This window comes from Ochotona curzoniae, unplaced genomic scaffold (assembly GCF_017591425.1).
Source record: "Ochotona curzoniae isolate NIBS_2020 unplaced genomic scaffold, NIBS_Ocur_1.0 scaffold_3171, whole genome shotgun sequence".
Classification (NCBI taxonomy): domain Eukaryota; kingdom Metazoa; phylum Chordata; class Mammalia; order Lagomorpha; family Ochotonidae; genus Ochotona; species Ochotona curzoniae.
Genome location: NW_024467104.1, coordinates 543,474 through 687,652, shown reverse-complemented (window position 1 = coordinate 687,652; position 144,179 = coordinate 543,474). Strand labels below are relative to the sequence as shown.

General features: G+C 41.0%; 10 protein-coding genes, 1 non-coding gene and 1 pseudogene across 11 annotated transcripts; 2 read left to right on the top strand and 10 right to left on the bottom strand.

Moving 5' to 3' along the window:
- Nucleotides 1-42,506: 42,506 nt before the first annotated feature.
- Nucleotides 42,507-45,748, top strand: LOC121172179 (annotated as a pseudogene).
- A 17,503-nt stretch (nucleotides 45,749-63,251) lies between these two features.
- On the bottom strand, nucleotides 63,252-64,187 carry LOC121172241 (olfactory receptor 5W2-like). The gene has a single exon (XM_041004094.1). The coding sequence runs from the start codon at nucleotides 64,179-64,181 to the stop codon at nucleotides 63,252-63,254; it is 930 nt and encodes a 309-aa protein (XP_040860028.1). The 5' UTR covers nucleotides 64,182-64,187.
- A 293-nt stretch (nucleotides 64,188-64,480) lies between these two features.
- On the bottom strand, nucleotides 64,481-73,289 carry LOC121172240 (olfactory receptor 10AG1-like). Its single transcript, XM_041004093.1, has 3 exons — nucleotides 72,363-73,289; nucleotides 70,355-70,410; nucleotides 64,481-64,544 (listed from the first exon to the last, which is right to left on the bottom strand). Exons 1-3 carry the CDS (start codon nucleotides 73,287-73,289, stop codon nucleotides 64,481-64,483), a joined length of 1,047 nt encoding a protein of 348 aa, XP_040860027.1.
- Nucleotides 73,290-79,473: 6,184 nt separating this feature from the next.
- Nucleotides 79,474-80,406, bottom strand: LOC121172239 (olfactory receptor 5W2-like). The gene has a single exon (XM_041004092.1). It carries the CDS (start codon nucleotides 80,404-80,406, stop codon nucleotides 79,474-79,476), a length of 933 nt encoding a protein of 310 aa, XP_040860026.1.
- A 7,975-nt stretch (nucleotides 80,407-88,381) lies between these two features.
- Nucleotides 88,382-89,332, bottom strand: LOC121172382 (olfactory receptor 5I1-like). The gene has a single exon (XM_041004245.1). The coding sequence runs from the start codon at nucleotides 89,312-89,314 to the stop codon at nucleotides 88,382-88,384; it is 933 nt and encodes a 310-aa protein (XP_040860179.1). The 5' UTR covers nucleotides 89,315-89,332.
- Nucleotides 89,333-97,019: 7,687 nt separating this feature from the next.
- Nucleotides 97,020-101,387, bottom strand: LOC121172238 (olfactory receptor 5D18-like). Its single transcript, XM_041004091.1, has 2 exons — nucleotides 100,467-101,387; nucleotides 97,020-97,067 (listed from the first exon to the last, which is right to left on the bottom strand). Exons 1-2 carry the CDS (start codon nucleotides 101,385-101,387, stop codon nucleotides 97,020-97,022), a joined length of 969 nt encoding a protein of 322 aa, XP_040860025.1.
- A 4,379-nt stretch (nucleotides 101,388-105,766) lies between these two features.
- On the bottom strand, nucleotides 105,767-106,702 carry LOC121172200 (olfactory receptor 5L2-like). The gene has a single exon (XM_041004046.1). The coding sequence runs from the start codon at nucleotides 106,700-106,702 to the stop codon at nucleotides 105,767-105,769; it is 936 nt and encodes a 311-aa protein (XP_040859980.1).
- Nucleotides 106,703-113,088: 6,386 nt separating this feature from the next.
- On the bottom strand, nucleotides 113,089-114,836 carry LOC121172198 (olfactory receptor 5L1-like). The gene is made up of 2 exons (XM_041004044.1): nucleotides 113,912-114,836; nucleotides 113,089-113,096 (listed from the first exon to the last, which is right to left on the bottom strand). The coding sequence occupies exons 1-2, from the start codon at nucleotides 114,834-114,836 to the stop codon at nucleotides 113,089-113,091; spliced, it is 933 nt and encodes a 310-aa protein (XP_040859978.1).
- Nucleotides 114,837-121,015: 6,179 nt separating this feature from the next.
- Nucleotides 121,016-121,957, bottom strand: LOC121172171 (olfactory receptor 5D18). Its single transcript, XM_041004013.1, has one exon. It carries the CDS (start codon nucleotides 121,955-121,957, stop codon nucleotides 121,016-121,018), a length of 942 nt encoding a protein of 313 aa, XP_040859947.1.
- Nucleotides 121,958-123,635: 1,678 nt separating this feature from the next.
- On the top strand, nucleotides 123,636-123,742 carry LOC121172396. The gene has a single exon (XR_005886217.1). It is a non-coding gene; the product is annotated as a U6 spliceosomal RNA (small nuclear RNA).
- Nucleotides 123,743-128,806: 5,064 nt separating this feature from the next.
- LOC121172237 (olfactory receptor 5D14) lies at nucleotides 128,807-129,739 on the bottom strand (the record flags this gene model as incomplete). Its single annotated transcript, XM_041004090.1, has 1 exon — nucleotides 128,807-129,739. A coding segment is annotated over one exon (933 nt), but the record flags the coding sequence as incomplete, so codon positions are not given.
- Nucleotides 129,740-142,804: 13,065 nt separating this feature from the next.
- On the bottom strand, nucleotides 142,805-143,731 carry LOC121172318 (olfactory receptor 5D13-like). The gene has a single exon (XM_041004172.1). It carries the CDS (start codon nucleotides 143,729-143,731, stop codon nucleotides 142,805-142,807), a length of 927 nt encoding a protein of 308 aa, XP_040860106.1.
- Between the last annotated feature and the right edge of the window lie 448 nt (nucleotides 143,732-144,179).

Genomic DNA, 144,179 nt, shown 5'->3' with positions numbered 1-144,179 from the left:
AAGGTCCCAGGGATCTCAGCCATCTTTCCTTGCTTTCCCAAGACAGAAGCAGAGAATGAATTGCAAGTGGAGTAACTGGAATGCAAACCACTGCCCATATGGGATGTTGGTGTCACAGGCAGATGCCTACTTTACTATGCCACAATACTGACCCTAGTTGTACTTTTTCAAATATAAGACTCTATATTTTCAGGGAGGAGGGGGTTACACTTTAATTTTATTATGATCGTACAACACTTAATCAGCAGTGATCTTCCAGTTCAGGCTCTGTTGCCAGAGATAAGACACATTCCTCATGGATAACATCTAGAATCAAGTAGAGACTATCTCAAAATCCTTCCCAAACACCTTTTCAAAGATATGACAACATCAGTTTTAAGAGTGACATGTGTCTGTACATTTTTTCTGATAATAAATGCAATTATAGTATATTATAGTTTGTTATAAATAAATAAATTATAACATCCTTTATGAATCATAGATTCTATTTTGGTGCATGTTAATAATTTAAAATTCCATCTCTCACTTTCTTGGCTATTTTTGTCAAACTTGATATGCATACCAACAAATTTAATTAAATAAATTGGGAAAAATGCTCCCTCCTCTGTTGCTGTGCCCCAGGGTCTGGGGTGGGTGATGAGGCCATTGGGTCTGCAACCTAAGGGGCTGGTCACAGGGGTTGGAGAAAGTTAAGACTTGTGATGGTTTGTGCTGTAGCTGCTTTGCTTCTGATCCAGTTTCCTGCTAATGCTCCTGGGAAAATAGCAGAAAATGACTTAAGTCGTTGGGTCCTTGCACCCACATATGAGAGCTGAACAAGTTACTGGCTCCTAGCTTTGGATTGGCTTAGCTCTGGCCCTTTCAGCCATTTGTGGAACGAACCAGCAGATGGAAGATATCTCTGTCTCTCCTATCTTTGTAACTCTGCCTTTCAAATAAAAATAAATCTTTTGATAACAGAACCTTCTTCCACATTTAAGAAAGTTACAGAGACAGGGCACAAGAGATGGAGATAGAGATATATGGAGAGAGAGAGAGAGCTTCTATCTGCTGATTCACTCCATAGATAACCTTAACTGGGCTAGGTAAGGATGAGGACAGAAACTTTGATGTGTGCACAGTGGATCCAGGACCAGGGTGATAACTTACTGATGCCTTTGACCGTTTCTTCATGTTGAGTGGGGGATTGGCCAGGATTTGGTACCTTCCTGGGTTGGACGAGAGCAGATTGGAGCTGCTGATCAGAATGAAATACCCTTGGCCCACTCCTTCCACCCATGACTAGCTGGAGTCACAGCCGTGTCCTCTGTGGCCCCTTCTAGGATGGACCCCCCTCCATCCAGCTTGACCTGATGAGCACTCTTCATCCTGGGCCTCCATGTTGCCATCCATCCTTCCCAACCTTCTGTGTCCAGCCTCCGTCAATAATCTTGTTCTCCCAGCTGCTGTAGTAGTGTCTGGTGCCGAGAACAGGGAAGTCCTGGCCTCTCTCTGCTGCTCATGTTGGCTGGCGGTCATGTGTTTTCCCTTCTTCCAATCTGTTGTTGTGGCAAAATATAGCCTGACATAAATATGCTATCTTCACCATTTTTTTTTGTCAGTATAATTCCAGTGGCTTTTTAAAAAAATGATTTATTTATTTTTTTATTTGAAAGGCAGATTTTATAGAGAGAGAAAGAGAGACAGAGAAGATTCTCCATCTATTGCTTTACTCCTCAAATGACTGTAGTAGTTGGGGTCTACTGGGCCAAAATCAGGAACCAGGATGCTCTTGTGGGTCTCCCACATAGGTGTAGTGTCGTAAGGACTTGGTCTATCCTCCACTGCTTTTCCTAGGTGCATTAGCAGGGAGCTGGATTGAAAGTGGAGCTGTCAGGATTTGAATTAGCGCTGATTAGAATACCAGTGTCACAAGAGATGGCTTAACTTGCTGTGCTGCAACTGTTTCCCTTTGGGATGCTATTCCTATTTGCTTTTCTCTCCACCTTTGCCTGCCGAGGGATTGAGTGAAGACCAAGTCGTCCCACAGTATTTGTTCTTTTGAGCACCTTTAAGAACAAGACAAGACACAGTCACTCCCTGTAGACTGGGGCCATCAGATGCAGCATCTTCTCCCTCCATCCCAAGGGATTTCTAGGCAGCAGGTTACACACCTGAAACTCTCTCTTACCTGAAGCACTTCAAATACCCATGATCAAGCCCCTTGGGAGTTCTTTGTACATATGGGGTTGGGAATGAGAATAACCCAGGCTAGCAGACATGGGGTGAACCTTCTTGACTTGATGTACTTTGAAAAGTCTCAACAGATGGAAGGGCCCTGTGTCCTTCTTCTCCTTTTGTGGCCTACAACTCCCTTATAGTCATTCCAGCACTCAGGGTCCTCTGAGCATTGCCTAATTGGGTAGAGTTTCCTAGTGGCAGAACCTGAGAAGAAGACTCTTCCACTAATGATTCTCTGCAGAGGGAAGAAGGAAAAAGAAGTAGGATGCAGCAGGTGCAGAAGCCAAGAATTTGTGGTTTTTTTTTTTTTTTTTTTTTTTTGCTTCAGCCTAACCCCAGCTTGGTCCCTGGGGCAAGGTGGTGGGCCATCCTAACTCTGTATCACAGAGCCCCTGGTTGCAGATCACATCCCAGAGGATCTACTGAGCAGGTGGCTCTTTCAGCCCACCACAATTCCATGAGCTTGTTCCTGTCAACATCCTTAGATGATGGGCAGTGAGTGGATGTGCAGGTGCTGAGGTGGGGCTCTTCAGCCTCCTTACTTGCCTCTTGCTGGCTCAGACTAATGTGTGCCCCTTGCTGGGAGTGTCTCTGCCCCTGGCACCTTGGCTCGGATTCCCCTTTCCTACTGTCTCCAGCACCCACGTGGGTCTTGTCTTTGCCCATCTGCCCCCAACACTCCTTCTGTCAGGTCCTAGCCCATAGCTGGGCACCCATGAGATGACTCTAAGGAATACAACCAAACTGAGAGGACAGTTAACTTGGGAGGCCACTGCCTGGAACTCACCCAAGCTCTCTGGACTATAGGCAAGGTGAGGACTAGAACCGGTGATGCCACTAAAATCCTCTTTTGTCTGATCCAGATGGGGGTTCATGTTTCTAACTCATTCCTCTGGTTTTAGTGGGTTCTGCATTCCTGGGTGGTAGCCTTGCTGGGATTGTCACCTTTGCCCTCCTGGGTTGGCCAACTCTAATGTTATGTATAATTGATGAGAGTTGACCACCTGCTTGGAAATTTCATGAACCAAAATCCCCAGGGCTGTGAACACACACACACACACACACACACACACACACACACACACACACATCAGAAGCCTCTGAACTCAAATGTTGGGGATTTCCAAGGGAAATGAAAATTTGCCTTCAGCAGTAGCAGGGACAACAGCTGACCACATTCTGCACCCCACTGCCAGCTTTGCTTCATCACTTAGAGTTTTCTTGCTTACCCTGAGATAAAGTTCACAAATCCCCAGCCATCTTCAGGACTGGGCCATGCATCAGCACCACTGTCAGGGACAGAGAGATCCGAGAAAGAAATCCAGGTTCAGCCATGGACTTAGCGCCTCAGACACCAAAGAGGGGCTCTCTGTCTTCCCCATGTCACTCCCACATGAGTGACTTCCCTCAGTGAGCCTTGTGACAAGCAGGAATGCACAGAAGGACACAAAAAGACAGCAAAGGTATTTCCAAGACCACCAGGGGACCAGAGTTAGAGAGTCAGGCTGGTGCCAGCCAGGACAACACACTCAGAAGCAATGACTTTGACCAAAAGCTGAGGCAGCAGCTGAGCCGTGCCTCCCAAATCAATCTGGAAGAAAGCAGAGTGCAAAGAAACAGGTTATTCAGGGCCACAGGCAGCCTCTCTGCCCTGTGCCTTTTGCTTGGCCACCCCCTGACATTCTTCCCGCTCATGGGCCTTTCCTACCCATGGTAAGTGTGGAGGGGACAATGGGAGTATTGGCTGCCCAACATTGTCTGAGCTACCTGCAAGCTGCAGGTCATGCAGCACAAGGCAATCTCAGCTCAGGCCAATGATTCCCAGATACCCATGTCAGCCCTTGGATCTGCCATTTGGTATCACCCAGAAGTTGAGATTTTTTATTTCCCTCAAACACCACAGTAAGACTCAGTGCCATTCTTGTGCACTGACAAAACGTTGGGATTGCCAGCATCTGGACCATGACCTCCCAGAGTTAAATTATATTTATGTGATGTGAACAGCCACTTGGAAGGAACAGGGAATGATAGCTCCCAGGAGATGTATGGCCACTGCCCCTGACAAATTCCTCCTCTGGGAATAAGATAGAAATCATGGTTGCAAGGCTCCAGATTTAGAAGGGATACGTTGGTTCAAAATCTATCACGAATCTACAAACTTCTGCCCACATCAATCAAGTCCAATGAGAAGAGTGTTCTGCCTTATTGGATTGATCTCTCCAAGGAGTTGAGGCCATGTTTATTTGTATCTTTCTCCCATGCCTTAACAGTTAATGACATCAATCAAAGGGGCACAATTAGGCACCCAGAAAGAATCTTCTATATGCAAGATCAGTTGATGTTCATACAGAGCGACAACATTATTGAATAAATCCAAATAATGGGACAACTGCCTTTTAGTATGTAAAAGATGAAAATTTGATCTTTTTCTCATGCTACATGCAAAATTGATCAAAATAGGTTGAACTTCAAAATCTTCAGGAGAAAACACAAAAGACACAAATCTTCATAACCTTGAATTTGGCTACAGATTCTTAGATATGACATCAAAAACACAGGTGTTGGGCCCTTATACCCAAATGAGAGACCTGGAAGAAGTCCCTGAGTTTTGGCTTTGGCCTAGCTCAGTCATGACTGTTGTGGCCATTTGGGGAGTGAGCCAGTGGATGGAAGATCTCTCTCCCTCTGTAACTCTGCCTTTCAGAATAAATAAAATCTTTTTAAAGGACTTGAATTTCATGGTCTGTGAGTTTTACCTCTGCAGAAAGAAGTGAGTGATGATTGTGTGGTGCTAAGTGGGTTAATTCTAGCTATGCAGAGGCAGGCACCATTGCTGTCAGAGTGAGCAAGTGTATCACAGGGCTTCTGCTTAGGGGAGGAGGCCAGTCCTGAAGGCTGCGTGCCCTGAGATCTAATTTATGTGACATTCTTGAGGACAGAACTGTAGGGATGAAGAACAGACCAGCAGTTATAGAGGTTATAAAGGCAGGTAGGCAAATGGAGAGAGTGCTTCTATCCGGTTTTCTTTCCAATATCCTTGCCAACCAGGGCTGTGCAGGCCAAAGTCAGAAGTTAGAACTCAATCCACCACTGTCTCCCAGAGTCTGCATTAGCAGGAAGCTGGAGTAGAAGCAGAGCACCAGGGACTCGGACCAGGCGCTCCTACATGGAATAAGGGCAGTCCCAAGCAGTAACTTTAGCCTATTCCTTTTGTTTTTCTTCTTTGACCACAAATCGTCACCAATCCCAACCATTGAGTTGCTCAGTTCAGGGATTCCCAAGGTGATTTCTTTTCCTTTCTGAGTTTTGATGGAGGTTTGGTCACAACTCTTCTGCAGAGCTTAACAGAATCAGTGACTCTCAGACTCTTTTCTTCAGAGCTGCCACTTGGGGTAGCCCCTTGTGTCAGGTCATCCTTTGATACCAACACTTTCCTCTAGACTTGGCAAGCTACTTGTCACCTGCTACTCCTTTCTCATTTCCTCCTTTTCAGGGCTGGTCAGAAGCCCATTCTCCCTCCCTCCCTGCAACTTAGATCTCCACACTGAGATCACTTTATGGCCCCAGGATGACAGAGAGCAGATGGAACCCAGAGACGGATGCCATCAAACCCTTCCCTTCTTCATATAAAGACCTCAATAACCTCTCCCCAGTCTTGGTTCCCATCAGCAATAAAATTGACCCATTCTCACAGACAAGATCATAAGAAGCCTTGCAGATTCTTACAGTGCACTTATTTTGGACACTTGCTTAGGATAAAGTCTAATATGAAAATCATATGGAAAACAGCCCAAACATCCTAAGATCACCATGCTGGGAGGGAGCCCATGTTAGTCAGATGGTGAGCACACATTGAAAAGGAGATGTGCAGGATTAGCACAGTAGCTTATGACACAATCGTTTACATTGTGTTATTTTGTGTCCTGGCTGCTCCACTTCCAATTCTCCATATGTGTGACCTAGTAGGCAGTAGAAGACTACTCAAGACTTAGAGTCCCTGCATCCTTGTAGGATATTGGGAAGAAGCTTCTGACTCCTGGTTTTGAGTTGGCTTATCTCCAGCCTTTACAGCCACTGGAGAGTGAACCAGTAGACGTAAGGTCCTTACTCTAACTTCTCGGTAAATTTGTCCCTAGGATAAAAGAAACACATCTTTAAAAATATTTTTAAAAAGAGAGATGTACAACATTTCCAACTGTCCTAGTTCTCCTGGCCCAGGAGCCATACAGTAAGTAGAGAAGCCTTTTGGACCAGGCATTTGGATGATCAGTTAAGACATTGCTTATATCCCAGCTCTGCTCCTGATTCCAGCTTCCTGTTGATGCTCAAGTACTTGGGTCCCTGCTACCTCCATGGGATGTCTAGAGCGAGTTCCTGATTCTTGGCTTTGATCTGGCTGAGCTCTAGTTGTTGGAACTTTTAGAGCACGAACTAGTGAGATGTCCCTCTCCCTGTCTGGTCTCTATTTAAAAAAAAATTTGTGAGAAAACCAACTTCTAGTGGCCAACTTTGTGGTGTAGCTGGTAACCACTGCCAATGACATTGGGACTCGATGTATGCACTGGTTTTGTGATGGGGTGTAGCCGTTTGATGGCTAGCACCTGCTTGTCAGGTTAATTGACAGCTCTTACATCAAGGAAAAGGAATTTCCATGCTCCACCCTCCTGCTTCCCTTTCCCTTCAAGTTAATTGACAGCACAGAAATGTTCTGTGCACCTGGCCCCTCTGCCTCCTACTGTGCAACTTTATATATATATAACTTTATATATATATGTAAAACTTTGGGCTCTGGGCTGCTGCTTCTCTGATATTTAATTAAATTCATATAAACTTTGTCTCATGTGGCTCTCAACCTGATTGGAGGATGAGAATTTAAAAACCAACTTCTACCTTGTGGTGCAGTAGCTCATATATAGCAGGAGCTGCAATCATCAAGCTTGGGCAATAATGGCTCCTACTTAACATCCTACATTTGGGTCCTGTGTGATCTCTCCTGTACTCCACACAGTTTGTGACCTGGCTGTCCTGCTTCCTATCCAATTCCTTATTGGTAGCCTTGGAACGGCAATGGAAGGTATCCAAGTGTTTGGGTCCCTGCTACCCATGTGGGAGATACTGATGAGGCTCATGGCTTCCGTGTGGCCTACGTCTGGCTATTGTGGCTATCTGGGGAGTGAACCAAATGATGGAAGACCTTATTCTCTCTTTGACTTTCAAAATCAATAAATAAATCATTTTTAACACTTTCAGATGGCTGATTTTACTGTCATCAAACTATAATTTCAAGAGACTTTAAAATTGCACCTCATTGAGCCAGGCTGGCCCCTAGATCATGAGAGATAAAAATGTTCAATGATAAAAGCCACTATATTTTGGTGTGGTTTACTGAAGAATAGATAATATTGTCTGAAAATGAAGCCATATCATGGAGTTTCTGGTCATATTCAGAAGAAACATTTGAACATTCATTTTTGTTTTTTTTCTTATTCTTCGTGTAGTTGGGAGGGATGTATTCACATGAGGACCTCCACTCAGTGTGGGGAGAGTTCAGACATGGAGTAAGCTGGGTGGGACAAATTTTTCAGTTCCTTTCATTTTTTTACTATGTTGGGCAGAGGGAGAGAGCAATTCCCTACTGTCAAATTACATCAGCATGCAGGGATAGGGGATGACCATTGGATGACACCTTGGAGACCCCAATGTGGGGAAGAATGTTCTGAGGGTGTTACTTGAGTGTTTTTGATGATTCGGAGAAGACATTGGTTTCATTGTGCACAGCTGAGAAAATCTTTCAAAGGTCTATTGACTGACCAAATCAACCTTACCTCATCCACAGACCTAGACACTTGTCGCAAAGCTTGGCCAGAATTGCCCAACATATTCTGCTTTCCATCTTCTGATGAGGCACAGAACTGCTCCTGCTGGCCTAGATGAGCTGTCTTATCTTCTCTGTGCATCTGGACATGCTGTCTACTGTATAGGCATTGCATTAGCAACTGAAGAGGGCCAGTCCCAATACATACACTCCAACGTAAGATTAAACATCTAGTGATTTTTTCCTGTGGCCAGCATTTGAAATCAAAAGTTGAAGAGTCCTCAAACAAAGCAGGAGACAAACTTATGTACTTTTTTTTTTTTACCAAATTTTTACAGGCTAAAGTATGTTGAAGAGGTTAGAAGTCGTAAGAGGATTAAGAGTTCTATGTCTCTGTTATGATGTGTTTAGTCATTGTGGATATGTTTACTCATAATTATTGATGTTTCATTATTTTTGTCTGGACAAAAACTGTGAGGGCAAAGAGGTGTTGCGCTGACTTTGACAAGTTTTGGAGGTAGCACATTGGGAATGGCCACAAGGGACTTTTTTCTGCAGAAAGCAGTGCCTGGCAGTGTACAGGATGCCCTAAGGCACCCGTTGCCTTTTGCTGCTGCTGGCAGGATCTGACTGGGCACCAGGCCTCCCTGGGTGGCACAGCCTGCTTGTTCTCTGGTTCTCAGACCCATCTGTTCTTGAGAGAGCAGCTGTGGCTGGCCATGGCGTCTGCACGTGGTTTGGTGATGCAATGAATTGCAGTTGTCCTTGGTTTTGTCCAAGGAGAGATGGGGCACCCCCTTGTGATGGCAGGCACGCATCTCCACCACGGCTTTTGAGGGTAAATTATTGTGGTATGGAATTTAATCCTCTTGGGTCACCTATGCTATTGTGGCTGACACCCTGTTGTATGCACAGGTTGTTTTACAACACATTTGTCTTTAACTCTTTGAATTATTTCTTTTAGAAAGTACTTTCTTGTTCTCCCCAAACTGTTGCATGGGGATGAGGTTTCTGTTTTGGGCTGGAACAGGGATGTTCTTCTTAGTGTGTCCTGGACAGGGTGGTACAGCTCAAGGCCATAGGCAGCTTGCTCCCTACAAATTTTCCTTCCTGCTCTCATAATGGAATTTTTCTAAATACACCAAATCTGTCAGTGGGGTTCAGCATCTTGAGCTCACTGTCTCATGGCATTCTCATGTTGAGGATACTGGGCTCCTGGGGCTCTGGGCTCCATTCTGTCCCAGACAAAGTATCACTTACACTGTGTTCGTAATTAAGTTGGTTCTTAATAGGCTCCCATATCTGGCCCTAGTGGCCTCAAAAGGCAAGATGCCCATAGTGAAGACTTGGGGGCACAGTCTTGGAGGTGGTGGTCAGTAGCAGGGTCTTGCAGAAAGGTGCCCATTCCCAAGTCCTCTGACTCCTCCTGCAACGGGAGGCCCTTCGTGTGCATGACCTGGGCCTTCTGGTCTATCTCTCATTCCTGTAGTCTTGTAGGAACACTTGAGAAGCTGTTTATTTCTTTACGGTTTTGGGGAGTTGGTGATTGAATTCACTCCTATGGTGACTTCCCGAGGAGAGGACTTGTCCTCCTCCACCTGTGCTGCCTGTCTGCTCTCACCAGAATGCGCAGATTGGGAAGCTACATAAAGCTCCGTGATCAATGGGCTGGGGTAAGTGTTTGCTGAGGCCAGGGTCCCACTGTCTTCTTGGCATGTGGTTCTCACCCAGCTCCTCTCCCCTTGCCTGTCTTGCTGGATGCCAGAGGATCCAGCAGGCTCCAGGCCCATGGTCCCAACCTGGGCATCACCCTCTAGGACCACCAGTGGCTTTGCTCCACGTCCCAACCCCTCTTGTCCTCTTGTGTCTCAGCTTGTCTCTCATTTCTGGGCCCAGCCTGCAGACTCCTGGGTTGTAGCATCCAGAAAAAGCATATCCTCCGTGGAGGCCTGTGGGTCCTGCAAACCCATATACCCCCAGAGTTCTGACAGGAGTGAGCAGTTAAAAAGAGAATAGCGGTGAGCATGTAAAAGGAAAATAAATTCACAATAAATTGTATAGATACATAAAAATTAGCAGAGGAGGATTTTTAACTTCAAAAATAAATAAATGAGTAAAGAAATAAACATGAAAAGAGCAGTGCGTATCTTTGGGAGTATCTAGCAGTAGTGTCCTCAAAGATTGTTCTCTGCGAGGGGAAAGAAGTGTTGTGCTGACTTTGACAAGTTTTGGAGGTAGCACATTGGGAACGGCCACACAGGACCTTTTTTCTGCAGAAAGCAGTGTCTGGGGCAGTGAACAGGATGTCCTAAGGCACCCGTTGCCTTTAGCTGGTGCTGGCAGGATCTGACTGGGCACTAAGCCTCCCTGGGTGGCACAGCCTGCTTGTTCTCTGGTTCTCAGACCCATCTGTTCTTGAGAGAGCAGCTGTGGCTGGCCATGGTGTCTGCAGGTGGCTTGGTGATGCAGTGAATTGCAGTTGTCCTTTTCATTGTCCTAGGAGAGATGGGGCACCCCCTTGTGATGGCAGGGACGCATCTCCACCACGGCTTTTGAGGGTAAATTATTGTGGTATGGAATTTAATCCTCTTGGGTCACCTATGCTATTGTGGCTGACACCCTGTTGTATGCACAGGTTGTTTTTGAACACATTTGTCTTTAACTCTTTGAATTATTTCTTTTAGAAAGTACTTTCTTGTTCTCCCCAAACTGTTGCATGGGGATGAGGTTTCTGTTTTGGGCTGGAACAGGGATGTTCTTCTTAGTGTGTCCTGGACAGGGTGGTACAGCTCAAGGCCATAGGCAGCTTGCTCCCTACAAATTTTCCTTCCTGCTCTCATAATGGAATTTTTCTAAATACACCAAATCTGTCAGTGGGGTTCAGCATCTTGAGCTCACTGTCTCATGGCATTCTCATGTTGAGGATACTGGGCTCCTGGGGCTCTGGGCTCCATTCTGTCCCAGACAAAGTATCACTTACACTGTGTTCGTAATTAAGTTGGTTCTTAATAGGCTCCCATATCTGGCCCTAGTGGCCTCAAAAGGCAAGATGCCCATAGTGAAGACTTGGGGGCACAGTCTTGGAGGTGGTGGTCAGTAGCAGGGTCTTGCAGAAAGGTGCCCATTCCCAAGTCCTCTGACTCCTCCTGCAACGGGAGGCCCTTCGTGTGCATGACCTGGGCCTTCTGGTCTATCTCTCATTCCTGTAGTCTTGTAGGAACACTTGAGAAGCTCTGTTTATTTCTTTACGGTTTTGGGGAGTTGGTGATTGAATTCACTCCTATGGTGACTTCCCGAGGAGAGGACTTGTCCTCCTCCACCTGTGCTGCCTGTCTGCTCTCACCAGAATGCGCAGATTGGGAAGCTACATAAAGCTCCGTGATCAATGGGCTGGGGCAAGTGTTTGCTGAGGCCAGGGTCCCACTGTCTTCTTGGCATGTGGTTCTCACCCAGCTCCTCTCCCCTTGCCTGTCTTGCTGGATGCCAGAGGATCCAGCAGGCTCCAGGCCCATGGTCCCAACCTGGGCATCACCCTCTAGGACCACCAGTGGCTTTGCTCCACGTCCCAACCCCTCTTGTCCTCTTGTGTCTCAGCTTCTCTCTCATTTCTGGGCCCAGCCTGCAGACTCCTGGGTTGTAGCATCCAGAAAAAGCATATCCTCCGTGGAGGCCTGTGGGTCCTGCAAACCCATATACCCCCAGAGTTCTGACAGGAGTGAGCAGTTAAAAAGAGAATAGCGGTGAGCATGTAAAAGGAAAATAAATTCACAATAAATTGTATAGATACATAAAAATTAGCAGAGGAGGATTTTTAACTTCAAAAATAAATAAATGAGTAAAGAAATAAACATGAAAAGAGCAGTGCGTATCTTTGGGAGTATCTAGCAGTAGTGTCCTCAAAGATTGTTCTCTGCGAGGGGAAAGAAGTGTTGTGCTGACTTTGACAAGTTTTGGAGGTAGCACATTGGGAACGGCCACACAGGACCTTTTTTCTGCAGAAAGCAGTGTCTGGGGCAGTGAACAGGATGTCCTAAGGCACCCGTTGCCTTTAGCTGGTGCTGGCAGGATCTGACTGGGCACTAAGCCTCCCTGGGTGGCACAGCCTGCTTGTTCTCTGGTTCTCAGACCCATCTGTTCTTGAGAGAGCAGCTGTGGCTGGCCATGGTGTCTGCAGGTGGCTTGGTGATGCAGTGAATTGCAGTTGTCCTTTTCATTGTCCTAGGAGAGATGGGGCACCCCCTTGTGATGGCAGGGACGCATCTCCACCACGGCTTTTGAGGGTAAATTATTGTGGTATGGAATTTAATCCTCTTGGGTCACCTATGCTATTGTGGCTGACACCCTGTTGTATGCACAGGTTGTTTTTGAACACATTTGTCTTTAACTCTTTGAATTATTTCTTTTAGAAAGTACTTTCTTGTTCTTCCCAAACTGTTGCATGGGGATGAGGTTTCTGCATTGGCCTGGAGCAGTGATTTTCTTCTTAGTGTGTCCTGGACGGGTCGGCACAGCCAAGGGCATGGGCAGCTTGCTGGCCTACAAATTTACCTTTGTGCCCTCTAATGGGGTTCTTGTGTCAGTGGGGCACAGCATCTTGCACTCACTCTCCCATGGAGTTCTCATGTTGAGGATCCTGCTCAGCTCTGGGCTGCACTCTGGCCCCATGTCTATAATTCTGCCCAGCAGCAGAAGATTGGATAAGAAAACTTTGGTTCATCTACTCCATGGAATACTACTCAGCTATTAAAAAAAAACAAAATGCAGTTCTTTGTGGCTAAATGGGCACAACTGGAGACTATAATGCTAAGGGAAATGAACGAATCCCAAAAGGTTAGATACCACATGTTTGCCTTGATTTAACCTGTAATTTTTTGTTTGGTTGTTGGTTATTTTTTGAACCTGTCATTGATACTGTCTCAACCCAGATGTTTCGAAGAATGGAACTTGCATTATTTTTAACATATTGTTTACCCAATACTATATCAATTAATTCCATAATGTTGTATATTGATACTGAGGTTTTGTTGGGGCTTTTAACTGACCGGATCTTTACTCTGTTAGCCCTATCTTCAGACTAGAGAAGGTCTCCCCAAGAGGACACTGAACTTATCTGGACAATAAGACGCTGGAATTTATGCTAGATATGTGTTTGCAAGGAACGAATCTCAACTGAAATTGAACTGTGGTTATGCATCAAGGTGGAGGAATCCACCATGGGGGGAGGGGTATGAGAGGAGTGGAGGGAATCCCCAGTGCCTATAAAACTGTATCACATAAAACAATATTAACAACAATAAAATAAAAAGAGAAAGTACTTTCTTGTTCTCCCCAAACTGTTGCATGGGGATGAGGTTTCTGTTTTGGGCTGGAGCAGTGATGTTCTTCTCAGGATGTCCTGGACAGGGTGGTACAACCCAGTGTCATGACCATCTGGCTGGCCTACAAATGTACCTTCGTGCCCTCTAATGGGTTCTTTGTTCAGTGGGGCAAAGCATCTTGAGCTCACTTTCCCATTGGGGCATCATGCAGAGGATCCTGCTCGGCTCTGGGCTGTACTCTGGCCCCATGTTTGTAATTGAGCTGGTGCTTGATAGACTCCCATATCTGGCCCCAGTGGCCTCAAAAAGCATGATATCGATAGTGGAAGAAGGCTTGGGGCACAGTCTTGGAGGTGGTGATCAGTGCGAAGGTCTTGAAGAAAGGTGCCCATTCCCATGTCCCCTGACGCCTCCTGCAATGGGAGGCCCTTCATGTGCATGATCTGGGCCTTCTGGTCTTTCTGTCTTTCCTGGAGTCATGCAGGAATACTGGAGTGTGAGAGGTTCTGTTTTTTTCTTTACGGTTTTGGGGAGTTGGTGATTGAATTCACTCCTATGGTGACTTCCCGAGGAGAGGACTTGTCCTCCCCCACCTGTGCTGCCTGTCTGCTCTCACCAGAATGTGCAGATTGGGAAGCTACATAAAGCTCCGTGATCAACTAAATTGTATAGATACAAAAAAAAAAAAGCTCCGTGATCAATAAATTGTATAGATACATAAAAATTAGCAGAGGAGGATTTTTAACTTCAAAAATAAATAAATGAGTAAAGAAATAAACATGAAAAGAGCAGTGCGTATCTTTGGGAGTATCTAGCAGTAGTGTCCTCAAAGAGTCTTCTCTGTGAGGGCAAAGAAGTGTTGCGCTGACTTTGACAAGTTTTGGAGGCAGCACATTGGGAATGGCCACACAGGACTTATTTCTGCATAAAGCAGTGCCCGGGGCAGTGCACAGGATGTCCTAAGGCACCCATTGCCTTTAGCTGGTGCTGGCAGGATCTGACTGGGCACCAAGCCTCCCTGGGTGGCACAGCCTGCTTGTTCTCTGGTTCTCGGACCCATCTGTTCTTGAGAGAGCAGCTGTGGCTGGCCATGGCGTCTGCAGGTGGCTTGGTGATGCAGTGAATTGCAGTTGTCCTTGGCTTTGACATAGGCGAGAAGGGCACCCCCTTGTGATGGCAGGCACGCATCTCCATGGAGGCCTTTAAAGTAGTAGTATTTGGCATTTTGTCCTCCTGGGTCACCAGTGCATTTGTGGCTGACACTGTGTTGTATGCACAGATTGTTTGAGAATATATTGTTCTTTTTTAATTTTAGGAATTAATTTTTAAGTAAGTTCTTTATCATGCTCCCCAAATCGTTGCATGGGGGTGATGTTTCTGGGTTGGGCTGGAGCTGTGATTTTCTTCTTAGTGTGTCCAGGACAGGGTGGTACAGCCCAAGGGCATGGGCAGCTTGCTGGCCTACAAATTTACCTTTGTGCCCTCTAATGGGGTTCTTGTGTCAGTGGGGCACAGCATCTTGAACACACTCTTCCATGGAGTTCTCATGTTGAGGATACTGGGCTCCTGGGGCTCTGGGCTGCACTCTGGCCCCATGTCTAAAATTGAGCTGGTGCTTGATAGACTCCCATATCTGGCCCCAGTGGCCTCAAAAGGCATGATATCGATAGTGGAAGAAGGCTTGCGGGCACAGTGTTGGAGGTGGTGGTCAGTGGCAAAGTCTTGAAGTAAGGTGCCCATTACCAAGACCTCCGACTCCTCCTGCAATGGGAGGCCCTTCGTGTGCATGACCTGGGCCTTCAGGTCTGTCTCTCCTTCCTGTAGTCTTGCAGGAACACTTGAGAAGATCTGTTTCTTTCTTACAGATTTATGGGAGTTGGTGATTGAATTCACTCCTATGGTGACTTCCCGAGGAGAGGACTTGTCCTCCTCCACCTGTGCTGCCTGTCTGCTCTCACCAGAATGCGCAGATTGGGAAGCTACATAAAGCTCCATGATCAATGGGCTGGGGCAAGTGTTTGCTGAGGCCAGGGTAAAGAGCAGTGAGTATCTTTGCGAGTATCTAGAAGTAGTGTACCCAAAGAGTCTTCTCTGCGAGGGCAAGGAAGTGTTGCGCTGACTTGGAGAAATGTTACAGTATATTGGGAACGGCCACAAGGGACATTTTTCTGCAGAAGGCAGTGCCTGGCAAGTGTACACAATGTCCTAAGGCACCCATTGCCTTTAGCTGCTGCTGGCAGGATCTGACTGGGCACCAAGCCTCCCTGGGTGGCACAGCCTGCTTGTTCTCTGGTTCTCTGACCCATCTGTTCTTGAGAGAGCAGCTGTGGCTGGCCATGGCGTCTGCAGGTGGCTTGGTGATGCAGTGAAATGCAGTTGTCCTTTTCATTGTCCTAGGAGAGATGGGGCACCCCCATATAGTGGCAGGCACGCATCTCCACGGATGCATTTAACACATTCTTATTTGGCCTTTTGTCCTCTTGGGTCACCAGTGGATTTGTGGCTGACACCCTGTTGTATGCACAGATTGTTTTGAGAATATATTTTTCTTTTTTGATTTTTGGAATTAATTTTTAAGTATGTTCTTTATCATGCTTCCCTATTCGTTGCATTGTGGTGAAGTTTCTGGGTTTGCCTGGAGCAGTGATATTCTTCTCAGGATGTCCTGGACAGGGTGGCACAACCCAGTGGCATGATCATCTTGCTGGCCTGCAAATTTACCTTCCTGCTCTCTAATGGGTTCTTTGTTCAGTGGGGCACAGCATCTTGAGCTCACTTTCCCATTGGGGCCTCATGCTGAGGATCCTGCTCGGCTCTGGGCTGCACTCTGGCCCCATGTCTAAAATTGAGCTGGTTCTTAATAGGCTCCCACATCTGGCCCCAGTGGCCTCAACAGGCATGATGTCCATAATGGAAGAAGGCTTGGGGCACAGTCTTGGAGGTGGTGGTCACTGGCAAGGTCTTGAAGTAAGGTGCCCATTGCCAAGTCCTCTGACTCCTCCTGCAACGGGAGGCCCTTCGTGTGCATGACCTGGGCCTTCAGGTCTGTCTGTCCTTCCTGGAGTCATGCAGGAATACTGGAGAGAGAGAAGCTCTGTTTCTTTCTTACAGATTTATGGGAGTTGGTGATTGAATTCACTCCCACGGTGGCTTCCTGAGGAGAGGACTTGTCCTCCCCCACCTGTGCTGCCTGTCGGCTCTCACCAGAATGCACAGATTGGGAAGCTTCATAAAGCTCCGTGATCAATGGGCTGGGGCAGGTGGTTGCTGAGGCCAGGGTCCCACTGTGTTCTTGGGTCTGGCTGCTGCCTGTGGTCTGAGAGAGTCCACAGATGGCCCTGGGTGGAGTCATCTTCAGGGTACTGTAGGTTTTTTTATAGAAAGTCCAGGGGACAACGAGATGTCCCCTCTGTGGTAACACTGGTTCTCTTGGCTTCACCGTCTCCACTGGCACTTCCCCATTAGCTTCTCCCAGAGAAACAGTGTGCTCAGTTTTAGAGTATCTGACAGAGATGCTGGTGATATTTGAGGGGAAGAAGGGAGACGGAAGTGAAGAAGTTATTTATTTTTTTTTCTTAAAGAGATTGATGGGTGTGAGTACCTTGAATGGGAGGCTCCACCTATGTCTCACATGAAGCTTCCTAATGTGATCTTCTAATGATTTGTGATTGTCTGGATTGATTAGAAAGATCATGGGGGCCACATCACAGGACTCCCCATTAGTTAAGACCTCTGGGTTTCTGTTGTTAGATTCTTTAGCAATGGCTGGAGCAAGGAAGGTTCCCAGCCTGTCCTGACTGAGCACGGACCCCAGCTTCCTGCCTGCCTTGATGTCCTCTAATTTCTTCTCAAAGTGCATATTCAGATCCATGACTAGGTTGTTTCTTGAGGTCATCAAGTCACCTTCTGACAGTGTGCTGGTGATTTCCCCTTGCACCTTTGCCAAGGGGCTCTGGGAATCCTTGGGTGGATCATCTAGGATTCTTCCCAGGCAGTAGCCTGTGGTCTTGCCCGGGTCCTTCTCAAGGTGTAGCTTTGAAGGACTCCTGAGTGGCATTATTTGCATGTTCTTGCTTTGCAGTCCTAGAATGGAGGCCCAAGGGGACCGGGGCTTAGCCTTTTCCTGACTTGTTCCAGGAACCGGGTCCTGTGCTAGCATTGGCTTCATCCTGTGGGGAGACCCACACAAGGGCTATGTGAGCCTCTTTTGGAGCTGCTGCTCCAGTTCTTGTCACAGTTCATGGCTAGCCAGCTCTTTATGAATTTTAAGAGCTAGCCTGTGGTCCTGGGAGGTCCAACTGTTGGGATTACACTGGTCCAATATCTGGTGCAATTTTTTCACGGGTTTAAGTGTAGACATGTGATGGGGTGGTGAGTGGGGAGATTGAGACTGGATCGGTGCCAGAGGTGGGGACTGTCGCCAGGGCAGCAGTGACTTATGGAACCCATTAAATAAAACAGATGGACATTCAAATGGGACCCCAACAGCAGCCACCAGGGACTCACTGTGCAGAATTGGAAGGCCCCAGAAGAGCTGGCTGTATTTCTGCTGGAAAGTGTTCTCACGGACCTTGGGAAAACAAACCTATGAGGATCAGGCAGTTTGTCTAATTTCTCTTTCAAGACCCAAAATGGAGAAGGGGTGCTGGCTTCCTATTGGCCAGCCTAGGTCTCAATTCTGATCCCCAGGGCATCCAGGAGGTGGACCGAGTCCTCCTCTGCTCCTTCCTCCCGCATCTGCCCTGCTGCCATATTGGTCTCCAGCAGCTTCTGGACATTGGGCTTGATGATACAGCAATCGCCAGTCCCTGCCCACTGGGTGTTGCTGCAGGCAGAGGGTTTCGGCTCCAGGCCCTGGTAGCTGCCTGCCACCACAAGAGGGCAGAGACAGGGAAGCTGGTGGAACCCTGGGCTGAGAGATCTGCTGTGGGAGAGTGCCAAAAAGAGCTGGGAGAAGTTAAGCCTTGTGGCATGGAGTCCGATATCTGGGGCAAGAGGGCATTCTGGTGGTGGTAATGGCTCTGGTGAACAAGAGGCACTTGGGGATAAGCGATCAGGGGGAATCACTGGGTCTGGGGACAGGGTAGGAGCCACTGGCGGAGCCTGTTCAATCAGGGGCCCTGGGGAAGTTGATATGGACAGGGTGGTATAGTCATCGTCTTCATCTCCATGTGGCCACTGTGCTGCAGCAGATGCTGTCTTTTGCTCATCATCATGGGGATCACCACATGGGAGACTCCCCAGCTGTCTGTCGGGAGAATAAGGCACAGCTAAAGCTAGGAACTGGCAGGGCCAGTGATTCACCCACCCAGTCAAGACAGGGCTTGGTGCCTGCAGCCCATGGCCCCTCCCCCCCACCATGTCTTCATAGATCTCTCACCTCTCCCTCCCCATTTCTATCTGATGGACTCCCTGCCCTTGGGGCTCCGGGCCCTATGAATTAGAACAGTGGAAGAAGGAGACATGTAGAACGTTCCTCACCTTTGCAGAAGGGAAGTGAGGCCTGGAGCCTTCTTGGGTTTCCCCTGGTGATGTTTGAAGGCTAGAAATCAGGAGAAGAGTGATGTGGCAGGATGTCCCTTCTGGGGGGCCCTTGGAGAACAGACCTTGAGCCCAAGCATCCGTGTCATCATGGGGCTAACATTTACAAAGTGCTTCCACACCTCTATCTCCCTGCACCTCTCCTCACTCTAAGGAGAGTGGAACATGACCCTGAAGACTGACCTGCCATCCTGGACCTAGTGCCACCTGGTGGAATACCTGCTTCCCCAGCACTACCTTAAATCCCCCTTGGTCCTAGTCCCCTTGAATGCCTGTTAACCCTAGGGCTGGGCCCCCTTAAGGCCCACTGGCCTGAGTGAACTTCGTACCCTCACTCCCCACAAGCCCATCTCAAGGCTATATGGATGCCTCTGCCTTTTGCTCTGTCTGCTCTGTGTCTCTATGTCTTCTGTCTCCTTTATTCTATCTCTTCCACCCTCATGCACTCTCTGCTGCATTTTCTCCCTGCCCCACAGGTACCACCCCCACCCAAATAAAGGACCTCTCTTGTGGCCCACTTCTTGTATCAGGAATGGGGTATGGAGAAAAGAGCTAACACTCACCAGTGCACTGAGGGGGACAAATGAGGGGCTCCCAACAAAGTGAAACAGTTCTTGTGGAAGTGAGGCCACTTTGTCCACAGCTGGACCATGGAATGCAGTGCAGGTCTCTGCAGCCCATAGTGCCCCCTAGTGGGCAAACACCCACTCCCTGGTTGCTGGTCTGTCCTTCCCAGCAGCCTCCCTCTGAGTCCCCTCATGGACACTCTGGTGAGCTAAAGCCACCTGCGTGGTTGGGAGCCAAAGGGCAAGGCCTTACCTCTCAGAGTTCTGCACTTCCGGCTCTTGATCTTTTTCACTGTGTGCCCTGGACTCTGAGAGACAAAGGAGGGAAAGAAGGTCTGGAACCCAGTTCTCTCTCCTCTCTGGACAGAGTGTAGACAGCTCTGTGCTCATGAACACCAGGACTCGCTCTGTGTTCTTTTTCTTTGTTCATTTCTAAGTTAAAAAAAAAAAACAAAATGGAAAGTTGCACTAATTTTCTATGGGAAGTAGAGAGGGGTGTTCTCTGTGACGTCACCCTGGGTGTCTTTGGTCCTTGATCCTCTGCTGAGGAAGCAAACGGAGAGGCAGTGAAGGATGAGCCAGTGAACCACCAGCCAGCCTTGATCCAGGGAACAGGGAGCCAACTGGCTGGGATGGTCCTGCTGCCTGGGGCCTAAGGACTCCTTCCAGTCCTCACCTCTCACTGCCATGCCCTAACGGTAGCCTGACCCAAGGGAAAGCTTTGGCCCCAAGGGGCGTGCCTTTCCCAGACTGTTTTGTCTCCCCCAACCTCCCAGCCTCCCAACTGCAACCACCCCAGAGTCCCCACTCCAAGTCCTCCAGTCTTTGTCTATGTACTAAGGTGTTAGCCCTGGTGCTCTCCAAGGCTCCCGCACAGATTGTCTGAGTGCTCTCAGTAGAATCCTTAGTGTTCATTCTAGCGGTGCCCTACAATACCTATCCCTAAGTAGAAATTGTTCCAAATTTCCTGAGATGTCTCATTTAGAAAAGCAGGGGCAAGTGTTGAAGAAGACAGAATTGGGTTTTGGCTGAGCTTCCAGACCACCCCATCTTGCCTAGGTTTTGGTGAGGCTGGCTTTCTATCCAACCATGGGAGTATCAGGAGAAAGAGTCCCACTCCACACAGGATGAGGAGGATGACACACATCAGCCAGGGAGTGTGGGGAGCTGTGCAGTTGGATTAGATGGCATGGGTGTGTGATGAGCACTGCTCCTCAGCAAGACTGTGAGGAGTTTCTGGCTGCGTGGCAAGGCCCGGCAGAATGTCTCTGGTCACCTCATTGCTGCCTCACCCATTGTATGGAACTCAATCACCTCTCTGATGTTTCATAGAATTCTTCTGAGGGTGTTGTTGTTGTTTTTCTGTTAATGTGAAGTGATTCCTGTAACTGGTATGACACCTCAAATTGATCTATCATGTTATGATAAAAACACCTGTAGTAACGTAAGGCTATGACACACAGTTAAAAGTATACAATAATACAATTGAGCCCACTAAGTTTCCAAACATCCTGTTATGTGCCCACTTTTGTCCTAAAGTTTGCCCTAGTATAAGTAATGTTTTCCTTAATAAATGGCTTGATAATATCTTGCAACAGATAGCAATCATGGAGGTACAGTTTGTTTATCATGCACCTTGAGCTGTTACAACACATGATATGACACATTTTAGCTTCTTAGCACAAGAAAGCAAAATATGTGGGGCATCTTCTAAAAGGAAACAAAACAAAAGCCCCTCAAAATGGCTTAAATCTCAATCTTATACTGGCACTTATATTTAGGGAAAGAAAAACAATTTATAAAAATTTCTATCTTAGAGGAGGGAAGATGGCCGACATAGGAGGAAGGCTGTGAGGGAGAGCCCAGTGAGAGAGGGATAGAATGCTACAGAAGCAGCAAAAAGGAACAGCAAAGAGCCGCGGGGAGAGGTGCGTGAATTTCCCTGGACAGTATGGAGCCAAAAAGATCCACACAACTTGGAATAAAAACGAGAACAAAACAAAACAAAAGGCAGGGAAGATGGCGTCCCGCTCCAGACCTGCTGAGTCACCTTTAAGGGCAGCCGACAGGAGACGGAGACGCAGCCGACCCAGAGACAAGGAAACCTGGAGGGATCATCACTGGCAAATGTCTTCAACAGCAGCAGAGGCAGACTGCAGCAGCCTGAGGTTCGGGTGAGCCAGGGAAGGGTTAACAGCTTCTGGAGCCCACCTTTCAGGGGCAGGCACAAAGCCCGAGCCTCTTGGGTGCTCCTCTCACCCTCCCTTCCCGCAGAGGTTCCAGCCTCTGAGAACACAGGGCAAGTGCCTTGAAACTGCGGAATCTGTGCCTTGGAGGTGGCGCACAGTGGTCCTGTGTGCTGAGAAGGCACAAAGAGAGCGCCCAAATATTCCCACACTGTGTGGGCCAGTGCATCTCAGTGTGCAGAAGCTAACAGAGAGGGTCTGGAATCCCCCACACCCTGATGTCCAGTGGGTGGGTGACACACTAGGAGGGCTCTGAACACCGCGCCAGGCTGTGCGGTCCCACCACGCAGAAGCCGCCTCCACAGAGCGCCTAGCTAACCCCTTGCCAAGTAGTTCTGTGCGCAGGAGATACACCAGGTGGGCTCTGAACACCCCCGTGCAGTGCTGTTTGACCCCGCCACACAGGAGCCACTCCCATAGAGTGACTTGCCCACTCCTTCCCTCCCACCCCACAGTTCTGAGTGTGGGTGACCCACCAGGTGAGCACTGAAACCTCCTGTGCCACAGTGGCACCTTACGAACCTGCCATGAAGTCACTTTAACAGTGCGCCTAGATCACTCCTCCTCCACAGTCCTTTGTGAGGGAGTCACACCAGGAGGGCTCTGAACACCCACACGCCACACATGGTGGAACCTCTACGGAACAGCCTCGCCCAGAAAGTGCCTCACCCACAGTCCCGTGTATGGGCAACATACCAGGTGGGCTCTAAAAAACCCTGCAGTCCCTGGCACTGAGAACACACGGAGAAAGCACATAAAATCTTCTACGTCCTGTGGATTCCCGTGCAGGGGGCACACCCAGAGAGCGCCTTCATCCCTCCACGCCCTTGGGTGCTACACCTGTAGAGGAGGTGCCCAGAGTGTGCCTGGAATCCACGGGGCCCCCAAGGTGGTGCCCTACAGTCCCGGGCACTGAGGACACACCAAAAGTGCCTTGAAAATTCCCAAGCCCTGCAACACCACACCTGCAGGCTCCAATCTCTACAGGAAAGTGCTTGACGACCCCTCAACAAAGTGGTTCCTTGGCCTCTCCAAAAATACATCAACGCAATGGGAAGAACTATCAGAAAAAGTTGTACTCCAGATGAAAGAGCCAGCACCCCACCAATTAAGGGCCAAAAGCCATTATCAATATCAGAGATGCGAGATGAAGACATGGAAGATTTACCATTTAAGGAATTTTAAAAAATAATGCTAAAATTTGTCAGAGACGATGAGAAGTGGGAAGACTTCAAGAACCACATAGTCACCGAAATACAACAAATCAAAACCAAAATGGCTGACCAGGAACTCAAAATTGAAAGTCTGACCAACAGAATAAATACGGCAGAGGAAAGGATCTCTGAAACAGAAGACACACAAAATGAAGGTACCTAGCTAGTTAAACAGCTGGAGACAAGCCTCAGCAAAGCTAATAAAATGATACAAGAAATGAAAGATCACCTTAGAAAATTGGATATTCGGACCTTGGGCCTTCCCGAAGGAGTAGAAAGAGAATCAGGAATGCAAATGGTGCTTGACGAAATTATACAGGAAAACTTCCAAAACACTTGGAACACAAATCCAGCCCAAATATAGGACGGACAGAGAACTCCCAACAGACATGATCCAAAGAGATCTTCGCCCAGACACACGGTGCTGAAGTTCTACTCCAACGATGACAAAGAAAGAATCCTGACACAAGTACGAAGCAAAGAAAAGATCACATACAGGGGAAGACCAATCAGAATCACTGCTGACTTCTCCGAAGAGACCCTACAAGCAAGGAGAGAATGGACAAAGATCTTCCAAGTCCTGAAACAAAACAACTGTCAACCAAGAATAATGTACCCAGCAAAGATCTCATTTGTATATGAAAACGAAATCAGATACTTCCATAGCAAAGAAAAACCAGAAGAATATGTTTACACAAAACCAGCTCTGCAAAATCTCCTTAGAAATGCGCTAATCCCAGAAAAAAAGGAGGCAAACCACAAACAAAGATGGCAAATAGGAAGGTCTCCAAACTAAAGCCCACACAAAGAAGGCAATTACACAGATAACAACACACACAAAACACAATCGCATGGCAGGGCAAAATCGTAACCTCTCAATTTTAACTCTCAACACAAATGGTCTAAATTCACCAATCAAAAGACAGAGATTAATGGAATAGATCATCAAACAAGACCCAACCATCTGCTGCCTACAAGAAACACATCTAACCAGAAAAGATGCAAAGAAATTGAAACTGAAGGGATGGAAAAAGATATTTCATGCCAATGGATGAGAAAAAAAAGCTGGGGTAGCTGTCCTAATTTCAGATGAGATAGGCTTCAAGCTAACTAACATCAAAAGAGACAGGGAAGGAAGGCCATTTTATACTGGTGAAAGGAATGATCCATCAAGAAGCAATCACCATCATTAATGTTTATGCACCAAATTCCAACGCACCTAGTTACGTGAAGCAATTACTTACAGACGTAAGGGAAGACATAGATACACACACAATATTTGTAGGTGATCTCAACACACCTTTAACATCAATGGACAGGTCTATGAAACAAAAACTCAGCAAAGAAACAACAGAGCTCATACAAACAATAGAACAACTGGACTTAGTAGACATCTATGGAACATTTTATCCTAAGGCCACAGACTATACATTCTTCTCAGCAGTGCACGACACCTTGTCCAGAATCGACCACGATAGGACACAAAGCGAATCTAAATAACTTCCAAAAGATTAGAATCATACCATGTACCCTCTCAGACCACCATGGAATGAAACTGGAAATCAACAACTCAAAACTCCCCACGAAATATAGACACTCTTGGAAGTTGAACAATATGCTATTAAACAAACAATGGGTCAGAGAAGAAATTAAAGATGAGATGAAAAAATTTATGGAAACCAATGAAAACTCTGATACAACATTCCAAAACTTGTGGGACACCACCAAAGCAGTGCTACGAGGTAAACTCATTGCAATCGGAGCCCATGTCAAGGACCAAGAAAGACGCCAAATACAGGAACTAACCACACACCTCCAGGAACTGGAAAAACAGCAGCAGAAGAAGAGCCCCATGCACAATAGGAAACAAGAAATCATCAAAACAAGGGAGGAGATAAACCAAATAGAAATTTAAAAAAAAACTATACATAAAATCAACAAATCAAAAAGTTGGTTTTTGGAGAAAATAAACAAAATAGACACTCCACTGGCCCGATTGACCAAAAACAAAACAAGAGAAAGTGAGAATCAACAGCATTAAAGATGAAAACGGCAACATAACAACAGACACTGCAACCATTAAGAAAATAATTAGAAATTACTACAAAGAACTGTACTCCAACAAATTTGAGGATCACCAAGAAATGGAAAAGTTCTTGGACTCCCACCACTTACCAAAACTTAGTCCAGAGGCAACTGAAGAATTAAATAAACCCATAACCGAGGCAGAGATTGAAGCAGTCATCAAGGATCTCCCAACAAAGAAAAGCCCAGGCCCAGACGGCTTCACTACAGAATTCTACAAAACATTCCGAACAGAACTAACCCCAATCCTCTACAAACTCTTCAAAACAATAGAGAAGGAAGCAACCTTTCCAAACTCATTCTATGAAGCCAACATCACATTAATCCCCAAACCGGACAGAGAACCATCAGAGAAGGAAAACTATAGACCTATCTCTCTGATGAACATTGATGCTAAAATTCTCAACAAAATCCTAGCCAGTAGAATTCAAAAAATCATCAGACAGATCATTCATCCGGATCAAGTAGGATTCATCCCTGGAATGCAGGGATGCTTCAACATCCGGAAATCCATAAAAGTAATACACCACATCCAAAAACTGCAAAACAAGAACCACATAATAGTATCAATAGACACAGAAAAAGTTTTCGATAGAATCCAACACCTCTTCATGCTAAAAACTCTAACCAAGGTAGGCATAGATGGAAAAATCCACAGCATAATCAAAGCAATTTATGAAAAACCCAACGCCAGTATCATACTGAATGGAGAAAAGCTAGAACCCTTCCCACTGAGATCTGGAACAAGACAAGGATGCCCGCTATCACCACTGCTATTCAACATAGTCCTAGAGGTACTTGCAGAGGCCATAAGACAAGAAAAAGAAATCAAAGGCATACGAATAGGAAACGAAGCAGTCAAGCTTTCACTATATGCAGATGACATAATCCTATACATAGAAAAACCAGGAGACTCAATACAGAAACTGCTAGAACTTATACGAGAGTTTGGCAGAGTGGCAGGGTACAAAATTAATGAATGAAAATCAACAGCCATAGTGTACACAAATAACACCAAGATGGAAGAAGATCTAACCAACAGGATACCATTCAAAATAACAGAGAAAAGTATGAAGTATCTGGGAATACATCTAACCAAAAGTGTAGGAGACCTATTCGAAGAAAACTACAAACTACTCAAAAAAGAAATTGAACAAGACCTCAAAAGATGGAATAAAATCCCATGCTCCTGGATAGGCAAAATCAATATGATTAAAATGTTTATACTACCAAAAGCCATATATATTTTCAATGCAATTCCAATCAAATTGCCCAAAACATTCTTCACGGAACTGGATACAATGATTCAAAAGTTCATCTGGAAGCACAAAAAACCACGAATAGCTAGGACCATCCTGAAGAATAAGAAGTTAGCAGGGGGAATCACAGTTCCAGACCTCTGGACATACTATAGAGCAGTGGTTATCAAAACAGCCTGGTACTGGCACAAAGATAGAAAGGAAGACCAATGGAATAGAAGCACCAAAAGGGAATCCACACAGATACAGCCAATTAATCTTTGACAGAAAAACCAATGACAGTCCAAGCAAATGGGAAGGCCTCTTCAGTAAATGTTGTTGGGACAACTGGTTGATAGCCTGCAGACACAAAAAGATAGACCCACATCTATCACCATACACTAAGATCCAATCTACATGGATAAAAGAACTAAACCTACATCCAGAAACCTTCAAACTCTTGCAAGAAAATGTAGGAAATACCCTGCAAGACCTAGGAATAGGTCCTGACTTTCTAAGAAGGACACCAAAAGCAATAGCAGTTGAGAACAGAATAAACAAATGGGACCTCATCAATCTAAGAAGCTTCTGTACAGCAAGGGAAACAATCAGCAAAGTAAAAAAGCAACCCACAGAGTGGGAGAAGATCTTTGCACACTACATAGGCGATAGGGGGCTAATTTCCAGGATATACAAAGAATTTCAAAACAACCAAAACACCAAAACAAACAAACCACTCAAGAAATGGGCAACGGAAATGGCAAACACTTCACAAAGGAACAAGCCCAAATGGCAAACAAACACATGAAAAAATGTTCCAGTTCCCTGGCAAATAAGGGAAATCCAAATTAAGACATCGATGAGGTACCACCTAACACCAGTAAGATTGGCCCACATAAGAAAAAACACCAATGATACTTGTTGGCGAAGATGTGGGGAAAAGGGAACCCTACTTCACTGCTGGTGGGAATGCAGGTTGGTACAGCCTTTATGGAAAGCAGTATGGAGAACACTTGAACAACTCAAAATCTGCATACCATATGATCCAGCAATAGCACTCCTAGGAATATATCCAAAACACCTGTTTCACGACAAACCAACATGCACCCCTATGTTCATAGCAGCACAATCAGTAATAGCAAAAACATGGAAGCAACTGAAATGCCCATCAGCAGAAGATTGGATAAGAAAGCTTTGGTTCATCTACTCCATGGAATACTACTCAGCTATTAAAAATGCAGTTCTTTGTGGCTAAATGGGCCCAACTGGAAATTATAATGCTAAGGGAAATGAGTGAATGCCAAAAGGTTAGATACCACATGTTTGCCTTAATTTAACTTGTATTTTTTGATCCTGTCACTGATACTGTCTCAACACGTGTTTCAAAAAATCGAACTTGCATTATTTTTAACATATTGTTTACTCAATACTATGTCAATCAATTCCATAACACTATATACTGTTGATGATGTTTTGTTGGTTCTTTTAACTGAGCGGGATTTTACTCTGTTAGCTTTGCCTTCAGAACAGGGAAGGCCTCCCCAAGAAGCCACTGAAGTTATCAGGACAATAAGATGCTGGACTCAATGCTGGGTGTGTGCATGCAGTGAAGGAATCTCAGCTGACCTTGAACTGTGGTTATGCACCAGGGGGGGAGGATTGTGGGAGGAGCGGAGGAAATCCAAGCACCTATGGAACTGTATCACATAATACAATGTTATTAACAATTAAAAAATAAAAACATATAATAAAAAATTTTCTATCTTATATTGGCAGGGAAAGAAAATAGTTTATACAGATGAAAGGAAGTTTCTTGTAAGAGGCCCTCTGTTTGTAGATTAGCTGAATTGCCTTGATCCCTTTCACTGCCCTTTAACAAAAGAATAAAAAACAATTGAATCAGCACTAGGTGACAGTGACCGTAATTAATGCATGATTTGATTATAAAATTTAGCAAAGAATCTATGTTATATGCTTTTATAAAATCCTTTCACTTATGATCTTTTAATTCTGTATTCTTAATATTTTAATCAATATTAGTTTGTGTTTAGTAAAAGTTGATTTTGAGTATAAGTAAACTATTTGTCACTATGTAACTGCATGCGCTGCCAACCGTGGAGTTCCTGGCTTCAGCCAGGTGATTGTAGGTTTCAATGAGTAATGGTTTGTTAAGAATGTTTTCTTTGAAATAGAAAAATATTTTTTAGGATTGCTTCTTGCATTTTCATAACCATGATGTAATGAAAAATGAAACAATTGGATGTTGTGCAAAAACTTCTGATGATTTATGCATAAATAAAGAAGGCAACTTTTTGGAGTTGTCCATTCTGAGCATCAGGCCATAGTGGTCCATGTCTTATCTCTTCCTATCATCTCGCCAATCCACACATCCTTTGTAAGCTCTCAGTCAGCCAGAGCTGGTCCCCGGCAAGGGAGTATAGCTGGGGCTCAGCCATGTGTCGCTAATTGTTTTCAGAGAGGAGAGAGCATTCTCTAGCATCTGAACTGCTCGGTCAGCCGCAGCTAACTGAGAGAGCATTGTCCATCATCTGAACCACTCAGTCAGCCGCAGATAACTGACCCTTGGAACTAGATCAGCATCACAGAGCTGATGTCACAAAGAACTATGGAGGGCGGGGCAAGGGCCGCACAGAGACCTGAACTACCACCACTCCCTACTGCTCAGCCTTCTAGCTCCCCAACTTCAAATCCCTCTGTTCAACTTGTCAGAAATAAAGCCTAGCCAATGTCCTATTCCTTCACCCTGGCACCTGGATAGCACCAGGTTCCTTGAAGACTGATGTGTAAATTCCATCAATTTCAGACTTTTGCTCAGCCTGTCCTTTCCCCCCCTTCAAAACTCTGACAGCATACCCCCTAACTCCAATACCACTCCACACCCCTTCGAACATCCCCGTGGCTGGCAGTGCCCCAGCACCTCTCCCAGCACAGTCCTGAGGGTCTTGTTGGAGACAGCAGGAGCCCCAGTTCTTCTGAAAACAACCACTACTCTTCCCTGGCCCCATATAGCCGTCTCTGTAAGGTATTGACATTCGTGTTGATACCACTAACACTCAACTGGCCAGGGCATTTTCATTCATTTGAAAGGATACTTTTTTATTTGTCTTTCCACATCTCTATCATGGGTACCCAGTCAAGGGAGGGTGCCCTCACCAGAGCCAGACAGATGCTGACACTGTGTACTTAGAAGGTCAAAGTACCCAGCCCCAGATGCATCATAGGTGGAAACAAAAGGCCAGGGTGACAAAACTCTTGTTACAAAGCCCAGGATACACAGCCTGGAGAGACCAGGCAGGGATTAAAGGAAGGGGAGGAGAAGCCATCACCGTGGGACGTTACCATGGCAGACAATGTAGTAGGCAACTCCTAAAACTCAAGTGAATCTTTTACAATCCCTAACAACCAACATCATTCCCACTGCACAGACACAAGAAGCAGACCTGAAGGCCCACGTCACACATGCAGAAAGTCCTCCCAGTGGAGGAAGAGTCAGAAGACTTGGCAATGGGCACCATTCTTCATTATCTTGCCACTGCACCAGCTCTAAGTGTGTGCCCCACAATTGACCCTTATGGCCAACATCTTGGCTTTTCAGCCCACTTGGGCAAGATCTGAGAGAACCTCAACTTCACAGGGGCTAAGTGACATCCTATCAGGGGCAGAGAGGAGCCCAGAGCAGCAGAAGCAGAGGATCCTGAACCTGAAACTCCAATAGCAGTGACCAAAATGCTCTCTCTGACTTACAAGATGATGTATGCAGGAGACTCAGACTAGGAGGGCAAGAAGGAAGGTTTGTAGGATAGAACGCTGCCCATGTGTTTGCACTGTGCTACACCCTGCCCAGGACAAGCTACTTATAGAGTGTCTAACAAGATTAACCTCGCTGCCCCAGCCCAACAAACCAGAGTCATTCCCACCCAACCATCCAGGGAGCAGGATAAGGAACTTCCTGAAGCTTATTTTCCCACAAACCAAAAAACAGCAAGATTTCTCACCAGCAGCCTGTGCCCCCAACAGTGGCTTAGCCAGAAATTGATTCTTTGTAGGCATTAGAGAACCCCAGGACAGGGTCCCCTGAGAGGGGAAAATGGTATGTCAACCTAGACTTTTATCCTGGGAGGAAAATTCATACAAAAGCATTCCCAGGCCTCGGAGGAGGTGTGTTCCTGCCAGCACAAGGGAGCTCCCTGCTACCCCAGGCCAAATGGAAGGATGGTCGATGTGCTTTGCATCACCAAACTACCAGCACAGTCTGTGACAGGTCATGACTGTGCTATCAAGGGCATAAGGGACGAAGACCCAGAATAAAACCAGGCTTTGCCACCCAGGGAGCCCATGTCCACATCCAGACCCTGCCAGCACCAGCTAAGGACAGCTGGTCAGGGCAACCAGCTCAGGGCAACAGGTGCCTTGGGACACTCTGTCCACTGGCCCAGGTACTGCTTTCCCGGGAGAAATCTCCTGTCTGGCCATTCCCAATATGCTGCCCCTTATATCTGTCCAGGTGAGCACAACTTTATTTGTCAATGAAGAGAAAACATTTTTTGGCCACTAAATTCTAGGAAAGACCAAAGTACACACTTTTTTAATGTATGTAATATTTTTATTTATGTATTTATTGAATAAAAACTCTTCACCTATATTTTTTATATTTATCCATGCACTCAAGTATTTACTTATTCATTTGTTTTGGAGATTTTGTTGTTGTTGTTGCTTTATTTTTTAGATGTCCATATAATTTATTTATTTTTTAGGGACAGGAAGATTTCTTGCTTCCCTCCTTGGTTTTCTTTTCACTTGCTATACAATTCTCTTATTTATTTAATTATTTTTAGATTTTCACTTTCATGTTATTTATTATTTGTATAGTTACTATAGATTTCAAACCTCTATTTATGTTTTTAAATGTCCATACACTTGCAGTATTAATTTATTTATTTTCAGAATTAAAATCATGCTTTTTTATTGGTTTCTGATGTCATTCCAGAGGCTCTGGGATTTCCTGTCCCCATTCCCCATGTAACCTCTCCTCCTCCTGTTTCCACTCTACTATTACAGGGTCAGCGCGTCCTTCATGAACAGTCCTAAGTCCATCCCATTATTAAGGAGTTTTCCTTCTCTGTAGCATAGGCAATATCATAGAGTCCAGCATCCTACTGTCAGGATGTGTTCAGCAGTGAGAGGTGAGGGTCTCCACTCAGAGCTCAGTCACCCTGGCCACAGATGGCAGATTCCTGTGCACTGGTTGGCTCGCCCTTCAACTGTAAAAATCCACCTAAGCGGGCCCGGCGCGGTGGCGCAAATGGTTAAAGGTCCTCACCTTGCACGCCCGGGATCCCATATGGGCTCCGGTTCTAATCCCGGCAGCCCCGCTTCCCTTCCAGCTCCCTGCCTGTGGCCTGGGAAAGCAGTCGAGGACGGCCCAAAGCTTTGGGAACCTGCACCCGCGTGGGAGACCCGAAAGAGGCTCCTGGCTTCGGATTGGCTTAGTATCGGCCCATTGCGCTCACTTGGGGAGTGAATCATCGGACGGAAGATCTTCCTCTCTGTCTCTCCTCTCTGTATATCCGCCTTTCCAATGAAAAAATAATAAAAATAAATCTTTAAAAAAAAAAATCCACCTAAGCCTCTACCACTTGCATACCTATTTCAGCTCTGCAACTGCCTGACATTGTTCTATTTCCTATTTGTTTTTAAGATCCTTTCCCTCAAATTAGTACATTAATGTTTTCTGTTTTAACCAAACCATCTCTTATCAACCTGTCTGAAATCTCATCCATGCAGAGACTATACCTTTGGTTCTTAGTTGTTACTGCATTCTGAAACAGTGTGTATTATCCATACCTTGTCAGCATGATAAAATAAGACTTTTATTTATAATTTCTTTTTATATTCAAGGAATATCATAATTTATATAAAATATTACATAACTTGTTTAACAGGCACTCCTGTGATTCACAATCCCACATCAATATAACAGTATGACAAAATACTAAGACTCACCTCAGACAACGTTTCTTCGGAGATCTCCCCAATCGAAATGCTGGACTCAGAACCCAAACCAAGAAAAGACAAAAGACAGAACAGGTCAATCAACCATCTCAGCTATATGTTGGCAGTGAAATACGGGGCAAACAGAGACTCTATGATGGACTATGCCAATCAGTGGATTCTTCAAAGACCTCATAGTGCTTGGAGTGGCAAGATTGGCAGCGATTCGTAACTGGTGAACTATCAAAACCACTTGAGCAAGACCCTCGGAGCATACCCTACATGTAGGACCTAGGGAGGGTGGGAAATTGGGTGGGCCTTCTCCCTTAATACCCCCCTTTTAAACATGAAGGAAACAATATGGAAATAATAGTCTTACCCACTTTCCTATAGCCCTTGAACCTTTTTACCCCAATTAACTATGTAAAGATTGTCAAAAATATAACTTAAAAAAAATGAAAGTGTAATGCATCATATCAAAATTTGCATAGCTGCTTTTATTTACAAATTTCTCAAAGCTAGCTGTTAATAGCAGTGGTATATTCAGCTGAGCATTTGATATGTGCTGATATTACAACTTTACATATAACTGACATAGCTGATCCTTACAAAGTACAAAAGCACAAGTGGGTACTTGCATTTAGTGGATTTTAGACACTCATGATAGAAAACTATTGTTAAGCTTCATACATTATAATTTTTCTCATCTGACACAGCACAAATTTATTCAGTCTGCATGTTAAACTGTGTCTAGCTACAATTTCTGTTTGACATCTATGTCAACATTTGCTTTATCACATTTCCCAAGGAACTCAGTTTCACATTCACAATTACTGCCACTACCTCAAGCATCATACCCAAGTTGTCCTCATTCCACTTTAGCTTGAGCTTAGTGGGTGGCCAGAGTGGCAATTCTAAGCAGGATACTGATTGGATCATATCATATTACTGTACAAAACCCCAATATTCTTCAATCACAGGAAGATTAAATACTTGGTATCAATGTTCACTGCTCTAAAATCATATCCTCACCCTTACATTTATGAACTCATTGCTAAATATTACATGTCTCATCCATTTTGCTTCAATTTAACAAAGCCCCTAACCCCTACCTACTGCGTGCCCATTGCAGCCCCAACACTGCCTGGAATTCCTCCATTTCCTATTCTTTATAAAGCTCCTTTCCCTCAGATAGCTGCATTGTTGTTTACTGTTTTAGCATGACAATCTCTTACCAGCCCATCTGAAACTCATGAATTAGAAACTATTCCATGCTACCTTTGGTTCACGTAGTCGTTAACACCCTCTGGAATTGTGTGTGTTATCCATGGCATTCCCTGTCTGCTCCCAAATCACACAAACTCTATTTGCACTAAAACAGTGTCCCAATAAATGTCTTTAAATGCTGCATTATATACATTATAAAACTGCAGCACAGAGTTTAACTTGTTTATTTCCACTCTGTTAGTGAAAGAATAAACTGCCAAGCAGTCAGAATCCCTTCATCAGCGCTCTTTCAAAGCACATTTTTTTTTCCTACATGAATAAACTACTACAGGACCATAAAAATGAAATTGGTTATTCTGTCTTGGAAAGCACTAGCTAGCATAAAGGTCAGTAATATATAAGATGCTGCGTTGCTGATGTTGGTGCAGGTCTGGTTGAAATCCTTCATGTGCCCTGCTTCCTGCTATCCCACATCCTTGGGAGACAGCAAGGCCGGCCCATGTACTTGGGTTCCTGGAACTCACACTGAGACCCAGCCAGACGAAGACCCATTCTTCTGACTCGGCCCGATGTGCCCTTGGCCCTTGTGACCATCTGCAGATGGGAGATTCTCACTCTGTGTCTCCTGCCCACTCTCTCCTTCTGTCATGTAAATAAATCTTTTTAAAGTGTAAGTTATTAACAAATGTTCCCTAGAGCTGTTCAGAAGGTAGAGTGGCTGTGCAACAGTAAATACAATAGCAAACACATCAGGAAAATGAATATTCTGATCACAATGAATAGTAAACTGTGTGTGTATTAAAAGAGGATGAGGAAGTTGACAAAAAGGGGATAACTGATTAGCCAAAAAGGCAAGAATGGTGTGTAAACTGCCTCAATTCAAAGCCTTAAGAAATGTTCAACTATTTCCTTTGCATATGACAAAGATTATTTCCTGAAACCCTATGTGCACATTCTCTAAAAAGGCAAATTCTAAGTTAAACCTGATTTCCTTGCCATGCTTTAGTGTAAAATTTACAAGACTCTTTGATTCTGATTGTGCAGCTTGCGCTTTTTTTAGAAAAACTGATTCTCAATAAAGTATTCCAGCAGGCCTATCTTATCATTGCCTCTTAACAATCATATTTAAGACTACATTTTACCAGGGATGGTGTGGTGGCATGGTGTTCTAATCTTCCCCCTGCACTGCTGGCATTCCATATGGGAGTCTGAGCATTGCCACTTCCCATCCAGTTCCCAGCTATGTCCTGGGAAATCAATGGAGGGGGACTCAAGTGTTTGGGCTGCTATACAAATGTTGGAAACCCAGAAGAGACCCTTGGTTCTTGGCTTCAGATCAGCTCAGATCTGTTAGTTGCAGCCTACTGAGGTGTGAGCTAGTGGATGGAAGATTTTCTTATGTCTTTCCTTTTCTAATTCTGTCTTCAAAATATAAATTATTAAAAAAAAAAGCACTTTTTTCAAGGAATAGCCAGTTTATTGCAACCTTTTTTTTTTTTTTTTACAGCATCCTGTTTCACATTTTAAACTGAAAAGATGCAGCCTATGACATCTACTTATGCACTCACGATTTGGGGCAGGGATTTAGAACCTCGTTGCCTACTTCTTTCTATTAAACATACAAGAGGTTTTTCATTTTACCCTTTAGATCAGTGTCTGATTAAAAATTTTCCTTTTTTCTTTTCTGCTGTAGTTATCTTTGGTCCCATGGTATGGTACATCAGGTTCAGCTGCAGCCCGTGACACCATGTCCCATACTGGAGCATGGGATTGCGTTTCACATCTGCTCCACATCTGCTTCCATTTCTGCTATGTATCTGCGAAGGCAGAAGACAACCTCCTGTACTTACACTGTCGTTACCCACATGGGAGACCTGGCTCAAGTTCCTGGACCCTGGTGTAAGCCGGGACCAAGCCCGGCTGTCACAGCCATTGGGGGAATCAACCAGGACAGAACAACTTGTGTTCTTGTCTCCCCTCTTTGAATAACCTTACAAATAAGTTAAAATCTTAAAGAATGATTTGCATTAATTCATTCTCACTATGTTAAATGAATGTTGCAAACATCATGTTTCTCACACCATTTTTAATTTTTTGTTTTTTCTGCTCATGTTTATGCTATTGATTGTATTGAAAATATGAGAGTTCACTTTAAATATTCACAATTTTTATACATCATTAATGAAAATGTGTATATCATTGCTATTTTTTTAATATTATCACCGTTTGGTTGTTAACCTCTTTCTAGAAGCAAAATAAACTGAATTTTCTCATTCATTTTTTTAAGATTTTTAAAAAAAATTTTATTGTTATATTTTGACAATCTTTATGTAATTAATTAGGGTAGGAAAGTGATTCATCTTAAGTCATCTTAACATTGTTCACCTAAAATGATGCTTACCTGTCTGTATCTGTTTTTCTAATGCACTCCTTGCACCTGTTCATGCAGCGTATTCCCTCATTCTCTCTTCTAATTCCTCCCTGCTTCTTCTTTTAACCCTATGATCTTTCCAAAGGGAGCCCTGCCTCTTCTCCAGTCATCCTTTCTTCCTCCCTCCTCTGGTGCTGAGGGTCTTTCTCTGCCTTCTCTGTGCTGTGCTGCCAGCAGTGACATCACGTGTGAGACCTTCCACATTCCTCACGTTTCAGGAGAAAAGAAACTGAGTTCCAAGTAACCTTGAGGTATCAGCCTTCAAAATAAAGATGAAGAACTTGACATCACTTTGTGAATTTTGTGTTACCCTAATATCCCTGGCTAAACATTTGTGATTTGTAAATGTATAATCACTTATACTTCGTTTATACATTTTCTGTAGAATAATTTCTAAAGACGACCTTTCATGATTTCTATTCAGAGTATTTTTTTAAAAAAATTCATGAACATTTTAAGAATGTATAAAGCCCAAATTAGGTAATGAAAATAAATTTGAAAATTTGGTAATTATTAACTTTGGAATAAATACTTTTCCCGTCCACTCATATATTAAGATCCAAGTTCCATTCAAAATTGAATTTCATAAATGAATGAAAACATTTTAAAAAGACACGTATGGGCCTGACGCAATAGCTTAGCGGTTAAGGTCCTCACCTTGCATGTGTCAGGATCCCATATGGGCGCCGGTTCTCATCCCGGCTGTTCCACTTCCCATCCAGCTCCCTGCTTGTGGCCTGGGAAAGCAGTCGAGGATGGCCCAAAGCCTTGGGACCTTGCACCCATGGGGGAGACGCGAAAGAGCTCCTGGCTCCTGGCTTCAGGTTGGCTCAGTTCCAGGCGTTGAGGTCACATGGGGAGTGAATCAACAGACAGAAGACCTTCCTTTCGGTACATCTGCATTTCCAATAAAATAATGAAGACATTTTTATATAAAAAAAGATGCATTACAACATGTATGAGGAGGTCTTTTTTTTTTTTAATTTAAAATTCTTCTCCAGAAACTGGCACAGCTTTTTAAAGATATATTTATTTTTATTGGAAAGTCAGATTTTACAGAGGGAAGAAGAGACAGAGGAAGATCCTCCATCCACTGGTTCACTCCCAAAGCAGCAAAGATGGCCAGAGCTGAGCCAATCCAAAGCCAAAAGCCAGGAACTTCCTCAGTTCTTCCATGCAGGTGCAGGGTCCCAAGGCTCCGGCCCATCCTCCTCCGCCTTCCCAGGCCACCAGCAGAGAGCTGGAAGGGAAGTGGAGCAACAGCACATGAATGGGCACCTACATGGGATCCCGTCCCATGCAAAGCAAGGACTTTAGCACAGGCCCCTGGCACAATTTTTTTTTTTTTTTACCAAATCCTCAATAAAGTCAGAAACATTTTTGCTCATTCCAAGTCGAAAAAGTATATAAACATGAGTTGTTTACATTTTAAAATAACTTTTAAAATATTTATTCTGATTATGTATGTTTGCTCTTTAATGTCCAGAACCATAAAATGGCACGTTAAAGTGAAGCCAACTACCTATGAGTCCAAGTATTTTTCCTCCAAATTTTAATGGATCATGAAATCTCCACTGTGTCATTTCAAAAACAGATAAGAATTTCAGCTTTCAACAAGTTTATATTACCTTAGGGAAATAGTTCTAATAATTCTAAGATTTGTAACAATTACTTCTACCTTTGAGCTGCAGGAAGGGACCTTCTCTGGTAAGTGCTCTCAAAGCTTCAAGGGTTACTACTCTCAGACAGGAACAAGAGAGATGAATATGGAAACATTTTCAGAAGGGAAACAATATTTGAATTGGGTCTAGAAGGTTAATGAAACTAAAGACAAGGATGAAAAGTTGTCAACTCAATTTTGAACAAAAGATGGGTCCTTTTAACCAGGACATGGACAAAGACAACAGAAAGAGATAACAGACTTCAGAACAAGGCTAAGGTGTTTGGATTTCTCTAGTCGTGACGTGAAGAGGCACAATCAAAGCAGAGCTTCAGAAGAATCATCTGAAGGCTCTGCACAAAATAAACTAAACAGGTGGAGATTCTTGAGGCTATGCAGTAATCCAGGAATGGAATATTAAGTATTTGAACCACTTAAGAAATTAAAAGAAAAATCTCCCCCCAACTTTATTGTACGCAAAGCAATCTTATGTAAATATTTAAAGAATGTTCAGGCTAGATTAATACTGACGATTCACAAATAGTATATTGCTTCTTTAAGTAAGCAAAATTACACGTGTGAAAGGAAACCACAGTTCTCTCTGCTTTTCAAATAAAGAAAAATAAATAACTCTGGAGCCAGGTTGTGGCACAATGATTTACCAGCAACCCCAGCATCCCAACAAGTTGGAGCACTGGCTCAAACTGGCTGCACCACTTCCAGCCGGGCCCAGCCCTGCCCTGCAGCTGGCTGGGAAGTGAACCAGTGGATGTAAACCTCTGTTTCTGTCCCTCTTTCAAATAAATAAATCTTTTTTAAAAATTATAGTTCTAATATGGTAATATTAAAAATACTGATTTCTTAAAACATGTCATATGCTGAAGCATATTGTTATTATTTATTCATGTTTATACTTAAAATGTTACATTTCTTATAGACAATTTCACTTACTATAATTTCGGGGGGGGGGTTGTACTTTAATTTTTGAGGCAGAAAATGTTAAGATTTTATTGCTGTATACTTTCTTTAACATGTGACCTCTAGGCCAATTCAAGCTTGAAAGTCTTAAAATACTACTTTTATTATGAAAAATACATGTTAAATAAGGACAAATTATGAATGCACCCAAGATTTAACTTGGAAAAATCACTAAGAAAAGGTATATCAATAGCCTCCCACTTTTGCACACAGATCTGATTTTGAAAATAAATTGTCTAAGACAGGCATTTGGTCTCCCAGTTAAGATGTTGGTTAAGCTTCTGTGTTCCATGCAGGGGCTTCGGATTCCAGGTTCCTGGTAATGCAGAGCCTGGGAGACAGAAGGTGAGCGCTTGGGTAGCTGGGCCCCATCACTCACCTATGCGATCAGAACTGTTTCTAGATCACAAACTAAGAGCATGGTTGGCTTTTTTAGGAGCAAATCAGGGCATGCATGCCTTTCTCTTTCCCCAATCTCTCTGCCTCTCACACACACACACACACACACAGAGTACATTTTGTGTTTATGTATGTAATGATTTGAACACAGACATCAAAATACTTTGAGTTACTTTCCCCCAACTAAGTTTAAAGAAATTATTTCCAAAGTATTATCCTTTGAAATTACCATAGTTTATGAACTAAACGATACACCTAAGGGAAATTCCAGAGAACAAGCACCTGCCAGCCAAGTTGCTAGAAATTTATCAACTGCAGAGATTAAAGGCATCCTTCAATTGTTGTTACAGAAAAAAAAATAACTCACATATGTAACTTCAGTGCGGCATTTATAAAATGGCCAATCACCTAAGATTCCTCATTGTGATTAAAAAAAAAATTAGTCCTAATTGCCATCAGACATTTTATAAAATATATATAATATGCTGGTTTCTGTATCACTCAACAAGAAAGGTCACAGTTTGAATTTTAAGCTTCTCATTTTACAAGATGAATTCATCATAGGATTAATTTAAATAATCAGCTTTTCTAGAATCATTGTTTAGGACATGTACAATTTCTTGAGAATAAACGCTTTTAATACTTGTAACCCCAGAAAAAACTTTGCATGCTTGAAATTCTTGTTTGGTTAAAAAAAAAAAGCTTTTAACATTTACTGCAGTCAAGTGCTTGCCTTTATACTCATGGCTTTCTCTATGATAAAATAAAGATCAATGTAACGTTAGGTTCTGGAGTGATGAAGTGCAGCAAAGAGAATAAAAAGCCGTTTGGCGAGAGCTGAGCTGTTCTGCTTAAAGGCTACCAGTAAAACATAGCAGCACTAGCCAACCCTCAGCCCAACCTGGGAAGGTTTCAGCTGGGGCCCTTTATTCCCACAAGGGGGACAAAAAGTGAAAGCCCAGAGGTGCTGAGGAGCATCCTCCTTAGGTGCAGTTCCAGATGCACCATCTGCAACCATTTCCTCCTGGGCTCACCAGGAGGCGGAACCCTGGCCCTGACCAATCTCATTATCTAAAGAAAAAGGTTCACTTAAATTGATGCTATCATTTTTTAAATCTAGCCCCAACTACAATTCACCATCATTTTCAGTCTCTTTCATCAACGGCTTCACGAATTGGTTAAGAAGGAATAAAGTTACTTAAAACATATCCACCACAGCTTTACAATAAAGTACTCCAACTGGTGAGAAAGATACTCAAAACACAGAAGTTCAAGCCTCAGGGAATCTTCTAGAAGTAAAAGGAAGCAGTAATCCCATCCATTTTTCAGGTAGTGCAGCCAATGCAGTAGTTATGATAGCTTCAAAGAGAGCCCCCAAACACTCAATTCCTGACCTCACCAGCAATCACTTGAGTGGACACACAGAACAAGTAACCCAGGTATAAAGTTAAAAAAGAACCAATGAACAGCTGATCCTCTCCAAAACAGCCCAAGAAGGAAACCACCTCACTATGGAAGGAATTACAAAACATCAGAGGTTAGACAATGGACAACAGGTGCCTGTGGGAAGGAAACACTAGCACTCACCAGCCTCCCAATTTAGGATTCCCAAAATGAGAGCACTAGAACCGCATTTTTGGATTCCCAAGTCGGGGCCAAAACCACCTATTCTATTACTGAATATCTATAATGGGCCCCTTCCTCTTCTACCCACTTTATTTCAGATTTGAAAAAAAAAAAAAAGACCCACCTAACTCCAATATTATCAGAGTAGATTCAAATACGTGCTATGGCCGGATCATCCACTGATCCACGAACAGTCATCAACTACGGCTTCAGAAACGCAACAGATGGCCTTGCTATCTCCACAGAAAAGACTCAGACTATAAACCCAGAGGCAGCTGTACCACATAACGGTGATATCAGTCAACGCAGAAACTGTTTCTCTCACCAGTCTTAACAGTTGGGCTAAATACTTGCAGTAACCAGAGTCCAGCGGCGGCAAAGAATAGTAATTCCAAATACAGGCCACTGAGTACCAGCCTGGAATTCTGATCACCTACAGCCAGCACAAAATTCACCACCTTTATTCGGGTACTTTTCGGGAACACCGCAAAACATACTTTTGCTCAATTAATAACCCCTTGCCCTTCTTCGGTCCACAAAGACAACATAATTCCAAAATTGGAGGAGGGAGGCCCTTCTTAACCAGGGAATGGCGGAGGGGGCTCCCTGCCCGACACGGGAGCCACAGGACTGTCCCCTCTGGGAAAGAGAGTTTGGGGTCGTGCAGACGGCGGTGGGGTGCTGACTCTGGAGAAGGGTTCTGGGTTAAAAGAAATTTTTTCCCAACCCTGAAAAACAAATGGGGTCTGGGGGACAGGAGTGCCAAGCGGCCCCAAGTGTACGGGGAAGGGCGCACCTGCCCTTCGGGGCCTCTCGGAGAGGAGGAAGAGGCTCCCTTGGGAGGAAGCAGAGCCCCCCACACCCACACCCACACAAGGGGCTCCGCGAAGAAAGGAAGGGTCCGGCCGCGAGCAGGGCTGGGCGAAGGCCCTCCGTCCCCCGGAGCCGGCGGAGGGCGGCGGCAGCCTGCAAGGGAACAGGTGCCGGGGACGCGGCCGCCCCGAGGGGCGGGTGGAGAGCACGGAGACCGCAGCACTCTCCCGCCGCGCTCACCGAGGCTGCTGGCGAAACCGTCCATCTTGCGGGGGGGGAGGGGAGCGCTGGGCTCGGGGCTCAGCGGGGAGGGCACTTCACTCAGCCAAGCGACTGCGCGGCCTACGCGGAGCCTGACCCGCTCGCTCTCTAGGCCGCTGGCCTCGCCTCCCGGCCCTGCCTCCGTCGCCCGCACGCCTCGGGGCTCTCCGCCGCCGCAGAGCCGCTTCCCTGTCAGGTTGAAAGCCGCGCCGCTCCGCCCCCTAATGGCCTCCCTCCAACGGAGCAGCCGCCAGCGCCGCGCTCCGCCCCCGCGCACGCCGTCACGCTTCCGACTCCGCCTCCCACGTAACGGGGGCGGGGCGGAGTCTGGTCAGCCCTTCCCTGGCACCTTGGCGCGGTATTAAAATTGCCGCTGTAGTATTTGACTATTCAAATAGGTTTGACTATTCAGAGGCCGTGTCCCTAGGAAACATCCATGATTTCGGTGAAATTATTGAAACGTAAGACAATGGATAGTCAAATCCAGGGGTGAGATACATGAACAGGTATTGTGAAAACCTGTAGCGTTCGGAGCCTGGGCCGCCCGGGGACGGGACAAGAAGCTTGCCAGGCTCGGGGTTCAGGGCGTCTTGTGAGGAACCGGCGTGGGGGACGGGGTGGGGGCGTCTTGTGAGGAACCGGCGTGGGGGACTCGCCGAGGAGGCCTGGACCGCAAGTGGGGGGCCCTCCTCCGCCCCTCCCCACGAGCGGCCTCGGATCTGGGGCCGCTGCGTCTGACTGGGAAGGGGGGCCGCGCCTAGCGTGAAGCCTGGAGGAAGGCGTCGCGAGCGCCCTGCGAGCCAAGGTCGAGGCGGGGGAGGCAGACTCGGGCGCGCCCTTCTGCTCCGGGGTGCAGATGGCCACTCCTGTGGAGCCTTTGCTGCCGGCGGGCGCCCAGCTCTTGCAGCCCGAAGAGCACGGGGTCGCGGGGGGGGGTGGGGGTGCTGGTGAGGAAGAAGCCCCCTCCAGTGCCTGAGGGCAGGGGCGAACGATGCCGGAGTGGGGGAGCCAGACGGAGGCACCCAGAGACGCCTGCTGCCCTGCACCAAGCCACACAAGGAGGGCACCGAGCAGCTGGAGCGCGGGAGCCTGCGGCCGCCACAGCCAGCTGGCGCCGAGGGCCAGGCCGGGAGCAACAGGGAGGAGGGCGGAGGCCTTGAGCCAGACTTTGTGGAAGCCCCTCCGCCCCGTGTTGCCGCCGGTCCTGGCCACCGTGAACGGACAGTCCCCTCCAGAGCAGTCTGCTCCGGCCAAGGTGGTGAGGGCAGCTGTTCCTAAACCGCGCAAGGGCAGCAAGGTTGGTGACTTTGGAGATGCAATCAACGGGCCCACCCCTGGAGAGATTGCTCACAAGAGTGTGCAGCCACAGTTCCACAAGCCTCAGCCTGCCCGTAAGCTACCACCCAGAAAGGACATGAAGGAACAGGAAAAAGGAGAAGGAAGTGATAGTAAGGAGAGCCCAAAAACCAAATCTGATGAATCAGGAGAAGAGAAAAATGGGGATGAGGACTGCCAGCGAGGTGGGCAGAAAAAGAAAGGAAACAAACACAAGTGGATTCCATTGCAAATAGACATGAAACCTGAGGTGCCCAGAGAGAAGCTGGCTTCACACCCTACTTGTCCTCAGGAGCCAAGACACACATGTGCCAACCGCGGGGAGATCAAAGGGTCTGAACCTGCCACCTATATGCCCATGCCCGTGGCTGCCCCCACCCCAGCCTGTCAACCAGAGACTAAACCGGAGCCTGCCTGGCATGACCAGGATGAGACCTCGAGTGTGAAGAGTGATGGGGCTGATTGGGCACTGGCTTCCTTATGTGGCCATGGACAGGGGCGCAGCCGCGGCCAGGGTGGCACTGGAGCCCATTTTGACTACCAGTTTGCCTATCGAAAGTTTGATGGTACAGAGGGTCCTCGTACCCCCAAGTATATGAACAGCGTCAGCTACTACTTTGACAATGTCAGTAACACCGATCTGTGGACCAGGAGCTGCCAGATTGGACACATTAAGCGCCAGATTGAATACTACTTTAGTGTGGACAATTTAGAGCGAAACTTCTTTCTTCGATGGAAAATGGATGCTGATGGTTTCCTTCCTATCACCCTTATTGCTTCCTTCCACTGAGTGCAGGCCCTCACCACTGACATCTCACTCTCACTTATTTTTGCGGCCCTTTAAGACAGCAAGGTGGTAGAGATGGTTGATGAGAAGGTTCGTAGAAGGGAAGAGCCTGAGAAGTGGCCCCTTCCTGGTCCCCCAATTGTGGATTATTCGCAGACTGATTTCTCCCAGCTTCTCAACTGCCCTGAGTTTGTCCCACGCCAGCACTACCAGAAGGAGACAGAGTCAGTGCCTGGCTCTCCTCGTGCAGTCACCTCAGTGCCAACGAAAACAGAGGAGGTGAGCAATCTAAGGATGCTGCCCAAGGGCCTGTCTGCTAGCCTGCCTGACCTGGATTCTGAAAACTGGATTGAAGTGAAAAGGAGGCCCCGGCCTTCACCAGCACGGCCCAAGAAATCAGAGGAGCCCAGGTTCAGCCATCTGACCTCTCTGCCTCAGCAGCTGCCCTCTCAACAGCTGGTTTCCAAAGATCAGGATGAACAAGAGGAACTGGACTTCCTATTTGATGAGGAGATGGAGCAAATGGATGGGCGGAAGAACACCTTCACTGCCTGGTCTGATGAGGACTCTGATTATGAGATCGATGACCGAGATGTCAACAAGATCCTCATTGTCACTCAGACACCATCATACATGCGCCGGCACCCAGGAGGGGACCGCACAGGCAATCACACCTCACGTGCCAAGATGAGTGCTGAACTAGCCAAGGTCATTAACAATGGGCTGTACTACTATGAGCAGGACTTGTGGACTGAAAAGTTTGAACCTGAGTATTCCCAAATTAAGCAAGAGGTTGAGAACTTCAAGAAAGTAAACATGATTAGCCAGGAGCAGTTTGACACACTAACCCCAGAGCCCCCCGTGGATCCAAACCAGGAGGTGCCCCCTAGACCTCCCCGGTTCCAGCAAGTTTCCACTGATGCCCTGGCTAACAAGTTGTTTGGTGCTCCTGAGCCTTCCATCATTGCCCGCTCTCTACCAACTACTGTCCCGGAGTCGCCAAACTATCGCAATGCCAGAACGCCCCGCACACCCCGGACTCCACAGCTCAAAGACTCCAGTCAAACCTCACGGTTCTACCCAGTTGTGAAAGAATAATGGACACTAGATGCAAAGATGCCTCGGAAAAGGAAGACAAGACACAGTTCGAACCCACCTTTGGAGAGCCACGTGAGTTGGGTGATGGATTCCCGTGAGCACAGACCTCATACTGCTTCCATCAGCTCCAGCCCCTCTGAAGAGACACCTGCAGTTGGCAGCTATGGCTGTACCCCTCAGTCATTGCCTAAGTTCCAGCATCCTTCCCATGAGCTGTTCAAGGAGAACAGCTTCACACAACACGTCTACCACAAGTATTGTAGGCGCTGCCTTAATGAGTGGAAACGCCTGGGCATTGGCCAGTCTCAGGAAATGAATACTCTTTTCCGTTTCTGGTCCTTCTTTCTCCGTGATCACTTCAACAACAACAAAAAAAAATGTATGAAGAGTTTAAGCAGCTGGCTCTGGAGGATGCCAAAGAAGGCTACAGATACGGTTTGGAGTGCCTTTTTCGATACTATAATTATGGCCTGGAAAAGAAATTTCGGCTGGACATATTCAAGGATTTTCAGGAGGAGACTGTGAAGGACTGTGAGGCTGGGCAACGCTATGGGCTGGAGAAATTCTGGGCCTTCTTGAAATATTCCAAAGCCAAAAATTTGGACATTGACCCCAAACTGCAAGAATATGTCGGCAAATTCCGACGTCTTGAAGACTTCCGAGTAGATCCTCCCATGGGTGAGGAAGGCAACCACAAGTGATACCCAGTGACAGCAGGAGGCAGTAGTGGAAAAGGCAGGAAGCGGTGCCCATCACTGTCTTCCAGCAGACCTACCACCGTGATCAGCTAGCCCCCTACTCCACCCACAGGCCAGCCTACCCAGGATGATGCTAAATGGACAAGCCTGCACTCAGAAACACAGACTTTGGGAAAGTGAAAAGCCCTTTAGGCCTGGGTTTGGGGTGGGGGTGGGGGAAGGGATGGGGTGGGCAAGAGTCCATGCGGGTGCCCAGTCCCAGGAGACGGGACAGAGAAGAGGCAGGCCTGGAGATGTGAGGATGTCCTTGATGCTAAGTAGCAGTATCTACACCATTTGGGCTATTTGAGGTCCCCCTGGGCAGGAGCCTCCATGCACCCCTCTTCCTTCCTCTCTCCATGACTCTTCACATCCTAGCTTCTTCTAAGGGGGGAGGGAAAGGGGGGAGAGTGATATATATATATGTAAGTTTTAAATTATTGATAGTTTGTCTGGATTACCAAAATCACTTTGCAGCCCTGCCAGTGGCTGGTAGGCCGCAGCCCTGATCCTACCCACCCCCAGCTCCTGCTGTCCCCCTCAAGCCAACTATGCAGCCCACAAGAAGGCCTCATGGGCCCCATTGCCTGGCACTGTCCCACAGAAAGCTCTGGCAGTGCCCCCGGGTCCAGGAGCCGCCAGCCCCTGGATCATTTGGGGGTTATCATCACCATGTTCTCTCCCTACCAGGCCCTTCTGCCATCTTCTGGGAGAAGGAAACCAAAGGATCCACAAGTGGGGAGTGCAAGAGCCCCCCCCAACATGCCCCTTACTCCCCAGCCCAGGGAGACGCTGCTTATACCAGAAAAGACTATTGAAAGATGATTTATTTTATTTTTCTCTGACCTTTACATCCTTGGGAAAATGAAAAAAAAAAAAAAAGACAAAATCAACTGTAAAAGACAAAAAAAAAAAAAGTGAAGAAAACAAAATCAGAAATTCCCACCTAATCCACACAAAGTGATGTCTGCCCTCTCCTTAGAATTTTTTGTTTGTTTTGTTCTTGGAAATATTTTTTAAAAGTTGCCTTATTGTGGAGCAGGAGTCTGAAATAATACCCAAATGCCTGTTTTCCTCGGTGGAGTCCACCGAAGAGCTCCCACTTTCTCTGGATGTGCCTGGGCTTGGACTGGCTAGAATCTTCCTCTGGACTGAGTTGCATGTCCAGTTCCTCCTGCTGGAGGCGAGAGAGTTGGCGGCGGCTCTCACCTGAGCCATGCCCACAATACCCCTGCTGTTGCATCCTTTGAAGCTGACTTCCTGTGTCTGTACACTGCTGCCACTGTCGTGTCCTCGCTCTACTTGCAGTTTCCTCACGCCAGACCCCCTGCCTGCCAGGATGCACTTCATCCTACCCTCGGAACCCCCAAGGCCAAGTTTGTTTCAAACTGTCAGCACAGTTGGCCTGGCTCTGGAACACGTCTGTTCTCAACAAGGACTCATCTCACCTGCCCCACAGGGGAAAGGCAAACCCCGACAGCCGAGGCTCGGAAGGGCTTCTCATGTTGGCCGAAAGAAGACGCCACTCTCCTCTTGGGTCTGGGGATCTCCCAGTCTCACATTCCCTTCTGCAAGCCATCTCTGCCCACCCTCCAAGTGACCCGGCCTGGGAGCGAGGGATGAGGAGGAGTTGGGGGCTGGGGGAACCCTGCCAGTTGGTGAAGCCTTGTGGCAGGAAGGTATATGTGGACATAGAGTATACCTGACTTCTCTTCTCCAGCCACTGACTGCTTGGGTTGGGCCTTGAATGACAATGAACTGGCTGGAGTCTGCCATTGTCAAAAACTAGGGAGGGTGGGAAAGGACTGACCCACAAAGACTGGCACGTGTGTTGGGTATGGGCGTGACTATGTTCACCCCCAGTGGGAACTGGGCAATGAGAAGTTGGTGGTCTCACTGCTCAACTGTGAAACTGTTGATCCCGCTTTTCAACTGGTTCTCTGTTGGGCCCGCAATTTGGGAAAAGGAAACAGTATCCCAGGCTGACAAGGGCTTGCCCTCTGTCTTGCAGGGTATAGTGTTGCTTTAGCCTGCACCTTTCCCCAACTCTGCCCTCCCAGTGGTTAGTACAGGAAAGCCTGTCTCGGTCCCCATGACCCAGTCATTTGATTGATTGGTGTTTGGTGTTGGCTCCAATGATGGGTTTTCCCTGTGGTCTGGTGCCTCCCTGACATGGTACCTGATGCTGGACTCTTCTTGGACCCTTTGCTTCCCTTGATAAATCTCCCTTCTCCTCCCTTCCCCTCCCCTCCCCCACTTTTCTCTCGAAGCTTCCAGTCCTCAGCCTGTACTGTATCCAGCACCACAGAAACCTCAGTGTTTGGCCTCTGCTGGCCTCTGTGGAATGACTGTTCTCATGCAGAGTTCACTCCCAGGGCAGGGGCTGCCATCCTCTCCCCAGTCCTCCACAGACACCCTTGGAAGAGGAAGCCCCTTGGGGTGTGAGATGAGGACTTCATCTCAACACAGGCTGAGGAAGGGGAGGGGCTTTCTTTCTTTCTTTCTTTCTTTCTTTCTTTCTTTCTTTCTTTCTTTCTTTCTTTCTTTCTTTTTCTTTTTTGTAACATGTTAGAAGTTAATGTTGCAAAGAGTAGTTTACATCTTCCCTTTCTGAAGACACTTGAATTTAGGACCGATGTATCTGTGACTAGCATGCCAGGAGTGCCAGGGGTTGGCAGACCTGGCTGCTTTACACCCTTTGCCCTGTGGGGGCCCAGGGCAGACTTCAGAGAGCCAGGCAATCACTGGCATTAGGGCTGCTGTTTGACAATGGACGCAGATGACACAAATGACACTGGAGGAACAATGCTAACTAATCCCATGGGAGAACCCGACAGGTACCTCCCATGAGTCCTCCACCAGCCAAACTGGCAGCAAATGTCTTCATGCACACAGGTTAGCAGCTCAGGAATCACATTCTGCAGATGAATGTCCACCCAGGGGAGCACAATGGGCCTTTGTTTCCCAAGGCCCCACCATGCTCCCTCTAAAATGCCAGAGGGAAGTGGGAGCTCTAGCCCCTGTGCTGGCAAAGACTTTGGCTTGGGTCACCCACATTGTGTATGAGGGTTCCTGGGTTCAAGTCCAGATTCACTTCCAGTTCCAGCTCCCTGCTGAAGCACACGCTGGGAGACAGCTCTTTCTTGGCCTGAGCAAGCCCTAACTCTTCCGGTCATCTTGCTAGGAAACTAGTGGGTAGCAGCTCTTTCTGCATCTTTGTCACTCTACCTTTCGAACAAATAAGATGTAAGGAAGTAATTATAAAACTAAAAAAAAAAAATTCTATTTCTTTTTTATCTGAATGACAAAGTTACAGAGTGGGAGGAACACTGACACACACACACACACACACACACACACACACACACACACACACACACACACACCCTGCTAACCACTGGTCCATAACCTAAATGACCATCATGGCCAAAGTTGGGCTGAGTGGAAGCTGGAAATTAGGAGATTCAACCAGGACTCATGCAGGAGTATAGAAGCCCAAGTACTTGGGACATCTTCTGCAGCTTCCCAAGGAGTTGGACTGGAAGTAGAACAGCCAGGACTTGAACCAGTGCTCACACTGGATGCCCATATCACAGAGAGCAAGCGACTTAACCCACTGCATCACAGCATCAGTTTCCCTAAAATAAATATTTAAAAGTGAATTGAAATTGGGCCTAGCATGATGGCCTAGTAGCTAAATCCTCCTCTTGCAAGCAATTTCCAGAGTTCCATATGGACAGTGGTTCATGTCCTGGTTGCCATACTTCCTGTTCATCTTCCTGCATGTGGACTGGGAAAGCAGTAGAAGATGGTTCAGTGTCTTGGGACCCTGCACCTGTACAGGAGACCCAAAAGAAGTTCCTGGCTCCTGGCCCCTGGCTTCAGATCGGCTTAGTTCCAACTATTGTTGCTAGTTCAGGAGTGAGCTAACTGATGGAAGATGTTTCTCTTTGTCCTTCTTTCTGTGAATCTGCCTTTCAAATAAAAATAAATAAATCTTCAAAAAGATAAAACACGCAAATGACAGATAAGTAATTACAATTTAGAAATTAGGAAGGTAAAGACAACAAAGAAAATAAAGGGTGGGCCATGTCGTGGCAGGGTAGGATACGCTGCCACCTCCAGTCCTGGCATCCCATATGGACACAAGTTGCAGTCTGAGCTGCTCCACTTCAGGTCTGACTGCCTGCTTGGTCTGGAAAAGCAGTGGAGGATGATTTGAGCCCTTGGGTCCCTGTATCTATGTGGGAACAGGAGTTGTCTCCTGACTCCTGTCTGTTGACAAGCTTCCCTCGATGTCAGGCCGCTGCCTGTTACACCAGCAGCCTTTAGTAGCACTGACTCTAGTTTGGGCTACTGCACTTTCAATCTTGCTGCCTTCTATTGCACCCAGGGAAAACAGCAAAAGACTGCCCAAGTGCTTGGGACTCTGCATCTGTTTGGCAGACCTGGAAAATGGTGGTGACAAAACTGTAGTAGAATAAATTAGATCACTAGACACCCTTGAATGCAAAAATCTGGAGCTTTCTGAAGAAAGCCAAGCTCCCACAGGAGCAACTGATTCTCTATGCAGTTGACTTACAACCCCCCTCCCCCCTGCAATTCTCCCTTAAAATTGCAAGTGACAGGCATTCTGAGAAGCCATCATGCCATGCCCTGGGCATCTTTCCCAGCTTACAGGTTTGTCTCGCCTTCTGCCTTCCTCTGTACTCATCCCACACCTGGTGGCTCTGATGCCTCCATGTTGACATGGGGTGGGACTGGGTCACCTTGGCAGGTAGATAAACCAAGGAAATTAAAAAAAAAAAATCAACACAACAGAGAATACTCACAAAGCTAAGCATTCAATAAAAGAGAAATATCTATAAATATCAACAACTCAAGGGAAAAAAACCAACAACAAAAATAATGCAGTTAGGAAATAGGCAAAGGACCTGAACAAACGATTCTCAAAGGTACACAAATTACCATAAGAAAAAATGCTCCCTGCACCAGGCATAAGGGAAATGCAAATCAAAACCACATGAGATATAACATTGCTATTATAGCTGTTGATGTGGTGGCATGGCAAGCTGACCCTCAACCTGTGGCACCAATATCTAATATTGGCACCTGTTCATGTCCCAGCTGCTCCAATTCCTATCTGGCTCCCTTGTTGTTACTGGGAGAGCAGGGGAGGATGGCTCAAGTCTTCTGGTTCTGCACCAATGCAGGAGAGCCAGAGGATGGAAGACTGTCTCTCCTTCTCTCTGTGAAATTTGTGTTTCAAATCTTTTAAAAAAAATCTTAAAAAAAAACCTTGTATATGGAGGATGGAATATATCCTTATGTACATAAAATTATATGTACATGAAATCTCATTTTTACACAAATAAAATATAAACATTGATAATAAAGTCAAAATACAGTAAATATTTTCATACTAAAAATAAGAGAGAAACAAATGCTGACAAGGATAAGGAGAAAGTGGACTCCTTTACATTATTTGGATATATAGATCCAAAGAACATGAACCCATTTTATCAAAGGGATATGAATTCATCGTACTTAAAAGAGCCTTGTTCATGGTAGCTAAAACATGAAATTAACCATGGTTTCTGATCACAGTATTTTCCTAAGTTTATGCTCAATTTTTATTCTGGGCCTACTATTTTGATTTTGATTTTCTTATTAACAAGTTTTGGGAAAAGACAGTGCTTGCTCTCTGCACCAGGCAGCTGGGGGTCTTCCTGGGCTCAGGTGCCTCCTGTAGATAGGAACCAGGAAGCTTCCCCGGATACTGCTGATGGGCAAGGAAGGCACAGGTCCAGGGGATAGCACTACCTGTGTGTGGCAAATCAAGTCAGGAGACTGGGCTAACTGCCTGTTCGTCCCAGAACCTGTATCACCTCCCCTGGGACAACGCCCTGAGCCCACAGCCAGGAATGGGACGCTCTGTGTTCATGTGGAAGTGTCTGCCCCGGTATCCTGGCCTCTGTGGCTGTTCTCAGAAACATAGTAATCCTGGCAGGTGGGCCTGTCTTACATCCTGTAGTCAGCCATCTCCTTCCAGATCCCCCAAATGGATGGCAGGGGCCCAAGGACTTCCACCATTATCCACTGCTTTCCCAGGCACACACACAGGCAGCCCTCCACCGAGGGATGGTGGTTTCAAGGGCCATGGTTTATCCCTGCTCTGTAACACCAGGTACCAGATGTGGCTTGTAAGTAGCAGCTTCCAAAACAAATCAGGCCACTTGGAGAAGTGGCTAATTGCTAGCCTGTGAGAGTGCAGGCAACAATGTTACATAAGTTTTAGCTTGAAACAGCTTCCTGTAGCAGGAACAAAGCTATCATCAAAGATCTCTAACAGAGAGGTTGTGTCACAAGGACTCAGGATGAACAGGCTGAAAAAGGATCCACATTGGGATCATTAGAAAATCAATACCTGTGATCATTTCAGCTGACTGAAATACATAAGTTGCTTTTAAATCCATGAGTTGAATATGAATTTTAGTACTCATTGATCCCCTCTAGTGGTAAAACTTGCTATTTGGAGAAATGCAGGGGTTTGGGGAAATCAGTTGTCTCTTGTACCTTATCCTAAGGATTAGCGTCCAGGGCCAAATCGTTCCCAATGGGAATTTTGTCTTTCTGTAAATTCTCCATCTAAAAACTTAAGATTGGGCCCGGCACGGTGGCGCAAGTGGTTAAGGTCCTCGCCTAGCACGCCCAGAATCCCATATGGGCTCCGGTTCTAATCCCGGCAGCCCCGCTTCCCTTCCAGCTCCCTGCCTGTGGCCCGGGAAAGCAGTCAAGGACGGCCCAAAGCTTTGGGAACCTGCACCCGCATGGGAGACCCGGAAGAGGCTCCTGGCTTCGGATCGGCATAGCATCGGCCGTTGCGCTCACTTGGGGAGTGAAACATCGGACATAAGATCTTCCTCTCTGTCTCTCCTCTCTGTATATCTGCCTTTCCAATGAAAAAATAATAAAAATAAATCTTTAAAAAAAAAAACTTAAGATTGGGTGGATTTGAATATCACTGTGTCATAAATCCTAATAATAGATAACAGCTGGAAACTGTCAGTGGTATGCCTACCATTGAAGACCAGAATTCCACTTGTGAAGCAAATGTGCCCCCCGCAAACAAACAAAACAAAAAACTGCCCAAAATTTCTCTCAAGCCTCTTACTTAACTACCAACATATATGAAATTCAAGGGACAGAAAAACCTGTTTAACAACACCACCAAAATATAGTCAGGGCCTGGCTCAGTAGCTTAGTGACTAAAGTCCTCGCTTTGCACATGCTGGGATCCCATATCGGTACCAGTTCATACACTGGCTACTCTACTTCCCATCTAGCTCCCTGCTCGTGGCATAGGAAAACAATAGAGGATGGTCCAAAGCCTTGGGACTCTACACCAGTGTGGGAGACCCAGAAAAATCTCCTGGCTCCTAGTTTTGGATTGGAAGAGCTCCAGTTGCTGCAGCAACTTTGGGAGTGAACCAGTAGATGGAAGATCTTTCACTGTGTCAGTTCTCTCTATAGAGCTACCTTTCCAACAAAACTAAGTAAATATTAAAAACTAGTAAGTGAGGAGTGGGGATTTTGTTGCTGTAGTCTAGGTACATCCCATATGATGGCTGTGTGAGTCATAGCCACTCCACTTGTGAAACAGTTCCATGCTCTCATTCCTGGTAGGGCAGAAATGTGCATCTCTACACTCCCTAAGAAGGGGGTCCAGAACAAGCAAGATTTGGGTGCCAGTGTTGCAGTATATATCTACCTAAGCCATAGCCTGTAATGCCAGCACCTTTATGGGCACCAATTTAAGTCCGGGCTACTCCACTTCTTATCCAGCTCCCTGCTAATACACCTGGGAAAGCAGCAGAAGATGGCTTAAGTGCTTGGGCCCCTGTGTCTGTGTGTGAAATCTGGGAGAAGCTCCAACTTTCTGATCTCTTCCTCACCCAGCCCAGTTAAGGTTATCTAGGGAGTGAATCAGCAGATAGAAGCTCTCTCTCTCTCTCCATATATCTCTGTCTCCATCTCCAGCAGAAGGTTCTGTTATCAAAAGATTTATTTTGTATTTGAAAGGCAGAGTTACAGAGACAGGAGAGACAGAGGCATCTTCCATCTACTAGTTCACTCCACAAATGGCTGAAAAGGCCAGAGCTAAGCCAATCCAAAGCCAGGAGCCAGCAGCTTGTTCAGCTCTCATATGTGGGTGCAAGGATCCAACGACTTAAGTCATTTTCTGCTACTTTCCCAGGAGCATTAGCAGGAAACTGGATCAGAAGCGAAGCAGCTGGGGCACAAACCATCACAAGTCTTAACTTTCTCCCCCAGGTGACCAGCCCCTTAGATTGCAGACCCAATGGCCTCATCACCCACCCCAGACCCTGGGGCACAGCAACAGAGGAGGGAGCATTTTCCCCAATTTATTGAATTAAATTTGTTGGTATGCATATCAAGTTTGACAAAAATAGCCAAGAAAGTGAGAGATAGAATTTTTAATTATTAACATGCACCAAAATAGAATCTATGATTCATAAAGGATGTTATAATTTATTTATTTATAACAAACTATAATTGCATTTATTATCAGAAAAAATGTACAGACACATGTCACTCTTAAAACTGATGTTGTCATATCTTTGAAAATGTGTTTGGGAAGGATTTTGAGATAGTCTCTAATTGATTCTAGATGTTATCCATGAGGAATGTGTCTTATCTCTGGCAACAGAGCCTGAACTGGAAGATCACTGCTGATTAAGTGTTATACGAGCATAATAAAGTTAAAGTGCAACCCCCTCCTCCCTGAAAATATAGAGTCTTCTATTTGAAAAAGTACAACTAGGGTCAGTATTGTGGCATAGTAAAGTAGGCATCTGCCTGTGACACCAACATCCCATATGGGCAGTGGTTTGCATTCCAGTTACTCCACTTGCAATTCATTCTCTGCTTCTGTCTTGGGAAAGCAAGGAAAGATGGCTGAGATCCCTGGAACCTTGAGCTTGTGTGGTGGACCTGGAGAAAGCTCCTGGCTCTTGGCTTCGGGTCAGCTCAGTTACGGGAAGTAGTAATCTTTTGAATGTGCCAGCAGATGGAAAATCTCTCTGTGTTTTTCCTCTCCATAGCTCTGCCTTTCAAATAAAAATAGATCTCAAAGTAAAGAAGAAACAAAACCAAATGAGTTTAAATATAATCAGATTGGATTGTGTGCATTAGTATATTAATAAATGCACAGAACTTATCTCTGACATCAAAATAAGAAATACTAGTATTTTTCAGAACTTGTTCTGTGCTGTTTTTAGAAATTAAGTGTACTATAATGAACTTTGCCATATATGTGTATCACTCCATGACCACCTTACATTTATTTGTAGGAAAGATTTGTTGACAAAAGATAGACCAATTTTGCTGCAAAAAGGGAAATGTTAAAATACAACAGAATCAACAGAATTTGGTGCATTTGTTTGTTTATTTGAATCATAGATACAATTCTTTTTAAAAGTATTTATTTCTTTATTATTGGAAAGTCAGGAATACAAAGAGAAGGAGAAACATAGAGAACTTCCATCCATTGATTCACTCCTCAAGTGACTGCAACAAGAGCTTCTTCTTCTGGGTCACCCATGCAGGTGCAGGGTCCCAAGGTTTTGGGTTGTCCTTTACTGTTTTCCCAGGCCAGAAGCAGGGAGCTGGATGGAAAGCAGGGGCACTGGGATTAGAACTGGTGCCCATATGAGAACCTGGCACTTTTACAGCATGGGATTTAGCTGCTAATCTACGGCACTGGGCCCAGACACAATTCTTAGAAAAGAGAAGTGTAAAGTGTGCTGACAAATCTGTCTGACAAGCAGCTAAGGGTGATTTAAAGGAAAGATGGTGTTTTATTTATTTGTTTGTTTGTTTTAGGTTTCATAATTATGGTATATATTGCATAGTAGGTTTTAATTTACAGAAACCAGTAATTTTTGTATCATTTTAATTATTACTATTATTTAAGGGGAAAAAACTCATTAAGGAACAAATCATTGGTCTAGTGTTTTAAATAACTGCTTGAGATGCCCAAGTCTCATGTCAGAGTCCCCAGATTGAGTCTGTTTTGCCTCTCATTTAGCTTCTTGTCAATTCACACCCAGCAGATGATGGCTGACACGATTGGCTCCCTCCAATTTATAAATTTTGTTCAAATTGTCCCAATCTGGGACTTAGTTATGCTCAGTGCCAGGTGTTTTAAGTATTTGGAGAGTGAACTAAATAGTGAAAGATTGATCCCTCTTTCTCTCTCATTTAAGAATAATTTTAAGTATAAACAAAATGCAATTTCAAATTTATGAATTTGTTATGTTCTTATTCTAACCAAAGATTTATTTTTCATATGTTCTTTGTTACCATTCAGTGAAATCAATTGCTCTTGAAGAATACTTTTCTGACTAATCCTGTATCAGTTGAGTAATTTGTAAATGTTTTCCCCATTGTGTAAATTACCTTTTCACTTTGTTGAGTGTTTTCTTTGCAGTGCCGAACTTCTTAGCTCACTGCAACCGCACATGTCTATTTTTGTTTTGACAGTCTGTGTTTTGGGATCTTTTCCAAGAAGTGTTTCTGGTTTGCATGATGGTTTCCTATAGAAACTCCTTAATATTGCATAACAGATTTGAGTCCTTGATTAACTTAGAGTTAATTGTGGTATGAGAAGTTAGGGGGTAGGTATTTTGTTTCATAATTCTCGAGGTAGAAATACAATTTTCCCAACGCTATTTGTAGAAGAGATTCTCTTTCTCCAGGGATGGATTTCAGCTTATCTGTCAAACATTAGTTATTCAGCGCTGTATGGATTAGTTTCTGGAGTTTCTATTCTGTTACATTGGTGTGTAAGTCTATGGTTGTGTATTGTGCCAGTACCAGGCTTTTCTGAATACAATCACCCTGTAGTATTTCTTGAGGTCAGGTATTATGATTACTCTAGTGTTGTTTGTTTAACATTGCTTTAGCTATTGGTGGGTCTCTGTGTTTCCATATGAATGATATATTCATTTTTCTTTGAGATTGAGAATGTTGTTGGTAATTTGATTGGCATTGTATTGTCTCTGTAAATTAGTTTTCATAGTATGAAATTTCTGATGACATGAATGCTTTCATCCACAAAAGATTGAATATATTTCCCTTTTTAGGTCTTATATTTATCTCTTTTGTTTATCCATGTATTCATTTGTTTGAAAGTTTTAGACAGAAATAAAGGGATGGAGGAAGAGAAAGAAAAAGAAAAAGATCTTTCATCTACTGGTTCACTCCCTGAATGGCTGAAATGGCTGGGGCATGGCCACACTGAACTCACGAGCTTGGACCTGCATCCAGGTCTCTCATGTGTATTCAAGGTGTTTCATAATATTAATGGAAGAAACTTTTTTGCACTGGTATTAAGATACAAATAAATTCCTGTGGGTTTGTTATTGAGGCAGAGTTCTAACCACTTATCTAATTGTCAATAATTTTTCATCATGTAAACACAAGAAAGGAATACATTTATGTTACCCAAGAGCCTTTCCACCACTATCTCACCATGGAATGCTCTGAAATCAGCTTGGGACACTACATTCTGATTTCCAAAGTAATTGTTCTCTATGGTGTTTCCTTGTCTCAAGGGAAGTCTTTTTTATGTTTTCATTGTTTTTAGCTAAGAATTGAAATTTAACTGCCAAATTTCCCCAGGTATACTCTGTTTATGCAGGATTTATACTTTATAAACAAATTTGCGTGTTCTAATTCCCACTCACTTTAATTCTTGTGCTTGTGAAGTATATACCATTGATATCCAGATCAGTTAATTTCTTCACAAGGAATTTATGTCCCAGTACAGATTATGTTTTATCCAATTAGGAGAAAAAGCTGAAGGGGGTGCCAAAGACATCAATGGCAAACTAAGAAAAAAACCCACGGTCCATATGATTTTTCTAGTGTTGTTAGTGTCCCCACGCGTACTACAAAGATTGTTTCTCTACTAGAAAGCTGCTTCAGAACATGCCTGTCTGGTCCCATGTCAAACAATTGTATAGAATGTGGTGAGAGTTCATTGCTGTGTTACAGTCTAATAGAATATTGTATGTTATTTTTTACCCTCCAAATAATGCCATAGTGGTTATTTCTTATGAGCTTCATGGCTGTACTTTCAATTCCACATGGGTGAAAACAAAGGGTGGAATTTTAGGATCATGAGGCATTTGTACATAAAGTAGAGTACAAACTTCCACATTTTCCAAAATCATCTGCTCATTCTGACTTTATGAGCACTATGTTAGAGATGTGCTTGTGACACATCAACATTAACACTTGAAATGAATATCATGAATTATTTTCAGGCCAATCCTTTTTTTGGTGAGCAATAGCAATAAACTGATGTTTTACTTTGTATTTTCATGACATTAACATATGTGATGAAATCCAAAGGTAGAGTAAGAGGCTATTACAGGGGTTGAGTTTAAAATGTATTTAATTTTCACAAGTTACACACTGTAGCTGATAATATTCCATTGCCATGCAGGCCAAATGAATATAAAGACTCAGTGCATCCCTTTTATAGAGACATGAACTATCGTCTCAGATACTGGATATACATTTACATAACCCCAGAGGTGTAGATGAATCCTTACATATACTACAAGAAAACATCTTAAGTAATCTAGTCTGGGCCACTCTCCCCCTATTTTTTTACATTGTAGTAAATTGATGTAAAATGAGGCAGACTGACTTGATAAGCATCACAGTGATCACTGTAACAGTGTACTTAGCCAATCTACAGTTAGAGCTGTGTCTGTTACTATATTTATCTAATATAAATCTACATTTTAGTGTCAAGGCAGAAGGGAAGGAGTCAAGATATTGGAATATGACTATAAGTTTTTAGGTTTTACAATAGTCAATTTGTGCATATTTGGATAATACTATCTTTTCCCTAATGCTGGTGAATATATGTGAAGAGTGTGCCAAGTGGAAAGAAATGCTGGAGACCTAAGTGAAGATATTAATATCTTTTGACAGGTTTTCCTATTTCTATAAAATTCCAGAATGAAGGGGTTATTTTAGACTATTTGTTTCAAAATCTTCTTTAAGAGGAAAATCTTAACAATACACCCAGCTAAAACATTTTCATTCATTTTGCTGAACAAGTTCAATGAAATGTAGGCTGCAATAAATCAGTTTGGTGATTTCCTCCTTTAGACACATATTTCAGGGGCTTAAGATCCATTATTCTAACAATTATAATTTCCTTACTTTTTGACTATTACCTGAATGTAATTAAGCAATTCAAGAGGCAGATCAAATTGGTTTTTTTATGACATAAAAGTCATAAGGCCTTTGAATGAATGAGCTGTCACTTATCTTCAGAATTGGGCATAATCCGTGAAACTGCCAATTTGTGACACCTTTAAAATATTTTTCTTAAGATTTATTTATTTTTATTTGAAAGGCAATTTTACACAGAGAAGGAGAGATTTTCCATCTGTTGCTTCACTCCACAAATGTCCGCAATGACTTGAGCTGAGCTGATCTAGAATCAGAAGTCAGGAACGACCTTTTTCTCTTTTAAAGATTTATTTATTTTTATTGGATCGTCAGCTATATATAGAGGAGAGACAGAAAAGATCTTCCGTCCATTGATTCACTTGATTCACTCTACAAGCGGTTGCAACAACTGGAGCTGAGACGATCTGAGCCAGGAACCTCTTCCAGGTCTCCCATGTGTGGGTGCAAGGTCCCAAGGTTTTGGCCATCCTCGACTGGTTTCCCAGGCTACAAGCAGGGAACTTGACAGGAAGTGGGGCTGCTAGGATTAAAACCAACACCCATGCTGGATCTGGGTGTGTTCAAGATGAAGACTTTAACTGCTACGCTAATGCACTGGCCTTGGAAGTTGTTCAAAATCTTTCATATGGGCTCTGGGGCCCAAGGACCTCGGCATCCTCTGATGCTTTCCTAGTCCATAAGCAGAGAGCAGCATTGGAAATGAACTTGCCCTCTCATGGGATGCTGGGACTATAGGCTAACGATTAGCAGGGTGTACCCTTTTGCTGGCCCCAAGTCTGTCTGTTTATTTATTTATATTGTTTTATTTTTGTTTTTAATGAAGTAGTTTTTTGACTCAGACATTTTCCCTTTTTCCTTCTCCCCATCTCATCTTTCCCCCTATATTATAACCATATTACAGTTTTTAGCAACAGCTATGATGTTTTCTGCATATTCGATCTTACAAGAAATATTTGAAAAAGGGATCAAATAGATTGAAAACATTTGAAATTGGATGGAGACACTTCAAAATCGTTTTCCAAAAGAACTCTTTGTACATATTTTCCATCACTATATTTTCCTATTGGGTATCAGTGTCCCACACCGGCCCCCCCCCCCCCGCTTCAAACAGAACCTTCCACAGGGCATTTTACAAGGTCAGCTGCAAAGGTAAGCCTAAGACCCTCACTTTCTTCACATTCTCCAACAGTAATGTGTAGGTATGAGTGTCATTGATGTTTGTATGAGGACAGGTGTGCAGCTTGCAGTCACTGCACCAAGAATTCTCATGTTTCATGCTGGAGATACTGAGCAGTCATTGAGGTGATAGGCTACTCTCTTGGTGGTTCATATTGACTCATCAGAATTCCTGCAATTAGAATCATCAAGACAAAAGGCTAAATACAAATGACTGCTTTAGTAGTGTCAGTAGTTGGATGGACTTCATGGCAGTGTGTCTTTGCAACTTTGTTTTGATGCCTAACTTTAAATTGACTCATGGTTTTCGTGTAAATTGTGTACATTATGCTAGGATACATTATGTACATTATGTTAAAATGAATATGCATGTTGTGTAATAATCAGATCAATAAACAAATCTGCCACTTTTAACATTTATTTTTCATTCATTGGGAAGCATTTGAATTGTCTTTTATTTATGTATTTACATTGGATACATTTGACATATTTCACAATACAGACACAGGAGCATGCTGCAACATCCCAGCCTACCACCCTTCCTGCCCACATAACACATTCAACCTTCTCCTTCCTTATTTTTTCTCTTTGTTTTAAAATGATACACTTTCATTTCACTCTGCAAGGCAAACTTGACTTTTTCTAGCTATCTAGAAGTATTCCATGTATACTTGGCTATCTTCATCTTGCTGAACAGTAGAATATCACTACCTAAACCCCACTGGAACGCAAACAACTGTGTAGTAATAACAACAAAAGCAATAATTTGAGGAAACAGTAGAAAAAATGCCAGAACAGTCATTCCACAAAGAAAGACACAAGTAATGAAGACCAGCAAATAAGAATAAGCATCACTAATCATAAGACAAGCACAAATTCTTCCCGCTTTTTTGTTTGTTTGTTTGTTTTTTATTGGAACATCAGCTATACAGTGAAGAGCAAAGACAGAGAGGAAAAGTTTCTGTCTGCTGAGTCACTCCCTAAGAGGCCGCAACAGCCAGCGCTGCACTGGTCCAAAGCCAGGAGCAAGGAGCCTCTTCCACGTCTCTCATGTGGTTGCAGAGTCCCAAGGTTTGGGCCATCCTTCTTTGTTTTACCACAACACAAGCAGGGAGCTGAATGGGAAGCAGGGCTGCTGGGATTAGAACCAGCATGGAAATGGGATCTCAGCATGTGCAAGGTGAGGACTTTAGCTGCTTCACCACAGTGCCAGGTCCCCCACTTGATTCTTTATGCCCTAAATGTTTAACTTTCTCTTCAAAGGCTTTTCCCTGTCTTCATAGAATCATTAACCTCTAGCCTGTGCTTCAAGAATATGTTCCTTTTACTACTATTCCTAGTAGTTCTACTAATTGCTTTTTAAATTTATATTTACATGATAGAAGCAGATTTTCCATATTTCCAAGGTATACTGTTAGGAACATAAAAATGTTTTCCACCTTCCCTTGTCTGCCTTTCTTACTTTTAATTTTCTTTTGCAATGATGCATATTCAATGTTATAATCACAAACTTAATGATCCACTAAGCAAAGTTGTATCCTGAAACCTCGCAAAATCTCTTATAAACTCAGAAAGTAATCGTAAAAATTAAACAATAAACAAAATTAGTGTTTAAAAGCTCCATAATATGAAGACCTTTTTTTAAAATGAGATGAATCATGGCACAGCTTACCAATAAAAGGGAAGAGGTCAAAGTAAATAAAACTTAAAATGAAAAAGTATACGTTTCAGTGAATATCATCGAAATTAAGCAACCACCAAGTATCACCATAGAGACCTTGAGGAAAACAAATTAGAAAATGCAGAAGTGATGGACAGATTTCTGGACATATTCTGTTTACCAACATAGCAAGTTGAAGACATAAAAAAACCCAAACAGAGTTGCAATAAAACAGAAATTAACTCAGTATTAAATGTCCTACCACAAGGAAATTTCCAAGACCACTGCTGAACTCCTCCAAGTTTTAAAGAAGACTTAAAAATCGAATGATTCTTAAACTACTAAAAAATAAAAAACCAGAAGCCAGAAAATTTTGTCAAAATTCTTCTGAGTGCAGCAGCACTTTATTTCCAAAGAACAATACACTAGTACTCTTGATGAAAACAAGATGTAAAAATATCAGCAAAATACTATGCAGTTAAATTCAACAACAGACCATAAAAATCGTCCAACCTACTCAGGTTGGACTTGTCCCAGGGATGCAGATAAGGTGCCACATATGCAAATCAATAGACATGCTACAAAACATTAAATATTTAAGGAAAAAAACCCTATATGATTCACTAACTGGTTGCAGAGAAAGTATTTGATAGAATTCAACATCATTATACCATCAATAGTTTGAGCATATTGGCCATACTAGAAACACAGCTTAGCACAGTAGGATCAATATATGTGAAACTCCAGTCCAGTAAGGGGGGAACCTGGAAGCTAACATAGGGAACCAGAAAAAGTTGCCAACGTTCATCATTACCACTCAGTATATTTCATGAAGTTTTAATCAGAGCCATTAGACAAGAAAAGGAAACTCAATGTCTGTAAGTAGGAAAGGAAGGAGTCAAATTAACCTTGTTAACTGATGGTATGTACCTGAATGTAAGGGAGCCAAAGGAATACACTGAGACACCTTTGGGCCTCTACTTATTTTTTAGTTGAAGCTAATATTTGTGATGTGAAAAAATTATTTCCTGACTCTATTCTAGAAGTAAACATTTGAGTTGAAATTAAAATAATTTTTTAAATGTCATAGAATTGCTTAGCTTTTTATGAATTCTGTTATATATTTCTTAAACAAGGAATATAGTTTCAAATGCATGATACAACTCACTACCAAAATTCTAGGAAATTTTCCATGGAATGCAAAACATATTGAAGTATACAATGGGCATATTGAATAAGCTTTCATTCTTATAAGAAATTAGTAGATGAAATAATGATTGAAAAGATTTACAAATCAAGCCAAATTTTTCGAAAATAGCCCATTATTTCAACTGAAGATTCACAGTGAAATATTTCTGAAGCTCAGTAATAGTAATGCACCATTTAATATAGCCTAATATGATATACATTATTTATACATATGTTATATTTTAATATATAATTTGAAAGAACAAACATGGTATAAATTTGTGTGTATATGCATATTTATATAAAAGCTACCTATTGACCTTAACAAATATGTTTTTTCAGCTTTTCCAGGGCTTGTTTCACATCCTTGTTCCGAAGGCTGTAGATCAGAGGGTTCAGCATGGGGATCACTAGGGTGTAAAACAGTGACGTCATCTTGTCTTGATCTAGAGAGTAGGAAGAACTTGGTCTGAAGTACATGAAGAGCATAGTTCCCTGGAAAATGGCAACTGCAGTTAAGTGGGAGGTGCAGGTGGAGAAAGCTTTGAGCCTTCCCTCAGTAGAGGGCATCTTTAGGACTGATAAGATGATGTAACAGTAAGAGACAAGAACTCCTGAGATAGTACTCAGTTCAATGAATCCAAACACAGTGAAGATCACCAACTCATTGACCTGAGTATCTGAGCATGATAGCAACAGCAGAGGAGGGACATCACAGAAGAAGTGATTGATCTCATTAGAGCCACAGAAACACAAGCGAAATGTCAACGTGGTGTGTAGCAATGCGTCTGTCACTCCCACCAGGTAAACCCCAGCCATGAGCAGGGAACACACCTTGTTGGACATGTTGACTGTGTAGAGCAAGGGGTTGCTGATGGCCTGGTACCTATCAAAGGCCATCACTGCCAGCAGTAGACACTCTGAATCAACAAAGATACAGAAGATTAAGAACTGCAGAGCACAGCCATAGAAGGGAATTGACTTGTGTGTAGCAAACATGTCCACGAGCATCTTGGGTCCAACTGCAGTGGAGTAGCAGAGGTCACAGAATGAGAGGTGACTGAGGAAAAAGTACATTGGGGTGTGCAGCCGGGGATCCAGTCTGATTAAAGTGATCATTCCGAGATTTGCCAGAAGGCTAGTGAGATAAACAAGTGCAAATGTGATGGACAGGGTCACCTTCATCCTAGGGTTTTTGGTAACTCCCAAGAGAAAGAATTCAGTAACTGAGGAGCAATTTTTCTTTTCCATTCTTCTTTGTTTCGTATCCTATGTTCTAACAAAAGGAATGTCAAGATTGTGATAGTTTGGATTTTTTTTAGGATTTATTTATTTTGATTGCAAAGTCAGACATGCAGAGTGGAGGAGAGACAGAGAGGAAGATCTTCTGCTGAATGATTCACTCCCCAAGTGACTGCAACATTCGGTGCTGTGACGTTCCAAAGCCAGGGCCAGGAACATGTTACATGATTGTTTTGGTATCTTTTGTTGCTTGAATTTGGTTTGTTGAAAATGAAGCATGTTTTGTTGAACTAACCTATCTTTTTTCCTCACTGGTTTGTCACATTACTACTTCTCTGACATTTTATTCCAGAGAGAAGTTCAACCGAAAAGCTAAAGAGAAGCAAGAAGAAGTCTAAATCACAATGCATGCATTTGCGTTGTTGCTAACTCTTAAATGGACATTTTCAGCAATATGAAAATAGGTGGAACTAGTAAATGTTCCTGTAACACAGGCTTTTATTTTCTGCATGTGTACATTTATAAAGGGCTGTGAAATTACAGTAGGTGTATTTACCTGCTGAGAAGGGAAAATTGGAATCTGAGTGATGGTCTGATTGCTATTTCTTTGACATTTTGATGTGCTATACATGCCATCTGGACTTTGATTTATAAATGTTGGTATTTGTAATAGAGTTTTTCCATTTTTTATTACACTAGCAAGCATTTTAAATATAGATGCACGATATTAGAGTGATTTTTAAAAATCATGATTTACTTATGAAACTTCAATAAATTATCAATAAATAAAATTCATGTTATCCTTATTTAATAAGTACAAAATGGCATAATAAAAATTGGCCCAATTATGAGAAGAATTTATCAGTCATCATTGGGTTGTTGTGATTATATGTTGAGCAAGCAAATATGAAGTTGTTCATTGCTAAATTCTGCTGTAACCTTAGTCAGCTTCCAAAACGCTGTATGCTTTTATAAGTTTCTTCCACTTGTCTGTCTTGCATAGCTTTGATGTCTTCTATATTTTGATTATGAGTAAACAGTCATTGGAACAATAACTGGACTCTGGATCCTGTTCTAGCTGAACCAAATCAATATTTTAGATGAACATATCTTACATTCTGTCAAGGTCTAAAAGTGGAATTAAAGGCAGAAGAATAGAAGCATAATTAGTGTGTAAGTCTCAAAAATCTTTGCTTATACAAATGTGTGTCGCTGTGGACATATTTTAAAATGATTATTTTATTCTTTGTACTAAAAGAACAGAAGACATTTTAAGAATACACATAAGAGATTGAAAATGATACCTAACATCTGACTGCCTTCTTTAGCACATGCTAGTATTCTCGTTTTTCTGTTATATCTATGTTCATTTCTACAGCCTGGCACCAGTCCTGACTCGAGCTTTGGGAGTAAATCATGCTATGGAATATATTATCTCTCTGTTTTTGTTTCATCACTCCCTCTCGCTCAGCTTTTTGAGTACACTAATATTTTAAAAGAAATATGCTATTCAGTTTCAAGTAATTAAAATGGATAGTTTCAATGAGTTTTGTAGTCTCTTGGTTTGGCATACTTTTGTGGAAAAATACTAAAAACATTATAAATATAATTAAAACCATTAAAAAAACACATTGTTACCTTATGAAGAATTGCTGATTTCTTTACTGGACGCAGTGCAGCCCTACACTCTCAGTTGTTCAGCACTGTCCTAGGTAATATAACTGCTTCTCTGAGTGGTCCCTAGGTGTTTAACAATTAGTCCTCAAGGGATAAGTCACACATACAATTCCGTGTTTTAAAATTGGTATGTCATGCAGACAGGGTTCTTGGGACAAAATACAATAATGCAGTCTTTCTACCTAACTTTAAAGGAAATATTAGACTTAATTTGCAAGAGAGAGATGACTACAGTCAAGAACTAGTCATTATTTCCAGTTCATCATACCATTTGGCATTCAGATTTCACCAGAATTACATTCAGTGCCATGCTTGCAGTATATAAGTTGTTTTGTTTGTTTGTTTTTTTCCCTCTGTGCCCTCATCCTCATCCAGCTTTTTCCAATAAACTAAATCCAATCCAATGACTTATCTAAACCTGGAACTACATTAGTATTGTGATCACTTTTTGTGATTTAAACACCTAACTTCAAAGGGTGAGATCCAATTAGATCATCCAAATTTCAGATATACAGAGAGGAAGAGAGATAGAGAGGAATATCTTGTGTCCCTTGATTCACTCCCCAATGGCTGCAATGGCCGAGCTGAGCCAATGCAAAGCCAGGATCCAGGAGCTTCTTCCGGGCCTCCCTTGGAGGCGCAGGGTCCCAAAGCATTGGGCTCTCCTTGTCTGCTTTCCCAGGGCATAAGGAGGGAGCTGCATGGGAAGTGGGGCTGCTGGCATATAGTTGCTTGCAATATTTCCTAATAATGCTATGTATGTCTGAGGTATCTGTTATATTTCCTTTTCCTTTTTCATCTCTATTCCTATTAATTCTTATTGATTCTTATCTCCTCTCCTTTTTTTTTTTTTTTTGATTACTTGGAGTAGAGGGGGATCTGTTTTGTTGATTTTCTTGAGCCAGAAGTAGATTCTCCCCAGGCTTAATGCATGTGTAAATCATTATTATCCCCAGGCATTTTGCCATAACACCTAAAATGTTATCTGATGTGCCCTTCTGGTGCTAGTGCTGCACAGGGATGTAAACTCTCCACTACTGTACCCATCATCAAGGGCTCCACTGCTGTTTATGGTCATGATTCAATTAAATTTCAGCTAGACCTGCCATTTCATGGATTGACTCCTCTGATCCCAGTGACCTCCTGTTTCCCACCTGGCTCCCAGAGAAGCTCTCTGTTGGTTGCTCGGGTGTCTGCAGCAGCGCCCCTCTGCTTTCTCTTCTGCTTCTCTGTCCATGGGTCTCCTGATGTCTCTGCAGTTGATCTGCTTACTCCTCTTACCTGCAATTATGCCCTCTCTGCTTCTCCATGAATCCTTCTCCATGCAGTTAACGTACCCAAAACCCTATACTTCCATCTTGCCATATCATCTCATGTCTAATTCTTTATTTAGTGGAATGTTAAGCCTGTGATTATAAAGATGATTTGTAGTATGTCATTGTGAAAAATAAAAAAAAAATTAAAAGGGGGAAGGAAATGAGGCTGGTAGCATGGGGGGAAGTAATGAAGTATTAATACACCCTTAAATGTGTGTATATAAAACATGAATTTTTTCTGGTATGAAAAACAACATAAGAGAGTTGGAATTGAGGATGGAATATGATTGAGAGAATCATTCAACAGTTAATGATGAAGTCAGACCTTAAAATATCATAGACTTGAGGAATACCTAATCTATAGATTGGGTCATGGTGGCACCCTAACAGAATAGGTACCATAGCTTCATATCAGTACATCAGTTTCTCCTTTTATTTCCCCTTCCCTTTTCTCTTGACTGTAATATACTGAAATAATATTGTGATGGGAAATACTATTTATGACATCAAATTTAATCTTTTTATATTAACAAATAATCATGATTCAAAGGGCAATAAAAAAATCTCAAATTTTTTTTCCAAATATAAACCCAGAAAGACACATGTCACCCTGTCCATGCCATTCCATATCCTGAATGGCTAAGACATTGCTGCTTCATTGTGTTGTGAATGCAGCTTTGCTAAGCATTGACAAAGAAATCATCACCAGCAATATTTCTGCCATAATCATAATCTTTACAGCTACTATTATCATTATCATGGCCTTTAATATGCATCACATGTCAAGTTCTTGAAATTTATAAAATGCTAAGTGCGATAGAATATCTATCTATCTATCTATCCAGTCACAATTTAATACACCTCAGATGCTAACAAAAAAAAAAAAAAAAAACTAGAAGGGAGACCTATTTGCCAAAAAATCACAAAAAAGAAGCATTTGGAGACCATTACGCTTGGTGAATTCAGAAACTCTGAAAAGTAAACGTCATATTTTCGCTGATTTGAGGCAACTAATATATACAGCACAAAAATATAATCTGTAAGAGTGAAATTTATATTTTGAAATTTGATTATTATTCACAAATCTTTTCTATAATATTTAGAAGTAGTACTTTCATTTTTATCAATCACATTATTGATTTGAAAGGCAGAATAACACAGAAGGAGATATACTTACAAACAAAACAGAGACAAAGAGTGATATGTGTGTGTGTTTGTGTATGTGCGTGCGTGTGTGTGTGTGTGAGAGAGAGAGATCCCCCAGCTACTAATTCACTCCCCAAATGATCAAGACTGGTCCAGAATAAAGCCAAGGGTTATTTCTTCTGAGTATCCCAGACACATGCAAGGGCCCAAAGACTGGGGCCATCTTCTGCTTTCCCAGGCACATTAAAAAAGAGGTTGTATTAGAATTGAAGCAAACACAACTCAAACTAGAACCCAAGTGTGTTGCCAGCACCACAAGCCATGGCTTGACCACTATGCTACAATGCTGGCCCTGGACAGAGCTTTTTCTACATATTACCTGTTTAGTGGAGATTACACTTGTGATTGTAAAGCGAACTGGGAATATATCATGGTAAAAATTAAAAGAAAAATAAGAATGTAACTAGGAGAGAGAGTAGGAGTGAAGGAAGGGAAAAGCATAATGTAGAAGCTATCATTATGCTATTAAGGCTGTATATATTAAATGCATGGAATTTATTCTCTATATAAATAAAAAGAATTTTAAAAATTTGAAATAAATTTAAAGAGCTGAGTTAATTGGTGGACAAGGGAGCTATTCACAAGCCAGGAACACCTGGGATTCTGAGTAACCTTGGAACACTAAGCAGCAGACTGATTGCTCCAGTGCTCTCTGTGCTTTGTGCCTCCCTCTGGTTACAAATAACAGAAGGGAGCGTGTGGGGTCTCAAAACTCTCCTTTCTTCTTGCTTTCTTTGAGTTACAGATAATGGACCAAAACATAACAAGACTCTCTGTTAATGTTTTTCTCTTATGTTTCTTAGTGTTTCTAACATAAGAAAAACTATTCTAAGAACTGCTAGCTTCACTTTAGGATTGATGAAAGTTTAGTGTGATACCTGGCTATATCTTGTTAAAGCACATCATCCTGGAAGTGTAGATGGCTGCAATGTAGATTAATCAAATAATTTCTCCATTCAGCACCTTTTTGTCGTCTGCTCCATTAACCCTGACAATAAATACACAGCAAATTGGATGATAGATGGTGTAACGAGTTGATGAAGGGTAAATATGATTAGGGCGAGAACAGGAGCTAACATTGTTTATGCACATGTGTATAATCACAGTAAAAACATCAGAATGAAGTGTTTGTGAGATGAATGTTTAAAATCTCTGAAAAAGAACTGTGAATTGATAGTCCAGTATCACAAACATGAACTTTCATAATTCTGTCAAGTGGTGGTTTTTTTCTTTGTTTAGTACACCAATTCAAACATTAAATAATTTCAAACAGTGTATAAAGGGACAAAGCATGAATGCTTGTAGAAATTAATGCATCTCTAATTATCATCTAATCCTATAAATAATTTCTAGCAGATTCTCTCAATTCAAATTTAAAGATACTTTCTTTAGATTTTAAAGTTATTATGTCCCATATTGACGTCAATCCGCCAATGCTTGATAATCAGGAACCAGTGTAATCCATGAAGTCATCATTTGGCTGTCTGTACAATATCTTAAAGCACACAGTCCTGTGGCCTTGGAAACTTTCAAAACTGCCTTTACCCTCAGGCCTCAATCTTGGTCTCAAACATTTATCCACTCCTGGACCATTGCCTGCACAGTTTGTTCTTGGACTCTGGCACCGGTAGTCTGTGAACTAAAGATTCCATGTCACACTGATGTATGTTTTTTTTTTAAAGATTTATTTTTATTATTTTTTCATTGGAAAGGCGGATATACAGAGAGGAGAGACAGAGAGTAAGATCTTCCGTCCGATGATTCACTCCCCAAGTGAGCGCAATGGGCCGATACTATGCCGATCCGAAGCCAGGAGCCTCTTCCGGGTCTCCCACGCGGGTGCAGGGTCCCAAAGCTTTGGGCCGTCCTCGACTGCTTTCCCAGGCCACAGGCAGGGAGCTGGAAGGGAAGCGGGGCTGCCGGGATTAGAACCGGCGCCCATATGGGATCCCGGGCGTGCTAGGCGAGGACTTAGCCACTTGCGCCACCGCGCCGGGCCCGACACTGATGTATGTTTTTACAAATTGCCTACAGATGATATTCATCTGCTGATTCACCTCCCAAATGCCCAAAATGGCCAGAGCTGGGGCACGTTTTGTGGCTCAAAAGGATCATACTCCAACTTGTGACACCAACATTCTGTCTGACCCCTAGTTCATGTCCCAGATGCTCCACTTTGACCCAACTCTGGCAGTGGCCTGGAATAGCAGCAGAGGACAAAACAAGTCTTTGGAACCCAGCACTGACTTAGGAGACCCAGAAGAGGCTCGAGGTTCCGAACACTGGATCGGGTTCACTATGGCCTTTGCAGCTATTTGGGGAGTGAATCAACTGGTCGAAGTCCTTCCTTCTCTGTCCTTCTCTCTGTAAGTCTGTCTTTCAACTAAGAATAAATAAATATTTAACAATCACAGCAAAAAAAGAAACGGAGTAACCAGGACACACACTATACTCATTTGGGGTATATGTATCACAAATAAAAGATTACTGTCTTATGTCACTGCGCCAGCCTTTATTATTTAAACTTTTTAAAAAATGAGAAGCAAATATATACACATATACACCGATTAAACAGAGAAATGGGAAGACAGAAAACAGGAGAGAGAGACAGGCAAGCAGACTCCCATCAGTTCTTTCACCATTGAAATGTCATCTTGACCAGTGATTGGCCAGGCATAACAGTTATCAGGCAAAATCTCACCAATGAGTGGGTATCATGGATCCAACTTCTTGAGTTTTTACCCAGTGTCTCCCTTAACTTGTCCTACATTAGCAGAAAGCTGAACTAAGTTTTGGAATTAAGACTGGAACTTAGACGCTCTGATAGAGATGCAGGTCCTCTAGCAGGCTTACCAAGGGTCAAATACTGATCCCATAAATACTTTGTCTTAGAAACCTGAATTGGCAGACCTGTTGTGATGACTCAATTGACTAATCCTCCTTTTCAAAGTGCTGAGATCTGATATGGAAACTGGTACATGTCCCAGCTGCTCCACTTCCCACCCAACTCCCTGCTTGCGGCCTGGGAAAGAGTGGAGGATGGCCGAAAGCCTTGGAGACTTGCAGCCATGCAGGAGACCTGGAAGAAGTTCCTGGTTTCTGGCATCAGATTTGCAAGCTCCAGCGATGGCTGCCATTTGTGGAGTGAATCAGCAGATGGAGGGTCTTTTCATCTAATTCTCCCATTCTCTGACAAATCTGCCTTTCTCTTAAAAATAAAATCAAATTTAAAAAAAGGAAAACCTGAGTTTCCATATGCAATAAAGATTAGTGTGTCATTAAAAAGGAATGAAGTAATTAACAGCAGATCATATTGGAGCCACAGTGGTAAAAAAAAAAAAAAAGAATTGTGCACAAATAAAACAAAAACAAAAAAACAAAAAAGAAAAAGAAAACAAATTGGGATTGGCCGAGTGTGGTGACATATAACGTGTTCTTACATGAAGTTATCAGAGTGGGAATGGTATCGAGACTTCCCACCATATAACTGGTTAAATAAACGCTCACTGATGCTTTCTGCTGCAGTAAAATTGAATTTTGCCCATATGGTGGGTGCCAACACTATATTAATTTGTTCCTTGCTTTACTTGGTAACTCAACAAGCATTCCTTATTAACCTACATTGGCACCTCCAAACATAAAGAGATCAAAGACAAATTCCAAGAAGCACACATGTGGAGTGTTAAAAAAATAATTAAGTGAAGAACCATTTTGTCTTTGAATTTCCCTCACAGTTTTTGTATGGGGCATATACTGTATATTGCACATTTAGTTCTGCGAAAAAAATATTAGGTCTGGAACATTAAAAAGCACATGGATTGTTTTGTATATGTCCAAAATTTCAAAGCAATGTTTAAAAATTCAACAATTGGAAGTGATTTATTTCTCAAAGAGGGAATGTACACATTTAAAATGCTTCTAATATAAAACAAGTAACAAGCAACTCAAAGGTCTACAAGTATATTCACTGTGTCCTTCTTCCAAGAAACATTTTTCTTAGTGCCGCAATGACATCCTTATTCCTAAGGCTGTATATCATGGGATTGAACATTGGAGTCACAATAGTGTATAAGACAGAGAGTAGTTTGTCAACTCCTGCAGAATGATTAGATTTTGGCCTCAGGTAGGTGATGGTAGCAGAGCCAAAGAATAAAACCACCACCAGCAGGTGGGAAGAACACGTGGAGAAGGCCTTAGCTCTCCCTTTGGCTGTTGGCAGCCTCAGGATGGTACAGATGATTTTGCTGTAAGAAGCAAGTATGAACATAAAAGGAACTGCAACAACCAACATAACTACTACACACAAAGAAACCTCATGCACAAAAGTGTCACTGCAGGCTAGCTTGAGAATGGCGGGTATGTCACAGAAGAAGTGGTCAATGCGGTTGGAATTACAGAAAGGCAGAGAGAATATTTGCCAAGTTTGTCCTATCTGGACTGGGATTCCGGTGACCCAGGAGCCCAGGGCCAGCTGAACACACATCTTGTGGTTCATGACCACCGGGTAGTGCAGAGGGCTACAAATGGCCACATAGCGGTCATAGGACATCACAGCCAGGAGGAAACACTCGGCAGTTCCCAGTGTAAGGAAGAAGCACATTTGGGTGGCACAGTCCAGCAGAGAAATGCTTCTATCCTGAGTCCAGAGGTTGAATAGCATCCTAGGGAGAATAACAGATACATAAAAGACTTCCAATGAAGAGAAGTTTGCCAGGAAAAAATACATGGGTTTCTGCAATGAAGACTCAAGCCTGGTTATTATGATGATGAGGCTATTTCCAACCAGGATAGTCAAGTAGATGATGGAGAACAATGCAGAGAGTAACCCTTGAAGGCTTGGAAGGTCAGAAAATCCCAGGAGGACAAATTGCATCACTGCAGTAAAATTGGCTTCTGTATTTTCATCTTTGTGTTTCATCTGTAGAAACAATTGAATCGGAAGTACAAATTACGTTCCTGTTCTTTGACTTTTTTTTGTTTAGTCTTAACAAAGATGATGTACCTCATTTCTCCACCTTTTAAAATAAGAATGTATAGCTTTCTAATTTTCTAAGAAGTGCAATTTCCTTCGTAACATTTTTTCATTTCTAATTGTATCTATATAAAAATGTAATATATTTTTCTTCTAAGAGTTCTGTTTTGTTTCCAATGATGAAATGTGTTATTTACAGTTCTATTCATGTAAATATCAAAATCTCAAAATCTGAACCCCTGCCCAAATTAGTAATGATCCTTAAAGTTTTTGTGCTTTTTTCACCTAATTTCTGAGATGTGTTTTAGTTATTATCAATTCATGTTTAAACATTCACTCTGCAAATGGATAGCTGCACTATCTGAAGCCAGGAGCCAGGAGCTGATTCCAGGTCTCCCACACGGGTAGAGGGTCCCAAGACTTTGGGCCATCCTGGACTGCCTTTCCAGGCTACAAGCAAGGAGCTGGATAGGAAGTGGTGCCATTGGTATTAGAACAGGTGCCGATATGGGATCCTGCACAAGGTGAGGACTTTAGCTGCTAGGCTACTGTGCCAGGCTTGTTGCTTTATATGTTAAAACTAGACTTCCGCTTCTATGTAGCATTTATAAAGTCAGCAGTCATAATGTGTATTTATAGTATATAATGATGAGAAAGCAAACATCGAACCCCTCTTCCTCTTCAGGAATGCTCAAGAGCTAGGAGCCACTTGGATTTGAATTCTATGCTTGAGAAAGCAGTTCTTCCTAGAATGCACACATGTGAAGACTCATATTGTGTAGGGGATATCCACACCAAGTGGTGGCTGATATTTTACCACATACATGTCCTGAGTAGTTATTATTATTCTATTTTTCTATTATTTATTCAGTCATTTCCCACATGTTACTTTGTGCATGTGTGCTTGCTAATGTGTTAGAACATAAATTGATCTTGATAGTTTAAATATGTTGTTTCTATGCATTGTATAATACGTTTTTTCCTACAAGATTGATCAAGCACTTGAATAAATTACACGTCAGTTTAGTTCTTTCTTGGAATGAATGGCTATTTGCATCTAGCCTGTGTTGTACATCAAGTATGCTCTCTGCCTGGATGTGTGGGTGGATTGGAACATGTGCTTCTGTTTGTGGGACTGGTGTAGGAGAGTGGGGTCTTCAGGGATGCTGATGTTGTCAATCACGCATGCTAAAGTACAGTTCCCCCTTATTATGCAATAAATGGCTTTGATTTATGTGTTAAATCATTTAGATTAACTCAGTATAAGGAGAAGATACTTCCATAAACATATTTTAGGAGTGTTCAATGTGGACGTTGTCTTGAATTTCAGCTTTACATGTTATACATGAATGGGACAGTAGCAAGAGCCTGTGCAGACCCTGGGTGTCTTGAGGATTTTATATGAGAAAATGAAAGCTAAATATAAACACACAATTAACTTGCTCAATATTCCAGATGAAAAATTGAGTTATTTAGGATATTAACCAGTCCCCCGCAATTATAAGCTTTTCATATGGGATTGTAACTGCAGTTTTTAAACTTCCCTGTGTCTCTATGATCATAAAACCAAACAATAAACAGTAGTCAATAATGACCTTACCAATATAAGTGAATATGCCATCAGATCTATGCCTCTGTTTTCAGTTTATTATTGTAGTAAATGTTACTGTTATTTTATTTATCTAATATTCTATTTCATTTACTCTAGAACTAATACATAGAGTGCATAGCAAAGAAGAAAGTGGTTTGCTACTAACAGGGTTGGATATAAATGCTTTTCAATAATGTGAATATATTGTCAGTTTTATTGCACAAACTGGAATTCTATGAGATACTATTCCTAGACTTAATGCATATAAAATGTGTAAAGGTGAACATAATACATATTAATCACTAAATAAATGTTAAAATTAAAACTAATAAGAGTGATGATAGCATTCAATGCATAGGCTCATTATTTGAAGAAAATACTTTTTCTTTTGGTGTCATTTAATTTTATTAAGGCATCAAAATTACAGGAGCTATCTGAATCAACAGTTTTGCAATTGAAATAATAATTTCATATTAATTTTAGAAAACTTTGTGTAGGTAAGCATTCCTTGCTTGCAAGCCTTTAGTAATGAGTTCATAAGTCCATATTGGACAAATGGGTTTATCCTTACCTGTTATGCCTGAGGGTAAATATAATACTTACCTTCATTGACTAAAAAAAAAAGAAAAGTGAGCAAGATATTTTGTATTAGACAATATACTATACTTTCATGTAGCCAGTGTATTTTTACATGACTGTCTTCTCTCACATATTCTATTGTAAGCACCAGTAATTGCCTACATATATATATATTTTTGGCCCCGGGGATCAAATCCCTTCCCATGTAATCTACTAATTGAGCTAAGCCACTCTACCTGCCATTCAAAGAGTTTGGTATAACAAACAAATATACTGAGTCTACAACTCCTTTGTAGTCACAACCCTTATTCCCTTTTTTATGACACTTAGAAATATAAGCATTCAACATGCCAGAAAAAGAAACTACATCCTGGTTATAATAAATACTGGTATTTCTTTAAAATTGTATCATACAGGATCTTAAGTTAGATAAACACTTATTTCTCTCTCACAGACCATTCAGATGTAAGAGTTGTAGAACTGCATGAAATTTAGCTCATCTTCAACACTAATCTAAAATCTCCAAGACTGGTAAGAGGCTTACTTAGGTTAATTTAGCTTTCCCCCTTTTTTTGACAGCCGTAATTTCTTTTATTCATATTTGATAACTAAGCGTTCATTGTAGCCATTATAAAATATAGAATAGATGTCTGTCACGCCTGTATAATACATACTGACACACATGGAGAGTACAACTGAAAATACTTATTCTATTAATAGAAAAGAATAAATGTATTGGTCCAGGATGATGATTCTGTGGGTAAAGCCTTGTCTTGTATGTCTCAGGATCCCATTTGGGCTCTGGTTCAAGTCCTGGTCGCTACAATTCTCATCCATCTCCCTGCTTGTTTCCTGGTAAAGCAGTAGAGGATGGCTCAAGCTCTGGGACCCTGAACCTGCGCAGGAGACCCAGAAGCTTCTAGCTTCTGCCTTTGGCTCCTGGTTTCAGTTTAATTCAGCTCCAGCCATTGCGGTCTTCTGGGGAGGAAGGAAGATACTTCTCTTTGCAAAACCTCCTTCCCCCTGTAAATCTTACTTTTTCATGAAACTAAAATATTCTTAAGAAAATAAGTATATGTGAGAGTATTTCTAGAAATTGTTGAATAAGTGAATATTAGAAGAGCTATGCTTACATGTTCAAAATTGTAACTTTCCCTAGTATAGGTTCACTCATTGATTTGGCTTTAAAGCATTGTGTGATTTTTCTCACGTTAGGTTTTAGCCATTTTAATGTGTAACATTATCTCATTTGGAATTAAATTCACTGGTTAATATTGATGAGCATTTTGTGTGTAATTATTTGTGTTTTCTACATCCCACTGAGGGAAGTATTGTAGTCTTTTGTAAATTTATTACTTTTTCTTCTATGACTATGTTTTCAAAATTTCCAGCACATTCCTACAGAGTTACTAAATTTGCAGCAAAACTCAGAGGCATAGTGCAATTTTTTGTGTTTATTTTTCAGTGAGTATCTAGGATGCATATAATTATCTATGCCTATTTTGCCCTCTTAAACATTAATTTAAGCACAATTTTACTTAAGCCATGATTTAGCGGGAAGATGAAGCATACACGTACAACTCTTCCATAAACATAAAAAGTGTTTATTCTATAGCTCAATATTTACAAAAGTAGTCATTTTCTTAATTTTAGATACCATGGCAGTCAGAAAGATCATCTAAATCATTTTTTAAAAGATTCATATCATAGTTGAATGTAAGATTTACAAAGACAGGGAGAGAGAGGATGCTGTGGGCATCCTCTGCTACATTCCCAGGCATGGTATCAGAGAACTAGATTGAAAGTGGAACAGCAGTAACGCAAAACGGCACCATCCATACATGGGATGTGGCTACTACACGCTACACCACGATGAAAACCCAAATCATTTTCATCTAAGGCACAAACTCAGTCCTGATCATTAGTTGCTGTAGAAATATGTGTTCATTTGATCAAATTGAAAAACCTGAACATGGTTAACACTGGAATACAAAGGTGGTATACTGGAGGACAGTTGTATTGTAGAATTGCAGGGTGTAGAGACAGTAAAAATCAACCCCCCACAGAATTTAGGCATACTGGCTAAAAGCTTTCTGTGTTGGTTGTATTCTAATTGCTATTTTGTAATTTGTCAAACAAAAAAAAAAGGCACACTTGAGTGGATATATTTCTGCTTTCGTTAAATGTCTCCCATTGGTTGACACTGCAAGATAGCATACAGTACATGCCCTTATCGAGTGTATGACTCATCATGAAATGAATTGTGATTAAACCAAATGTGAACTTGAAGACAAGAATAAATATGATGTGTTTGGCATGTAGCTGCCCATGAGCTTAGAAGGCCTGACGATGTCTTTCCTTTTCTGGAACGTCACCTGGGAGTTGAGCTTCCTGTCTGTCAGATGTGTGGTTCCTATTGGTTTCCTTTCTTTATTGTTATTTTCCACTTGATTTCTAGTGGGATGGAGATTTCATCAAGGTAATATCACAGAAATTAGTAATTTGAAATGATTTTATATTATTCAGTTTTAAGGGAAATTCTTAATAGAGAAAATTACACACGTATATTTATTATCTAAGGTATGATGTGCGTATATGCATTGCATAACCTCCAGTCAGGATAAATAAATCTTTCACCTGCAAGATAACTGGCATTAATTTTTAAATCTTTATTACTAATTTTTTATGATGAAAAATATCCAACATATTTACTAATTTAACAGATAAATATTCAGTAAATTAGTATTAACTTCAATTACATTAAAGTGAAATGGAATGCAGAGGTTTTTATTCCAATCTAGCCACATCTAGGTAGTTATTAATCAACCCTTCCTCATATCCTCCCTTTTCCTACCTCCTCATGTCACTCACATAATGACTTTGCATATTATGTGCGATGTGGATGACATGATTTCATTTTTTTTAAGACAGAGTACTATTTGGGCCCGGCGAGGGTGGCACAGTGGTTAAGGTCCTCGCCTTACACGCCAGGATCCCATGTGGGCGCCGGTTCTAATCCCGGCAGCCCCGCTTCCCATCCAGCTCCCTCCCTTGTCCCGGAAAAGCAGTCAAGGACGGCCCAAAGCTTTGGCCTTTGCGCTTACTTGGGGAGTGAATCATCGGACAGGAGATCCTTCTCTCTGTATATCTGCCTTTCCGATAAAAATAAAATAAATCTTAAAAAAAAGACACAGTACTATTTGACTATATATATAGACCCATTTTCTTTATTTTTTCAGCAATGTATAGCAACTTAAATTGTTTCCATTTTTAGGTATTGTGAATAGTGCATCAGCAAATACTGGAGTCTGACTTCTCTATGAGAGATTAAATTGTATGACATGTATATGCTATATATAATAGGGTTGCTGGATCATATGGCATGTATTTATTTATATCGGAAAGGCAGATCAGATTTATGCAGAGGACAGACAGAGAGAGAGAGAAAGAGAGAGAGTGAGAAAGAGAAAGGTGTATCGTCTGCTTGGTTGACTGGCCAAATGGCAGCAAATAACTTATATCCCTGTTTTCTTTTAAGTATTGTAAATCTCTTAGAAATAATGAATTATTTTCATTATTTGATCTGAGCCATTTAGGAAATATGTAACAATGATTAAAATTACTCAGTTTCATTCTGAGAATGTCATAAGATACAAAGCAACAAAGGTATCCCAACATGCAATTGTTGATTACTAAATTTAAGTACAATAGAAATAATGACAGTGAAAAAAATAAAACTTGCAATACTTAATAGTTAGGATGTCTTCCATATTGAATGCTCCTGACACTAAGGAGTTATACTTCAGCATGAAATGTTTCAGAAATGTAGTATTTAGTAAACATGTCAAGTAAATTTTCCACTTTATTAAACTGCCTGTTATAATTTAATTTTTCTCCAACATGCAATATAAATTTCACAAATCAATCACTATGAATATGCATGTGTATTTATGTAAGTTTTTAAGAACAGATTTTATATTTTAGTTTTACTAAAGCTTCTTTCACATCCTTGTTCCGAAGGCTGTAAATCAGAGGGTTCAGCATGGGGATCACTAGGGTGTAAAACAGTGACGTCATCTTGTCTTGATCTAGAGAGTAGGAAGAACTTGGTCTGAAGTACATGAAGAGCATAGTTCCCTGGAAAATGGCAACTGCAGTTAAGTGGGAGGTGCAGGTGGAGAAAGCTTTGAGCCTTCCCTCAGCAGAGGGCATCTTTAAGACTGATAAGATGATGTAACAGTAAGAGACAAGAACTCCTGAGACAGTACTCAGTTCAATGAATCCAAACACAGTGAATAATGCCAGCTCATTGAGTTGTATGTCAGAACAAGACAGAATGAACAGAGGGGGCAAGTCACAGAAGAAGTGATTGATCTCATTAGAGCCACAGAAACACAAGCGAAATGTCAATGTTGTGTGTATCAATGCGTCTGTCACTCCCACCAGGTAAACCCCAGCCATGAGCAGGGAACACACCTTGTTGGACATGTTGACTGTGTAGAGCAAGGGGTTGCTGATGGCCTGGTACCTATCAAAGGCCATTACCGCCAGCAGCAGACACTCTGAGTCTGCAAAGATACAGAAGATCAGGAATTGCAGAGCACAGCCATAGAAGGGAATTGACTTGTGTGTTGCAAACATGTCCACGAGCATCTTGGGTCCAACTGCAGTGGAATAGCAGAGGTCACAGAATGAGAGGTGACTGAGGAAAAAGTACATTGGGGTGTGCAGCCGGGGATCCAGTCTGATTAAAGTGATCATTCCGAGATTTGCCAGGAAATTTATGAGATAGACTAGCAGAAACATGGTGAAAAGTGTTATCTTTGATTCATTGTTGGTAGTGATTCCCAAAAATATGAATTTAGTCAAGGAGGAGCAGTTTCCTCTCTGCATTCTTTCTTCTTATTTCTTGTTTAACTTCTAAACAATTGATAAAGCAGTGACAGACAGATAGTTAATTTCCATGCATTTACAAAATATCAGTAAGAAAAACACCGCATGTGCCTGCAATATTGATTTTAAGCTACAGCAAAAATATTCTGTCATGTCTTACTCTGTAGCTGTCAGCGTAGTTGATAATTGCAAAAAGGAAACCCAATGAGACTGCTAATTGGAATCTTTGAAATCTAGATGTCATTCATTAATTGTGAGTCTCTATGAAAGCCTTCATTTCTCTTTGCTTTACATCTTATATCTGAAAGAGAATAACTCGTATTATCAGCGTATTGCCATTTCACTAATCACCAAACACTATGCAAGAAAAACACAAACTATTAGTCACAGAAAATATTTGATATGTTTGCAGTAGTTAAATTAACAAGAAAATAGCTATGTCATTAGTTTATTCAGATTTAAATAATATTGTACTATGAAAGTTGTACTGCACTCTAAATGTGTTGAGAAAAATGTACAAAATGCAAAATAGTACAGGAAAATTATTGTATTTGTGTTCCCAGTCAATGGTGTTTACATTATTACATGGCATATGAACTAAGTGCCATAATCCTCTTGCACAAATATGTAATGTATTTAACAGTGTTTATTGCCACTTCTCAGGGATCTGATTTCCTAGCATGAAGTCTCCTGAAAAGCCAAAAGGAAGTGTTCACCCTAGACCCACCTCAATTTAATATATACTTGGCTTTTCACAAAGGGTATTTATTGAGAGGCACAGAAACAGAAAGAGACCGAGAAGATAAGCCAAGAAGCTGTCAGCTAGGAGTTCACTTCCTGAATGCCTGCACTAGAGCTGTGGCTGGATTGAGAATAGAGCCAGGCTCTGGCAAGTCAGTCCAGGTCTCCTGAGTAGGTGGCAGAAGACCAAGAATCCGGTACATTGCTTAGACAATTGATTTTTTTTTTCTTGGCTACCACGTAGCTGTATGTGTGATACGTGTTTGCAAGTGTCAATGACAATTTTTGGTTGATAACTGGAATGCTGGTGATGAATATTTGCTGAATTTTGAGGCCTAAGTGAAGTATGGAGTGTGGGTCATGTGGATTTAAATTTTTCACATGTTCTTCTTTGTAATATGATACTTCAGTTATATATAAATTAACACAAATACCCCCTTTAGTTCACAGCATGCTGCCTCAATAAGAAAAACAAAGGAAGAAAAAAATCCTCCTGAGTCTAGATTAAAATAATTAAAATGTACTATTGTGGTCACTAATAATTTCAGTTAGATGTGTTTAGTTATGGCATCAAAATAGTATTTGTATGCAACATCTTCAAACTATACTATAAAAGGATAAATTTATAAATTACTCATGTTTTTTAAAAAGTGGTGTATTTGAAATCCTATATTTTTATAATTGAAACTCAGGAACTTACCTGATATGAGCAGGTTAGTTTGTACTTGCATTCAAGTTAGAAGACAGTGTATTTTACTGAGTAGCATTCAGGATTTAAATATCAGAAGCTATTTCCCTCAGGCGTTATGTTTTACAATAGTATCATTAATTATCTCTGCTTCTGTATTTTCCCTTGTGACTGTATCAGAACTTCATTGCAAAGTTAGGACTTTAACTCTTCGTTGTGGCTATGCCATTGATCTATGTCATGGTGACTTAGCCCTAACTACTTCCAAAAGAATTTACACCATCACATGCCCATTAGCAATGTCCATCACTGCTCTCTATTTAAATTCTGGGAAAGGATAGTGAGTGTTTTTGCACTCACACTTTTAAAAGCACTCTTAAACATGTCAAAATGAGAACCAATAAGCTTGTTATATCTAAGCACTTAGTCTATTTATTTATTTATTTATTTAATATCTGAAGCAAAAGAGTTCCATACATCCATTTTTTCCTTTGATTTTTTTTTTTAATTTCTATGAGCTTTTTATAAGAGAATGAGTTCCTGTATTGTTGAAGATTTAATTTCCTGGCACCCCTTCCTGCCTGTAACCTACACATTTTGCGGGGTCTGGGTTAAACCAAGAAAAATATCGTGCAACTTACTTGTCCAAAATAGCCTACTCTAGCAAAAATGCAGCACAGTTGCTTGGTACAAACTTCTGTTCACAAAGTCTGAATTGAAATTTGACTTGTCTCGAGTTGCCAAAGAATATGCTGCAATATCTTATATACTTATAAACTTACAGCATATTGGTATCTGTTCTCAGTATGGAACTATTGGTTGAGAAGGGATTTAACTAATAAGAGATAGATAGACAGACTGACCAACCGACCAACCAACGATCATGGTTTCATGCCAGCTTGTGTTTATAATTACACTCAAGACCTAAACATGTGTCCTGACATTACTGTTTCTTTCATAGTTGAAAGTTGTAGCTTGGATTTTTTGTTTGTTTATTTTAAAACATATTGAGCAAAAACAAACAACAAAACATGGAAAGAGTTGTGCCTCTGTGTATTACTATCTAGATAATGGAATGCCAGCATGGAAATCAACCTTCACAGATAATGCAGTTTTTCGTTAATACACACAGACCAATACATGCAACGCCAAACATTTAATTTATTAATGAGCATATGTGAAAACTAAGTGGAGAAAAATAAGGCCAATATTAGAAATAATTTATGTCTGTATGTGACCTGTTTGAGTTGTACATTTTCTAATATCTTAGTGAATATCTTTTTATCCACATTGTGCTTTTTATCCACACTAAATTAGTAAGAGCAGAAACAGTCTCCGCGTGTTGCTTTGCATAGAAGGTGCTTTTGCTCTTCTCTCCTTGGGCTAGAAGCATGTCCCAGAGAGTTACTAAGTCAGCATACTCTTTGCTTTTTGGTTAATTCAAGTGGATTTAAATGGTGTTTTTTCTGAGGCAGAAGAAAATTAAAAATCAGCAAACTTCAGTCTGTTTCATGACATTCCTTGTGCACCAGTATCTGCAGGCACATGCCCCATTTTTACACTTAGAATAAGTACTAAATTAATGAACAATTGTAAACGGAAAATCTCCACCTTAGACTCAAGGTTGCGAAGAGGAAAGGTCCTTGCATGTCTTACTCACCATCATTTCTGCTCTGTTTTCTAAACTGTGTAGTTCCAGCATGTCATTCTCTAAACAAATCAATATCCTCTGCAAAACTGTTGTGACAAAACCTTTGTAAATGAACCAGAAAGAAAACCTCCCTTTCCTTACATCAGACGGTAGACTTGCCTTCTTGATGTCACTTTGGTGGACTTAATGTTGCTATCGACAACTTCATAGGAATTAAACGAACAGAAGCCAAAGCACGTTAACCTGCCGATTCTGTGTAGACTTCTGTTTGTTTAAATGAGCTCATGGAGCTAGCGCTGGTTAGGGTTTAATTAAAAAGCAACTGAAATGCCCAAATGACAAATTTTAAGTTGCAAAGCAAAATGTATTAATATAAATTCAATGCAGTGGAAAAATAGTATTTGTGTTGATATTTTGTAATGGTTTATATTGTCTCTTGTGTATTAGAAAAATAAACAGGAACTCTATAAGAATGTTAATAATGACCATTTCTGAGTGGTTAGATCTTAAGTAACATTAATATTTCCCAATAATATGAAGCGTTTTCTTCACTGTGAGCACTAAGAAATTAACTCAATAATGAAATACATAGCCAAGTTTCAAATTTTCAAAATTGTTCATTGTATTTTAAATTGTTTTCATACAAAGAATATGGAGAGTTATGAATGGTTTTCTTCTGGATCTACTTTAATTTTACAGGCTGCTTCAAAATGTTTGTGGAAACCTTGAGAATAAAATACAAATTTGTTTCAAGTAACAATTTTAGGTCCACATTTTTATAAAGTACGTTTTAGTTAATTTTTTGAAGATATACATTGGGTTTCAAAAACTTTTATACAAAACAAACATCTTCCAACTCCATTTTAAACAAACTTTTTAAGTACCTTTCAATGTATCATTTAAAGATAAGTTGTGTTGAGTATTAGATAATTCATATTATCAAAAAATGAAACAGTTTATTAAAAAAATCTGTCATTTATTATCAAAAATCAGAGTTTGCAGCAAATACAAGTATTCTCCTCTCCTTTAAATATTATTTTTCCATAATCTCAAATAACATATTTGCTGTTCATATAACATATCATTTATCTGGACCTCTCAGTAATTGCCCAAATCCCTTTCCAACTCTGTGAAACATCCTGAATATATTCATATTTATAAAAATTAAGCATATTCTGTGGAGAACTCCCTGACCCACAGACAAAGACTCTCACACCGAACGTGTCCTTTTCTGTGGTACTTTATTCTTCCCCTAATCTGCACAAGCTTTACAATATATGTATACACTTTGTGACTCAATCGGTGCAAAGGTCAATCCAGCATGCGCAGAGCGCACCAATCACAATACAGATCACGTGCCATGCACTCGGTGAGCATGCGCTAGGGACCAATCGGATGAAGTTTCTGGTTCCTCTAGGCTCCTCCTCGTGACCCTGGCACACAACCAAGGAGCCATCTTTATGGCTGGGCAGCCAAAGCTCCCAACAGCTCCCCCCCTTTTGTTTTATTAGCAAGGGGCCGTGCCTGTCTTAGGTGCTCCGAAGAGCCCTTCTTACCGGTCAATGTGGCCGTAGACATGGCGCCTCTCTTAGGTCGATAGGACTCATACTGGATGTTTACCCGTCGTTGACTACCGGTCCAGCATGTTCAGCCATATCTCAGGAGAGTCTTGCTGGTGCAAGGCCAGAACTGCCTGCACCAGCAGTTGCTGTTGGTGTTGCTGCTGCTGAGAGCGCCTGTAAAGGGTGTGTCCTGCCCAGGCTACTACAAGGAGAAGTAAGATCCCAAGACTGACCATGCCTGCCCAATGTTTGGCAAAGGACAGGCCCTGCAGAACCCAGTGGGCCCACCGCGCCATGGATGCCACTTTGATTTGGGTGTTATTAAGGGTGTTTGGCAAGTTTTATCAAAGCGTACTAACCAAGTACCATTGGGCAAAAACATACCAGCAAACTCTCGAGCCATATTAAAGTCATTTGAAAACTTATAAGCCTTAACAGGGGTAACACACAATCCTGGTATATTCAATATACAAGTTATTCCCAGCATATCAACCAACTCTTGTGTGGTTTTCCTGCAAGTACTGGCCAACATCCAGAACCCTACTGTCCCGATGGGCAGGGCTTGCTTCTCACCTGCCCTTTTCAGATCTCTGCCTAAATGGTCCCATTGTGGCAGGGTCAAAAGGCCTTCCTTCAGAAACCAAGGGGAGACTTCCCCTATGGTTTTAAGGAAGGACACCACAGTCTTGGCTTTTACTGGGGTCCCATTTATCTTTAAGAGTTCCTGTAAAACGCCCTGCATATGCACTGTGGAAGACAGATTTCCCATTGCTTTCACTTTTGAGTCGCTACACCGTGAACCTAAAACTTGTTGCTGTTCCCACAAACCCCCCATGCATGTCCCGCTTCAGCAGCTCCCTGTGCTCCTAGCTCAGCTTTTTACCTTGTAGCAAGGTTATCTGGATCCGAGTCATGGCACCAGCTGTGGAGAACTCCCTGACCCACAGAGAAAGACTCTCACACCGAACGTGTCCTTTTCTGTGGTACTTTATTCTTCCCCTAATCCGTACAAGCTTCACAATATATATATATATACCTTGTGACCCAATCAGTGCAAAGGTCAGTCCAGCATGTGCAGAGCGCACCAATCATAATACAAACCACGTGCCACCACGAGGTGAGCATGTGCTATGGGCCAATCCGGATGAAGTTTCTGGTTCCTCTAGGCTCCTCCTTGTGATCCTGGCACACAGCCAACGCACCATCTTTACGGCAGGGCAGCCAAAGCTCCCAACATACTCAATTTTATAAAATTCACTCACTGATCATCATTAGCATCTATATGTGGAAACCTTAAAGAATATTTTTCTTTATTCATTTAAATACAGTGATTTAATAATTTTTAAACATCATCAGGACTCTATCAAGTTGCAAATTTTTCCCCCCTTACTTTCCATTATAAAACTGATCAAAAATGGGAGAAGCTTTGCAACATAAATTTGGACTTTAATGTAAGATACACATGTATTCGGATCTTTGTGTTGATGTTAACTTGTTGAATTGTAGGGTCGTAGTCCAGTCTCAGATTTCTCATCTCTATAGGACAGGTTTAATGAGTATCCTCTCTATCCTGCTTATGTAAAGAAACACGGTCAGCAATGTTTCTGAGATCATACCAAGTGTGATGATTCACCTCCTGGTTCTGATGAAATGATGCCTTGTTCACTGTGTCATATAAAGAAGCCCAGACTTCAGGTTCTCACTTGTCCTTTACAGAGAGCCTGTCACCTACTTAATGACACTTCAGTTATAAGTCCTGGCCTCAGGATGTGCTAAAGATCACCATCAAGCCATCTTAAGCCTGATTCCACCTTCACTCCTACGCAGAACGTTGCAGATTTCCCCACAGCTATCGGTGCTGAGCACGCCATTGCCATGTTTAAGCCAGATTGCTCTTTGCTGCCACTTTGCTCGTGGTCTAAATCCCAGATCACACATTTCTAGAAAGTGAGTCTAAATAATTAATCTCAGGGTGCTTCACCGTATGCCATCCTTTGTGACTCTATCCCGTGGGTGACAGCTGCAATGGCACACTTAGCTGCAAAGGAACCCATACACTTTACAGAACATTTCCTAGGTTTGCTTAGGAGAATATACTTAGTAATTAACATTCTCAGGATATCATTTTAGTCTTCACTATGCAAAGTCTACATCAATCATTGCACTCCCTCACCACTGACCTGTGTAGACAAATCCTGAACTGCAAAAACAAATTTCATTGTAGGGAATAAAATGATGGTCTAGATTTGTAGCACAATGGCTTTCCACTCAAGTTTTTGCTCTTATTATTTAACCTCACCTTTGATTTGGACACTCTGTAAATATCCCAACCATACATACTCTATGCATCTTGCTCCATCAACTAGCTAATTAATAATCTCAGCATCCACAAACTTTAATTATTATCTTATTAGAAGAGTTTGCATCAGGAACCTTACTTATATATGTATACACAATATGGATGTTTAAAGATGTTATGTATTCCTAAAGTATGTATGAGCCAGAGTTTAAGCTAATATTTAAAATTATTTTAATCATAAATATCACACACTATTTGCTTTTGAGTACAGAATCACTCTGCAGAAGGAATTAACACTACTAGAGAAATAGGCATGCGGTCTAACTAAGGAACATTCAAAATATACTTTCTAACATTTACTTTATTTCCCAAAATCCACCCACAAAATAAAATGGATTAGGAAGCCCAATAGAGAGGCAGCAATTTATATAATGAATAAGGATCAATGAGTGACTTAGAAATAGAATAAGAACACAGACTCACATAACTGCAAAGGTAAAATAAAAAATAATGGCACAACTTCTAAAAGAAAAACACAGGGTTCCCATGACATACAGAACATGAATTAGCATCTGATGTTACTGTGACATTCATGAAATGATATGTGGGTGCTGACACCTGAGGAAGACTTTCTATTACAGGTCTCAGATAAGCTGCAACGTACATATATTTGCACTAACATTTAAATCAGTTTATAAGCTTTCTAAACAAATTGTATTTATTTTCTTTCACAGCAGAAAATTTTTGTATATCATTGGAGTAGGTACACATTGGAGGAAATTGTGTTTTGAGTGGGAACCTGAATGAGGAAAAATATAAAATATAGCAAAATAAAACTTTTAATTAAAAAAAAGTTAAGGATGTAAGTAATGCGTACAGGTCCCACTGTAATGTTAGGATCCAGTCCTTTTCTGTGGCTGCAGCCTCATATTCACAAAGCTGGGTAATGCCTACACTAGAATTGACTTTTCCAAGAGTTAAGACGAATAGTCCAAAACTGGCATTCTTACTTGCCAGATATGTTCCGTCCTGTGTTAAGGAAGCAGTTTCCAGTTAAGCATTTTTCTAAAGCCATTTTTGACATCTCTGTTTCTTAGGCTGTAAATTAGTGGATTCAGCATAGGTATAATGAGTGTATAGAATACAGAGGTCACTTTGTCAGTATCCAGTGAATGACCCGAGCTGGGGCGCAAATAAATGTAGATCAGGGTACCATGATAGATAATGACGACGGTCAGATGAGAAGCACAAGTGGAGAAGCCTTTTCTTCTTCCCTCAGCAGAACCTGTTTTAAGAATAGCTGCTATAATGCAGATGTAAGAAAGAAGAACTGCTAGGAGACAAATGCCTTCCACTAAGCTAGCAAAGACCACCAAAATAATGTCATGTATGTAAGTGTCAGTGCAAGATAAAGAGAAGAGGGGGGAGATATCACAAAAGAAATGGTTTATCTCTTTCGAGCAGAAAGACAAATGGAAGGTGTTAGTGGTATGAATAATTGAGCTCATGGTGCCCCCTAGAAATGCTCCAAATGCCAGCTGGCAACAAACCCTCTTGGACATGACAACACTATAATGCAGAGGGTTGCAGATCGCTATATACCGATCATAAGCCATGGCAGCCAAGAGGAAAGACTCCATGTCAACCAAAGAGCAGAAAAAATACAACTGTGCAGCACAGCCATTATAGGAAATGACCTTCTTAGCAGAACCCAAAGTCACAAGTAATTTTGGGGCAATTACAGAAGAATAGCACGCATCTACGAAGGATAAGAGGCAGAGGAAAAAGTACATTGGGGTGTGCAAATGGGACGTGATTGTGATTAATAGAATCATCCCAAGATTCCCCATCAGCGTAACAGAATAGATGCAAAAGAACACTGCAAAAAGAAGACTCTGCAGTTCAGGATGGTCACTGAATGCCAGAAGAATGAACTCTGTCTTCACTGTGCCATTCTCCAACTCCATGGTCTGTGGTGCTTCTGGCTTTCTGCAGTCATGACAAAGTGTTGATAAGAACAGTAACAGTAACCTAGACACTGACAAAGAAAGCATAAATATACATGAATAAAGATAGATACTGAATCGACATCCACACTGGGCTAGCAACTAGGAATGTAAACAGTTAATGTAGTACAATGATCAGATTGGTATGCTATTCTATAACATTCCAGATCCTAATCCAAATATCCGCAGACTTATATTTTTTTTCTGCTGTAAAGTAAAATGATTGTCATTCATTCTGTAGAAAAACTATGTTTTGAAGCCATTTATAAATTTTACTTGTGACTTTCCAGTGTGCAATACACTGTGCTTTACTCTGTTTTGTGCTTGGCACATCAATTCAATTAATGAGATGATTGAATCATCAAAATGTTTATGTTACGTTTGAGTCTCAGTTTCAAATTGTGTCTGTATGTACAAAGAATATAGCTGGATTAATACTTCACCTTGTGCCCAGTGATTTCCCTCCGGCGATAGCTATTGCAAATTTTCACTTTCAAATGTTCACTAGTGAAGACTTGCTATCCTGCGTTCTTCTCACATCCAGGAAATATATTTTTTGTCATCAAATCATTCTGCCATCAATTAAGACACTTACACCATTATTATGTTAATACTATTTTGGAATATATTTAAGCCAATTTCGTATTTAAAAGCATAACCATGCTTTACCTACTTCTTTCATTTTCATTCATTTCAATGTCATGTGCCCTCATGGACATCTCCTCTCATTTCAGCATTCTCACTTCATCCCAGTGACATGATTATTTCTCCCAGTTAATTCCATCATGCTTAATATTCCAAGCTATAGCCCAGATGCAAAACTCAAATACTTTTAAATCTGTGGCATTTTATTTCTCTGCATCATGTGACTGGGTTATTTGTTCTTTAAATGCCTATGTCACAGTTTAAATTAGTAAAGCTACCATGGGAAACAAACTATAGATGCCTTACAGAAAAAAAAGAAAAGCTAGAATAAGAACTTCCATACATAACAGAAATCACAATATTGTGTACTCATTCAAAAACATTTGGTTACTTGATTATAAAACACACCTGCACCATCATTTGTGTTGTAGCAGTAGTCACAACAACCAAGATACGAACTCAGCACAGGAGACTACCAGTAGATGAATGATTAAAGAAAACATACCAAATATACACAAAGGAATATTACTCAGCTTTGCAAAATGGGATACTATCATGTGCAGAAATTTTATGGGACTGAAATGATAAAAAGTTAGCTAAGCCAAACACAAATAAATAAACCATGTTCTTTCCCATATGTGAAAACAAAACAAAAACAAACATTGAATCTTAAGAGGATCAACCTTGTGATGTAGCAGGTCAAGTTAGCACTTGCAATGCAAGGATGCCTTACAGAGTGCCACATGCTGTTCCAATCCAGCTTCCTGCTAGTGTGTCTTGTAAGCTAGTGAGTATAGCCCATGTACTCAGGCTCCTGCCATCCATGTGGAAAACATAGACAGATATTCAGGCTTTGGCCTGGCCCAGTACTGTCCCTGGAGGATTCTCTTTTTCTCACTCACTATGGCTCTCTCATCCTTACTCTCACTCTGCCGTTCGAATACATAAGTCAATAAGTCTGTCAGAATCTTTAGTGTGAAAGCGCACTAGTGATAATTAGACATTGGGGGGAGTATGGGGTAATGGAAAAAATACCAGATTACAGTTAAAATCAGAATTAGAAGAAATAGGTTCCTATACAGGGAATATGTTCAGACAGCCTAATGAGATAACTGTGGCTCATAACAATCTGGCCTGTGTTTTAACTTGAAGACAGGAGCTCCTGGGCTCCAACCATAAAGTATTATGAAGAAGATGAAAATAATTTCATCATCACACAGTGTATACAGGTGTTGAATGTCACACTCTCCACATAAACATGCACAGCTAATATTAACGCATTTTTCTAAGATATTTTGAATCTTCACCGGGCTTGGCTTCTTCATGGTTGCTTTGATCTCTCTGCCAATTTTTGTTGAGTGCCTACTCAGTCTCCTTCACCTGTGGTGGGCGAGTCCCAGGGATTCCTTTTTGATTTCCTTTCCTTTCTACCATGCATTCTTCCTAGGCTGTACTATGCCTTTTCTTAAAGCACCATCCATGTAGTGATAACTCTCATGTATTGGATACAATTGCATTTGACCAGGAACTAAAGAACAGAGCCATGGCCTCAATTGCAGGTTAGGGCAATATACTACATACAAAGTAGCTGGTACAAATGCAGGCTAGGGGGAGGTGCTTTCTTATTGGTGATTTTTATTTTGGTAATTTTAAAGAATGGTCATTAGGACATAACCCTGAAAGGAAGAGGCCCAGCTTTAAGGAGAATACTTAATAATCTTGATCCCTGGATCCTTGGGGCAGAACCAGTTATTTGATAAACTGCTTTTCTATCAAACATCCTCATTTTCAAAAGGAATTTGTAAACGTGCCAAAATAGGAAATAGTATTTTAAAAATTCCCTTATGAATGTAATGTACTTCAGAGTTGAAATAAATTCAGGAGATGCAAAATTAAAAACAAAAGTCAGATGGATGCCTGGAAGGGCGATGGTTACAGGAGATAGAAGATTAGCAAGATTAAAAACAAACAATAGAGGAAAGTTCCTTGTTCTGTTCAGTTGGCAAGGTGAGAGTGAAGATTCTGAGGCAATTCAATCAACTTATGTAACCAGCTGTTCTCAAAACGTTTTCCCTTAAAGCCAGTACCATTATCTCATGTCACTCATGTTACTTGTACATTGATAACTTTGTATCAGTATTTTTTAACAATATCAGTGCCAGTGAATTGTCATAAAATAAAAATAGATCATGTGAAACCTTAATCAGTACTCATCAATGTCCAAGTGTGCTCAACTTTTGAAAATGTGCTTATGTGTTTGTTTGAAGGGCAGAGGTACACAAAGAGAGAGAGAATCAATTTTCTGTCTACCTATTCACTCCCCAGATGTCTGCAACAGGCCAGACTGGGTCAGGCAGTGGTCAGGACCAAGGAACCCCATCTGTGTCTCCTGGGTGGGTGACAGAGACTCATATAAAAAGTAGTCAGCTGTCTCCCACCCAAGTGGTACAGCAGGACGTGAAGGACTTGAACCAGATACTCCAATGTGGGATGGATCTGAATCCATTGCGTGGCAATGCCTGCCCTTCAACTTTTACATATAGACTTTGTCAAAGATCAATATAACATTTATAGTTATTGAAATATCACATGGTACACCAAACATATGTACATTTTTGTGTGCTCCTTCAAGATTTAAAACAGATCAAGTAGGCACTTAAAATCCCGTTAACTTGAATAGCCAGGATTATGCTTAGACTACTTACCAAATCACTGTCCTCCTTTTATTTGCCTTCTCGCCTCACCATGTGTGAGTCCTGGCTCTGTTTCCACATAGCAAAGTTAAAATTTAATTTAAAGAATAACAACATAAAAATCAATCCATTGCAACACTCATTGTGATCCCTTGGATTAGATCATCTGCATTGATAGAAGAATGCTTTGCCTCCCTTAGGAAGAAGGTAAAATATTAAGAGAAGTATATTCATTTATATGTTCCTCTAAGGCTTTTGAGGCCAGCTTTTTGATCTTACAAAGGATCCCAAGAAATCAAACTCAGATTTCCAAATCCCTAGACAGAAATTATACTTGAGTAATTAGACAGTAACACCCAGGGGTTGATTAAGCACAAGATATAATGACGCAAGGTGTTTTCCTAAATCTGGAGAATATCATAAAGAAATATATTGAGGCTTTCAAAATGGTAAATCACTATGTGTAAAATTAAATTACTATGTTTTTTTTTATTCAACTAACTTAAAATAATTCATGAAACATTAACAGATGATGGGACAAACTGTAAAATGATAAAAAAAAAAAACCATAAATGTCAATCAACTGAGAATTAGAAGGAAAGCACACTACGATGAATTTATTTATTTTCCTTCAACTAGAAGGAAAGCACACTACGATGAATTTATTAATTCTGATAAGTGCTGTTCTATAATTACCTAATCTTTTCAGTGATTTTATTGTATTTATTTGATGCAAGAGATGCAGACACTTGAAAAAGAGGATCCATTGGCTGGTGACTGACATAGTGTCTGCAATACCCGGGGCTAGGACAGGCCTGTGTCAGGGGGCAGAAAGTTAACCCGTGTCAGCTTCCTGGTGGCAGGAGCTCAGTTACATTAAATATCACCTGGTGCATCCAAAGTTCACACTAGCAGGGAAATCAGAGTGGGAGCAGAGCTGGGACCCACACAAGGGCTCACCAGTGTGGAAGGCGGGCACCCCAACTCCGGCTCAGTTACCAGCTCACTCATCAACGTTCAAGTCAAAGTCCACAGCCCAGAGATCAAGATTTAAGTCAAATTCCAGTCACACAGGCGAGACCATTCAAGAAAATACCCACTCAACACATGTTTTAAGCTTGTTCAGATTTTGTTTCAGGTGATATTCAAGATCCACAGAAGAGAAATGGAGATAAAACCTAACTATGCAGTAAATATTTTCTCAAGAATAAAATATTGAGGGCCTGGTGGCTTGGCCTAGCAGCTAAAGTCCTTGCCTTGAATGCACTGGAATCCCATATGGGCACGGTTCTAATCCCGGCATCCCCGCTTCCAATCCAGCTCTCTGCTTGTGGCCTGAGAAATCAATCTAGGATGGCTCAAAGTCTTGAGAGACTGCACTTGCACAGGAGAACCTGAAGAAGCTCCTGGCACCTGGCTTTGGATCAGCACAGCTCTGGCTGTTGTGGTCACTTGGGGAGTGAATCATCAGATGGAAGATCTTTGTCTCTCCCCTTCTCTGTGTATCTAACTTCGTAATTAAAAAGGAATAGAATATTGAACAGGAACAGTAGGGGAAAGCAAAGCATAATTGTTAGTTACATGTGAAAGCCCATGACAGCAACAAAAAATTAAAAGTGGGGTTTGCAAAGCATACACTTTCTAATAAAGGTAGAGAGGGAGATAATATGCATAATTTTATTCATACATACACATATGTGTGTGTGTAAACAAATGAAAATTTCAACAGTTCATGAAATTTTGAATTATGAAAAAACATACATGGTTATTCAAGTATTTTGTACCAAAATAAATTTACCTTTCAATCTCCTTTGCATTTCTCATATATATATATAATACTGTAAAGATTGTGTGCACATCTGTGTGTATATGCGTATGTCTATGTATTTATACAATAATAATGCCAAAATGATTTGTATATAGTTGCTGGGTTACAAAAGTTTGAGAAGCCCTTACTTCCTTGGTTATTCTCAATGATAACTGGAGTGGGAGTGTACCTGTGTTCTGTCACTGGGAGGGAAGTGAAATCTAATTTCTATTTTTTTTTTAATGTGAAGCTGCATATGAAGTGCTCCTCTTTTTTTTTTTTTTGCTGATATAATACTGACATTGGTCTTACGATATGAAAAGCTTGTCTATAATTTAGTAGCCTGTGGAGACAGACGGCTATCCTCACTCAACTGAACGGAACTGTCTCTGCAGTCCTGAAACCCGACATGTGTGAGAGGTACGTTTTGGATTCGAGAGGAGGAAGATCACATTAGTGACTGGCTGAGATGAGCATGGAGGAGGAGGTGAGAAAGCTGTGCTGGGATTTTCCACTTTGGAATTTCATCAGAAGAGACCTGAGCTCTGCTATCTGAATGCATTGCTCAGTGGCTCCCACCTGAGTGATGTTTGCTCTCCTGGGGAAATCTAGCAGTCTGGAGACATTTTCACTTACCACAAACAAGGGGTAGCATAATCTCATCAAACTGGCAGAGGCAGGAATGCTGAGTAACTTTTAATTCACCAAACAGACACAATAGCCCCGTCCCAGCATAGAACTGTATTAGCCAAGGAGTCGGTAACAATGAGGTTGAGGGAATCTGTTCAGTTGAGGAGTCAAAGTATAAGAAAGAACAACTGCCTTCATCTTAAAAGTTTACCTATCGGGCCCAGCGCGATAGCATAGTGGTTAAGGTCCCCACCTTGCAGGCCCAGGATCCCATATGGGCGCCAGTTCTAGTCCTGACAGCCTGCTTCCCATCCAGCTCCCTGTTTGTGGCCTGGGAAAGCAACTGAAGACAGTCCAAAGCTTTTGGGACTCTGCAACCATGTGGGAGACCTGGAAGGGGCTCCTGGCTCCTGGCTCAGCTCCAGCTGTCGCGGCCACTTGGGAAGTGAATCATCGGATGGAAGATCTGCCTCTCTGTCTCTCCTCCTCTCTGTGTATCTGACTTTCCAATAAAAATAAATCTTTTTTTTTTAAGAGTCTACCTATTGCCAATGATATGCAAAATGTCAACCCAGTAAAATAACTGCAGATCTATTTAGCACCTCATTTACTTCATAGCCACATGGTAGTGCATTTCTCTAACTAGAAATTATTCATAAGTAATAGCATGACTGCAGTTTAACATACTGGGTTTGGCAGCAAAATCTTCCACATGATTACAGTTTACATGTTTTAATAATAAGAGTAGCAAAGCAAAGAAATTTATTGAGTATGTGAGATAATAAATGCCTGATTTTTTTTTACATTGCACATGTGTATGATGTATACCAGAGTTACATAGCAGAAGTAGAAGTATGGCTGCGCTTGTAAAGCACAGATGTGTTAACCTGAGAATGAACTGTTGGAATATCAGATGCTCCTCCCTGGAAACTACATATAGTCCCATATTGGGAAAGCAATGCTGGTAGGAGTGGGTTAAGGAATTTTACATGAAAAGACTATGTGACTTTCTGAGGGGAAGGGCACCCTAAATGCCATCACATGTGTCATTGTAAGAGTGTGGTTTACACACACACACACACACACACACACACCACACACCACCACCACCACCACCACCACCACAGGAATAGGAAAAGATACGAAACAGAGCAGGGAGATGTTTGATGATGCTCATGTTGAGAACTGAAGTGATGTGTCCACAATTCAAGAAATGTCTGCAAAAACCAGAGCTGTGAGAGGCAAAACATTAGATTCTCCCTTGAATTTCCTGAGAGCAGAGTCCACACTTTGGTTACAGCCCAGTTCTACTGATTTCTACTTTCTGTTTTCCAGCACTCTAAAACACTAAAAATCCATGGTCTAAGCCACCAACTTGAACCATTAAATGAAATTTACACAACATGAAAACACACAAAAATAGTGTATGGAATCTCTTTTCTTTTTTTTTATTTTAAGATTTATGTATTTATTGGAAAGTCAGATATACAGAGAGGAGGAGAGACAGAGAGGAAGATCTTCCATCTGATGATTCATTCCCCAAGTGAGCACAACGGCCGATGCTATGCTGATCTGAAGCCGGGTACCAGGAACTTCTTTCGGGTATACCACATGGGTGCAGGGTCCCAAAGCTTTGGGCTGCCCTGACTGCTTTCCCAGGCCACAGGCAGGGAGTTGGATGGGAAGTGGAGCTGCCAGGATTAGAATCGGCGCCCATATGGGATCCCAGTGCGTTCAAGGCGAGCACTTTAACCGCTAGGCCAAGCCGACAGGCCCTGGAATCTCTTTTCTAACTAAATCTGAATGTTTAATTAAAATGTGAGGCAAAACAGAAAGCAAAAGGGAAATGTAGAATGAAAATTAACATGAGATCATTTGCTAATTAATTGTACTACATAATGGTAAATTTTATGTTAAGAATGAAATGAACCTTTGAACTCTGCTAGAATAGAAAGAGGTAACATTCTCCCTTTTGCAGATAAATTATTTTGTAAGTTCATAAAGTATATCCTTGTAAATAAAAGTTAAGGCAAAAATATGAGAGGACTAAGTATGACCACCAGAAAGTGACTAAAAATCATATTCAATACATTTAAACACATAAGATACTCATTCTAAAATTTTAAAGAAAAATGTAAATATTATCTATCTTAGCACAATTAATGTAGTTTAATTGTACTTTATTAGAAAATACTGGTTTTATCTTAGTGAAGACTTTCATTTTTACACAAATATACACAGACCAAATGCGAACAGAAGAGTAAGCAAGAGAGATTTATTTTAACTCATGAGTAATGAGTATAAGGTATGACTTCATATGCATTCAAATGGAAAACAAAGAAGAGTACATATGGTCCTCTGGTTATCAAATATTACTCTAACTCGCATATCAATATCCACCCAAATACACTCCATTTGAAAGTCCTTTTTGCAACTCTATGTCCACCTGATAAACTATTTCCACTGAAAGTAATCTACAGTTATAGATTGTGCTGCTGTAAACACAGGATTACAGATCCTACCGCTTCCTTCAGGGCCTCTTTCACAGCCTTGTTCCTCAGTCTATAAATCAGGGGATTTAGCATGGGAGTCGCTGCTGTGTCAAACACGGTGGCCACTCTTGCTGTGCGGTGAGTGGACAGGTGGAAAAGCGTTGTCTTCCCTTTGTGGGATACATCTCAGGATAATTACCAGAATGAACAAGTAAGGGGCGGTGGTAAGGATCTCCTTAAAAGTGGACACAATGAGTGCCATGAGGTCATTAACAGACACATCAGAGCAGGCAAAAGACAGGAGGAAAATTGCAAAAGAGAACAAAAACACTTGATTTATAAGATGGGACGTCAAGAGCTAAGCACAAGGAACGCAGCACAGAGGGGGCAGCCAGAAACCAGCTCCACACAGATGTTCTGAGGCACGACGAGCATTTAAAGCAGCAGGTGTAACTGCCACAAAGTGTTCTAACATTGTCTTTCCAATGAATTACAATATCTCCATTCTCCATACATGTGTGAGGGTTTGTTACTCCATATCATTATAGCTTACCACTTCTGTTTATAAATCATAATGTTTAGATGGGAAATGATTATTTTTTCTCATTTTAATTTATTTGTATTTATTTGAAGGTCAAAGAGAAAGACAGAGATTCCCTACTTGCCAGTTCTGTCTGCACATACCCACCAAACCAGGCTGGACTGGCCGAAACTAGAATTAGAAAACTCCACATGAGTAGCGAGGGTCCAGGTGCTTAAAAACGACAGAATGCCTCTTATGGTGAGCTTTATCTAGCAAGATGCCTAAACTGGAGCAAGGATTCAAACTCCTGTATTACATGGAGAAACCCAAATTGGTATCTGCCGTGTAAAACTTTTAGAATCTGTTTTTTAACAGAGAAGTAAAACTTGTACATATTTATGAAGTGCCTTATGTATATCCTGTGTATTATCCAATCAGGCAAATATGCTTACCAAATTTATGCTAACTATACCAGTATGACATCATGATTGCTTATTTTCTCTCTCTCCCCTCTTTCTCTCTCTCTTTGTAAAAAGATTTGTGGGGAAGGCAGGTAACACCAGTGGGAACATGCCACCGGGCCAGCAGGAAGAGGGGCTACAGATCGCCTGGGAATGTGGTTTTGGGATGTGTGGGAGTGGCTGAGGGCATGTTTAGTAGGGCAGCAATAACTTCTCGGGGTTTCCCAGGACCACATCATTGCACTTGCGGGCAGGCAAGGGAGCTGAGATGGAGCGCTTTAAAGGAGGGAAAGCGGAGAGGGTGTCGGGGTCAGAACAATGCACCCACCCTCATGGACTAAATACCATTGCCTGCTGCCTGCCTTGCTTTGCCACACTACCTTCCCATGAGCAGGTATTGGACCATGGCAGGCTGAGCCACAGTACCTACCAAAAAGCAAGAGAACCAGGACTTGGGGGCGGATTCTGTATGGGAGTGTGGACTCATTTTCTGTGCGGTTGCTGCACCTGCCAGGTAGGAGTTGTGAAGGGCTGAGACAGCTGAACTGTAGAATTCACCTAACAGGAACCCACCTGAATGTACTGAGAGCTGGAGCTGGCACGAGGGCAGGCAGGGCCAGTTTGTAGCACCCACCAGCACATGCAAATGCCAGAACTAAGGTTTTGTTCCCATTTTTTAAAATTTTAATTTACAACAGCATACCTTCACATAGCAATCAGACTGAACCATCCCACTCCTGAGAATTCACTGAAACAAAACAAAATCATCATGAGAGTGTTATTTGAGCAACAGTTGAGCTATCATTTCAGTTCAATTCAAAACAGCTAAGATATGGAATCAACACACTGTCCACCAACTGATGACTGGAACAATAAAATGTTATAGGTTGTGTATATATATATATATATCTACAAAATGAAATGAAATCTAGTCTTTATAGTTTTTAATTGATAGGTTATAAAAAATAAGCATAGCCATTAAAATGAACAGCTTATTTTTTTTCCAAATGTATTATGCATAATAATCTAATATTTATAAACCGCTAAGTCATTTCATTCTTACTGGAAATATTTCCTGAAACAATTTAGTGAAGGACAACATGAAGCACCATACAATGTACACACTTACCCATGGCATTATATCAAAGCATTATAGATAGTAAAATAGCATTTTACTATTAAATATTCAGAATTTTTTTTACTTGGTTTTACACAATAATTTCCTGAACATTGTTCAAACTCTTTTCTTTTTAATAAAAAAATCACTTGCTTGAAATTCTTTTTTCTTAAAAACTGTGCTGGCATTAAGGTCACAGTAAAATAGCAAGGAAGAAATATTAGCTTTAATACCCCAAAATGAATTTGAGAACATTCTCCCCACCGATTTTATGGCTTCCCTATAACATTGGATTATAAGTTATATTAAAATGAGACTAATTTCTCCTGTCATTTATTTCACTAAATATCTAAAAAAAGATTGTTATTGATTTATTGCCTACAATCCATTCATTGACAGTCAGTAAATGACAGTGTGGCTTCAACACATGTACACAGAATACCATTATGATGTATCTGATTTCCTCAAAAAAACTACTATATAAGCTACTTACTTTATAGACAATGAATGAAGAGGACACTGAATCTTGTCAGACTTAAATAAGTACAAATCTACTAAAAAAATCTCTGTGCTTAAGTAAACCTCACATTTATTTCATTGTAAATGATTTTTTCAAAATCTGATGTTTCTAAAAAATGAACTATTGAATTTATCTCACTAAAACAACCAAAATATTATTGTGTGATAACTAAATTAAACTTGTACCCTAGTAGTGCATACATTTAACAGGAAAAGAAATAGATACAATTATTTTGGCTAGTGTATCCTTGGCTTCTTTATTTCTTAGACTGTAGATCAGAGGATTCAACATGGGGATCACCACTGTGTAAAACACAGAGGCAACTTTAAATGTATTTCTGGAATTTTGGGAATTGGGCACACAGTAGAGGAAGAGGATGGTGCCATAGAAGATGGTGATAGCAGTCAGGTGGGAGGCGCAGGTGGAGAAGGCTTTGCGGCGTCCACTGGCTGAGTGCATCTTGAGGATGGTCACGACGATGAACACGTAAGACATGAGGATGAGGAGGAGTGTGCTGACCGCATTGAAGGTGGCAAAAATGAACAGAAGCAGCTGGTGGGTGTGAGTGTCAGAGCAGGAAAGGGAGAGAAGTGAGGAGAATTCACAGAAGAAGTGATTGATAGTGTTGACACCATGGAAGGATAATTTTAAAGCAAAGCATGTCAGTACCATGGAACATGTCATTCCCCACGTGTACGACCCAATCACCAACATGACACAGAGCTTTGGAGACATAGTGATGACGTAGAGCAGAGGATTGCAAATGGCCACAAAGCGATCATAAGCCATCACAGATAATAAGATGGCTTCAGTTACCACAAAGGTACAAAAGAGAAAGTATTGTACTATGCACTCTGTAAATGAAATGGTTCTGTCTTCTGCAATTAGATTCACCAGCATCTTGGGAGCAATGATAGAGGAAAAGCAAAAATCCACAAATGAAAGGTGGCTGAGGAAAAAGTACATGGGAGTGTGCAATGCGGGGTTCACCGTGATAATCATGATCATGCCAAGATTCCCTACCACACTGAAGCTGTAGACTACCAGGAACACCAGGAAGAGGGGAACCTGCAGTGCCGGAGAATCTGAGAAGCCCAGGAGTATGAATGTGGCTTCAGAAGTTACATTTCTTCCTGTGAGATACATTTTTCCCTTGGTACAATCTGAAAGAAGTTTTGGAAGTAGAATTCAGAAGGTGATGAATAGAGAAAGTTTGCTTAACTAGCTCCATTGTAGAGTATATGGGTGAAACAAAATACATCTCTGTTGAAACACTGATGAATGCTACTATCAATGCAACAATAATAAAAACATGCATAGTTTTACTAGTAAACAAGTTTCTCCATAATAATAAAACTAATCTGAATCATTCTCAAAGATAGCTATATAGTTACCTTAAATGTTAATAATTACTAACTTCATCAATTTGGATGATAACACAGATTGCAATGCTCAATTACAGCACTAAGTTCTCACTGAACTTCACCGGTTCTACAAATCTTAAGGCAAAAAATTAATCATGACAGTCCTACAGTTGCTAGTTAGCTAATTGTGAGATAACTCCTGAAATTATAACAGTTTCCATATAACAATGCCATCTTCTAATATTGTGATATATTTAAACATCAACCCATTTAAGCAGTAATAATTTTTTAGTTCAACATTCCAATTCTCAATTTTCTCTTTGACAAAGGAGGTTAAACGCCAGTGGTTTTCAAGAGATTATTATTTACTAAACTACTTTAATTCCAGGTGAAGATGAGCAAAGAGCATGAAGTCATAATGTGACCCGTGGCGGACAGGTGTGGTGCACTTCACCTGGTCTCCTTGGTTAACAGTGACAGTGACTGACTCATATTTTACAGACACATCTTAACATTTCACTTTGTGAAGTTCATGTCCGCGTATTTCATTTAATAATTCTGTGGACCACTTGTAACAGTCCTTAAGTTATAAATCTATGCAAATTAATCTAATGATAGTGTTGAGATGTTTCAAAACATTCTGAATATTTTCTTAAAGGCAAAATCTACAGGATGGAAGTTAGAAAAATGATGGGCTCATTTAAGGAGAAACACAATAAAATCTTACACACTTTTTAAAAATCAATGATTTCTGTCTAGGACTCCTGCTCCCTGCCTTGAAAGTCATTTAAAACCTTATTCCTTCTCTATTGCCTTGCAAGAAAAGAGGGAGAAGCTTAAGGAGCCATTATAATCTAAAGGCAACCATGAGAAAGGAGTAAAGAATGGTGGCAGTTCCCTAACTGGTATCACAGACAGGTTCAATAATTTCACATAAATTAAAAAATAATGGTTACATGATGTTTCAAAAATGTCATGGAAAAATGTTTTTGCTTTTAAAAATTCATCTCTTTGTTGATGTGAACTTCAGATTTATTCTTTCATGCTATACTTTATTTGATAAATCTAACAAAACTATGTTTACAGGGATTGAGAATATTGCTTTAACCAGCACGTACAGTTCAGGTGGCAGTATTCTCATTTAAGTAAGTTTAGCCACACATGCCAGGCATATTTTGAACATATTCTTACAATGAACATTTTCCAATCAGCCATCATTTTTATAAGATCGTAGAGGGTTGAAGAATACACAAAAATCTCTTCTAAACGATTGAAATATCACAGCATACTAAGAATCTCTTCACAGTCCTAAACATTTGTACATCCAAGCATTTGAGGACAAAAGTAAAGGCAATTTTTATAGTTCATTCTTATTGTTAAAGAAAGAGATTTCTCCATTCATGAGTGAGCATGATGAGAACTTACAAACTTTTTTTTATCACTCTCTATCAAAGTTTCTAATTATGAGATAGTACTAGCCTTTTCCACTGGATCATGCTTTGTTTTGGGAAGCTACCCTGAGCTTTATATGGTTGAATTTGGGAGACATGTATTTCTAAAGTCTGCCTTCTATTTTAGCTCACTTTTTGCTTTATGACCAAGTTGTGTTTTCTTTTAATCTTGTGTTTTAAAATCTTATTACTTTGAGTCCTCATTATACCCCTCCTGAAGTCTCAGTCTTTTCCTTTCAGTTCTATTTTAAAAATATTCCTCTTGAAAAAGTCTCCCATAAGTGTTATTATCTTTCTTTTCTTAATGTAATTATTACTTGGAGTTATTTTATTTATTTATAAATTTTTTTAGTTTTTTTTATTTTTTACTTTAAAAAGAAGAAATGAGATATACAATGCTAGAAACATTGGGGGTGGGTATTCAAGCAAACAATTTCATATAGAATTTCCAATACATTGAGTCTATATAACTTAAATTCAGCCCACCCTACTCTCTCAAATATATCTTTTCCTAAGAATAATCAGCAAAACCTAAGGCTTCTTCTAGATAAATTTGATAAGAAAAGAAAAAGTTATCTACATATTCTCTCACCTTCAGACAGAGCCTTTGTAAGAGACATAGTTCCCTCTGACCGGAGAAGATCTTAGTAGGGAGGGTTCCCAAAATCAGTGTTTTTTCTCTCACTTTCTCGAGGATCATAACCTACAAGTCCCTGATTGTCATCCTCTAGGGCATTAAAAGAAGCAATTAAAGGTAAACTCTGCTTTCTGATATAACTTGTACTCTACAAAATATCCTGAAAAAAAAAAAAGATGTAGCAATGTTAGAAATAACTTATGTGAAGAGCTGTTTAAGGATTTAAATATTAATTCCATATGCTCCATGATCCTTTTCACTGCTTCTTTTTTTCTTGTTATAATGAACATAATAGTTTACTTACTTAACAACTATTTTAGGCTGTATTTATCATGCCCCTGGTGTTTCTCCTGCTAAATCTTCCCTTTTTGCACTAACCACACTAGAGAAGCAGGGAAACTCTCCCTTGGGTTTTTTTCTCACCTTCCTGCCTAGAATATAAGGTGTACAAAAATTCATCATGCATGTTGAGAGTAAGACCACAAATAAGCAAAATGCACAATGGTATAGAATAAAGTATTGTTTATTATCTGAAAGAATTCTACAAAATTGCAATAGTAAATTGCCACATACCATACTTAGTCTATTCTAAGACATGCCTTTATTTATTGAAGTGTCTCTGTGATTACCTCAGAATTAACAAAAAGTGCGTAACACCTACTTTAATTAGAAAAAAAAAATATGTGGAACTTTAAATGTCAGTGTGGACACATATTTTGTCAAGATTTCATCTCAGTAAGAGATTGTTAAGATTAGCAGCGATGACCAATGGTAAAAATAAGATTTAAAAATTCAATTACCTGCAAAATTAAAATCTAGAACAAAATATCAATCCAATTTTTCATGAAATCAAACTCACTCTTTTTCTTTAAAAAAATATTTATTGTTATTTGAAAGACATAGTTCCAGAGAAAGAGAAAGAGAGAGAAAGAGAGAGAGAGAGAGAGAGAAAGCGAAAGAGTGAAAGACAGAGAAAGCTCTTGCATACACTGCTCAATCCCCAGCTGGTCACATTGGCAGGAGCTGGGCTAGACCAAAGGCACGATTTGGAGTTTCTTCTTGGTCCTTCACATGGGTGCAAGGGTCCAAGCATTGGACCTCTTCCCTAGCTATCTCAGGCATAGCAGGAGGGAGATGGAGCAGAAATGACGCAGTCAGGACTAAAACCAGCATCTATATGGAAGGCTGACATGTCAAGCAATGCCTAACATGTGAGGTCGTGTCAGCAGGCTCTAAAATTATTGATTTTCTAACATATGATAGGCACAGATTGTTCATCTAAATGAGCAAACAAAATGCTCAGTTTTGGGCCAAAAAAATCAAAATTCTCTTAATTGATGACAGAATAAAAAAAAGTCGGGGTTGTTAGACATAGGAATCCAGATAGAATGAACAGACCTGCATTGAAGGGTAGAAATCAATTTAAAAGTGAGTTTTTCATCTAAAATGTATTTTATAAATAACGTAAAAAATATGTAAAAGAAAAAGTGAAAGAAGAAACAACTCATTAACATGCAAATTTAGAACCACAGATTTCTGTGAAACATAGAAACACAAAAAGAGCAATATTTATTTAGGAATTCCATATCATATCCTCTGTGAAGTGGTGCATAATTTGTAAAGTTTCTTCCTAAAATTCTTTAGAGATCATAAATATTGTTCTCCTCTTTCAAATTAAACAGGATCTAGAGATCCAAAACAGTACATTCTGTAAAAACAGCAACAAAAATAATAAGGCCAACATGAAATAAGCAATCAACAGTCGATATACATATTTGGAATTCCTGTTCTATGTATCAGTCATTGGATACAGACAAACACTAAATATTTGTATTTTAAAACTACTGTTACCCATACCCATTAAAAACACTACAAATCACAGAGTAGGAAATAATTATGTCAGTTTTAATAATACTCAATTAACTTGTTCACTGAAGATGCACAAAGGTAAGCGTATTAAGAGGCTCAGAGCTATTTAGTTTCTGAGTATTCTTTTTACTCCCAGTTTTCAGCCCAACCATTCATCGCTTCACCCATGTCTACAAACCAAAAAACTGTTGAAAATAATATCCTCTAAGAAAATATTTTGGAGCCCACCACTTTTCTGAGAGCTTCTTTCACATCCTTATTCCTCAGGCTGTAGATCAAGGGGTTCAGCATGGGAATCACTATAGTGTAGAATACAGTGGTCACTTTGTCAATATCCAGGCTATTACCAGAACTGGGCTGACAGTAAATGAAAAGGATTGTTCCATGGAAGATGGTGATAACGGCAAGGTGGGAGCCACAGGTAGAAAATGCTTTGCGTCTTCCCTCTGCAGAACGCATCCCCAGGATGGTGATGAGAATGAACAAATAGGAGGTGAGGATGATCACAACAGTAATGACCTCATTGAAAGTGACCACAATGAACAGTACTACCTCATTTACAGTGACATTAGAGCAAGCGAGACTTAGGATAGGGGGTAGATCACAGAAGAAGTGGTTAATCACGTTGGACTTAAAGGATCGGATCTCTTGAGCCAAGCCCAAGTGAATCAAGGAACACACTGTCCCACAGAGGTAGCAGCCAGAAACCAGCCCCACACAGAATTTCTTAGACACAATGACCGTGTAGAGCAAGGGGTTGCAGATGGCCACAAAGCGGTCATAGGCCATCACCGCCAGCAGGAAGACCTCAGTGACTGCAAAAGTACAAAATAAGTAGAATTGCACCATGCAGCCTAAGAAGGAGATGGCTTTGTCTTTGGTGAGGATGTTAGCCAGCATTTTTGGCGTAATAATTGAAGAGTAGCAGAGATCCACGAAAGACAAATGGCTGAGAAAAAAGTACATGGGCATGTGAAGTTGAGAGCTGGCTTGGATCAGTGCAGTCATGCCCAGGTTGGCCACAACTGTGACTCCATAGATGAGAAAGAACACCAGGAAGAGAAAGACTCTCAACTCTGGCACATCTGACAATCCCATGAGCAGGAACTCCGTCACAGCCGTGCAGTTCTTCTCAGCCATTTTAGTGTTTTTTGAGGCCAGAGACAGCAGGTAATTTTTTGTTGTTTCTGAGGTGAGAACAAGTTGAAAATAATCAATGTCAGGCAATTCCAGGAAAAAAACATTAAATGAGTATATGATAAAATACATGCATGAAGAGTAAGAGAAAAACATGACATTTTATCAAATGTTAAACACTTGCCATAACAATTAAAAACGTGAAATATGTCAGGAAATCTTACTAGTGAAAATTAAAATTTATCACTCACATGTGATGATTAATCATCATTTAAATTCATAGAATTCAGATGATCAATTAAATCAGAGGGTTTAATAGTTGCAGAAAGTGATTCAGTGACAGGACTAATGTCACTTGCAGATTAACCATAATTCCCTGGAAATGGGAATACTTTCCACCCAAGCTAGCTAGTATTCCGCTGCTATTGTTCAACTCACCCATAATATAAATTTTCAGATGGGAATATTCTCTATAGTTCTGTTACTGAGGCACAGCAAAGATTTCTTCGAGATTAGATTATGTTACAAACAGAGATTAGTCACTCATGCATTCTCCTTAATTTTGCAATTGGATAAAAAACAGGAGAAACTTAAAACACTTTGGAATTCAGGATTTTTGCTTATCAAATTATCAAAGTTATTTAACTCAGTATAAGAATGATTGTGGAGATCCACAATGACTCAGAGAAATGAAGTATTTTTGCAAAAGCAGTAGACAACATGCATCCAAATTCTGAATAACTGCAGTGAATACAAAATGATTTGATGGAATACATTAATCATAGCAATACTGTAAGTCTTATTATATTGAAGCATTTGTGAAAAACTATACTCAAAGGCACATTGCAGCTTTCATTGCGATATTAACACAAAAATCTCTCAAATTTGGATGAATTATTACACAGCATCATATTATGTTTCATTAGAATAATTGTGTTTGCTGAAATCATACCTTGGAAATTACTAATTTAAAAAAAGCAGATATCTATGTTGCATTTAGTGTATTTATGTAGATATGGAGTTGAAGCTATTGATTTAAATGCATGTATATATGCATGTATATATATGGAAGTTTGTTCTGGAAAGCGGTTAAATTATTTATTTAGTACAGGTGTCTGTCGTCCAGGCTTTTCCCCAAAGTAAAAGGCAAACAGAAGTTCAACAAGTTTGTTCTCTTTCCATTTTACTAGACAACAGAAACTATTCTGTCTCACTAACACATTGCAAGGAAATAGAGTGAGGAGAGCCTGGAGCAACAACACAGTATAGTGTTTTCTCTGTGTGTTTTCTCCACATCTTTTCCTTTTCAAAAAGACTTATTTCTTTCTATTGCAAAGGCAGATTTTACAGAGAGAAGGAGAGACAGAAAGATGTTCCATCCAGTGGTTCACTTCCCAGTTGGCCAGATCCAAAGCCAGGAGTTTCTTATGGGGGAGCCCCATATTGTTTGCAGGGTGCCAAGACTTGGGGCCATCCTCTACTATTTTCCCAGGCCACAAGTAGGGAGCTGGATGGGAAGTGGAGCAGCCGAGACACAAACCAGCGCCCATATGGGATCCTGGCATGTACAAGAAGACTGAGCCATTGAATCAGGCCCAATGAATATTAATTTATAAGATCAAACTGGAGTAATTATTTCCTTTTTGTGATCATATCACTGGTTTGATAAAGAGCACGTTTATCTGTATATGTTCAGAGTTTTTAGAGATGATTTCAGTAAATTTAGCCTTTGAAATAAAACATTGTCATTTTCAAAAATAAAATTTATATGGGAAACTGTAATGAAAGAAGTCTGTAACAGTCTATCCATTGTTAGTGATTTCCTTTTAACTTCCCAGCGTTTGTGTGATCTGTCCATTGTTTTTCATTCCCTACTAGGGTGCTTCAAATACTTTGTTGAAAAACAAAAGCAAGAGAAGCTTACTCTGATGTGAATAGCATTGAAATCCATACATGGGTTTTTCATAATACCCATTTCTATCCACTTTCTGGAGTCCTGCATATAGATAGATATAGATATAGATATAGATATAGATATAGATATAGATATAGATATAGATATAGATATAGATATAGATATAGATATAGATATAGCACTCAAGCTCACTCCTTCACATGACTACATTGTGCACATTTCTGTAACTGACTCAGATAATTCTGATGATCTATAGGGAATTATCCATATCTTTTCAACAGCAAACCATTGAGATATCATAATGAGTCTCTCTCTATCACATAAGGGATTTGCCACTTGTCAACTCACCTGCTCTCCAACTCTAAAGTTCAAATATGACCTAGAGCATTTTTGAAGAGATGAGTTTGCCCAGTAAGATACTAAGGGGTTATTCCTAAAGAATGCCAAGTGCTGCTGTGATAATTTCTAGTCTCTGACTCCCTGTGATTTGTAAGAGTGTAAAACCCTTGGATCCATGACCATTCTTTGGAGAAGCAGAATAAACCTCACCATGGCGATGCCTGGAACAGCCCCATCTGACATATCATATGTGAGTCACTGTAATAAACACTTTCATTCTTTGAAGAAACTACTTATTCTCAGTATCTGGATTGCTGGTCAATTAAAAGGACATCGCTTGTTTTGCCCCACTGATATTGCATGCTGATAATCTTTAACCAATTTTGAAGAAATGATAAAAGCTTATAATCTGAAGTTCAAGGCTGCTCTTATCACCTGACCCCATCCTAAAGCATTGATGTACTTGCTGGGCTAGGGAGTAAAAAAAATTCTCCTGGAAATGTTTGTTTGAAATGTTTTGCTGATAAAAAATGGTCTATGGATCTACACTCCATCTAAAGAATTGAACTTCTTTAATGAGAAAAGAAACAAATAACCTCTGTGCAGGTACAGGTATGTTAACCCAACCTTGTCAGAAGGAAAGGAGTTGCTTGGCCATAAATCACATATTTCATAATGACATTGGTGTGGAAAAAAATGAAGGAAGAGGAGAAACTGAGAAAGTTTGCCATTTTGTTCACTCTGTAGCTTTTCCAATACATCAAAAATTTATGTTACAAACAGAATTATTCCTTTTTTTCACAAAAAGTGTACTAAGCCAAAAGATACAAAATCATTCTGCACTGTGACACCGCAGGTTAACCTCCTGCAGAGCCAGTATTTTATAGGGTTGCCGATTGGGGTCCTGGCTGGTCCACTCTGGCTGGGATTCCATGCTAGTGGTCTGGGAAAGCAGCAGATGAGGACCTGAGTGCCTGAGCCCCTACCAGGCTTCAGACCAGCCTAGCCCATTTGGAGAATGAAACATCAAATAAAGGATGTCTCTGTCTTTCCCCCCTTTTTCCCTTTTTCCTCTGTTATTAATCCTGTCTTTCAAATTAAAAAATACATATATTTTTTTAAACAAGACATTTTAAGAGTAAAAGCAGAGGATAAGGCAAGCATGCATGCTGTCTACCTCACAAAGAAGAGTTGTGCATATGTTTGTCATGCCTATCTCTCCATAAACACATTCGTTTCCATTTTGCAGTACCCAGAGGCTAGCAGGTGTGTACAAACCTGAGGTTCAGACATTTCTTTCATGCTGCAGATGTAGATGTGTATGGTACACTGTAATTTAAGCTCCTGAGGAATCAGCCACTAACCTGAGCTCATTAATCTCTAAGGCAAAAGTAACTAAGTAAATGTTTAATGACAGCCCATGTGCTCTAAGATTCAGAAATAATTGATCTCTGTGGATTTACATCAGGGTTTTTAAAAAATCTGTTTTGGGAGAACAATTACGAAAATCAAGCCTAAGTACACCCAGACTTCAGGGCTCATGATGGAATTGCACAAACTGAATGTTTGAGCCACGATCTATATTGCTCTTCTGGAATGGTGTGAATCTGTGTCATCCACTTTCCTTCTCATAACATCACAAAACACCCTGCTTTTGGACAAGGCTGACTAAGTCAAGCTTCTGGAGGATGCTCTCAGAAATCAGAACCTGGTGTTGCATAGCTGCTATGAAACATTTAATAATTGAAATGTAGAGTGTTACAGTGAAAACAAAGAGAGTGAGAAAGATCTTCTATCCAGTGTTTAGGTTCCCCAGATGGCCATAACAGTTAGGGCTAGGTCAAGCCACTGCAAAGAGTATGAACCTCTGTTCAGGTCTCCTGTGTATTTGCAAGTGCACAAGACTTAGGTCACTTTCTACTGCTTTCTCAGAATATATTGCTTTAAAGGCTTTTTTACACATGGACAATGATTGAGGCTTTGACAGTTATGCTTTGGACCAAGTCAAAGTTGCAGGAGAAGACACTGTGCTGTTTTCTGTATTTCTGCTCCCTGTGTGATTGTGTGGCACACTGGGGGCCAGTGTGAGGGCTGCCTTTTCCTCTTGCTCATCCAGCGGTGATGCTGTGCGAAGCAATCACATTTGTTATTTTAATAAACACACTATTCAGCTTTTTGTAAATTATTATTGGTTAGTGTTTTATGATGCATTTCAGTAGGCGATGGATGGGTCATGCTTCATCAACAGTCATAAATCCACCATTCCTCTATTGATGACTCTTGAGTTTTAAGGTCTCAACTAGTACATAAAATTTTTCTAAAATTACTCTCCTTCAGAACATTACAGTAGAGTTTGGAGTGTAAAGTGTGTACTCAAGCTTTTATTCATTCCCTACAGAACACATATACAGAGCAAAAATGTACCAGTAAGCTTAAGATAAAGTGGAGGTTAAAAAAACTATATTCAAATTTAAGATAACACAAAGGATGGAACAGGATTTGTCATCAAATTTTGTTGAACTGCCAATTATATGAGTATAAATACACTAAATATTGGTCCACATATTAGAAAACATGTCTAATATATAAAATGGGAATGATACTAAATAATGATACATTTCTAATTTCACCCTTATGTATTAATGTTTTCAGAACTTGGAATGTCCCACAAATTGTTACGGAGAGTATTGCCATTTCTTTTAAATGTGAGCAAGGCATGTGAATAGAAAACATTTAGACAGACTTGACATAATGAAACTTTGATGATTGTATCTAATACGTTATATTTTATTTTTTTTCTACCTCTCATTTTCAGTTTGACACAGGGGAAAATGCACGCTCTTATATAAATCAGCACTAAAACAGTATGTAAGCATGTGAAAATTACAACCAGCATGTTACAGAGAAAACAGCAACGTTCATTTTTACTGCTGGTTTACTCATAAAAGTTAACACAAAGGTATTTTAAAACCTTGTGAAAATTTGAATTAAGAAATAATCAGTTTTGGTACAATTTTACTACATCTATGCAAAGTGTTTCCAGAACATTTTCCATGAATTGTAGTTATGTTTCCTTACTCAAAATGATGGAGAAGACATTACTTTTATCATATGATTTCCATTGTCGTTGTTTCCTAAGCTTCACCTTAAAGAGTGATTGAGAATTTACATTGCATTTAGTTTGCAAATATCACTCAGAATCAATTGCATCTATAAGTAAAAAGGTAAATTAAACCTTAGAGGGTCTGCATTTAGTTCAGGTGTTAAGAGAGAGAGACTCACACACACTTTGGTGAGATGAGAAGCGATAATAGATTTCTCCTTCTTGCAGCATGAATTGCGAGTCCCTCAGAAGCTGGGCCTGTGACCTCTGACCTCTGTGCCCATAGGTCCTCCTGTTTTTTGGTTACCACCTCTCTACCTGGACACTAGCCAGCTGCATCCTTCGAGGCTCTTTTGCTAGCTCCCCGCTAAATTCTGCCTGTGAGACAAAAGAGAAGGGGGAGAAAGGCAAAGAGGAAACATGGCAAGAGAATAAGAGAAAATTTCCGTATTTTTAACTTTCTATTAACCTAAAATGTGCTGAATGTTAATCCTGTTTCCAGAGGCACAGAAACACTGTGGTTTGTGTACCTTCTTCAGAGGTCCGGTCAACTGAACGGAGTCACTCTCAACCCTGCGATCCGGACTGACAATGACTCATCCTTAGCTCCCCCATGTCAAAATCAATAGCTGCTTCCTAATGCTAATACTCCATCAATAGTAATTCTCTGTATTCTTTCAGTCCTCTACTACCTACCATTCAAGCATGAATCCTGCTAGGTTTTTCTTTTCTTTGACTGAATAACGATTGATAAACATCTCATGATAGTGTGAATGCATTGTAGAGTCATTCAAAATTCTTAACAGACATCAAAGTGCTGTATGTTGCTATGTTATTCCATATCATTAACACACTAGTAATTTTATGTTCACCAAAAAAAAAGTATATGGGACTTAACATATGCCACTAATTGTTAAAATGCAAAAATGCCTAAATAGCTCACATCTCAAATTCATCTCCACATTCATTTGTACACTCAATAAATAGATTCTTGTGTCATTTTATATATATAAAAAAATATATTTTTAAAATTTAATTTCAACTAAAGGCCATGAGATAATAATATTAGCTAATGTCAACAGGGAGGGTGACCAGGGTAGAAGTGATTTACTATTTAACAAATTAAAAATCTAGGTCAAAACATTGATTTGGGTTTTTATGAATTCAAATCTTTATAGTTCCCAGGACAGAAGCTTCATTCCAAAAACAGATGTAATTTATACCCTGATAAAAATCAAAGGAAAATCACAAATAATCTATTAGTGGTACATGCAAATCAGAACTGAATGAAGGGGTATGTTTTATATACAAGTGTCAGAAATCACTAATAAGTTTCAGGAAGCTTTTCACCTACAAAAAGAATGATTACAGGTTTAAAATGCTGTTCAATTTCATTTAAAAAAAATCAAATAGTTTGGGGTTCAGGATCCAGGAGAGGGCATCCAAATTTCAGAGAACACTAGAAACTACAACAATAATGGTCAATAAAGAGAAAATAACACGTGTAAAAATAAAGGAGCCAAAAACCCCAATCATTGCATATGTGCATGTATGCAGTTCTCACGCAGCACATACTGTGGTACTCCTGTGATTTTTCACTACAGCACATTGCACATTCTTTTTTTCAAAAAAAAAATTATACATCAGATACAGGAAAAAAAGGGCGGCTTTGGGCATGCTTCATTAGACTCACAAGGGTTGTAGAGGAACAAAACATTTAAGTTTCAATAGCATCCCACAGAATACCTGACTTCTCAGTGTTCATATCAACCCTACACATTATCTTTTTTTTCCTTCTGCTGAGTCTAGCTTAGGATGCAGATTCATGCTAACTGACATATTCCTCAGAAATGGGTTTTGGAGCCCATTAATTTCCCGAGAGCTTCCTTCACATCTTTGTTTCTAAGGCTGTAGATCAAGGGGTTGAGCATGGGGATCACTACTGTGTAGAATATCGCGGACACTTTGTCAACATCCTCCTCGCTGCTTGAACTGGGCCGGCAATAAATGGACAGGATTGTTCCATGGAAGACAACAATGGCTGTGAGGTGGGAGGCACAGGTGGAAAATGCTTTGTGTCTTCCCTCTGCAGAACGCATCCTCAGGATGGTGATGAGAATGAACAAGTAGGAGGTGAGGATGATCACAATAGTGACAGTCTCATTGAATGTGGCCACAATGAACAGTAGCACTCCATTTACAGTGACATCAGCACAAGCAAGATTTAAAAGAGGGGGTAGATCGCAGAAGAAATGATTAATCACATTGGACTTATAAGATGGGATCTTAAAAGCTAAGCCCAAGTGAATCAGAGAGCATACTGAGGCACAGAGATAGCAGCCAGAAACCAGCTCTACACGGATCTTCTGAGACATAATGACCGTGTAGAGCAAGGGGTTGCAGATGGCCACAAAGCGGTCATAGGCCATCACCGCCAGCAGGAAGACCTCAGTGACCACACACGTGCAAAATAAGTAGAATTGCACCATGCAGCCAAGGAGGGAGATGGCTTTGTCCTTGGTGAGGATGTTAGCCAACATCTTCGGGACAATGATGGAGGAATAGCAGAGATCCACGAAAGACAAATGGCTGAGAAAAAAGTACATGGGCATGTGAAGTTGAGAGCTGGCTTGGATCAGTGCAATCATGCCAAGGTTGGCCACAACTGTGACTCCATAGATGAGAAGAAATATCAGAAACAGAAGGCCTCTCAACTCTGGCACATCTGACAATCCCATGAGCAGGAACTCCGTCACAGCCGTGCAGTTTTCCTGATCCATGGCCCCAGGTCAAGTTAGCTGCAGTAAAAGTCTGAAAGTTTTCCTCCATTAAATAACATAACCTTTAAAGAGTATCCCTTCTCTCCAAATTTTCTGCTAAAAAAAAAAAAGAGAAAACAAGCAAAAAAAAAAAAAAAAAGCCATCAGGAGAAACAGGATAGTTAATTGTACTTCCAAATAAGTGGAAGATTTTTACTGCAAAATGTGATTTCTTTGCTGCTAGGTGAAATTAAAATCTCGCTTCCTTGGAAGACTCTTTAAATAATACTATAAATATTTATGTCCTGGAAAATAATTTTAAAATATGTATTACTTTTCTCTGAGATTTCCATAAAATTGGTAAAAATATAATTAAATTTTAGCCCTCAATGTTTGTGCATGATTGATATACTTCAGTAGCAAATATAAGTTTTGTACTTCACATTATCATTTTCTCCATCAAATTGAGATAATTAATTTAATAATTACATTGTTCAAAATCACTCATCGTACAGGGCTGTGGTGCTCTTACAAACTTCATAAATCATGCTTATTTAGCCTTTATACATTTGTTTGGCAAACTGAATCACTGTTATCAAACATTTGTTGTTATTAATGGCAAATGTTATTGTTTATCTTGAAAAAAGATAACTGTGATATATTTCCCATTAGATTTACAATGACAATTAAACATAAATTACATAGATCACAAATTTCCTATTCCATACTATTTAAAATCAAATAATTTTGACAAAGATACCCACATCCAAATCAGAAGCTGTGAATATTTGTAAAGAATTGATTAAGTGCATAAGGAATTAATTTTGAATTTTGACTGCAGAGGACCTGCTTTGTGGCATTGTGAGTAAAGTTGCTGCCTGTTTTGCTGGCATTTGCTGTGGACACCAACTCAAAGACCTGGTGCTTGACTTCCAGTCCAGATCCCAGCCAACACACTTGGGGAAAACCACAGGGGTGTTCCAAGTTCTTGGGCTCCTGCACCTGCGTGGGAGATTCAATGTAACTACATGACTTTCTCTCTTCCAGTGCCTAGGAAGGGAAAGCCATGTTTCCTTGTTCTGAAAAGCGATCTCTATTTTCAGGCTGTACGTTGCCCTAATGTATTCCGATAGCCTGATTGCCAGTACAAGAAAGAGCTGTGACTAACATCTAGCGCTCTCAATACAAATGACAGTCTCCACCACCACCGTCAACACACACAACAAAATGTTGCCTTGATGCCGTAACTGAAGAGCCTGCATAAAGAGACATTTCCAAGTCCTGCAGAAAATCCCAACTATTCCTGTTTGTGCTTTCAGAGGTGGTTTATATGTCCATGTTCCTTCCCAGACACTTCTGCTGGCTTCTTACCACCTCTCTTTAAAAAAGAAAAAAAAAATTATTGGAAAGGCAAAGTTACAGAGAGGAGAAACAGAAAGAGAGGGCTTCCGTTTCCATGGTTCAGCCCTGAAATTGTAACAACGGCTGCAGCTGAGAAGATCCAATCCCAGAAGCCAGGAACTCCCTTTGAGTTTCCCATGTGAGTGCAAGAATCCAAGGATCTGGGCCATCCTCACTGCCTTCCAAGGCCAAAGGCAGAGAGCTGGGTCGCAAATGGAGCAGCTAGGACACAAACCAGTGCTCATATGCCAGCACTGAAGGCAGAGGATTAGCCCACAGCCACATCACGGCAGCCCCACTTTACGGCCACTCTGATCACCAAGTATTATCTCCATGCAGTCGTTACCATGTTACATTGGAAGGGATTCATGTGAGAAAGGAGCAAAGAGAGAGAAAATAAGCATTCATACCAATTGGTTCCCACTGCTTTCTCTCTCTCATGTAAGTAGTTATCATTACGTATTTGGTTCTACAGACTAAGTTATTTCTTTTTCCAATACCAATTTTCCCTGATACACAATGAGAAAAATGCTTTCATAAAGCAGTATTCAAAGGCTTGGCACAATAGCCTAGAGGCTAAACACCTTGCCTTGCACACACCATGATCTCCTTTTGGCACCAGTTCATGCCCCAGCCACCCCGGCTTCCATCCAGCTGCCTGTTTGTGGCCTGGGAAAGCAATAAAGGACGACCCAAAGTCTTGGAACCCTGCGCCAGCATGCGAGACTCAGAAGAGGGTCCTGACTCCTGGCTTCAGATCAGCTCAGTTTGGGCTGTTGCAGCCACTTGGGAAGTAAATCAAAATAAGGTAAATCTAAATCTGTAAAGAAAGGAAAAGTATTCAAAGCATGGCATTTCTTAAGATATTCTTAAATTAGGAAAGAAAAAAAAGCACAGGCATAAAAACAAAGTCTCCCTACCACACAATTCCTCCTTCTCTTACGTAGAACCAATTGGCCCATGAGAAACATACAAATTACATTCCAGTTTCTGAAACACATATCTTTCAAGTCCATTCTGAAAAACAAAGGATTGTTTAACCAACCTGTGTTAAGACAACATTTTCTCTGCTGTTGCTGAAGATGCTCTGATGGAAATATTAAAGACTTTATATTTGTGAGTGTATTCTTGAGGGTCTTGTTCAAACAGCTTTCCAAAGTAATCTCTTATGTTTGTGGAATAGCAAGTAAGCCACTCTATCTAGGGAGTCAATTATTGCCACCATGGAATATGAGCCCAGGTGAAAACACTCTGTCTCTGGGCGCATTCTTATCATCATGCATGTTTCCAATTGTAGCCCATGATGCACTGCAGACAAGGTGTGCAGCATTAGCACCTTGTGTCTGTGGGTCAGCACTCAGCATGTCACTAGGAAACACATGAAGAGCTCTTGCTTGTAAGCTCTGTTACAGACTCATTCTGGAGTGCACAGGGTCTGAACCGTACCAGCAAGAGGTGAGGATACTGAACTCTCTTTATGAGAAGTATGAAAGTTGCTCACATTTACTCGACCTTCCAAGTGCTTGATTTTATCCCAAGTACAACAATGAGAGCATGCCATCTTTCCAAACCTATGTGAGATTATCCGTGCCGTGCTCTCTACAAATGAAGTGACTAAGGCACACATGTGTAAACTGTGCATCTCACACACACATTCCTTGATGGAGAAAGGAGAAATGAGGCTCTGTGGTTTGTCCACCCCCAAATACACAGAAACACCAGGATGGCCGACTTTGTATTCCAATGCTAGAAACCAGGAACCAGAAATGATGCAAGATCTGTCTTCAAGATTGGCTCCTTTGCTAATTATGTAATGTTAACCTTGACTACTAGTATTTTAACTGGAGCTGATGTGATCCTAGATAAAGCAAATACATTATTTAAGATTTGTTTTATTTTTATTGGAAAGGCAGATTTACAGAGAGGAAGATCTTTTATGTACTGATTCACTCCCCAAGTGACCGCAACAGCTGGAGCCATGCTGATCTGAAACCAGGAGCCAGGAACTTCTTTCCGGGTCTCCCACGTGGGTGCAGGGTCCCAAGGCTTTGGTCCGTCCTTGACTGCTTTCCCAGGCCACAAGCAGGGAGCTGGATGGGAAGCAAGGCCACTGGGATTAGAACCGGCATCCATATGGGATTCTGGCGTGTGCAAGGCAAAGACCTTTGCCACTAGGCTACCACTTCTGGCCTGAAAAAGCAAATATTTTAAGGAATTGCTAAAAAGCAACAGCAAAGTGAACTTAAAGAGGTTAAAAATAACAGATGGGGAAAATTCAGTAATCAAATACTAAGTTACAGTGAAATATGAATGATAAATTCCGGTGTTCTATTGAAAAATTAGGTAAATATCGATAATCTTAATGTACTATATATTTCATTCTGAGAAATAAAACTAGAAGATAGACCATTGGATTATTTTTTCTGTAAATTAACTATTAGAGGTTGAGAAATGATGCAGATATTCCAATTGGACATTACACAAAACATCCCATGTTACCCCTTAAACAAGTACAAGTTTTTCATGCATATACTAGATTCTTACAATATATTCATTTTTTATTTGAAAGGGGCAGAGACAGAGAAACATCTTCTACCTACTGGCTTACTCTTAAAATCTCCATTATAATAACAATAGCCATTGCTGCATCATGCAGAATCCCAGAACCAGGAATCCAATAAGATGTCCTACCTGACTTATGGACATCCAAATAATTAGCCATCCCCAGCTGCCAATCAGAAAGCACATAAATGGGAAACTAATGCTGGAATTGTAGCTGGGACTCAAACAGTGGCACCCTGATACAGGATGCAAGCATCCCAGGTGGCATCCGATCTTTTCCATTAACCAAAACAATCTGAGATTGGACTAATTCACTTCCAAATTGTACATGATTGATTAATTGATCTAATAAGTTCCTGAAATTGGGGAACTTTCTCAGCCCCCTTTCCTACCTAAAGCCTCAGAGCCGTTTCTCTCGCAACCAAGAAAAGTCTCCTCTTTTATTGTGTAAGAATGGAGGAACAAAATCAAATGCCCAACAACTGAAAGAATAATATTAAAAAAAAAACTTGAAAAATATCCTGTAGGCATGAAGCTCTCACCAATCGATGTACCTGAAACCTCTAAAGTGCTGGTCTGTACTTGTTCCAATGACACTTCTTAAAGATTTTGAGATTCGATGCCAAGAGACCACTTTGAGGTCTGAGATCAATTCATTGCCTTTGGTCAGAATAGCAATAATGGCCAGGAAAGGGCCAGTTCAAAGTCAAACTAGCAACCTCATCCAGTTCTTCCATGTGGATGCAGAAGCCCAAGGACTTTAGCCATTTTCTGCTGCTTTTCCAGGTAAACCAGCAGGGAGCTGAATGTCAAGTAAAATACTGAGGACTTGAACCATCTGGGATGCTGGTGCCGCAGGTGCCAATTTTACTCAGAACAACAGAATTTAACATTGTTTTAAGTAAATGAATTCCCAACATTTATTCAGAGATTATGTCCATGGTCTGGAAAATAAAGGTTTTAAAATACTGTTATTTGTTGCACCTCATAAGCAAAAAATTTTAAAAAGTCACAGTAGATTGAGTCAGTATCCATCATACTTGGTTTTGAAATAAGATTCTCTAAATCATTGATTGTGTTTGTTACAGATTATTAGACATCAGAGTGGAGTTCCTTTAAGGACATGTTCAAGATATTCAGTGTAACTTATTTCCATTTTTTCTTCATACCAAGTGTCTTGTATATACAATATAACTTACTCTTATTCTCTCTCTCCCTCTTTCTTTTTGCTTTCACACAAGCACATTACACACTAATTGCTTAATCAAGTATTTGTCGGTACTTTGACTCAGTATTACATTTTAACCTCTTGTTTTATTTCTTATTTTCTCCTAAAATCTCGTCCTTACTGTAATGTGTTTCTTAACACTCTACCCATTGTCCTTCCCAAAGCATTGTTCACAACACATCTGTTTCATGAAGACATGATTCTACTAGCCTTAAATGAATTTTAATTTTCCTGTGTGCTCTATAAACTTCTTTGTTACACAATAGCCGTGTTATTGCCCTCCAAACAAAACCGGATTTCATGTTCTTGAAGGTAAGGAGTGTGTCTCAACAGGGATTTTCATTTGTATTAAGATTTAGTATTATTTTGTTTTATTTTTACTGGAAAGTCAGATATACAGAGAGGAGAAGAGGCAGAGAGAAAGATCTTCTGACCAATGATTCACTCCCCAAATGGCTGGAGCTGAGCTGACCAAAAGTCAGGAAACAGGAGCTTCTTCCGAATCTCCCACATGGGTGCAGGGTCCCAAGATTGTGGGATATCTTCAGCCACTTTTGCAGGCCACAAGTTGGGAGCTGAATGGAAAGCAGAGCTGCCAGGACATGAACCAGCACCCACATGGGATCCTGATGCACACAAGGCAAAGATTTAGCTGCTTATTGGCTAAATAGAATAGGGACAGAACCTATTCTGTTCCCAATAACTTGTAAGAAGGAACAGAATTCATGATTATTGAGTAATATGAACTATATTTCATTATATGGATGTGTTTATTTTTAAAAAAATTTAAAATCAGGGTTTTGAGCTAAAACAGGTTAAATTTTACAGGCAAAACATTAAAGATGAGAAAGACTGCTGAAAAACTGAACCAAGTTTGACCTTTTGATCCAAAATCTTTTCTATTGCATGAGTCACTATTTACTTTCTTTTATTTAAAAACATTTTTTAAAAGCAGTGTTTCTTGAACACATAGTATTTCTCATGAATAACACTCACTAAAATAATATTCTCAAAGGGAAAAGACTTTCATGTCCATTAGCTTACTGACAGTGTCTTTGACATCCTTGTTTCTCAAACTGTAAATCAGAGGGTTCAACATGGGGATCACCACCGTGTAAAACACAGAGGCCACCTTGACGGTGTGTCTGGAGTTCTTGGAGTTGGGCACACAGTAGAGGAAGAGGATGGTGCCATGGAAGATGGTGATGGCAGTCAGGTGGGAGGCGCAGGTGGAGAAGGCTTTGCGGCGTCCACTGGCTGAATGCATCTTGAGGATGGTCACGACGATGAACACGTAAGACATGAGGATGAGGAGGAGTGTGCTGACTTCATTGAAGGTGGCAAAAATGAACAGAAGCAGCTGGTGGGTGTGAGTGTCAGAGCAGGAAAGGGAGAGAAGTGAGGAGAACTCACAGAAGAAGTGATTGATAGTGTTGACACCAGGGAAGGATAATTTTAAAGCAGAGCATGTCAGTACCATGGAACATGTCATTCCCCACGTGTACGACCCAATCACCAACATGACACAGAGCTTTGGAGACATAGTGATGACGTAGAGCAGAGGATTGCAAATGGCCACAAAGCGATCATAAGCCATCACAGCCAATAAGAAGGATTCTGTTACCACAAAGGTGCAGAAGAAGAAGAATTGCAGCATGCATCCCCAAAATGAAATGGTCCTGTCGTTTATGACCAGGTTCACCAGCATCTTGGGAGCAACAACGGAAGAATAGCAAAAATCCACAAATGAAAGGTGGCTGAGGAAAAAGTACATGGGGGTGTGTAGCTTGGGGTTAATTTTGATAATCACTATCATCCCAATATTTCCAACAACAGTGACACTATAAATGGCCAAAAAAATCAAGAAGAGCGGCACTTGCAGCTCTGGATAGTCGGAGAAGCCTAGGAGAGTAAACGTGGCCCCACTTTTATTTCTGCTTGACAGTGACATGGTTTCTGATTTGTGCTAGTGAAAGTTTTTAATCCTGGAAACAGAAACATAATGATGAGTAAAGAAGTAAATTCTGGTTGATTTCCCTTAGTCTATAGAGTGAGGTGGACTCCTGGTGTCAGACTCTTGGTGTTTTTCATGCAAGACTATGATCATTTAAAAATTTGTTTTTTGGGGGAGAAAACAATTATTGAATTAAATGTTAAAGCTTCAATTATAGTTTTGTACAAACGTAGGAAAATGAGATTAAAGCAAATTTATGGGTGCTTTAAATCAAATCCTTGTGTAATATTTTTAAGCTCTCCATAAACATTTCAAATAAGGAGAAATAAACCTAACATAACATGATAGAAAATCCCAATACTTTAATCAGCCACAAAATCAATAATACCTAAGCAAATTAATTGTACATCAAATATTCACGCATCCACTTTAAAGATGGAGAACTCTTACACTTAATGCTTGTGACATTAAATCCATATAGCACTTTCATTTTTGAACCAATGAGTCTGATAAAAAGTTTACTTGTTTTTTTCCTGAAATTATACTTCTTAATTCAAGTAATTTCAACTATCTTTCCTCCATGTGGGAGAAATTTAAGATTGCAAAAGATCTTAGGCTACCTTAGCTTACTTTCTTAATTCAGAGATGAATAGTGGAAGTAAGAGAAAAACTAACATTCCCGTTGCTATGCGAATGACGTGCAATCCACAAATCTTTTAGGAGAGCTCTGACCCCAAGACTCACAGGCATGCCTCCACTTCTCTACACCAGAATCGCCTCCTGTACCACATGTTACCACGCTCTCCTGATTAGCAATCACACTGTCTGCTTAATGAATCACTAGTCCTATAAAAACATTGAGAATATACGTGCTGAGTTACACCAGAAAGCACCATGCGTGTCAGATTCATAAGAACAAGAACTGGTTTTTTCAAGATTAAGACCTTTCTCAACTAGGAATGGCTAACTCTAGTAAAGGCTCTGATCTAAAAATTTCCTATCCGCTTTGTGTCACTTTTTATTTAGTTGATTCAAGATATCTAGAATATTGTTCCATCTCTAGATCATCCTGAGGGATTAAAAACATAAAATATGGCTGTGATATGGAGATATTTCATGAGAAAATGGTTATCGGGGAGAGTTATATCATTTCCTGATGGAACTCAGAAGCCCTCAGATGCAGTCACAGCCAGGATTCTCTGTTACTCTTATTAAGGGTGTCTTGGTCACACAATAAAGAAGGCAGATTTCAGGGAATCCCTCAAGAAAGTGATTCGATCCCATGCACCCTCTAGCTACTCCAGGGCCCAGATCTGTTCCTACACTCTGTGACTTTGAGTACCAAATATACCTTCAATGAAGTATTATCATCTTCTTAAAATCAAACCTGAGAAATACTTGAAAGCCAGGCATTGTAATTGTCACATTTTTTTTCTTCCTATCATATACAACAATCTTAGGTACTGAACACATTAAAACAGTATTACATTTAATGTAATAGCTCTAATAATCCAAAGGCTATAATTAAATTTCTAGTTAAACATTTTAAACTTTTGAGTTCAAGAAATTAAAAAAAAAAATGTAAATCCTCTCTATAGGTTTCTGCTTCCAAAACTGGTTGTTACTTTTGGTCTCAGTGTTTGTGTCTATTGCGTATAAGCTTAAAAATGGCTCTGTGCTCATTTCGGCCACACTTACACTACAACTGGAACAATACAGAGAAGATTAGCAAGGTCCCTGTGTAAGGATGACATGCACATTATTAAAGCATTCATATTTTTAATAAATAAAGATGAGTAAATTTTAAAAATAAATAAATACAAGAAAGAATGGTGCCTTTTATACATTTTAGTCCACCCAATTTTACTTGATTTTATTTTAATTGCTTGTTCATTTTGCTATGGTTATTTTCTCCAAAATTCAAAGAGACAAGACAACACACATCCCTCAAGTTCATACAGCTCTTCCCTTCCCTGACCCCAGCTGTTATTCACGGGACTCCTGAGGGTCTTAGCTGAGCAAGTCCTCAAAGACAGACCTTTGCAAGAGTGTACCATCTGTTTGTTGTGCCTTCACATATCTATTCCCAAAGCAATCCTAATCTAAAGGTAAAATTCTTTCCTACGAAGTTCTTTTCAAGGTTGAAATAAAATGTGTCTTTACAATCTAATTACAAACCTGGTGATGGCAAATGTAGGAAGTCCCCCATCTAAGAGTGATTTGTGCATTCTTATATGTAGAGTCACAGCCTAGGAGACATGAACCCTGGAGACTATCAGCCTGGTCTCTTGAGGTCACAGAGTAGGCAATTAAAATAAATCAGAGTTATCTGATATAATTATAACATACTGGAGAGCTTGTGGGGAAACTATAGCAATAAGAGATATTTTATGAGCCTGGTGTGATAGCCTAGCAGCTAATGCACCAGGATCCCATATGGGCACCAGTTCATGTCCTGACAGCCCTGCTTGCTTCCCATCCAGCTCCCTGCTTGTTGCCTGGGAAAGCAGTTGATGAAAATCGAAAGGTTTGGGCTCCTGCATCCATGTGAGATGCCCAGACGAACCTCCTGGCTCCTGGCTTCAAATCAGCACATCTCTGGCTATTTGTGCCATGTGGAGAATGAATCATCTGTAGGAAGATATTCCTCTGTCTCTCCTCCCCTCTGTATATCTGACTTTCCAATAAAAATAATTAAAAATATTTTAAAATATCTTTTATATTAAATATTGTATTTTATTAAGGCCATCTTCCATAGTCATGTGCTGACTCTCATACTATTCCATAATTACAAAATACAGTCAATCACAAAAATTAATAAACAGTTAAAACACTTTTTCCCCATATAGTAAAGTTGGTGTGTTAAAAGAAGGTGAGTATGTAAATATCATGAATTCATTATTTATTGAAAGTTAAAGCCTGGCATGATGATGCAAGGGCTAAATTCTCACTTTGCAAGAGTCAGGATCCTATATGGGTACCTGTTCATGTTCCAGCTGCTCCACTTCCCATCCAGCTCTCTACTTATGGCCTGAGAAGGCAGTAGAGAATTTCCCAAAGTCTTGGGACCCTGGCTCCTGGCTCCTGGCTTTGGAACAACTTAGCTCTGAGCATTGTGGCCACTTGAGTTTACCAGGCGATGGAAGATCTTTCTCTCCGTATCTCCTCCTCCTCATCTCTATAAATCTGCATTTCCAATTAGAATAGTAAATCTTAAAAAAAAAAGCTGTTTTCAAGCAGAAGTTTTTGTCAAGGTAAATACTCATGAGACAAATGCCATCAAATCTCATCCTGTCTGTTACTCCTTTCCCTTGCTGTCTCCCCCAACAACTCTGCTCTCCTAACATTCCCCTTCCTGATCATCCTCTCCTTCAGTTTTTCCCTTGCCTGGAAGTATTTCCCTTAAATTTATTCTCAAATAGTTCTTTTCAGTAAAATAGTGTGCAAGCCACTATTATTCTCGAAGTATTTTCCAAAACCAAAGTTTAATGTCTAATGTACTCAAAATACTTAAGCTGTATTTTTAAAATTATGGCTTATATGCCCAGCATTGTCATGTAGTAGATAAAGCTACCATCTGCAATGCCAGAAATCCATAAGTTATATTTCTTTGTGAGACACAGGAGAAGAAATTCATTTTTACCTATATAAAGCAGCACTTCAAGATGATAGGACATTATTTAATAAGAGGCCAGCATGGTGTGTGCATCAGATTGTGGGTCAGCAGGATGAGACACCCCTTACAATGCCAATAACTGTATTAGAGAGCCAGACTAAATATCCACTACTCTACTTTCAGTCTAGAGCCCTGCCAACGTGCATGGGAATGCAGCAGATGTGCCCAAGCCCCGGTTGATATTCTCAGCTCCAGGGCTTGGCCTGTTTAACCCTGGGCTATTGGAGCCATTAGGATATGTCTCTCTCCCTCTTTCTCTGCCACTCTACATTCCTACTTAATTAATTTATTAGCTGATAGTTAAGTCTTTTTACATGTTACATATACATATATCATTCCCTAGCAATTGTAGTGCTTCATTTTTGTTGTTGTTCTTATTGTTGTTGTTGTTTTTAAAGAGTTATTTACTATTCTTTATTGGAAAGGCAGATAAAATTTATGGATAGAGGGGAGATAGAATGATCTTCTATCTGTTAGTTCACTCCCCACATGACCGCAACAACTGGAGCTGAGCCAATCTGAAGCCAGGAGCCAGGAGCCAGGAGCCAGGAGCCAGAAGCCAGGAACTTCTTTTGGGTCTCCCACATAGGAGCATGGTCGCAAGACTTTGGACCATCCTCTTTTACTTTCCCTGGCAACAAGAAGGGAGCTGGAAGGAAGTGGAGCTGCCAGGACACAAATAGGTGTCTGTATGAAGTTTAAATGCTTGCAAGGTGAAGACCAAGTCACTGAGTCATTGCACTGGGCCCAATGATAGTACCTTGAAGTGTAACTGTGGATATCATTTTTAGGAAGGAGAGCAGGCAAGGCAGCAGCGAGGTGATACGGAATATGGCCGATTGTGAAATGAGTTGGTTATGCAAGTAAATGGGGAAAAGCGTGTTGAGTTTTGGGGGAAAGGAAGAGTAAAATGCAAGAAAGTTTCAGATGTACAGTCCCTTTAAAATATTTCTCCGCAGCTGTTCAATAGACAGGGATGCCCTCATTAAAAACAAAAACAGAACATTATAAATATTTCAAAATGACATTAGGTATAGTAGAAAAGGGAGTGAATCCGTTTCCTTATGTCTTTTTCCTGTAAAGCTATCTTTATGTAAATAAGTTCAGGTTGGCAGAACAAATGTAGGATTATACAATCATGTTTATCAATGTGATTGTAAACACTTAGGTTACTTCAACATGCAAAAGTTATATAATACTCCAATCAACGCTGTCGTTCTGAAACAGCTAACTACAGGGAATGTTTGAGCCAATGATTTTTCCCTTCCTCCAGTGTGTTTCCTGTCCAGGTATTCTTTTGTGCTGTCCTAGAGAACAAGACCACCTGGAGTGCTCTTTATTCTGAAAGTGCACATTTGTGAAAACACTGAGTCATGGGGCCAGCATTATGACAGTACAGGCTAAGCTGCCACCTGTAATACCAGCATCCCAGACAGGCATGAGTTCCTGTCCAAGCTCCTCCACTTGAGAGTAACCATTCACAAAATTGAATAAACACTCATGCCAAAAAATCAATAACAATAATACAGCTTCACATCACTCAACACTCAATCCATGTATACATTTCACCGATTGTCTTGAAGATATTTTTCTAATTTGAATTGGGTTTCATTTAACAAGTTTTCTCATTGGTTTTTCGAAATGGATATTTAACTCTAAAATCTGTTAATAGCGGTTTATTTCTTCCCTCTTTCAGAGAAGAATCTTTCATAGCTCCTACAGACAATTGCATCCATCAGGAAATGCACCTTGATTAGTAACTCATCATCCAATAATGTTTATTCTGATTTCTTCGTTCAGCTAGTGTTAGCTTGAATATCTCCTTTTAAAATTGCTCGTGAACGTTTTTCCCAAGGTTTTAATACTCATAATCATACCTTGACCTATTTTAAATGTAGGAGTTCTAAAGTCAGGTGGAACTACACTTTATATATTTATAGGCGATGCCTGTTTCCTTTGTAAACATTAATTTTGTGTTGTCTGTTTCTATATATGGTCATCATTTTTCAATTTAAATAATATACTAGTTTTCTCAGTTTTTATTTAGTTTAATTACTCTATATAATTTTTTCAAAGAAATTTGGAATGTTCAAGTACTGTAAATTTTAGATTTTTATTGTAAAAGTTTGGGTTGGTATATGAAATAAGGATAGAAGCTAATTTTTCTTTTCCTATGTGGTTACATTTTGTCCTAACATGACCCTATCTTAATAACAGAAACTTTGGAATTTATTTCCAATGTATAGAGATAGAATTATTTTAGAGTTTCATTTAATTTTGGGGTGTTTGTTATCAGATATCCTCATCTGCTTAATCATATAAACATTAGAAAAGAAACTTCAAAACAAAACCCTTCAATAACCTGGAAATTTTTTTATTCAAATTCATGCACTACACAGCACTTATGCAAACTTTTAGACATGATAATTCTGGAATTGCAACAGTTTGGTGAGTAATAAACAAACAGCATCAAGAAACAATGGATTTACTCCAGGGACTACCTTGCCTGAAGAATATAATGAGCCTCATGATGTCTATGGAAAAAGGCACCTAATCTAAAATCAGCAGGCTGGATCTCCTGCTTTGACTCCACTGCGCCCACCATTTCTAAACTAGTGCCTTGTACCTGCATCCTCTCTATACAACACATATACTTGCACTTGCCCCATGTCCTTCGTACAGTATGATGACTGTTTTAAGTACAGAGTTTCCATTTGCAGAATTCACATCACTCTATGAATAATGAGGAACCATCCCTCCTTTAAACACAGAGCAGATCCATCCATGTTTCCCAACAAAGACACACCTCTTCAATCACAAAACTGCAAAGGCCAGGCACTCAAGATCAATCCATTAACAAATCAGAAAAGTCGTTTCTATGGTCAATTGACAGTCTCTCAGTAATTTCATTCAAACATTGAAAAAGAAATGATATTTGAAGTTTGTGTGTGTGTGTGTGTGGTTGGTTGATTTTTAAGAATTAAAAGATAAACATTTTTTAATTGATTGAAATCCTGTGGAGTTATCTCAGAACTAGCCTATAATCAAGCTTCTTTGCTTTCTGATATCAATTTATACATTAAATCATCTAGAAAATCCTCACACATTGCAAGGACTTTAAGTTTTCTTCAGGTTGCTCACTCCAGCTGACAGCATCTCTGGATGCTAATTCAGTGATGTGGCACTTTTGTGGTTATGAGTTTCTGGAAGGCATCTTTCACATCTTTATTTCTCAGGCTGTAGATCAGAGGATTCAGCATGGGGTTGACAACTGTGTAGAACACAGAGGCCACTTTGACAGTTTGCCGAGAGTTTTTGGAGTTGGGCACACAATAGAGGGAGAGTATGGTTCCGTGGAAGATGGTGATGGCGGTCAGGTGGGAGGCACAGGTCGAGAAGGCTTTGCGGCGTCCACTGGAAGAACGGATCTTTAGCACAGTCACAAAAATGAAGACATAGGACGTGAGGATGATGAGTAATGTGCTCACCTCATTGAATGTGGCGAAGCCGAAAAGCAACAGATGTGGAATGTGTATATCTGAGCTTGAGACAGCAATAAGAGCAGTGTATTCACAGAAAAAATGGTTGATCACACGGTGTCCAGAAAAGTTGAGCTGTAGAGCATAGCACAGGAGTACCAAGGGACCAAACATACCCCAGAGGTAGGATCCAACTAGTAGGGTACAAAGCCGCTGTGACATGGCCACTGCATACAACAGAGGGTTGCAGATGGCCACGAAGCGGTCATAGGCCATGACTGCCAGCAGGAAGGACTCGGTCACCACAGCAGTGCAGGACAGGAAATATTGCAGCATGCAGCTAAAGTATGAGATGCCTTTGTCTGTCACCACCAAGTTCTCCAACAACTTAGGAGTGATGATGGAAGAGTAACAAAAGTCGACCAATGACAGGTGGCTAAGGAAAAAGTACATGGGAGTGTGGAATTTGGGGTTAACCTTGATGAGTACTATCATCCCCAAGTTTCCTACCACAGTGATAATGTACATGAAGAGAAACACGAGGAAGAGAGGCAGCTGGAGCTCTGGGTGATCTGTGAAACCCAGCAGGGCAAAGGTGACCTTCACACTCAGGTTCCTGGCAGCCAGTCAACAAGGAGAAGATTCGTGGGGGTGAGTGACAATTATAACTCAGTATAATCAAGAAACCAAAAATGAAAAAGGAGAGTTACTCAGCTCAGTGTTCTCCTTGAAAACCTACCTCATGCTATCAGGCTGAGTCTCTCAAGTTTCTTGGTGTTTCCAACTGCACTTGCATTAAACAAAAGAGAAAAAAATATCAGCACTAGCTAACATTAGTACATCTAACATTAGCAAGCAGTAAAGCACGTGCATAGTTAATGAAAAATGTGAGCAAATACATAAATACGTAATCCAGTGAAGTCAGAAAATGTATTATATGCACCACAGAGAAAGCGTGCAATGCTACTCTATTTAGCTTTTATATAATCACAAATCCATCAAAATATTTACGATTCTGTATTTGCACAGTGAAAATTTATTTAAGAATTTTTCACTCACTGAATTTCTTAAAGGCTGAGGTGTTGAGAAAAGTCACCTGCTTTGACCACTCCCCCCCCCGGATGAAGTGCATACTGTATTATAGCTTATAATGTAAGGGTTAGTTTTTATCCTAGATGTAGACGTCACACGTACATCTATTGAGGAGTCCGCACTTAATCAGCTAGGGCTAAGGAGTATTCATGATTGTGAAATGTATGCTTCAATTGAAGGCATATATAAAGAAAATCAGGATAATTGTCCATGTCAATGCAGCAAATCTATTCTATGTGAAATGGTGGTGAATGGGGCTAACATCAGTATTATCAAGATTATTAATGTCTTTCATTAATATTATTGAACTAAAAATTGGATAAGCCTTACAGTGGTAATAGAAGCATCAAAATCAAAGAAAGAACTGCAGAAAAATATTAGAACAGTGTTCTCTTAGTTGCAAATGAAACTTGAATGAACTTACCTGCTACAGAGGAACAGGCAACCAAGCCCTGTCCCTCTGTAGGGTGAGTGTAACTGGCGCATGAAGGCTCCTATGTAAGACTGGATTGCCCTGGGGACTCAAACTCTGGAGAATCATTCAGATCTTACTGCTCAGGAGCATCAAAACAGATCATTAAGGTAGGACCCAGGCCTCTTGTCCCATCTGTAATATTAGAACGTCACTAAAATCAACAGAATACTGAAGAGCAGGAAACTGGCTCTCAGACATTGCACAAAATTGAAAGTCCTGCTCTTAAATAAAGCCACACACACTGAATTAAACCTCCCAAATCCAGTTGCTTTCTGAAGTTTGGAGGTAGCACATACCAAATTCAGGCCATCTATTTCAGCATATATATAAAGTTACCCAAAACATCATTTAGTTTTAGTGAGTATAAAAACAGAAAAGAGCCACAGGCTCATTTGTCCATGGAAACAGCATGATTTATGCCATGAGACCTATCATGCAGAATTGTCCTCGAAGTGTATATGGCACATGAGTGCTATGCAAAGTGTCTCTAAGATTAATTACAAGTCAAGCCTTTTATGTTTTCATCCCAAGTAAATAGATAACTTTATTTTCTGGTAAAGTTTTTGACATTTTATGGGTCCAGGTGGAGACTGAATGACTAACAAGGGTTACACCTAACCCCTGCTTCCATGATGAATAGAGTGTTATCTATCTTACCAGAACTAAAACGTTCAATATTGCCTCAAGAATAACAAGGAAATTCACAGATAATTTTCCAAAGTTTAGATGAACACATTACTTCTTCAGATTTTACGGTTCCATGATTGAATTGATAAATTTATCAGTCATCACAGATGTCAAATCATGTTCAAACACACATTTATTTTAAACAAATCAGTTTTGACTGATACCACTTATTCAGACATTTATGCATACCTCTGGTAACACTTAAACATCAGTTTGATGACTCCCCTTAGAAAAACTGTAGTCTCCTGACTGTAGAAATTTAAACAATGCAAACAAATTTTCTCAGAGGACAGGTATGTAGATTTGATATAAGAGTTTCTCAGATTTAAACACATCAACTTTTTAAAACATTGAACTCCTCCCTTCTCTCTTTCTCTAGCCAGGATTGTGGCAAATATATGATACTAATACACCATTAACAATCTGGAAACCACAATATGAGTCTTAAGGGAAACATCGTAATCATAATTTTTGCTTTGTAAATGCATAATTATTCCGAAATAAAAAGTTAATTATTGTTCTAGCTATTGTAAAATATGGATGATTACTAAAATTTCACATTAAAATTAAATGTAGAAAATTAAATGTGGAAGAAAAAAGGAAATAACTTAGAATGGGTTTTATTAACTCCATATCTTTCTAGATAAGTTGAATTTTATCCAAAATAAAAACAAGTTTGTTTAAATTCTTGCTTTTTAAAGTGCAACCAAGTGTGATGTGGACATATCTTAAAAGTGGACAGTCTCTAGTCTTATTAAAGGATTACAATGTTTTTTTACCAGAATCTATTTTATAGCACTTATAAATGATTTACATATATTTTTATTTTATATTTATCTGAAGGATAGATTTATAAAGAGAAGAGATTTATAAAGAGAAGAGAGAACCACTGGTTCACTTCCCAAATGGCTTCAATGGTCAGAGTTGAGCTATTTGAAGCCGTGAGCCTACATCAGGTCTCTCACATGTGTGCAGGACCCCAAGATTTGCCTTCCTCCACTGCTTTCCCAGGCCACAAGTAGACAGCTGGATCAGAACCAAGGCAACTGGGACATGAACCAGTGCCCAACATGAGCTGCTGGTACCACAAGTTGGGGGATTAGCCTGTTGAGCCAAGGCATCTGCCCTGGTTTATATTGAGTTTTGAAAACTGCTCTTTATATTTTTTTAAACAAAAGGGTTGTTTATTTTTTTAAACAAAAGGGTTGACAGAGAAAAAAGAAAGAGGTAGGAAAGAGAGGGGAGAGGTCCTTCTCCACCCACTAGTTCACTCTCCAAGTGCATGTGACACGCACCGTAGGATCAGGCGTAAGCCAGAAATTCCAGCCAGGTGTCATGTCTTGATGGCAGGAATTCAATTATTTCAGTCATCATTGTTGCTAGAGACAGATGTCAAATCCAGATAATCCAACATGGGAGGCTTTGAAGCGACAAGCTGACTCTTGAAATTCTCACAACGGCAGGAACTCAAGTCAACTCAACTCCCATGTGGATGGACAGACCTAAGTGAACCATCAGCTGCTATCTCTCAGAGTCTGAATTAGCAGGAAGCTGGAATCTGGAGAGTGAGTGGGACATGAATCCAGTCATTGCAGTGAGCCCAGGCACTTCCAAGTGCTGTAGGAACTGCTGTAGTGAACACCTAGCTTTGAATAGTCAATTTAGCAGATATTTGATTCAACACAGTCACATGTAGGTTAAATATGTAATGACCAGAAGATCAATCTTATAAGGAAAACAGCAGTTACATAACTATTTGTGAGATTTCTCATGATATTCACTGCTAGCATAACTACAGAATCAAGTTTGAGTCATGAGTTTATGAAATTAAGATTAGTAACTGTTTAAAGTTTTTTTGATAATCTTTCAGTAAGTAACATAAAAAAGTCTTAGATGAGATTTATTCATCACGTGTAACATTGTTTCCTGGGCTACGATAAGAGAACGGGTTGTTCCTGATGAGGAAGAATGAGAAACAAGAGAGCAGTGTTGCTTTCCACAGCAAAGCCCTCTGTATGTCATTGCTGATCGGGAGCAGCTCGCTTCCTCTGTAGGCTCCAATTTACCCCCTGACTCTGACACTCTCACTGGAAGTTGTAAACCACGTCACCAAGTCAACACTGTGTGAAAAGATATGGGTTCTGTGGTCTGATGTGTGCTTGGCCAGCAGGTTTCCTGGGGCTCAGCAGAACATTGCCACCAATTTGGCAAAACGAGTTAAATTCTGTTGTCAAAGTCTCCAAGGTTAGAATTTACTCACAGTGCCACAAGAGTTATCAGAGAATCCTTCACCTCTAGCCAACAGCCAAAAAATGTCAATCTACTACCTTTTTCTTTCTTTATTCTTTATTACTTTTTAGAAGATTGATCTGTTTTTTAATAGTAAAATCAGATATACAGAGAGGAGAGAAAGAGCAGAAGATCCTCCATCGGCTGATTTACTCCCCAAGCTGCCACAATGGCTGGAACTGAGCCAATCTGAAGCCAGGAGCCAGGAGTTTCTTCCAAGTCTCCCACGTGGGTGCAGGATCCCAAGGCCTTGGGCTGTCCTTGACTGCTTTCCCAGGCCACAAGCAGGGAGCTGGATGGGAAGCAGGGCCACCGGGATTAGAATCGGTGCCCATATGGGATCCTAGTGCATTCAAGGGGAAGACTTTAGCTGCTAGGATACAGCACTGGGCCCAATTCTTTATTATTATTATTTTAAAAATAGTTCCCAGCTTTAAAATATATATATATGAAGTGAATAAATTTCATGATACAGATTTAGGGCTATCCTACCCTACCCTTCCTTCTGCATAGCATCATTTTCTTCAAGAAGGTTCTTGATTTTCCTCAGTGACACATTATTTAGCATGTTATTTAACTTCATGGCATTGTTAATTTTTTCCTGTTTTTGTGGCTTTTAAGGGGATGTATAGTAATAAAGACTCTTATATCTAGTAGCATGTTATTTAACTTCATGGCATTGTATATTTCTCTTTTTCTTCCTGTTGCTGATTTTGTATTGTAATTTTTCATTTAAGGGAATGTGAGAATACAATGCGTTATGCATTTCTACTTCCAGACCAGAAATGGACTCTAGGTGAAACTTGATAATAGGAAGCTGGACTCTGTCATTGTCCATGCCCTTAATGATGGACATAGACTGTTTATAAAGAACTGGAGTATAGTAATAATGTAGGGGTACTTTGGAGGGGGTGTGGGGAATCCCAGAGCCTGTGGAACTGTATCATAAAATGATAATAAAGAAAGCTATGAAATAAAAATGAAAAAAAAATTTTAAAATAGCATATTTTCATTTCACCTTGGAATCACACGCTTAATACTCTATTACTTAAAGATATCAGAATATAATGACTAGAAAAAATAAACAATTTATCATTTCTGGGTAAAAAAAAAAGATTGCAAACAATAATTGAATCCTAGGATGCCAATTTCATTCACGTAGATTGCATTTTGTACTCTTTGCCTTAGTTATCACAGATCAGGGAATGAAGACATGCTTTTCAAACTGGCTTATTTCCTGAAGTATATGATTTTCAATTGGATCTCTTTAGTTAGAAGAGTAATAATTCGTAGTGTGTACATATATCACATATTTTTAAGATTTAATTATTTTATTTGAGAGGCAGATTTACACAGAGAATCTTCCATCCTCTGTAGCTCACTCTAAAAATGGCCACAATGATTGAAGCTCGGCCCATGCAAAGGCCAGGAGCTTCTTCTACATTTCTCATACGTGCAGTGTCCTAAGGACTTGGACCATCCCCCACTGCCTTCCCAGATCAATAGCAGAGAAATGGATCGGATGTGGAGATGCTGGGATTCAAACCAGCATGAATATGAGATATCAACACCGCAGGAAGAGATTTAACCTGATATGCCATGTCGTCAGACCACCGCATTCTCTTTATCCGGTCATAAATTGATGGACATCTGAGTTGATTTTGTAAATTAGCTATTGTGAATTGAGCTGCTATAAACATGGGGACACAGAGCCCTCATATGCTGATTTCATTTCACTTGGATCATGCTGTTCTTCTCTGTGCGCGCTCTGATCTTTACTGAATCTCATAAGAGTCAGCTCATTGGATTCAAGGCCTACCCACCTTCACTGTAATCTCATCTCCTTCCTTATCTATTCATTTCTATTATGATGACATTTCCAAATGTAGTCACATGTGAGATTCTGAGTTACATGCATGCCTTGGAGAACATGCCCACTCACACACATGTATAACTTCATGTACCACCCATAATTATTTTGCTAAACATCAACATGAAAAAATCAAAAGATTAATCAATTGTTTTATTATGATATGTTTCAAATTCTGCGTAGTGAACTGGCTAAATAATTGGAATCATCATCACCATTGTTAGAAATACTGAACAGTTCACATGATCATCTAAATTTGCCTGGGAACTATAAAACTTCAGAAAATTGTTTTTGCAAGATTCAGTAACTTCCTGACACTCACCTTAAAGGATTAAGTAAGAATTCAACATGGGAATGATCACTATATAGAACAGAACCTAGTTGGACCATGAGCCGTGTATGTTTAGATTTGCAAACACAGTAAAGAAACACGATAGTTCCATGGGAGTTGGTGATGGCAGTCAGGTGGGAGGCACAGGCAGAAAAAAGATTTTTGCTGACCACCAATGGAAGGCATTTTAAGAGAGCGACAAAGATGAAACTGTAAGTGGTGACGATGATTACCAGGCTACTCATCTGAATAGAGCAATGACAAAACTGAGCAATTGGCTGATGTGGGGGGTCAGAGCAGGAAGCAGAGACAATGGTGGAATGCTCAGACAAAATTACCGAGGATGTTGGACCCATAGAATAATAATGACAGAAACTAGTGCGTGAGTAGCAGGAGAGAGACTGCACCCCATGTGTAGGGCCCAACGCCACACAAAGCTTTTGGGACATGATAACTGTGTAGGACAGAGTATTATGAATGGCCACAAATCTTTCATAAGCCATCACCACCAACATGATTGCTTCTGCAAGTCCAAACAAGCAAGTCAAGAAGAACTGAAAAGACAATGGCTCTGTCTTCCACAACCAAGTTTTCTAAAAATGTTGGTGTGATGATAGTGGAATAACAGCAGTCAACCAAGGACAAGTAGCTAAGGAAAAAGTACATAGGGGTGTGGAGCTTCAGCTAGCAACATGATCCAGGGTGGGTAGATGGGCACACATAGATGCACTTTTAGTCATCAACGTTGATTTCCAGTAAGCTTCTCTCTCTCTTCCCAGCCCTAATTCATACATAGCCAGAGCTCCATATATTATGTATATTTTCTCTTTACTTTTTCACAGTATCTGACTCTATTTCTCAGATCCAGTTTCTTTCTAGGGAGGTTTGCTAAACTACAATCGTTGCATTACAGCCAGCTGTCCAGCACACACTTCACTGCACTACACTGCTATGGAATCAACATTTCTTCACCGCTTAGTGCCTATGGTTAATGACCTCAAATACATCAAATGTAAATTTTTCTGCTTGTCATATCCGAAGTCTTACCCTAGCACTTGCAATATATATAATGCTACATGAAAACTACTCCAGAAGATACTCTATATTCTCAGTGCACCTACACCAGTTACTATCAGGAAATCACAACACCATATGCGGTATCCACTGTTCCTTTATCTATTTGTCTTTTCTTCTAGAAGATTCTTGAGCTGTTGAGGTCATTCTTACTAGCCCTTATAAACATCTTCTAAAATCTTCCGTGTAACTGTACTATAACAGTAATATGGTAGATAGCACAAAAGCAAAACTTAGCATTGATTTCCCAGAGAACATGAAAAAATCAATACTCAGAAACCTTAGGCCCTAGGAAAAGAGTCATTAAATCTAGTAATGAGATTCATGGAGGCTTGTGTTTCAAAGTTGGCTGGACTCCGATGTTTCCAAATAAGTGCTGATGCCTGCATGTTAATGAGCAGGCATGAAGAGGGAGCGACATTCCATTGAGAAAAGGCAAATGTCAGAGACCCGGTTAGATCTAAGGCTGGACTGAGGGAACTCTCCCAGCAAGCTGAAGGCAAGAACACTTCTCTGCTTTGCTGTCAGCATTTGTTCCAGGGAAAGCACTGTCAGTATTAACACTGACTTCTCTTTAGGGCAAGCAGGAGATAACCGCAGAACTGGAGGGAGGAGAGAGGAAAGACCAGCTTCACTGGATGCAAGCTCTTTGAACTTGCTGTTTCTGCCTCCCTGTGGTTGATATGACTGTCATTCGTCATCACTCTAGGAAGCCTCCTGGACTCCCGGTTCACCTGCTCCTTATTCTACCTCAAACTCCCTAAATCTTGTCTGTGATGTCCTCTGGCAAGTGAAAAATATCACAAACTACATCACCACCCTGTAGCCACACACCTGAAAATCCTCTTTTGGTTTAATGCCAGTTTCCAGGAAAACTCCCACTCAGGATTAAGGTACAGTACTGAACCCATCAACAAATTAGTGCATATGACAATAATTCACAATAAGTGCTAATTAATAATTCAATAATGTGTTTCATTCATAATACCCAGAAATTTCTGCAAAAGAAGGGCTAGATGAGGAGAGAGAATAAGGAGATGATTCTGACTGTTAGGAATTAAATGGGGAGCTGACCATAGAAATTTGGACTCCAGAGATTCTGTAGGAAATACTCCTCATCTTTGGAATACAAATTCAGAAATTAGAGTCCATACCTTTCTAGGTGGTAACTTAAAAACAATACAATTTCGGGCCCGGCGCGGTGGCGCAAGTGGTTAAAGGTCCTCGCCTTGCACGCCCGGGATCCCATATGGGCGCCGGTTCTAATCCCGGCAGCCCCGCTTCCCTTCCAGCTCCCTGCCTGTGGCCCGGGAAAGCAGTGGAGGACGGCCCAAAGCTTTGGGACCCTGCACCCGCGTGGGAGACCCGGAAGAGGCTCCTGGCTTCGGATCGGCATAGCATCGGCCGTTGCGGTCACTTGGGGAGTGAATCATTGGACGGAAGATCTTCCTCTCTGTCTCTCCTCTCTGTATATCCGCCTTTCCAATACAAAAATAATAAAAAATAAATCTTTTTAAAAAAAAAACAATACAATTTCTTAAATTATTAAAAATCAAGCTTCATCAAACCTGTATCATTATTTTAATTTAGAAGGTTTACCTATAGGAACAAAATACACAAATTGCCTTAAAAAGCATGAGAGATAAGTAAAATGAAACAAGTAGGATGGCATTGATAGCTTTTTATTTCATTTTTATCTATTTTCATGTGTGTGTGTGGTGAGACAAAAAATATAAAAAAGAATGTTCATTCTGTTTTTTTCATTAAACATGAAATATACAACAGTCTTTGGAACCATTGGTTTTCTTTATTGAATATAATTTGCATTTTTTGCCAAATGTGAGGATACTGGGTTTCCAAGCTTAATAAAATACAACAAAATAATGAAATAATATGACTAAATTTATAGTTATGTATGCTAAAATTTGACTAATACTTTTAATACATACAAAACATCCAAAGAGAATGCAGATAGAGGCAGAAATGGAGTGATTTCCTGTCTGGCTTACTAAAATGTATGTATTGGGACCATATTTGACTCTCTAAAGCCACTGGTGTGAAGGTATCCATACATTCAAGAAAGACAAATATGAAGCGTCTTCAGAAAGCTCATGGAAAATATGCACGTTTACTTCAATTTCTCATTTTCTTTATTTATTTGTCAAAGAGCACTCTCACTCTACACTTAGATCCTTGCAATCTTGACAAGCTGACTTGTCAAGTCAACCATCACTTTCTAGATTCTCTCACAGGGACCGACAGCACAGTGGAGACTGACATATCCAAGGACGCAGAATTCTTGTCCTAGAAGGAGGCATCCTGTTGTGGCAGGTTGACAGGTATCTGGGTTGATATTCTCCCAAGGTCACTGACATAAGCTCCACATCGTACCTCCTCTGCCCTGCCTCAGAGCCAACCAAAGCCAGCAGCCTTCGGTCACCTCATGTGTTGTTTCCCTGTGTTATGATTCTATCAGATCAGCAGCTAAAATGAGTACACACTTTTATTTCACCATTTTTTTGTGGACATCACATCAATGCTTATGTGGGGTTTTAGTAGGATTAAAGGTTTTATCAGACTACACTTAAACCATGATTTTTTCAGAGGCTAAACTAGAGAAAGAGGCCCATCCAAATGGTTAACAGAACTCATCTTCTTGCTGGCCAGTGTTCAGCCATGTCATTATCCCACTGTTCTCTCTGCAGGTCACCTCATAACATGGCAGCTTCTTTATATTAGCAGGGCAGAGCAGAAGGCTGGCCTGAGGCAGAATGACAGTGAGTCCAGAACAGATCATCCAGGGCTCCTCTCTTCAGGAATGATTGGAATGCCCTACAGGAACCACACAGACCTCCTCTCAGCCCACCAGGATGAAGACCCTGTGCTACAGAACACTCACACGTATAAAACTAGCAGCTGTCTCCTTCTCCAATCCACCATGCCTAACATGTATTTTAAAACCCCAGTGCTGTATACTTTGGGTGTCCATTTCCTTCATGTCTTCATTCCACAGTGTGGAAGTGGTCCCCAGGCTACCGCCCACCAGGGAACAGTCCATCAGACTGCATTGAAACCCACTACTCTTCCTCCTAACGAACACACACAGAATCTTACACAATGCAGCAAAGCATCATCCAATCAAATGAAAGGTCTCCTATTAGCTGCTGTAATGATTAGAAGCACCTCAGCATTCTCCCCACACACACAACAGGAATGGAAATCACACTCTCATGTTTGTTGAAAAGCAACTGTCATTACCTTTACCGTCATACCTGATATAAATGAGGACTGCAGACAACAACAATTTATTAGTTACATTCTCTCTAAACAGTGATTGTCTGAGTGCTGTGCTTCCTCACTTCTGATGGGTTCCCCCAAAAAATGAAGCTTTTTTTGGACTGTTTTGTAAGAACACTTTTATTTTGGAGTGAGTACTCAGGAAAGGCTCCAGATGACTTTAGCCCTAAATATGTCATTGATGTTGCAGTCACATTACTTCTTGTTTAAGCCCCCTTTAAGGCCCCCAGCACACAGGTCACAACTGTTTGTCCTGTACAATTACAATGGCAACATCAGTGTAACCTACTAAGAGAAGGAAGGTTCATGTTTAGGTGATCCAGATGTTTTCAAACTGAAATTTGAGAATTTGAAAGATGAACTGTGAATTGTTTCTGATTCCTTTTTAAATTTTGAAAGGAATCAATGTATTTTATGATCTGGGATCGAATACAGTATGCCCTACAGCCAGTTCATCTCAAGGGTGACTCAGTAGGTAAATTTGACATAGTTTATAATTCTTTACAAGAGCCTTCTCATGTGTTTCTGCTGGAAGAGCCTCCCTTATGAGCTGTTTAGGTACAAGTCGGCTGAAGACATATTATTTCAGCACTCTTAGTCTGAAAAACTTTGTTGCTTCTTTGTTTTGAAAAATGAGGTCTTGTTGCAGGGTGCGAGAGAGAGCACAGCGGACTCAGCTGTAGCATGTTCAGGAGCAGGCTTTATTGCCCAGGCCTGGGGACAGCAGCTCCCGCTACACTCCAAGAACTACTGCACCGCATGGCAGAAGCCAGGGGTTTTAAGCCCTCACCTTCCAATTAGTTTGAAAGGTACACAGTACAACCACAACCTTTATCAGGAAGGAGGAAGGGAAGGTCCGGAGGCACTGAAGCTTCACAAACCCCACCAACCTGTGAACAGAGTGTGTGTGTGTGTGGGTGGGTGGGGGGGGAACAGCCACATTCCATTTGCCTAAATGTCAAAGGGTGCTGGCTATCACTGGCTGCACCCCATAAGCGTCTTAGGCAGGAGCTAACCCTATAACGTGTTTCCAGGAATTTAACATTTGACGTGGTGGTGGGGATGGCACTTGGGTTGCTGACATCCTGTATCATAGTGTTCAGGTTCAAAACTTAGCTGTGCTTCTGATCAAGAAACTTCTAATACAAATCCTTCAAAGCAGCAGGTCACAGCAGGGCCCTCTGCCCACTGGCTACCTGGATAGAGTTTCTGGCTTCTGGCTTCAACCTGTTGAGCCTGAGCTTTTGTGTGCCTTTGGAAAGCAAATCAGTGTATGGGAGTTATCTCTTGCAATTGCCCCTGTCTCTGTGTTTCTCTATTACAATTTCTCTGCCTTTTAAATTAAGTGAAATTAAAGGAAAATCAAAGATAATTCTCTGGCAGTCATTGTCTTATTCCATTTTAACTCCAGTGATTTAAACCTGGTTTTCTACACACCAGAAAGAAGAAGACAGCTGCAGAGCAAAATCCTCCCTGCACTAACATTTTTTTAAATTTTATCTTTTATTTAAAGAATTTGTACTAGTACATTCAATTCTCAGAGCCACAGCAAATATGTAATAATTACTGCAACATGGTTAACAATTTACCATATTGATGTAATACTAATACAGAAACTGATTCGATTTAATTCATCAAAAACAGTCCTAATAACATAATGACAGTTCTTCCCTTCTTCTTGGCCCTCTTCACTATGCCTTTCTCTTTCTTCTCTATGCCTTCCCGCCTTTTACTTTTTGAGATAACCTATGATTCATGTACATATAGTCAAAGATTTGATGTTCCACTGAACAGAGAGCTCAGCAAGTAAACAGAAAAATAGTTCAGAGGAATAGGTCGTCCAATTCATCCATGTTTTCACAAATGACATACTATCTTGTTGAGGTCATGCAGTAATCCATTGCTTTTCTGTGCTGTGTAATTCTGACATGAACATGGAGGATATCTCTTCAACACGCTGATCATAATTACTGTGTTCAGAAGTAAGTTATTGAATCACAAAGCAATCTTAATTTTTTCATTTTCCCACCAACCATATACAGTGTTCCTAACACACTATATGATGTTATATGGTTGCATACATTGTTTTATATATATATATATAGTTATATACATATAACTTATAATTAAACTCTGAAGCACATGGAATCACAGTTAAAAATTGATAGCTAAAAACGAGAAAAATTGAGATATTAAGCAAACGGTAGAAGTTACAGGTAAATAAATGAAGAAAATTTTAGTGATATGTTTCACAGCATGGTGGCCACAGTTAATAATAACACATTTTATTTTTCAAAATAGCCAAAGAGAGTAAATTTCAAGTGTTTTCATCATTGAAAGTAAGCATGTAATGTGATGGGAATATCAAAAGAACACGCTTTCAATATTCTGCAAAGTGAACATATACCGACATATCCATTTGACACCACAGATTGGTACAATTACTACTTACCATCATTGGTTCATTTAAATGATCAATTATACCCCCAAAGTTGGGAAATCTCTAGCATAGGTCAATATTTTTTTCAGAAGTAAATACTAAAACTAAAATGATCAAATTGTGTGATGATCCGATCAGGTGGCAACTAATTTTTTTAATGTATCCTTCACATCTTTATTTCTAAGGCTATAGATCAATGGATTCAGCATGGGAATCATCACTGCATAAAACATGCACGCCACTTTAACTAAGAGCCAAGACGTTTTAAGATTAGGAACACAGTAAATAAAAAGAATAGTTCCGTGGAAGATGGTGATGGCAGTCAGGTGGGAAGCACAGGTGGAAAAGGTCTTCTGACGGCCACCTGCAGAAGGAATCTTCATAATAGTGATGAAAATGAATAAATATGACGTGAGAATAATCATCAGGGTGCTCACCTCATTGAACACGGCAGAAGCAAAACACAGCATCTGGCTCATGTAGGTGTCCGAGCAGGAGACAGAAACAATTGCAGAGTGGTCACAGATAAAATTATTTATGATGCTAGACTTACAGTAGGACGATGTTAGAAGAAAATACGTGAGAGTAATCGACCACGCAATCCCCCATCCATAAGACCCAGCCACCAGAAGAACACAAAGCTTCCGGGACATCACAAGAGTATACAGTAAGGGGTTGCAGACCGCCACAAAGCGGTCATAGGCCATCACTGCTAGCATGAAGGTCTCTGCTACTCCAAAGACACAGATGAAAGAAAACTGCAGGATGCAAGCAGAGAATGAAATGCTTCTGTCTTCCACAACCAAGTTCTCCAACAGTTTCGGTGTGACCACCGTGGAGAAACAGAAGTCAATAAAGGACAAGTGGCTAAGGAAAAAGTACATGACTGTGTGAAGCTTGGAGTTGATCCTGATGATCACTATCATCCCCAGATTCCCCACCACAGTGACTGCGTAGGTGGACAAGAAAAACAAAAAGAGTGGAACCTGGAGTTGCGGGTATTCTGAAAATCCCAAGAGAGTAAAGTGAGGCCTGCTGCTTCGATTGCCTTCAGATGACATTATGACTCCTGTTGGATTAAAGTTAAAAACAAATGTAATCCTAAAACCAGAACTGAATAGACAGGAGAAACAAACAAAGATAATGGGTTACTGAGAGCAATGATATGAAAGTGATCCTAAAAACTGATTCCCAAACCAATACCAGCAACATAACCCTTCATCAATCTTCTGAATCAAAAATTCTGCTTTGAAGCCCATACTGATGGCTTCCCCAGACGTTCCCAGGATGGGGATTTGGGATAAAGTCCAGGAACCAGCAGGAGAGGAAACACTCGACCACTTAAGAGTTTTCATGGTAAAGTATAATTAAGATCTTCTTGGTTCCAAAGATTTTGAAATCCATCTATACTTTTTTCCACAGCACAGAAACATGAATTTACCTATAGAATTTCCCAAGCACAGGTTCTATGATGCAGTGAAAATCATATAATTTTTTAACCAATTGCTA

What these genes read in the sequence shown, in the direction of transcription:
- LOC121172241 (XM_041004094.1), bottom strand. Translation starts at nt 64,181, where the DNA reads ATGGAAAAGAAAAATTGCTCCTCAGTTACTGAATTCTTTCTCTTGGGA.
- LOC121172240 (XM_041004093.1), bottom strand. Translation starts at nt 73,289, where the DNA reads ATGAAACACAAAGATGAAAATACAGAAGCCAATTTTACTGCAGTGATG. An exon ending in TCATTGCGGCACTAAGAAAA is followed by an intron (nt 70,411 to 72,362) that starts ATGTTTCTTGGA and finishes CAGCAGATGAAT; the next exon opens with ATCATCTGTAGGCAATTTGT. An exon ending in GTCGGGCCCGGCGCGGTGGC is followed by an intron (nt 64,545 to 70,354) that starts GCAAGTGGCTAA and finishes GCTTCTCTTTAG; the next exon opens with CTTTTCGGTTGAACTTCTCT.
- LOC121172239 (XM_041004092.1), bottom strand. Translation starts at nt 80,406, where the DNA reads ATGCAGAGAGGAAACTGCTCCTCCTTGACTAAATTCATATTTTTGGGA.
- LOC121172382 (XM_041004245.1), bottom strand. Translation starts at nt 89,314, where the DNA reads ATGGAGTTGGAGAATGGCACAGTGAAGACAGAGTTCATTCTTCTGGCA.
- LOC121172238 (XM_041004091.1), bottom strand. Translation starts at nt 101,387, where the DNA reads ATGTATCTCACAGGAAGAAATGTAACTTCTGAAGCCACATTCATACTC. An exon ending in ATACACTAGCCAAAATAATT is followed by an intron (nt 97,068 to 100,466) that starts GTATCTATTTCT and finishes CTATTCTAGCAG; the next exon opens with AGTTCAAAGGTTCATTTCAT.
- LOC121172200 (XM_041004046.1), bottom strand. Translation starts at nt 106,702, where the DNA reads ATGGCTGAGAAGAACTGCACGGCTGTGACGGAGTTCCTGCTCATGGGA.
- LOC121172198 (XM_041004044.1), bottom strand. Translation starts at nt 114,836, where the DNA reads ATGGATCAGGAAAACTGCACGGCTGTGACGGAGTTCCTGCTCATGGGA.
- LOC121172171 (XM_041004013.1), bottom strand. Translation starts at nt 121,957, where the DNA reads ATGTCACTGTCAAGCAGAAATAAAAGTGGGGCCACGTTTACTCTCCTA.
- LOC121172318 (XM_041004172.1), bottom strand. Translation starts at nt 143,731, where the DNA reads ATGTCATCTGAAGGCAATCGAAGCAGCAGGCCTCACTTTACTCTCTTG.